The 144,179-nt window shown below is 39.8% G+C and overlaps 3 protein-coding genes and 1 pseudogene across 5 annotated transcripts in view; 1 reads left to right on the top strand and 3 right to left on the bottom strand.

Annotated features, from left to right (window-relative positions):
• The window catches only part of MTMR12 (myotubularin related protein 12), a 68,959-nt gene extending 65,200 nt beyond the window's left edge, over positions 1–3,759 (bottom strand). The window contains exon 1 of the mRNA XM_025867435.2: positions 3,545–3,759. Coding sequence (XP_025723220.1) covers positions 3,545–3,625 — 81 coding nt within the window. The 5' untranslated portion in view covers positions 3,626–3,759. The remainder of the gene's footprint in view (positions 1–3,544) is intronic.
• Positions 3,760–22,712: 18,953 nt separating this feature from the next.
• ZFR (zinc finger RNA binding protein) lies at positions 22,713–103,804 on the bottom strand. Of its 3 annotated transcripts, XM_025867432.2 has the most exons (21): positions 103,666–103,804; positions 103,267–103,366; positions 86,334–86,357; positions 84,552–84,834; positions 81,945–82,089; positions 79,290–79,508; positions 72,843–73,090; positions 69,582–69,773; positions 68,593–68,884; positions 66,526–66,719; positions 64,646–64,765; positions 63,506–63,651; positions 56,969–57,131; positions 55,751–55,956; positions 54,624–54,774; positions 51,921–52,062; positions 46,974–47,071; positions 46,010–46,105; positions 28,943–29,054; positions 28,737–28,834; positions 22,713–24,247 (listed from the first exon to the last, which is right to left on the bottom strand). In XM_025867432.2, exons 1-21 carry the CDS (start codon positions 103,700–103,702, stop codon positions 24,068–24,070), a joined length of 3,246 nt encoding a protein of 1,081 aa, XP_025723217.1. In that variant the 5' UTR covers positions 103,703–103,804; the 3' UTR covers positions 22,713–24,067. The 3 variants fall into 3 exon arrangements, with proteins under 3 accessions (XP_025723217.1, XP_025723218.1, XP_025723219.1); XM_025867433.2 differs by lacking the exon at positions 86,334–86,357; XM_025867434.2 differs by lacking the exons at positions 22,713–24,247; positions 28,737–28,834; positions 28,943–29,054; positions 46,974–47,071.
• On the top strand, positions 32,010–33,014 carry LOC112819844 (large ribosomal subunit protein uL14-like; annotated as a pseudogene).
• Positions 103,805–125,134: 21,330 nt separating the features above from the next.
• LOC112819786 (tetratricopeptide repeat protein 9C) lies at positions 125,135–126,281 on the bottom strand. The gene has a single exon (XM_025866670.2). It carries the CDS (start codon positions 126,172–126,174, stop codon positions 125,659–125,661), a length of 516 nt encoding a protein of 171 aa, XP_025722455.1. The 5' UTR covers positions 126,175–126,281; the 3' UTR covers positions 125,135–125,658.
• Positions 126,282–144,179: the final 17,898 nt, after the last annotated feature.

The raw sequence follows: 144,179 nt of genomic DNA, 5'->3' as shown, positions 1-144,179 counted from the left end.
CTCTTGATCTCGAGCTTAAGCCCCATGTTGGGTACACCCAACATTTATTATAAATAAACTTAAAAAAAAAAAAAATCACGGAGCACCTGGGTGGCTCAGCCGGTTAAGCGCCTAACTCTTGATTTCAGCTTGGGTCGTGACCTCAGGGTCATGAGATCAAGCCGTGGGTCGGGCTCCACACTGCGGTGTGCGGTCCTCTTGAGATTCTCTCTCCCTCTGCCCATCCCCCCACCCTCTCTCACGCGTGCTCTCTCTCTCAAAATAAATCCTTAAAAAAAAGTCGCACTTTCTTTGATTTTTTTGTGCTACCTAACATCTCCCTGTCACAGTGTTTCTGTTGTGGAAAATGGGTCTAATTTAAAATGACATTACAGGTTAACAACAGACATGGAAAGCCATTTACAATATAGATTTCTGGTGAAAAGGCAGATTACAAATAATATGATCAGCAATATTAAACCCATTTTAGAAAAAACATAGGCATACACCTACACACATATCTGACAGGGTACACTCTGAGTTGCTTATAATTTTTCTTTAAAAAATTCTCTGCGGGGCGCCTGGGTGGCTCAGTCAGTTAAGTGGTTGCCTTCGGCTCAGGTCATGATCCCAGGGTCCTGGGATCAAGCCCCGTGTCGGGCTCCCCGCTCGGCGGGGAGCCTGCTTCTCCCTCTCCCTCTCCCTGCCTCTCTGCCTACCTGTGCTCTTTATCTCTCTGTCAAATAAACAAAATATTTTAAAAAATAAAATAAAAAAAAATTCTTTGCAAATCTATATTTTCTCATTTTTCTATAATGAACACTTACAGCTTCTGAAATAATAACTCAATCAGGTGTTTTAGCAAGAAAAATGGATCTGGCTTCCAAACTATAACCAAATGCCTCCTTGAAGGGAAGCTAGGCACCCAGCGGTTCCCTTGCACAGAGGCACAAGGTCCTTTGCATTGTTTGTCTGGGACTAACCTGGGGTGGTGACGCTGAGATGTTTCTAGGTACCAGCCATCTGGTACCACCAAGAATGACCCAGCTCTCTCCCTCCCATTCACCTCAATTTCCAGAGCCACTGGCTTCCCCCTTACAAGCTCTACTGATTTGTAACCCTCTGGGCAGAGTTCACAAAACATGACCAAAGGTCCTAAACTACGGTTCAGGATTTTAACATTCACATTCAATGACAGAATCAACGACAGATGTCAATCCTCTCTAATCACAAGAAAAAAATAAGCCATCATATTTAAAAGCATCATCTTCAACTACTTTAGCCAGTAAAGCGCTACTGTTTTTAATACAAAGTGCTGACTCTTGACAGACTCTGGCATACTGAAGAAAGCCACTGTTGAGTCTTCCAAGATCTGATCAGCCAACAACAACTTCATCACCAGGTACAGGTATCACCACATCATAAGGCGTGAGGATTGTTCTGGCAGCTCAGTGACCTACCAGCAGAAAGGTGCCTGGGAAACCTGTGATTTCCCAGCTAACAAAAGCAAAGCACATAAAGAGAAATGAGAGGAAGACATACACCAAATGCAGTAAAGATGAAAGCAATATGAAGGAAAGGAGCAGAAACAGAATGGCAGTCCAGAAAAGTATTCTGAGGGACTCCTCCTCCTGAGTGAGCCAAGAGGTTACCAGACACAGTATTCTCAGAGGTATATAAGCTACACCTCAAAGCTGCTCACATCAATTTCCAATAATATGAGATCTAGCAAAAGCTATGCGTTGAAAAACAAATTGCTTTCTCACCGGCTCATACCCTTATCTTTTAAAAACCGTAAGCAATTTAGGTCAGAGCCCTTCCCTCCGTTCAAAATATTTTGAGACAGATTACAACAAAGAAACATAGTGTCTACACAGCACTATTTCACTGCAAGAAAACAAAACTGCCAACTATAGGGATCTGAAAAATGTGACCATTTTGGGACTGAACCACTCCCCTTCCCTAATTATCCCTCAAAGGAAATATATCAGGCACTGTGGGCAAAGAGAGAAAACATGTCTAATTACAACATGTGCGCTTGGTGGATGAAAAATCTGAACATTCTTGAACTGCGGCCACACTTCAGAAGACTTTCCATTTGTAGTTTAATCTCACTGAAGAGGAAAGGTTAAAGATCAGTTGTGTTTCAGCAAGGACTCAAAAAGACACAAAGAGAAACCGACATTACTTACCCACGATACAAGGGAAGCCTGTTGAAAATTCAAGATGACCCTGACTCCTTATCAAGGATCTAAGGAGGAAGTGGTTTTTATTTTCAAATTAGGACTAAAAAGAAGCCCCATTTCAAGAGTACTCTCCACTAGAGAAAACACAAATTTGAAGATGCGTATATAAAGGCTTCAGGCGTCAGGTGGTGGTACAGAAGCGGTCCCTGATCAAGACCTCTCATCCCACGGCCCACCTGGCCTTTGCTTTGCAGGGGTGGGAAAGACAGCTGAAGACAATGAGTTTGATAGTGCTCCTGCACATTGCTGCTTAAAGTACCGGGAAGACGGGCAGGAAAAACCTTCAGGAATCCAAAATAAGAATGCATTTCATTAGGTATCTGGGTTGGGAATTATTGCTCAAGAAGTCCTCAGGATGGCCTACAAGCTATGACCTCTCTAACCTGGTTTCCTCTGACTCTCCTCCTCACCTCCTAGGCTTCTTCAGGGCTGACTTCCCTGATGCGCCTCCAACACTCCAGACTTCCCTCTACCAGCACTACTCTTCCCTCAGACCCCAAACACCCTTCAGGTCTGCTCAAATGCCACTGTGGCAAGGAGGAAAATGGTGCCCTTCCTTTTCCCCTGATACTTATCAGTATCTAATATAACCATGTAATTTACTTATATTTATTTTACTTATTGCTCACTCCATTCTCCCTCAAATATGCGCCAGGGGAGCAGGGATCTTTGTTTTGTTCACGATGTATATATCCCAAGAGTTCAGAACAGTGTAGGAGCTCAAAAAAATATTTTATGAATGAATGAACTTGACAGTAAAACTCCAGGGGGATGGCAAGAGGGGGTGAAATGAAAGGGGGAAGAAATCTCTCACGGGAGAGAGCTGCACTGCTTGCTGATGGGAGGCGGGAGGCGGTGCACGGTATCCCGCCCCCGGCATCAAACAGCAGGCGAGCTCAGAAGACTCCACTGAGAAATGCCAGGGGCAGGGCAGACCCACCCAGGCGGCGGGCTCTGGGCAGCTCCCCACGGGGGCCCCGAGCGCGCAGCCCTTCCCCTCCCGCGGTGCCCAGGACCCCAGCTCCACGCCAAGGTAGTCAGGGGCGGCCCGGGCCGCAGCACCTTCCCGGCTCGGGCCCCTTCACCTAGTCGCCGGCGACCGGGCCCGGCGCTCGGGCACCTGCCTGCCCTCGCCGGAGGTCCCCACCTCAGCCCGCGCGAGATCCCAGCGCGCCCCCGAGGGCCTCACCCCGCCCGGCTCCCCTCCCGCACACGCACAGGAAGCGCCCGCGGCCCTCCCGGCAGCGGGAAGGGGGCTCCCGGCGCCCCTCGCCCCGGCAGCTCCAGCCCGACGCCCCGCCCGCGCGGCGCCCCCTCACCTCAGGTCGCACGTACGACACGAAGGAGGGCTTGGGCGCCTTGGTGCCGCCGCCACCGCCGACTACCCCTTTCCCCAGCATACCGCCGCCCTAGGAAGCAGCGACGCGCGGGAGCAGAGGCGTCCGCTCGGGATCGGCAGCGGCGGCGGCCACCAGCACTGGCGGCTGGGGCTCCGCCCATCCCCGGGGCCGCGGCGGCCGCGGCGACGCCCGCATCCGGCTCCGCCGCTGACACCGCTCGCCCCACCCACTCCGCGCGCGGGCCCTGGGAGTCGGGAGCCCGCGGCCGAGACCACGCCCCCTCCGCTCGCGGCAGGCGGGTCCGACGGGCGGGATTCCCCTCCGGAGATAGGCTCCACTCCGGCAAAGCTCGCCTCATCCGTCCTCTGATTGGGCAGATGGCGCTGCCGGCCTAACCCCACGCCAAGCTACTTCTTGAATGAACCTGGAGAGATGTTTCCCCTGACCAATCCAAAGAGCGTTCTTTCCGGACTCCCCGGCGATTGGATAGCAAGAATGTCGGTGTCGTCCAACGATCCTACGGTCACTAAGTTGTGAGCACTGGTGCATTGCGGTCGTTCTCTTCCCCTTGCTGTTTTGGTGTAAAACTTTCCAAAAGTGTGGTTGTATCGAAATCCTCCGTATGAGTTCCAGATTGACGTCCAGGTTTGTTACTTTTAAAATGTAGGCAAAGATGAGACAAATCATTGTTAACAGGCACTTAGGAATAGGTTTGAATGACCTTTAAAAGGCCTATCGACCTCATTTTTCCACTGTTTTTTTTTTTGTTTCTTTGTGTTAGAATAGTAAAAGCCCTTAAGAGACTTATTTTATCCACTTTCCTAGGTTACCGATAAAATCCTCATTTTTAGTGAAAATTGCAAAGGAAATTCATTTTAATTTCACATTGGCTGCCAGGCATTGTGTTAGACACAAGTGAGTAAGACAGGACCCCGCTCTCAAGAAAGTGAGTCTAGTGTAAAAAAACGAATAAATATGTGCAGTTGATTTTTTTGGTGTTAGGCACCAATGCTTTTTACCTTCTTCATCTCCATGAGCATCCCTCCCCAAAGCCAAATAAACATAAAATCTAAGTGAAAATGAACGTGCTTACTTTTGCAAACATAGTTTCAGGACAAGTCCTGTAGCCGCATTTCCAGTTAGACGGCCCTCATCAAGCCTATCAGTAATGGCAGCCCTGGAGCCACAGTTAAGTAGCATTATCCTGGTTTTCAGGTGAGACAATAGATGCAAGTAATTTGGGGGGGTCTCACAACTATTCACTGACAGAGCTAGGATTCCAAGCCAGGTTTGTCTGATTCCAAAGCCCCAGTTCTTAACTTGCGATTATGCAAATTAGGAGAGAGCACAATTGAAAGCCATAAATTCTGTTTGAGAAGGCCAAGTCAGGCTTCATAAATAAAGACACTCTTTTTTTTTTAAAGATTTTATTTATTTATTCGAGAGAGAATGAGAGTTAGAGAGCACGAGAGGGAAGAGGGTCAGAGGGAGAAGCAGACTCCCTGCCAAGCAGGGAGCCCGATGTGGGACTCGATCCCAGGACTCCAGGATCATGACCTGAGCTGAACGCAGTCGCTTAACCAACTGAGCTACCCAGGCGCCCAATAAAGACACTCTTTAGGGAGGTGTTGAGGAATGAAGTTATTTGTTCAGACTAAAATATCAGTTTCTTTTACAGCAGTTTTTACTTTCAAAGTGAAGTGACCAGGCAAATTTTTACTTTCTTACTTTTCAGAGGACTTTGAATTTCCATGGTCTTCCACCATAGTATGTTAGCTGGGGTACTTATGGCCAGGGTTGGCTTCTTGAACATGCAACTAGTGCAGTCATGCAGGGCAGGCACTTAGAAGTGTTTGGAGTTTAATGCTCAGCAGTTGCAACCTTGAAATTCTTAATCATTTTATCTTGAATTTATGTTTTTTAAGTGAAGTTTCATGGGCCGATGGAACAAGCCCAGGGGTCTTGAAGCCTTATTTCCTACACAGTCCCACCTCCCATCCACTCTCCACTTCTTCCCTGGTGCTCACTCCCCTAGCACCTTGCCCTGCCCCCAGCCAATACCATGACTGCTGCCCACCTCTGCTGGGGCAGCAAGCTCATTGCTAGGAAGGAGTGAGAAGGGAATCCCGCATTCCACCATTGCCATCCACCTCTCACCCCCATGGGTGCCTGGACACCGACTGGGAGATGATTAGGGTCAGACACAGCCCCCACCCCACCGCTTCCTGTGTTTCTGGGTGAGGTAAACAACCATCCTTGCTCGAGACTGGAAGGACCATGGCATGGCTACTGGTGGGAACCTCTTGCCCATCCCCATGCAGATACCAAATGTGGCCAGGCACAGCAGTTCTAACCCCTTGGGGATCGCCCATACACTGTGGGTGGGAATGGTAGTTGACTTCCCTGCCCCTGGCCAGGACCCCACATTTCCATTTTGCACTGATCTCTGCAAATTATGTAGCTGGCCCTGCCTATGCCCTTTGTTATCTCTGTGTCTTTGAGCAAGGTACTCTGTCTCTCAGTGCCTCTGTTTCTATGTAGGATGATGGCAACGGCAGTGATAATTATCTCCCGGTGGTTGGGGATTGTTCTGAAACCCAAAGATGATCCAGGTGATGCCCAGTAAGCAACAAGAACTAAATCGGTAACAGCTGTCTTGGTACAATCCTACCAAGCGGGACATAATTTAGCCTTCCCCGCCTCGCCCTGCACCGTAGAAAGAGAAGCAAAGTGACTTCTCCCAATAACCAGCTGTGGGACTTTGACAAAGAATTTTTGTTTTTTGCTTGTTTGTTCTTGTTTTTAATTTCTAGTCCAATCCTGGGACTAGAAATAACAGCTTTCATTTTTAATCGACTGCACCGGATTTCCCTGTCTTCCAGCCATCCTGCATTATAGTTACCTTATCCTACTCTTCAACATCATTTATGGTCAAATCGGTCCTCAGTGTGATAATTCTGGACACTTGACACAACCACTGCATTCATACACCCTCAGGAAACTATAGCCAGCAAGCGAGGAAAGATTTTAGAGAGTGAAAGGCTGGCTGCTTCCAGGAGCAGTTTAGACTCAATGATGAAAACCCACACTTTTTTTTTTTTTTTTTAAGTAGGATCTACGCCCAGTGTGGGGTTGGAACTCATGACCCTGAAATCAAGAGTCACGTGCTCCACTGACTGAGCCAGCCAGGTGCCTCATAAAAATACTTAAAGAAGCAGTAAGGGAATGAGGACAGAGAATAAACTAACATCTGTTTCCATCTTGCTCTTAAGGTTTTCCAGCTATCAGCATATTTTTACTTAATCTTTAGGGTGTGGGTCAGATCTCCTTGGGAGAGCCTCTCCCAACTGATTGAAAAATTCCTGTCAGGCTGAGGTCAAATAATTCTCCATCTATTAATAAACGCAGATGGAAGTCCTTAGACCTTGAAATATTTTAATTTACACACAGTAGTTTAAAGTCACTCTTTTCTCCTAATGCTGCCCTAAGCTTTCTTGGAGAATTATAAATAGGAACAAATCTTAGCTCACATAGAAACAAGGGCCAGGGGGCGCCTGGGTGGCTCAGTCGTAAAGCGTCTGCCTTTGGCTCAGGTCATGATCCCAGGGTCCTGGGATCGAGCTCCACATCAGGCTTTCTGCTCGGCGGGAAGCCTGCTTCTCCCTCTCTCACTCCCCCTGCTTGTGTTCCCTCTCTTTCTGCCAAATAAATAAATAAAATCTTAAAAAAAAAAAAAAAAAAGAAACAAGGGCCAGACCAAAGGCAGAGCTTCCCCCAGACAAGTGAAACCTACAGCATACTCCAACATAGGGGAAAATGTTTTCCTCTGGTGGAGGGTCAAGCCTAGCAGCATTCGCATTTCTCCTCCTCGGAGTCACTTGAAGCAGCCTATCTGTGGGTGTTAATTCATCTTTATCTGGTGTGGGCGCATAGTAGGAATTCAATCAGTATTTGCACCTAAGTGAGTGAAATGTTATCAGATGAAAAGCAGCCTAGGCAGCAATTGATTATTAGGTGGGGGAAGCAAGAGTTGAAATATATATCTTATGTCTTCTGTTGTATTACATATATATGATTTTCAAGGACTAAGATGCACATGTTATTTAATGGCCACTTGCCCACTTCAATTTTAGCAAATGGTCTGGATCCAAAGATTTACCCTCTTCTTTCACTGAAAATAGAAAATTCCTTAGCCTCTTGCTGCAGCCAGGGCTCTTTCAACCTTCCTCTGAGGATGGTGAGTAATAGATCTGAGGCATTTGGATCGTTCTCAATCTTGTAGCGCTACAATATGAGGGCCTGCTGGGGAGACTCAAATTGTAAACAAAGATGTTCTGGTAATTTCCCCCCCCAAAACATGCAAGTTAAGATGATCACGTGGTAGGGGGGCTTGATGAGCCTACTCTATGATCTGTATTCTCATCAAAACGCAAGTTAATGGCCTGATTGGTTTTTTTCATTAAGTAAAGATTTACTCACGGCTCACTTTGATTTGTGTCCCAGCCTCTCCCAATAAGACTCAGTCTTGATCTCAAGGTCATGGGATCCCACTCCCAGCATTGGGGTCCAAGCACCTGGCTCCAACAATTAATAGGTGTGTGACTTTTAATTAAGCATTTATCTTCTTAGGTCTCAATTTTTTCACCAATATAATGAGGGTCATGGAGGAGCCTGGCTGGCTCAGTCAGGAGAGCATGCGACTCTTGATCTTGCGGTCATGAATTGAGCCCCCACACTGGGTCAGAGATTACTAAATAAACTTGAGGGTTATGAGGATTATAAAGGCATCTACCTCATAGGATTGCTGTAAGGATTAAATAAGTTAATGAATATACAGTGTTTAGAGTGTTGTTACATAAGGTGTGAGAACATAGGATATTCAGTGATCAAAGCAAGGGGCAGAACAGTAGGCAGAGTAGGCTACCGTTAGTATAAAAAAGTAGAAATAAAGACTGCATATACCGGGGCGCCCGGGTGGCTCAGTCGTTAAGTGGCTGCCCTCGGCTCAGGTCATGATCCCAGGGTCCTGGGATCGAGCCCCGCATCGGGCTCCTTGCTCAGCAGGGAGCCTGCTTCTCCCTCTCCCTCTGCCTGCTGCTCCCCCTGCTTGTGCGTGTGCTCTCTCTCTCTCTGTCTGTGTCAAATAAATAAAAATCTTAAAAAAACAAAGAAAACTAAAAAAAAAAAGACTGCATATACCTAGGTCCTTATATTTGCATGGAACACCTTTGGATAGATATAAAGGGGACTATGACATTAACTGCTTTCAGAGGGGGAACTTGATGTTTGGAAGAAAGATTGAAAGAAGAGTTTTCACTGCATACTCTTTTTTAAAAAATATTTATTTACTTACTTATTTATTTATTTATTTTAGAGAGACAGCATGAGCAGGGGGAGGAGCATAGGGAGAGGGGGAATCCTCAAGCATACTCCACGTAAGCGTGGAGCCCAACGTGGGGCTCAATTCCAAGACCCTGAGATCATGACCTGAGCCGAAATCAAGAGATGGCCCTTAACCAACTGAGCCACCCAGGCACCCCTCACTGTATTTTCTTTTATACCTCTGGATTTTAAACCATCAGAATTATTACCTAGCTCAACAACAAATTAATTTAAAACTGCACACAAACTCACATACAGAATTATCTCCTATAGTTTTTTTAAATTGGGGTGAAAGTCCCATGACATAAAATTCGCCATTTTAAAGTGAACAATTAAAATACACTTAATTTATTTTATTTTTTATTTTTTATTTTTATAAGATTTTATTTATTTATTTGAGAGAGAGAGAATGAGAGACAGAGAGCACAAAAGGGAAGAGGGTCAGAGGGAGAAGCAGACTCCCCGCCGAGCAGGGAGCCCGATGTGGGACTCGATCCAGGGACTCCAGGATCATGACCTGAGCCGAAGGCAGTCACTTAACCAACTGAGCCACCCAGGTGCCCTAAAATACATTTAATTTAAAAGCAAGAGCCTTTTACAAGACATTGTCATTTTCTGTGTCTGCCTGTCTTGGCATTAGTTCCCAAATCCGTCCATCAAGGCCTACCCCCAATGTCACCACCCCTGTGACATCTTCCTTGGAGACTGTTGGAGCCAGTCTAGAGCTCTTCTGAATCCCTAAGCATCCAGTATCTGTATAATGCATTGGCCCATGAGCTGGAATCACTGCAAAAGGGCCTCCTCACCTTTGTCTTCTCTCCTAGAGCTATCCTGGGAACTTCTCCCAGTCAGAGGAGGCCCTCCTGCACATCTTGGCATTTCCTACAGTGCTATCGTTGGTGCTTTGAACAGAGTATCAGATTGATGGAAAGCCTTCAGAACCTGCCTGAACCCTGGAGGCCTCTGGGACAAGGAAACTGTGCCCTCTACAGGACTATCTAGGAAGTGCTGAGCAAGGAAGGCATCGGTCTCCCCCACTGTCCAAAAGTTCCTGTTACACCACTCCACTTTAAGAAAGACCCCCATTAGTACCTGTTTTTAATAATGAAAAAAAAAATCTGAAGACGATTTTTGCTTTTAACAAAATGGTAATTGCTTCTTTACTTATGCCATTTCGGCTTAGAATAGGCTTCAAAGGAATGCTTTACTTTCCGACAGCTGGGGAAACTTGTATTCACAGCACAGGCGGGGGTGGTCCCTCAGCTCCGGCATGGGATCAAGGAAAATGAAAAAGGAGGAGGAGGCTGGGCCCATTCCCTCTCTGTCCTCCTTCACCAGGCCTCCTGTGGGCACACTGGGTCCACAAGCAGACAGCACGCAGTGGAAAGTATGCTTGCGTCAGGGGCTGGGCCACCCCTAGAGGCTGTAGCTACTGCCACACGCAGAGAGAAATTCAGTTTGAGGAGTGGGGGTGGGGGTGTCACCAGGCCCAGAGAAGTAAAAGGCCTTGCCTGAGATCGCACTGATCCGTGCCACCCTGCCCCTTAACTTCTGTAACACAGTCTTCTTCCTGAACATGAATTCTAAGCCAGAGGGGTCTAACACAGGCAACTTAATCTGATTATTTCTAAGCTTTATCTTTGTCACTTCAAGTCTTCTAAGTCAGTCACAGTCCATTTCAGAGCTCCCTTCTGTGTGTCTTCCCCTACTCTCTGGGCTGCATTAAAGGACGCGCAGAGCCCCATCGGGGCCTGGCATGGGACAGGGTGGGTTGACCCATCTCCCTGACTCAGGCCCATTGCATGTCCTGTGTGTTCCCGGGCAGGGAAGGTGCCTGGTTCCGAGGGTGCAGACTTGGGCCTGCAGTCACTCGGTCCTGCCCCCCCTCCCCCGTTGTAGCTGGCTGATGTGGCGATTCCTTAGAGAGGCAGCTCAGTCCTCCGCCCTGGGGTGGTTTGTGCCCTACCTGTGAACGGGTGTGCCCATTTCCTCTGTGAGGCAGCCTCCCGGCAGCATCTTGGCTGTCTTTCCTAATTACGTTCTGGGTCTCCCTTGGGAGCCACCGAATACTCTGGATCATTTGCAAACCCCTTGGGAGACACAGAAGAGTCAAGGGGCTTTTGCATGGTCTCTAGCGCCTGGAAAGTCCACACCACAATTTCAACTCCTGTGTGCCTGGAGGCAGTGGAGGAGGGATTGTGGGCAGGGCCACTCCGAAAGTCCCCTATGGGGGTACCAGACTCAGGCCAGCCCTTCCCTTCTCTCGGTTTCCCTGAGTGAGGGGGTAACTCTGGGGCAGGGGAAGTGCAGGGACACTACCTGCTTCTCACTCTGCCCTTTCCCCAGCTCAGCGCCCTGGGCAGGGGGCGTGTGTGCGTGCGTGCGTGCGTGTGTGTGTGTGTGTGTGTGTGTGTGTGTGTGTGTGGAGTAGCCAGAAAAACCTGTTATTTTGTTTGGCTCTCCATTTCAAATTTCTCTTGACTCATTCCAGGATGATAGAAGTCAAGATCTGACATCTGATTCACAGATGATCTTCAGGAAAGGGGAATGAAAAAAACTCGTTGATATCTCAAATTATTAAGAGTGACACAACTTCTTGCTTTACATGTTGTCCAACTCTGTGGAGGCTGTGTATCACAAAATGAAAATAAGGTATTATTCCTCCTGGAATTTTAACTGAGATCAGAGCCTTACGTTTAGATCTTAGAATTTCTGGTACTCCAGAGCTGGTTGGGAAAAATCGAGGGACCCGATATCCAGGCTGTTTATGCTCTAATTCGAAGGAAGATGACACTGAGAGAATCTTCTCTTCCTTCCCAGTTTTGTTCAGGGCTGCATCTGGTTTGAAAATCTGGAAGAAGGGTGGCAGGGCAGCACCTCTTCTCCACAGAGGAGGGCCACTGGTGTTTGGAGCCGAATCATCTTAGAGGGAAGAAGAAAGCTGTTGCTGTCATAGGGGCCAGGAGAACCTTCTCAAATAAAAACAGGCTGCGCATGCCTCCCTGCTGGGATAGTTGATCTTTGTTGAAAGTGCAGTCAAGACTGTTTTGAGCTTGGCTGACCCCTTCCCGCTCCCTGGAAACCTGAAAGGCTTATTGTTCAGGTAGTTGTAAAAGAACACAGAGGTTGCGAAAGGCCCGCTCTTTTATGTCTGAAGAAGTTATCTGTCCCAAGGTGAAAATGTAATCAAAATTTTTTCTTAAAAATCCCTTTTGTCCAAAGGCAAGGATTGGAAATGACTGAGCTGCTAAGAAACATCTCAGTATTTTTACAGAGTCACTTTTCTGCTTGAGCTCTGTTAATGGTTAGCCATGCCCCCCCCACCCCCCCACCCCCGCCCAGAACACTGGAGTCTATTCACCATTCATTCACCTGGTCTCTGGAACAGATTCTGAGGGCAGCCAAATAAAGCACCAAGCAAGGCAATCTCAGGCTTTGCAAACATCTTACGCAGGTTTAAGGAATCTGAAAAGAAGTTTTGTGGCTCCACTGAAACGGGGGGGGGGGGGAGCAGAAGGAGGGAGGGGAGTCAGTTCATTCTTCCCCTTCAGGTGAGACAACATCAACTGAAGAGAAAATACTAAGAGGAACTTAATCTGAAACCACGCAACATTAGAGAAGCAACTGATTCATTCTTTCCCCTTTTCATTTTCCTTTTTTTCTTTTTTAAGTAATCTCTACACCCAACATGGGGCTCGAGCTCACAACCCGGAGATCAAGAGTCGCTGGCGCCACCGCCTGAGCCAGCCAGGCGGCCCTGGATTTGTTTTTATTTTTTATTTTTATTTTTTTTAAAGATTTTATTTATTTAATTGACAGAGAGAGAGGGAACACAAGCAGGGGGAGTGGGAGAGGGAGAAGCAGGCTTCCCGCCGAGCAGGGAGCCCGATGCGGGGCTCGATCCCAGGACCGTGGGATCATGACCTGAGCCGAAGGCAGTCGCTTAACCAACTGAGCCACCCAGGCGCCCCTGGATTTGTTTTTAGAAAGAAGTTTCTCTGCTTACTTTTCTCCTGGTCTCCTCGTGTGCCAGGGCAGCACCGTCCCCATCCCCGAAGGAAAGGCTCTGTCCCTCGTGGTGGAAAAAGGAGCCTCCCACACCGGCCCGTGAGGATGACCTCAGAGAGAGCAGGACGGGCACCATGGGGAGAAGACAGAGCTTTGCCCTGCGTTCACACTGCTGGTTCCAGGACAGGCAGTGGTGGGAGATTAGGCTGGAAGGGCAGGCTGGAGCTACAGTTTAGGGGCCCCTGAATGTCAGGCTAAGGATTTTGCAATTTATCCTTAGGTATGTGGAAGTATGGAAGACTTTTTACACCATTTTTTTCTTTTTAAGGAATTATTATGGGGGCGCCTGGGCGGCCCAGTCGGTTAAGCGTCTCATCTGCCTCCGGCTCAGGTCATGATCCCAGGGTCTGGGAATGAGCCTCGCGTCCATCAGGCTCCCTGCTCGACGGGGAGCCTGCTTCTCCCTCTGCCTGCTCTGCCCGCTGCTCCCCCTGCTTGTGCTTGCGCTCTCTCTCTCTGACAGGTAAATAGAATCTTAAAAAAAAAGAGAGAATTGTCCACTCACGTACATTGCTCATTTACACTTTCAAACAAAGAAACTTATCTTATAATTTATTACCAAAGTTTTCCATGTTCACTGTCAAGTCATCTGCATCTGTTGAAGTCATTGAGGATCTCATAACATGGAGATAAGCAATGCTAATAGTTTGGAGTTAGAACTTCTGTATGTGTGTGTACATATGTAGATGTATGTACTGCAAAAGTGGACTCTTACACAGATACTGGTTTTACATAGATGATTTGTGAACATCCCAGCATACCAGTAAATACCTAGCTACATCATTCTATGTAATAATCCACTACGTGGATGTTCCATTTGTTCAGTTCCTGACCATTTAGGTAACATAATAAAAATCTTTATGTCTGTGTCCAGTTCTTTTCTTAGTGGAATCAGCCCAGTTATTTGTCTCTAAATTTTATTCCGGGATACAGGAATTTTATATTTTTGTAGTAAAATTCATATGTTGATTGATTTTCATATATTGAACCAGATACTCCCAAGATAAACTCCCCTTCGTTGTGGTATATTATTCTTTTTGAAAAAATATTTATTTATTTGAGAAAGAGAGAGAGAGAGAGAGAGCGTGCACACAAGTGGGAGAGGGGCAGAGGGAGAAGCAGACTTACCACTGAGCAGGGAGCCAGATGCGGGGCTCCATCCCAGGACCCTGGGATCATGACCCGAGTGGAAGGCAGATGCTTAACCCACTGAGCCACCCAGATGCCCTCTTTTTTTTTTTAAGATTTTTTATTTTTATTTTTTGAGAGATGAGAGAGAGAGAGAGAGTGTGTGCCCGTGCACACATGAGCAGGGGGAGGGGCAGAGAGAGTGGGAGAAGCAGGCTCCCTGCTGAGCAAGGAGCCCCATGTGGGGCTGGATCCAAGGACCCTGGGGTCATGACCTGAGCTGAAGACAGACACGCTAAACCCACTGAGCCAACCAGGCGCCCCGTGGTATATCATTCTTACTTTTTTTTTTTTTTAAGTAGGCTCCACGCCCAGCATGGAGCCCAGCATGGGGCTTGAACTCACGACCCTGAGATCAAGACCTGAGCTGAGGTCAAGAGCAAGGTGTTTAACCGACTGAGCCACCCAGGAGTCCCTACATTATTCTTTATATATATTGCTGGATATGATTTGATAAATCTCTCAAGGGTACTTCACTTTAACTTCATCAGGTACATTGGTCTGAGCTTTGTTTTTCTTTCTTTTTTAAAAAAATAAGTTCTGTATCCAATGTGGGGCTTGAACTCATGACCCTGAGATCAAGAGTCGTACATCTACCAACTGAGCCAGACAGCCTGAGTTTTCTTTGAGCCGTTTTTATTTGGTTTTGATATCATGGTAATGTTGGCCTCATAAAATAAGTTGAGGTTGAGCCCCAGAAAAAAATTATGAAGTTATTCATAAATAACTTTATGAAGCCACTTACCCTAGCTCCTCCAACTCCCCAGTCTGGCCAGTGTGTTCCAGTTACTCAGGACTCCCCTTTTCAATCCTCTGGCCAGAAATCTGGGACTTTAGTTACTACTACCTACTACACACTTCTATGGTTGTACTCACGTCTATGGCTAAGCAGTGAGTTTACCTCTGGAAGGTGGAAATACGGCAAATTGTTGACTTTGATGATACTTCAGTTCTTGTCTTCTCCAGTCTTCCTGGCACTAATTATGTTTTAGAGTCCCCAAACTGCTGTTCTGTGTATTTTATCCAGACTTTATATTCAGAGGGAGAGACAGGGCGGAGGGTGCTTACTTCATTTTACTGGGACCTTGGACTCATAAATTTGGTTTCAACTAATAATTTAGTTGTAGCTGCCTTCCCACTTTACCATATACCAAGCCCTCTCCTTTTCATCTTTTTTTGTTGTACACTAAATTTCAGGAAAAAAAAATTTAAGAACTCATACAATTAAGAATTTTACCATCTACAAAATCTTTTTTCCCTTTGAGCCCATCTTTGTTTCTCTTCAACTCCCACAGCCTTCTATCTCTTTAAGTCCAACCAAAGAACAGACAGGAAGACAGGCTGCTCCAATGTTACTATGAGATTTTCGGTCTCTGCTTTAAAATGAAGGGTTCCTTTATGGCTGTAGTTTGCTTAAATTTCAGGTCTCCTTCCTGACATTTCTCTTGAAACAATCAATGAAGGAAGTGCATTGAGTATTTATGACGGTCCTTTAGATTTTATTTTGTAAAGTAATCTCTATACCCAGCATGGGGCTCAAACCCACAACCCTGAGATCAAGAGTCGCATGCTCCAACTGAGTCATCCAGACGTCCCTATGACTGTCCTTTATATTAAGTGTGGGGGACATCAAGTATCCTAGTGTATGAGAGAAACATATGATTATGGAATTGAAGAACTTTGGAGAGTCCATAGGTAAAATGGCTGGGGTCTCTGATGTCATAAAATCAAATGCACACTGGCCAGCCTGGTAGGTAAAACAGGGAATGGTAGAGGCTGTGATAAACTTTCCAGAAAATATTTTGTCTTAAATTTATCCTCTGGAAGGAATGGCTATTAATCTCAGCTTTAGCTAGTTTTTTTTTTTTTTCCAGCTGTACATAATTGTTAGCACGCAAGAATACATGCCCCCTGTCATCAGATCTTCCAGTTTTTCAAGAGAAGTCAAGTTGGGGGGCGCCTGGGTGGCTCAGTTGTTAAGCATCTGCCTTCGGCTCAGGTCATGATCCCAGGGTCCTGGGATCGAGCCCCGCATCGGGCTCCCTGCTCCGCGGGAAGCCTGCTTCTCCCTCTCCCACTCCCCCTGCTTGTGTTCCCTCTCTCGCTGTGTCTCTCCGTCAAATAAATAAATAAAATCCTAAAAAAAAAAAAAAAATAGAGAAGTCAAGCTGGGATTTTCTGTGAAATCTTTAATACTGGTTGTTTTTAACAATGTTTGGGCCACATAAGACACAGCTATATCCTGGATCTGGTACCTAAGATATGACTTCTGGCTCAGGTAAAGGTTGAAATGCAGAGCAAAGAAGATGGAATTCCCTCTTTTTCTAGAATTATTATTTAACCATTGACCTTTGAAAAAGATGTAGCTTTGTAAGTTCCTTAGAATGAAGAGGGGAAAGTGGGCCTTTGGAGTAGACCAAAATTGGGTTACTTAAAAATTATTTGTACACCACGCCATAAGGATTAAAATTCTACAGAAAGAGGCTTGGCTGCAGGACACATCAATGGGAGGTTAGGGTTAGGGTTAATTGCTCGGCTTTGAAGTTAACAGAACTCTCTAAGTATGTAGCTTTCTGATGATCCGACCCAATTCAAGAGATTATATCATTCAAATGATCCTTTATTACAGAAAGGACAAGTTACTTAAGCTCAAACCCTAGTTTGCTCATGTGTAATACTGAACATCTAGCAATGTTGTGAGGATGAAATAATATATACTGTTCAGCACAGTGATGTGGAGTTGCTTGAAGGTATTTTGAGTAGCAGTGACATAAACAGATGTGTTAGGAGGAATAATCTGGGGGTTGTTGGCTGAGAGACGGAGGCAGAAAGAAAAAAAAGCAAGATTGGAGTTTAGATAAAGGCAGGATTTGGAGATAATTTTAACAAAGGGAATATCTAGAACTTGGAAGATGGATGAGATCATCAAAAGCATTAAAATGCTAATGACAGAACCATGGGTGCTACCTAGAAGCAGCGCACAGAAGGAATGTTCGGAGAGGCAGGAGGAAAAAAAAATAACCAAAAACACAACAACCCAGGAATTTCAGTGCCATGGAAAGCAAGGGAAACGTTAACACATTATATAGCAAAACCAGCATCCATTTTGTCAAAATCTTCTTTATGCCTGCATTTTGGCTGCCATGAAATAATGATCAACTTTGAAGCAACTGGCTATGTGACTTCTATTCAAACGACCTTTACCAGGTACATGGACTAACAATGTAAAGGCATAACTCTTTTTATTGTGCTTTGCTTTACTGCCCTTCACAGATGCTGCATTTTTTGAAATTTATGGTTTGTGGCAACTCTGCATCAAGCAGGTCTGTCAGTATCGTTTTCCTGACAGCACTTGCTCACTCGGTATCTCTAAATCACACTTTGGTAATTCACAAAATATTTCACACTAGCTCATTATTATAATTATTATGGCAATCTGTCATCAGTGATTATGACTCTGAAAGCTCAGATAATGGTTAGCATTTTTTAGCTTTAAAAATTTTTTTTAAGTTTTAAAATTTATTTTTAAAGACTTATTTTTTAAAGGTATGTACATTGTTTTTAAAAAAGACATAGTGGTGGGGTGCCTGGATGGCTAAGTCGGTTGGGTGTCTGCCTTCGGCTCAGGTCATGATCCCGGGGTCCCGGGATCCAGCCCCGGGATCAAGCCCTGCATCGGGCCCCCTGCTCAGTGGAGAGCCTGACTCTCCCCCTGCCCCGCACCCTGTTTGTGCTCTCTCTCTCAAATAAATAAAATCTTAAAAAAAAAATAAAACCTAATGGTATTGTACACCTAATAGATGAACGTAACTTTTTATATATGGGGAAACCACTTTATTGTGACATTTGCTGTATTATGGTGGTCTGGAACTGAAATTCCAAATACCGCCGAGGTATGCCTGGTAATCACACCTTCAACTTGGAAAAGATCTGATTATTTTATATACTTCCATACCTAATGCCAGGACCTTTAACCAAAATCTTAAACAGGTGGTTATAATTTTGAACATGAGCAACAACTTTACAAATGACCTCTATTTTACTGTTGCAGTTAACATTTTCAAAAAAGCTATTTCTTTAGGGCGCCTAGGTGGCTCAGTCGGTTAAGCGACTGCCTTCAGCTCAGGTCATGATCCTGGAGTCCCGGGATTGAGTCCCGCATCGAGCTCCCTGCTCAGCAGGGAGTCTGCTTCTCCCTCTGACTCTCTTCCCTCTCGTGCTATCTCTCTCTCTCAAATAAATAAATAAAATCTTTAAAAAAAAAAAAGCTATTTCTTTGATTTTTTTTTCTATAGTCTCTCCTGCTCTGTGGTTCCAGTTACACAGCTTTGTTTCAAATTCACTACCTCAAAGTATCACTTAAAATAAGAATGCCCAGATGGGAACCTGGCTGGCTTAGTCAGTAGAACATGACTCTTGATCTCAGGGTTGAGTTCAAGCCCCACAATGGGCATAAGGCTTATTAAAAAAAAAAAAAAAAAAAAAAAAAAAGAGGCCAGAACTGAACACTATGGCTCTAGATATGGACAAATGCCAAGGATATGTAGCTGTCATTTTAGGTATCATATGAAGGACAGAGGTAGCTCCCTCTGGGTTAAGTTTCAATGCTAGCTCACTAAAACTAGTTGTGATTGGTAATGTAGGTTTGAACTTCCCCCCAAACCCCTACCCTATGCACTAACATTTTTAAACATTTTTTATTTCTAAATTATCTGAATACCCAATGTGGGACTCAAACTCAAAACCCTGAGATTAAGAGTCACAAGCCAGGTGCCCCAGGTCTTTTTATCTACACTATAAAGCACACTAAATTGCACTGAAATGCAGCACACTCATTTTAAACAGCTCATAGCAAAGCTCGAGGTAAATTACAACACCCTGGAATTCTTCTCATCAGGAACCTGTCATACTGCATTATGCTGTATTTCTTTTAACATAGGGCTCCACTGATCCAAGCCCTAGGTATGTGCTGTTTTCCCTATTTCTGAACTCATTTTAAGAGTGATTAAGCTAATAGAGATCAACTTGTCTTTTCATAGTTTGATTCAACAGATTATAAAGAAGCATTCACATTGTTACTTAACTGATTAAATAGTCCTTTCCAAGCGTAAGACCCTATTTTTCTAATACCAGGTATTGGAACTATATTAAGAGAAGGTGAATATAGTAGCTTTGTATTTAATGTACCAGTTTAGGTATTTCTCAAAAATATTATTCAAGCTTTAAGTTGGTTACTGATTTCTACTTTTTTTTAAATAATTTTTTGTTGTTAATCACCATACATTTGTTTTTGATGTAGTGTTCCATGATTCATTGTTTGTGCATAGCACCCAGTGCTCCACGCACAATGTGCCCTCTTTAATACCCATCACCAGGCTAACCCATCCCCCCACCCCCCTCCCCTCTAGAACGCTCAGTTTGTTTTTCAGAGTCCATCGTCTCTCATGGTTGGTTGATTTCTACTTTCACATTTTATTTTACAGCTACTATTATCACACTAAACAAGATAAAGGAAGACTAAAATTACCTAGACTACAGTTAATCAGTAAAATTGCTTAGGGGATGGGGATATTGATTTGCTAAATATCCCAATTAACTTATGCTATACATATTGTGTGGCTGCTAATAAAATACCTTCAATACTAGATTTAAAATATAGCCTGGCTGGCTAAGCCAGTAGAGAATGAGACTTTTGATCTCAGGGTCATGAGTTCAAGCCCTAGGCCGGGCATAGAGCTTACTTAAGAAATATATACACAAATAATCGTTTTTGGACTTTAGAGTACATGATGGTCACTGCTATAAAGCATGTTTATTTAAACATGTTCAATGTACCACTTGCAACAGAACCACCTATACTTAAAAAAAATCTAATTTGGAATGATTCTACAGTGCTTGTTAAAACTGCAATTTCCCAAGGCACCTGGGTGGCTCGGTTAAGTGTCCGACTCTTGGTCTTGGCTCCGGCAAAATCTCAGGGTCATGGTTTCAAGCCCCAAGTTGAGCTCCATGCTCAGCAGAGTCTGCTAGAGATTCTCTCTCCCTCTGTCCCCTTCCCCCGCTCACACTCTAATAAAATCTAAAAAAAAAAAAAAAAAAAATACAATTTCCCTATGTGTACTGATATGCAACAATCTCCAGGACTCCAAGATACTAAATGAAAGAATGGCAGGTACAGAATATACACAGTATGCAGCCATTTGTAAAAGAGCAAAAGGGTGCACATATTCATGCCATGTGCACAGGCCATGTGTGGAAGGGTATACAATGGATTAATACTGACCCCCTCTGGGAAGGGGTGACGTAAGAGGCAGAAGACATTTTATGCCATGTACTTTACACCTTTTAAATTTTAAACATGTATGAACCATCCAAACAACATTCTTAGGCTTATTCTGGCCCTCCTCAAGTTTTGGAATTAGGGCTTAAAAATCTTAATTTTTATAATGTTCCCCAGACAACTTTCAAGGAACAAATTTGAGACCAATGCTATGAACATTATCTTTCTAGGATACTATAAAACTTGCCCTTTATTGGGAAAATCTTCAAAAATTAGATAGCTCTGTCAAATTCAGTATAAAAAGTAGTGGATCCATTAAAGCAACTGTTTATAACTTCAATTCATACACTGACAACATAATAGCATGACCATGCAAGACAAAAAATTTTTTTAAGAAGGAAAATATTTAAAATACTCCTGACTTTAAAAAACCAGAGATCTTTTGCTGTGCTGTTCATGCAATTCTGCATTTTTAATTCTAACTTATCCAAAGAAACAGAAGAAAAAATAGTGGTGAAGAAAAAGAAAATTCTAGTTTGGAGTGCATTGTGTAATTGGGGGTAAGAGGAATCAATTTATTTGGGGGTTATCATTGAATTATCCTAACATAAGAACAGGAAAAGTCAGTCTGAGATGCAGAGAATAACTGATAATTAGTTGCCAAAACAACTGGTTCAAGAATGTATTAGCAGGACGATGCCCAGAACTTTTTTTTTAAAGGTTTTATTTTTGAGAGAGGGAGGGAGAGCTCACGAGCGTGCGAGCACACAAGCAGGGGGAGGGGCAAAGGGAGAAGCAGACTCTCCGCTGAGCAGGGAGTCCGACCCAGGGCTCAATCCCAGGACCCTGGGATCAAGACCTGAGCCAAAGGCAGATGCTTAACTGACTGAGCCACCCAGGCACCCTCTCCCCAATACTTCTTTTAACTAGAGTTTATAGTTTTCTTTAAAAATTGTCAAAGCAGGGGCTCCTTGGTGGCGCAGTCGGTTAAGCGTCTGACTCAGGCTGTGATCTCAGGATTGTGGGATTGAGCCCTAAATCAGGCTCCACACTGAGTGCCGCCTGTTGGAGATTCTCTCTCCCTCTCCCTCAGCCCCTTCCCCCTGGCTTGCTCTCTCTCTAAAATAATCTTTTAAAAAAATGTCAAAGCAGAAGATACTAATGAATCCAAGTTATTTCATTTTTTTTAAAGATTTTATTTATTGAGACAGAGAGAGACAGAGAGAGAAAGAGAGACAGAGAGAGAGGCAGGCTCCCCACAGAGCAGGAAGCCCGATGTGGGACTTGATCCCAGGACCCCGGGATCATGACCTGAGCCAAAGGCAGACGCTTAACCGACTGAGCCACCCAGGCACCCCAAGTTATTTCATTCAAGATGGTTAACATGGGTCTATCCACAACAATGAAAATAATTAAGTCATGCAAAAAATTGGTACTGAGACAATTATTTTCATAAAAAATTTAAATGGCACCAACTGTTTATCTGGATGAAGACACCCAAAACAAATGCAAAATTTTTAAACAGACTGAAATCATGTTTAGAACATAATTCTAAGATGAAGGGAGCAGCCTGGAAAAGTGCTGAGCATGAATTTTGAAACCTGACTCAATTTTAATCCTGTCACATAAGTTGATTTGTGATCTTGTTAGTTAGCCACTCTGGGCTTCAATTTTCTCATCTGAAAAATAAGAAATATAGCAATGTCACTTATTGTTTAAGATGGGAAAACATGAAATGACCTAGCATGTCATTGGTGTATAATGTTAAGTTCTTGCCTTCTCTTAAGATAACAGTGAGGAACCAAATTCGAAAATTTTACTGGGTAAAACTCACTATTCAAAAGAGTAAAATGAGACCCAGAAACATTTAAAAAACAAACAACGGGGAGTAGGGGTGAAAAAGGCTTGTCCGTGTTACAGAGATAGTATGTGACAAGCTTGGGAGAAATGCCCAAGTTTCCTTTTCTAGTTCTCCAGTGGTTGTCTCCTATAGTTTCCTGGTCTTCTAAGGGTCCAGGGAAAGATTCAAATTCCAGAAAGACAGAGCCAATATACTATTTTGAATTATAAATTTTTCTGGAAATTATGTGCTCAGGCAACAAGTAGTTGTCAGGAATAACGAGATATATGCACCCAATAAAACCTGAATGTGGTTTTACTTAAGCATAAGTCATTTAAAAGCAAAAGTAGTTTATGAGTCAACTCTAACATATAATACATTTAAAGTCATTATGTGAATTTAAGTTTTTATTTGTGTATTTCACTGTAGTGCTGTGACAACAAAATGACATCTGTGTACCAGAGCATACATACATCAACAGTAAGATGTAACTTCTCATTACACCACTGCTAGAATATTTAGCTTTTTGTAGAACACATAAGCATGTAAGATGGCCACACCAAATAATTTTCTGTTTTTTTTTTCCTTAGATAACCTTAATTTTTTATCAGTAATACTTTATCAACCTCACTGTTAAGAGAACTGTAAATTATCTGGGTGATGGGGTATGAGGGCAGCGGGGAGGAATCATTCAACTGTGTTATACTGTAACAGTTTGCTAGAGTAATCTCACACACACCAATAAGGAACTGTCATCATAATTAAGGGCTAGTTACTGTTGTTAGTTGCACAATGATAAAGTTCTTTTGAAAATATTGGTTAGCCCACTTATATATGAAAAATGCCCTTTCCACTTATGCAGAAGAAAAAAATATTCAGAAAGTTATTTTTTGGCCTTGCTATGTCAAAAAGTCAACTGTACAAAGGTCTACGTGTCAAACCTAAAATTATAATTTTAAAAGTCTATTAAAAACAAAAATGTCATGCATTTTTATTATCAATTATGCAGAGGCTTTAAAACTGTTGCAAGACCATATAGTATATATTAGCTTTTATACTGCTAATGCACAACTAACAGCAAACTTGATTAGATTAACAGAAATCTGTCTTAATTACACCTTTATATATCACACTAGAGACAAATGCCACAAGATCTGCAGAAACATTCAGTTCTGAGCACTTAAATGGCAGGATAACTTTTTGTGTTGTAATCCATCACATACAGAATAACAAAACAAAAGGAAAAAATTCTGCAGTTTCACGTTACAAAAAAACGTACTGCTGTAAAATATTAAGAAGGGGTAAAGGATATCATCTATTAACACAAAGTAACAACTAGTGTCAAAGAGCAACAAAACTCCTAAATAAAAATATCAAAATACACATAGCAACTGAAGCACAAATACTGCATTAAATACAGTAAAGATTTAATAAGACTAGTTAATAAAAGACACAAAAATAGGGGGAGCTAGGGCAACCAGTAAATAAAACCAAAATAATGGGGAAAACATCTGAAGCATTGTTTTTCCCCTAGTTGGAGCGCAATTTTTTTTTTTGGGTGTCTTTCCATTCATATAATACCTAACACTGTACATTAAGATATTAATGTCACAGAAAAACTTGGTTCTTCCATGAAATTCTTTAAATTCTTGATAAATTTTTCAAAGTAGACATTATTATGAATGAAAAACAACCAACAAATGGGCACCTGTTGTTTTTAACACTGCAGATTTACAGGAACTTTTTAAAAGTTATCATAATCTTTTTTGTCTTTTTTCCCCTCAGCTTCAAATCCATCAACTCCATCGCTATCCCTTCTTCGTTTCCTGTTGTTGTGGATGTTAAAACGTTGGCTCATTTGGGGTAATGGATCCATGCCTAAAACTTTGTGTATCTGGCGGAATGCAAGGAGTCTCAATGCAAACTGCAACAAAAAGAGCCGGAATTCAAAGTTAATTTTAAGAACCAAAATATTAATTATTAACTAGGCTTATATCTCCATATATCAATATAAAAAGTATATATTTAATTAAATAAACACCTTGAATAATATTAAGTTTCACAACCAAAATACTCCATATGTTCTAGTGTTTTTATTTTCAGGCTTTCCTGTACGCATGCTGTTTTGCTTTTTAAAACATAAATTAAGAGGCACCTGGGTGGCTCAGTCAGTTAAGGGTCTGACTCGTGGTTTCGGCTCAGGTCATGATCTCAGGGTCATGACATCAAGTCCCAAGTCAGGCTCCGTGCTGGGCATGGAGCCTGCTTAAGATTCTCTCTCCCCTTTTCCCTCCCTGCCCAGTTCATATGCACTTGCATTCTCTCTCTCTCAAAAAAGAAATAGATCTTTAAAAAAAATTCAATATTATGTTCATTTTTAAAAAAATCTTGAAATTGAAACAATACGTAGCAAAAGGAATGTAAATCTCACTGAGTAAATCCCTCTTTGGTATCTACTCGTATTTTCCCATTTTTTTCTGTGGATGCCCATGTGTATAGGCTGCACATATACATACACGCACACACACTTCCCCAGGTTTACAAAAAAGGGTCACATTTCTTCAACTTGTTACTTCATGAACCAAAATCAAAATTTTCACTACATGGTTATATATGCGCAGAAATGTATTAGGCATCACTGTCACAAGATTTCATAAGACATAATCTATTCCTCATATTTCTGGGACTATATACCTCTTAAATTAATTCAATTGAGATGTAGTCAATTTTCATTATATGGTTATAACCTTCAATGTAAATGTTTAGGATTATTTTTTTGAGATTAACATATCCGAAGAGTCACCCTTTTAAAGTGTACAATTCAGTGTTTTTTAATATACTTACAAAGTTAAAGTTGTTCAACCATAACCACTCTAATTTCAGAACATTTTCACACACCTCCACCCCCACAACCCCCATGACCCAATGTTAGTCATTCTTCAACCCCTCCACCCTTAGGTCAAGATAACCACTAATCTACTTCTCTATTTCTACAAGATTTACACACTGTGGACATTTCATATAACATATGGCTTTCTGTGTCTGGCTTCTTTCTCTTAAAGTGGCTGCTATTGAGACTGTTTTTTAAAAAAAGATTTTATTTATTTGAGAGAGAGAAATAGAGCACAAGGCGGGGTGGAGATGGAGAAGCAGGGAGCCTGATGCAGGGCTCAATCCTAGGGCCCGGGGATCATGATCTGAGCCGAAGGTAGAGGGTTAACCGACTGAGCCACTCAGGTGCCCCTATTTTTTTTCTTTTTTTGAGAGAGTGCAAGTGTGTGTGCCGGGGGGGGGGTGGTGAGGAAGAGAGCGAATCTTAAGCAGGCTCCATGCCCACTGTGGAGCCCAACATGGGGCTCAATCTCACGACCCTGAGAGGAAATCAAGAGTTGGACACTTAAGCAACTGAGGCACTTGGGTGCCCCGAGACTATTTTTTAATGCCTAATTATTTTCTTCAGCTGAGATTTAGTTTGTTACAATTATCTCTGTGAGAATTTACTATTCTAGAACTTTCCTTGATGATATAATTCCAATTCCTTCGAACTTTGCCTCATATATTGGCTTTTGAAATCCTCATTCTCCAAATCATCTGTGTTAAGGACTTGATATAGCATTCTATTTAGTCTGTAATTCCAGATTTTCACCAGTACTGGGTGCTTCTCTACTTCATTTAAGCTATAAGGCTGTTAACTTTCTGAAGTGAGAACTAGGAATATTTACCATAATAGAATACTAATTCTTTATTTTGAGATTTAGAAAAGATAAACAGAATAATTCTTTCTTCTGTATTCATGGAAAATATCCAAAGATATCTGGTATATAATAATGAATACTAATACATTTCTACCACAGGGATATTGCTGCTAATCATCAGCGTATTTGAATACTAGGAGTTTCTAAATGAAGGAATACTCCAGTAAGTAAAACTAAGCATCTGAGGCTAGAGTGAGCATCCTATAACCTCTTGTTCTGCATGTGACTTGTTATGTATTTCTAACATTTAATAAGAGAGAATTCTGCCACATAATTGGCAATTATTTAGCAGCAAACAAAATTTGAGGATTTATACTGGAATAATTCTCAAAGACAACTTGGAATTTTAAAATAAGATCAAAAAAGACTTGAGGTTTACTTTACAATTCCTTTTGAGGAGGGAGGGTTAACACCTATGGGAAGGGATCTGAATAAATGACCAAGGCTGTATCTGGCAGAAGCAACTTGAAAAGATCACTAAAGAGTAAGACTACAGAAATACACAAAAATAAAAGATAAGCATTATGGGGGGGAAAAAAGAGAGGAATAGATCTAGATAGAGACAAAGGAAGGAAGAAAATTATTAACATGGGTGCTACAGGTCACCAAGAAATAAAAAGATCAACGTGGGTACAATTCATAGAGCTTATTCAGATTTTACCAGTTATATATGCACTCCTCTGTCTTTAGCTTTAATGTAATTTTGTCATATGTGTAGCCTTGCATAGCCACATCACAATCAAGATATTAAACTATACCATCACCATAAGACTCCCTGTATAGCCACCATTAATAATCCATCCCTAACTCCTAGGAACCACTACTGTTCTCCATCTCTGTTATTTCATGAATATTAGATAAATGGAATAATGCAGTTAACTCCTTCACTTTCTTCTTCTTTGGTGAGAGAGCACAAGCAGGGGAAAGGCAGGCAGAGGGAGAAGCAGGCTCCCCGTTGAGCAAGGAGCTGGATGCGGAACTCGATCCCAGGACTTTGGGATCATGACCTGAGCCGAAGGCAGCCGCCTAACCAGCTGAGCCACCCAGGCGTCCCATAACTCCTTCACTTTTTTAAAAAAATTTTTTATTAACTCCTTCACTTTTAACAAGGACATTTGTCACTACCACCTAAAGCCAGACCACTTTCTTCAAAGTGACGTTAAAAAAAAAATGCCTTTCAAATGTGAATTCTATTAGTTTTTGAATGCCCTGCTCCTAATCCTAAATCTCCTTTCCCTTAGAATTTATAAATAATTCCTCCTTTAAGCACCGAGGAAGAAAGCAAGCCACTTAGGGTAACTATCTTCATCCCCCCAAAATAAACCCAAAGAAATACAAACAAAACATGTCCAATACACATTAATTAGTAATCACATAAGTTATCCCTTAATATACTTATGACATAACAATTTACTTTAATCTTGACATCTTCCAATTTCCAAATTATCGTTGCCAGAAGAGATAACAAATCAAGAACTTAAGTCCAATAACTTAATGTCTTAGAGTGAATTATTACTTTCATTGCTAGTTGCCTTTTCTCCCCTTAGTACATTTTTGGAATAAAAAAAGAGCTATAGTAGTTTTAGACTGTTTTTTTTTTCATTAGGTTCACATTTCTTTTCCATAAATCTTTTTCCAATAAAATTATTAACTGATTATGATGATAATGCTAACATTTATTAAAATCCTTCCATATACCAGATACTGTTAATACAGTTAAACACATTAACTCATTTAATCCTCCCAATAATCCTGCTTGAAACAGGATACTACTTTTATCCTTGTTTTATAGAGAGCACAGCTGGTATTCAAATCCAGGGAGTCTTGACTCTAAAGTCCACTTTTTCCCCCTTAAAGATTTTATTTATTTGAGAGGGAGAACGCACACGCAAGCTCTCACGGGGGGGGGGGGGGGACACAGAGGGAGAGAAACTCAAGCAGACTCCCCCGCGGAGTACAGAGCCTGACACAGGGCTGGATCCCACAGCCCATGAGGTCATGACCTGTGCTGAAATCACTAGTCCGACACTTAACTGACTGAGCCACCCAGGTGCCCTGAACCCACACTTTTAATTAACTACATTAGACAGCCTTTCCAGTGGCAGGAGAGACTAAATTATAACAATAATTACCATAAATCACACAGCATATCACTTCTTCTTTTTTTTTTTTTAAAGATTTTATTTATTTGACTGAGAGAGACAGCGAGAGAGGGAACACAAGCAGGTGGAGTGGGAGAGGGAGAAGCAGGCTTCCTGCGGAGCAGGGAGCCCGATGCGGGGCTCGATCCCAGGACTCTGGGATGATGACCTGAGCCGAAGGCAGACACTTAACAACTGAGCCACCCAGGCGCCCCAGCATATCACTTCTTACAACCAGAGTACATAAACAGTTTCCATACATCATGATATGTAACTTAATACCCAGATTTAAGAAGGCACTGAAAATACAGCTGTATTTTTATATAATACACTTACTTAAGACACTTATATTAGTGAAATCTAGTTTAACTTATATCCCCTCCAAGGGCTTGCTTACTAAAGAAGAACAGAAATAAATACTATGCAGTGACTTCTTTTAAAGGACAATTCTAAAAAACCAAAACTTGAAGGGTAGTGACCCAACAACAAAGCTCTGGGATTAGGAACACACTGGTACCTGTGCACTGGATGTGATGTCTTCACGCTGTTGGTCAGTCATTGTTGCCAAGGTATCAAATGGATCCTTCTCACAAGGATCCAGAAGTCCAGGACTACCTATAAGCAATCAATATATGGAGAAAAAGGCATTAGCATTATCCATTTGTAAAAGAAAGAGTTCTTATTTAATTATCAAACAAACATTAAGAACAAAGCAAAACCTACCTTTAAGAATAATCCCTGAAGAAATGCACTCAAAAACTCTTCTCAGTGCATCTCCAGGGCTCTGAGGACTAGAAGCACTACTGATTGCTTTCTCTACTAGTAACTCCATAGCCTAAAAGTAAAAACATAAAAAATGTGTTTAACAGCTTATAGACCAAAGGAATCACTCATTTTCAAATACCAGAATGACAAATTACTCATGAAGTGGTCATTAAAAATTTTTAAAGACCAAAAATGTTACACAGAACAGATTATGAAATCAGAATATGAATCACATATAAAAACAATCAAAATGAAATAAAACAATGAAAACAAAACTCATGAGACAATATATAACTTACATTTTAAAAAGATATTGTAATTTATGTTTAATGAAGAAAAATGTAAAATAGATTAGTAGGGTTTTTTGATTTTTAGTTTTAATTATTGCCAGTTTTTCCTATTAAAATGACAGTCCTTAAAATTTTTTCCCCAAATATTTTATGTATTTATTTGAGAGAGAGCATGCACGAGTGGGGAGAGGGAAAAGCAGACTCCCTGCTGAGCGGGAGCCCAACTCAGGGCTTGATCCCAGGAACCAGGGATCATGACCCGAGCCAAAGGCAGACACCCAACTAACTGAGCCACCCAGGCACCTCAGTCCTTAAAATTCTTTACATATTTAGGGCTCACATGTTTATTCTTTAAACCCACAGTTAGAGGTGCCTGGATGGCTCAGTGGGTTAAGCATCTGCCTTTGGCTCAGGGCATGATCTCAGGGTCCTAGGACTAAGCCCCGCATCGCATAGGGCTCTCTGCTCAGCGGGGAGTCTGCTTATCCCTTTCACTCTCCCTCTGTGTTCTCTCAAAAAAACCCCCTACAGTTAGAGCAGGTCAATATCCCAAGTAAAGAAGACTTCTTTCTTTACAAACAACGTATATTATCTAAATTTTCACTTAATGCACAAATGAACTTCTATTACCCCTAAGGAAAATATAAATTATGCTTTCACTGCAAATTACATTAGAGAGACTCAAAATCTAAACCAATCAATAGAAGACAAAAGTAAAAGTACACACTTGGAAAGCAGACATACAGGAAGTGTTCTGAACAGTCTATTAGAAAGATTTGCTTTCATTTAGACTTTAAAACTTGAGATATAATTCACATAAGAACCATTCTTTTAAAGTGTACAATTCAGTGGTTTTTAGTATACTTACAAAGTTGTTCAACCATAATCACTATCTAATTCCAGAGTATTTTCACCACCCCCAAAGAAAACTCCACACCCCTAGCAATCAATCATTCCCCATCCTCCCTTTCCTCCAACCCCTGGCAACTACTAAACCACTTTCTATCTCTACAGATTTGCCTACTCTGGGCATTTTTTACAAATGGAACTATATAAAACGTGCCTTTTTGCATTTGGCTTCCTTCACTCAGCATAATGTTTAAGGTTCACCCATGTCATAGCCTTTACTGAAATTTTAAATATAACATTCAAAGAAACTGAATAGATCGGAACTACAATAAAGTCCTTAAAAGATAATGAAGCTGAAAATACCTTAGTGAGAACCCACTTTTGGTTGTGCGCATAAGAAGCTTATGAATGTAATCTGAGGTAAAAACCATATCCACCTATTCACCCCAAGGTCATCTCGCAGATCTTTTAAATAGGAATAACTCTAAAAAGTTTGGACATGTGGAGACTGCATTTCCAAACAAATTAGGAATAAATTATAAGAGAGATGGAAATTTAAAGAGACAGTATACATTAACAGCTACAAAAATGATAGCTGAGCAGCATGAGATTGAAAACAAAAATGAAAGGGCGCCTGGGTGGCTCAGTTGGTTAAGTGACTGCCTTCAGCTCAGGTCATGATCCTGGAGTCCCGGGATCGAGTTCCTGGATCGAGTCCCGCATCGGGCTCCCTGCTGAGCAGGGAGTCTGCTTCTCCCTCTGACCCTCCCCCTTCTCATGTAGCCTTTCTTTCAAATGAATGAATATTAAAAAAAAAAAACAAAAATGAAAAAATGTACATCACAATGAAAAAAATTAAGGTAGTTCAGTTTATTCAGTAGAAGAATGCAGGGAGATGTTCAAGACTTTTATTTAAAAAAGAATTTTCATTTAAAAATTTTTAGTATTTTAAGGATCAGCTTCAGTTACTCAGATAATTCAATTAATGTATAATGAATATCTCTCTTTTTAGACAAACCAACTATTATTTTAAGATGCCTAACAGACTGTGAAATCCTTAAGGGTAAGATCAATGTCATTTATTTTGAGCTCCTGTGCCTAGTGTAATGGCCAACATATAGAAAATACTTAATATGCTTAGGAAACAAAATACTTTTGAAAATACTACTACTCATAAGAGAAATTAAGGGTAATAATTATCAAAATTATTGATGCTATGCTTAAAATACAAAGCTGAGTCATAAAATATGCAACTTTCATAAATATAGTTGACCCTTGAATAAGGGGTTTGATCTGTATGGATCTACTTACATGTGGATTTTTTTCAATAAATATATCAGAAAATTTTTTGGACATCTGTGAGAGTTTGAAAAGACAGATGAACCACATAGCCTTGAAATATCAAAAGAATTTAAGAAAAAGATAAAACTATAAGAATACAGGATATAGGGGTGCCTGGGTGGCTCAGTTAGTTAAGCATCCAAAACTTGATTTCGGTTCAGGTCATGATCTCAGGGCTGTGAAATCGAGCCCATGCTGGGCTCTGCACTAGGTGTGGAGCCTGCTTAAGATTCTCTCTCCCTCTGCCCAACCCTCCCTACTCTTAGGAAAAAAAAAAAATGAATACAGGATTTAATACATATAACATACAAAGTGTATTAACTGACTGTGTTATTGGTAAGGCTTCCAGTAAAGAGCACGCTATTAGTAGTTAAAATTTTGGGGAGTCAAAAGTTATACACGAATTCTGAACTGTGTGGGAATTGGTGTCTCTTGTTCAAGGGTCAATTGTAACTCAAACTTTTACTAAGTACTTTTAGAGAATGCTAAGAGAAAATTAAGTATTAAATAATCAGCTATAATCATCTTGTATGTCAAGATACAGGATGTGTTCCAAGTAATTCAAAGCTTTAACAAAATCTGCTTACTAACTGATCTTAAGAAATGAGAACTAATTTTTTTTTTAAAAGATTTTATTTGACAGAGCAAGAGAGTACAAGGAGGGGGAGCAGCAGCAGGAGAGGGAGAAGCAGGCTCCCTCCTGAGTCACCCACGTGCTCTAAAAAATGAGAATTTATGATTTATACTTGCATATAAAGGTAGAAACTAAAAACCAAGAAAGAAAGAAATTTATGGAAAACCAAAGTCAGTGTATCAACACCCACAATAAAACTAAGTTCACTATCTGCCTTCTAAGATCATTTGCTATGAAGTGAGCAATTTAAAAATACTGATTTTCTACAGAACATAGTTGTTTGCCAAGCAGATGTCTGTAAGTTAGGATAGCAACAAAAGTAGAATGCACGTGGTTTATAAGCTCTGAAGTGTATGCAAAGTAAAAGAACAACATCAAAGATGAACACAATCGAAATCAGAGAAACAATTTTAGACAGTACTATAAAGGATCTTGGTAGCTTAAGTTATTTAGAGAGAAAAGCTCTCTATATTATTTGAAATCTAGGATTGTAATATTTGCTCTAAAAACCACTCATGGGTCCCCCGGTGTGAAATTCCAGATTTCCCTGGGTCTTCTGGTAGGAGCCACGATCAACTGTGCTGATAACATGGGAACCAAAAATCAGTGTATCCCCTATGAAGGGGACCAAGGGATGACTGAACAGACTTCCTGCCGCTAGTGTAGGTGAGACGGTGATGGCTACAGTGAAGAAAGACAAACCAGAGCTCAGGAAGAAGGTACATGGGGCAGTGGTAATTCAATAATGAAGGTCATACAGGAGAAAAGATGGTGTATATCTCTATTTGAAGATAATGCAGGGGTCTTAGTAAACAATAAAGGCAAAATGAAAGGTTCTGCTATCACAGGACCAGCTGCAAAAGGGTGTGCAGACTTGTGGCCCAGGATTTCATTCAGTGCTGGCAGGATTGCATGATTCTTTGGTGCATTTGTTAAAAAATAAATAAATAAATAAAAATTATTTGTGCCCTCCCTACCCCACCACTCATGAAGCCTGTTTTTCCTTCTCACCTCTAGTAGTAGTAAAAATGCTTACTATGTGGCAAGCAACATGTTAAGCACTTTAAATGCATGATTTCATTTAATTCTCATAACTGGATGCTATTATACCCTAATTTTAAAGATTGGGGGGGTGGGGGCAACAACTTAAACAGTTTGTCCAAGGTTATACAGCTAGAACGTAAAAATTAGGCTGGGATTTGAACCCAGGTCTGATTTAAAATCTATTTTTATTTTTTAAAAAAACACAACTGTATTTCAATAAATATCCCTTATTGATGGGTGATCCAGACTGATAACTAGTTACCTTGCATATTAGTTTTTTTTTTAAGATTTTACTTTTTTTTTTTTAAAGATTTTATTTATTTATTCGAGAGAGAGAGAATGAGAGAGAGCACAAGAGGGGAGAGGGTCAGAGGGAGAAGCAGACTCCCCGCCGAGCAGGGAGCCCGATGAGGGACTCGATCCCGGGACTCCAGGACCATGACCTGAGCCGAAGGCAGTCGCCCAACCAACTGAGCCACCCAGGCGCCCCTAAGATTTTATTTTTAAGTAATCTCTATACCCAACGTGGGGCTCAAACTCACTACTTGAGATCAAGAGTCGCATGCTCCATTGACTGAGCCAGCCAGGCGCCCCACTGACTAAAAATACACCTTAAGAGATTGTGGTAACAAAAATACTTTCATTTGGTGGCAGTGTAAACAGGTAAAACCTTTTTTATCATACAACTGACAAATTCAAAAATTTACAATAGGGTTATTATACTTAATGAAAGCACAAAAAGGGGCACCTGGGTGGCTCAGTCAGTTAAGCATCTGCCTTTGGCTAGGGTCATGATCCCAGGGTCCTGTGACTGAGCCCTGCGTCAGGCTCCTGGCTCAACGGGGAGTCTGCTTCTCCTTCTCCCTCTGCCCTTCTCCCCACTCCTGGCTCACTCGCACGCCCTCTTTCTCCAATGAATAAATAAATAAATAAACAAATGAATAAACAAATAAATAAAATCTTTAAAAAATGAATGCACAAAAGATATCTAACACTAGAAAGTTTGGTTAAATAATAAAAAATAATAGTAATTATCCCCTTCATTATAGCTAATACTGAGCGCTTATTATATATTAAGCATTAACCAATTTAAATCATCACAATCACCTTTTGAGGATAGATATGACTATTATTCCTATTTTACAGATGAAGATGTTTATATTAATCAAATAGGGATTTTAGGAATATCATTACAATAAGCAACTGTACACACAAAAACCATTTCTACATTCCAGCTGATATAGGTTAATATTGATACATGCATGACAGACTTCCATTCCTAAGTCCATGTATAGGATGTTCTATTTTTATATTATATTTATGCATAGCACCTTATTTCATACTCAAAACTTCTTGGTAAAAACTGTCACGTCTTGTGGAAAAAAGATTTTTACAGCTTTTGGTGATTCAGGAGTGCATGAACTTTTAAGTAGATGTTTTTTGTTGGGGGTAACTAAGTGTTGCACATATATTATTTTTAAGCTTAAGTGAATGAGAGGATACACTTCAAATATAATTTGTGGATTCTTTTGCAAGCTAAGACAATGGTTAGTTCTTTGCCCTGAACGTCAGTGTCCTATCATTTAAAAACTTCACTGGTTCTTTTTTTTTTTTTTTTTAAAGATTTTATTTTATTTATTTGAGAGAGAGAGAGTGAGAAAGAGCACAAGACGGGATAGGGTCAGAGGGAGAAGCAGGCTCTCTGCCAAGCAGGGAGCCCGATGCGGGACTTGATCCCAGCACTCCAGGATTATGACCTGTGCCGAAGGCAGGCGCTTAACCAACTGAGCCGCCACCCAGGTGCCCTGAAACTTCACTGGTTCTAAAAGTAACGGACAGGGGGCACCTGGCTGGCTCAGTCAGTAGAGCATGAGACTCTTGATCTCAGGAGTCCTGAGTTCGAGCCCCATGCTGGGTAAAGAGATTACTACCAAAAAAGAGAAAAAAAAAAAGTGACAGGAACTCTGTTACTACAAGCTACCATCATTAAAATCTAAATTACTTATATTCTTAAAAACAAAAACAAAAAAATGAAATATGTAGAAAGAGATACTGAATTACATATTTCAACGGCTATTTGTGCACAAAGTAGAATTATGGCAGTTCTCTCAGCCTCCTCTTTGAGAACTGTCCTTTTATATTTGACAGATCATTCTTTTTTAAAAAAGCAAGGTAAAATTCATGTTAATATAAAATTAAGTACTTTAAAGTGAATAATTCAGTGGCATTTAGTACATTCACTATGCTGTACAACGACCACCTCTTATCTAATTGAAAACATTGACATAATTCCAGAATAAAACCCCTTAACCCATTAAGTAGTTTCTTCCATTCCCTCTTTTCCTCAAGTCTCTGGCAACCCACCAATTAGCATTCTGTCTGTATGAATTTATTATGGATATTTCACACAAATGCAATCATATAATGTGACCTTTGTGTTTGGCTTTCTTCACTTAATGTAATGTTTTGGAGGTTCGGCCATGTTGTTACAGATCATTCTTTTTTGTAAAATATTCCTTACCCTACTCTATACTGTTCAGAAATAAAACATATAATAAACATCAAAAAATTAAGTATATACCCTTTATAAATTATAGCAGGTATACCATTCCAAAGGAGGTTTAGATACTATGTAGCAATTCTGATGTTAGACCAATTTGACAAGAACTCTACCTGTATTTTCTTTACTTCATTACCATGGTTTCAGGACAAAAGAACTAATTTGAGGGCAGAGTGCCATTTTCAGTACTCACTGCAGTGGTGAAGGAAAGCCTAAAAGTAGGCACTATTACTTATTTACTCAAAGTAAATAATGTGAATGCTAAATAAAACTGAAAATAATAAAGATCATAAGAATTTCACATTTCTTTTATGAAAATCAAGAAACTTTACTCTTAGGCGGCTGGGTGGCTCAGTTGGTTATGCATCTGCCTTTGGTTCGGGTCATGATCCTGGAGTTCCGGGATCGTGCCCTGCATCAGGCTCCCTGCTCAGTGGGGAGTCTGCTTCTCTCTCCCCCCCACCCCCTGCTCATTCTCTCACATAAATAAGTAAGTAAATAAAATCCTTAAAACACAAATGTTATCTCTGCATAAGGTGATAGTATAAAGCCTAATTTCATGATTTCTTGCCCCAACACATAATTAATAATAGTTACAACACACCCAAGCAAAAATTTAACAGTTTCAACCAAAAACAGAGGAAAAGGTCAGTGAAAGAATCTTCCCAAGGAACTGAGTGCCTTAGGCAACTCTCTCCATGGAGCTCCTAACTTGGTTCTCTAGAGGGAAGATGGGGGTGGGGCTGGCAGTTGAGTGAAAAAAATCCAAAAAATTTCATCAATTACTTCCCAACTAAGAGAGGTAGATAGAACAAGTCATACTGAAGGCAGCGGCAGAAAAAGAAATTTTCCTAAATGTAAAAACCCCTTCTACCATCCCCCTCCAGAGAAAGGAAAAGAATAGAATTCACTATCCTGAAGACTCTTGCAGAAGGGAAGAAGAGAAGAACAAAAGAACCCTAATTATCCATATCTAAATATGTCTAAACAGACATTTGGCTAATATGTAGGTAAAAGAAAAGTAAAAAAGATCTGCCAAAGAAGGAAGTGGTAGGGAAAATGTATTACCAAGGATGGCTGTGAATTCTCAACAGAAGTGTCCCAAAGTGGCTTCCCATATTCAAAACACTCTGTTGGCTCAGGGAAATGGAAGTTGTTCCTAAAAGGGGATGGTGAACGGGGGGGGGGGGGGGGGGAGAGCGAGAGAGAGCAGATTCTACATAGGTAAAGGCTCTAGATGCCCACCCTGGGTTTGAAAACCAAAGTGTGAAGGTGTGCCAATGGGATCTACCTCACAGAGTAGCATAGCACATTCAATCAATACATAATAGAGAGCACTGCTTATGTCTGCAACAAGACTTGATGCAGCAAATCCATACATCTTTTGTTTAATCCTCAAAGCAGAGCTCACAGGGGAAGAAAAAGGAGAGCTATTTTAAAAAAGCATGGATGGGGCACCCGGGTGGCTCAGTCGTTAACCATCTGCCTTCAGCTCAGGTCATGATCCCAGGGTCCTGGGATTGAGCCCTGCGTCGGGCTCCCTGCTCAGTGGGAAGCCTGCTTTTCCCTCTCCCACTCCCCCTGTTTGTGTTCCCTGTGTTCCCTCTCTCGCTGTGTCTCTGTCAAATAAATAAAATCTTAAAAAAAAAAAAAGTAAAAAATAAAAAAATAAGCATTGGACAGGTTCAAAGACAATTCTTGTTTGAATGTCAGATCACAAAAAGATGATTTTGTAATGGAACTGACAACTAGTAAGATGAAATAACAAAAAGAAACCAGGGAAGATATCTATTTGGGTGGAACATACCATGAAAAATAGAGATGAAAAATCAATTCTCTATGGACTTTGAGTGATAATGATGTGTGATCTATGTTCACTGCTTGTAACAAATGTACCTTTCCAGGGAGGAATGCTGATGGAGAGGATGTGCATGTGTGAGAGTAGAAGATCCAAAAACTGCTCTAAAAAAAATAATGTCTATTTAAAAAATAAATTAAAAAACATGCTCTGGAAGGATCTTAGTTTAAGCTAATAAAGGTATAATCAATCCGCTAATATTCTGAGTTATAAGAGAACTTGATGAGCAAAATACCAATAAATTAAAAACTCAAAGTTGAGATGAAAAGGAAGATTACAGCTAACAAAGCACACTGAAATATAAAAACATTATTGGGGAATAAATGAATTATAAATAGCAAAGAAGACTAGGACATAGCTGAAAACCAAGTTACTACCAAAGAGATAATCACAGGAGACACAAGAGGAAAGAAGACAAGATTTCAAACAATTACAGTGGCGCCATGGTGGCGCAGTCCGTTAAGCGGCCAACTCTTGGTTTTTGCTTAGGTCGTGATATGAGGGTTGTGAGATAAAGCCCCATGTTGGGCTCCAAACTCAGGGGGGACCCTGCCTAAGATTCTCTTTCCCTCTCCCCCATGCACATACTCTCTCTCTAATAAATAAATCTTAAAAAAAAAAAAAAATAAAACAGTAACGAAGATAAAAGATATGCAGGACAAAAGGAATCCAACATAAGGATAATGGTGTCCCTAAAATACAGAATCCTATTAATCAGACATAATGGAAGATTGTTTTCTCCCCTAACTGAAAGAAAAATCAAATCTGCAGGACAAAGGACAACGATTTCAATAAAATGCTGATATTAAACAACAGATTCCAAGACATATTTGGTTAAAGTTAATGATATGCAAAGATAAAGATTCTTTCAACGGCCTGTAAAAAAAAGTCAGGGCCAAAAAACTAGGCGAAACTTAGACTTACCAATACACAATGCTGGAAGATAGTGAAGTGAAACTAAAAATGGAGAGGGGGAAAAACTGTGACCTAACAATGTATTTCTCATTAAAGTAATGGCAATTGGCAGAGCTTCTCAAACATGACAGAATTTCAAAACACCTTTTGATAAAAATTATGATGATAAAATACAATCAGGAAATGAAAAGGAAAAGCCCCAGTACAAGACCAGTGGTTTGCACTGAACCATTTAAATACAGAACATTAAACAGAGAATATGAATACAAAGGTAAATGTAGTTATTTTTAACACTTTTAAGGTTTAAAAAGCATTAAGTGTGTAAATGGCTGTTTTCTAAGTGCAATCAGCAAATATTAAGAAACAGGTTTAAATATATTTTTTTAAAAAATGGAACAAACGAAAGAATTACATAACAAGAAACCCAAAGAAGGATTGGGGAAGGGGAGGAAATATAAGTAAAAATTTTCTCAGCTTTTATGGGTGAGAGTTGACAGATACTATATAAAACTGTTGATAGATGAATGAGAACATCATATAAAACTAGAAGGGCAACAACTAACTGTCACAAGGAAAAAACATTCACACACAAACAAGGAAAGAATAAGAATTATGATAAAGCACAGAAGAAAACAAAGGAAACATAAATAAACTCATACCAGGCAAATGCTCATGACAAGAAAGCCAGAGTTTCAATATTAATCAATGAACAAGGCTTATTAACTCATGACAGAAAGTGTTAAACAAGGGATCCTTTATAATGGCAAAGGTTCAAATTCACAATGATGATGTAACTGTATTAAGTGTTTACGTCCAAAATTATCACTGCAACAAAATAAAGCACAAACTATAGGAAATAGAACAGAAATGAAAACATAACAGAAATAACAGATTTAAATTTACTTTTATCAATCCATGGATGGATGAAGTAGACAAAAAATATGTAAGGAAAAAATACAGAAGAAATGAACAAAATGATAAAGCTGAACTAAGAGGTGTATGTGAGAACACCTCTTTAAAGGTGATCACAGGAAAAAAAAAAAGTGCCCATAGATCATAAAAACTGTACATATTAGACTACAAAGAGAAACTTTAAATTCCAAAAATTGTAAACAGAATACATTTATCAGATTATAATGCTATAAAAACTAGAAATTATTTACAGAAACAAATGCAACCCGTTTTTAATCACACAATTTAAAAATTCCCTCAAGGGGGCACCTGGGTGGCTCAGTCAGTTAAGCGTCTGATTTAGGATTTTAGCTCAGGTCATGATGTCAGGCTCATGGGATAGAGCCCTGCACTGGGCTCTGTGCTCAGCAGGGAGTCTGCTTCTGATTCTCTCTCTCCCACCATCACTCCCCCTGTGCGCGTGCACTCTCTCTCCAAAACAAATAAATAAATCCTACAAAAAACAGAAAACAAACCAAGAGTGTACTTGTCTTGATGAGCACTGGGGGATGTACGGAATTGTTAAATCACTATATTGTACGCCTGAAACTAATATTACACTGCGTGTTAATAACTATACTGGAAATAAAGAGTGAATGAAACAAGTATCCAACTCAAGAAGTTTGTTAGAGAACAATAAAATAAACTCAAGTAAAACAGAAAATTAGAGATGAAATTAGGATTAAATAGGAAAATGGTAGATCTGACAGATAAATCCAAGGAGCTGATTCTTTGGGGAAAGGAAAAAATAATATGAAAAAGTAAGCCGCTGCCTAAAGAAGACAATACTAGGAGCATTTTTAAATGTCAAAATACAGACATTCTGGTGTGTTTTGATTGTTTTTTGAAGCTGAAGGAAGCAGAAAGTAGAAATGATGTATAGTGCCTATATTTTTATACATTAAAAAAATTGAAGTTAGATAATGCTTAACGCATTTTTATATTAAAATATATTAAGAATTTAGTGTATTTTGGGCGCCGGGGTGGCTCAGTCCGTTAGGCGACTGCCTTCGGCTCAGGTCATGATCCCAGGGTCCTGGGATCGAGCCCCACATTGGGCTCCCTGCTCCGCGGGAAACCTGCTTCTCCCTCTCCCACTCCCCCTGCTTGTGTTCCCTCTCTCGCTGTCAAATAAATAAATAAAATCTTTAAAAAAAAAAAAAAAAGAAAAAGAATTTAGTGTATTCTGACCACATACAAATAATGAAACACCCATTTGTCATTTTGCTCCTATATAGCAACTACTACTGCTGGATAGTCTAATCAATCAAACTAAGAATTAAAAACAAACAAAATAATAATGAAGATGCTGCAAGTACTTAAAAAACCCTGAGGGGGCAACCTGGGCCGCTCAGTTGGTTAAGCCGCTGGCTCTTGGTTTCGGCTCAGGTCATCTCAGGGTCGTGGGATCAAGCCCCACATTGGGGTGGGGTGGCAGGAGGAGTTTGCTTCAGATTCAGATTCTCCCTCTTTCTCCCCATTCCCTGGCTCATGTGCACGCGCTTTCTAAAATAAATAAATCTTAACACCCCACCCCACCCCACCCAAAAACCTAAAAAGAAAAACAACAAAGAACCCCAAACAAAAAAACAAAAACAAAAAACTCCCAAGATCCCAAGAGCAAAATTCTATCCTATAAAAATTTGAGTATCTAGCTGAATTGGTCAATTTTTCCTAGGATAACAGAAATTGACAAAATTAAAGCAGGAGAGAGAAAAGTTAGACTAATTAATCACAACAGAAATAACTGAAAAAATGCTACCCCCTCTATTAAGAGAGATTGGGAAATAATGTCATCAAATGACAGTAGTAGTTTGATCCTACCAAAAGCGTTTCAGAATTTAAATAAAGAACAAAAGCTTTCAAACTGTTTTTAGAGATTTAGCGCATTCTTGATTCTGAATCTGAAACAGGACAAAAATAAAACTATAAAACTTTCTTTTATGTCACCAAGAAAATTCCTAAATAGACTATCAGCAAACAGACTATAGTTCATTAATATTATTCTCATATATGAGACTCACTCCTGGAATGCAAAGATAGCTCAGTATGAGGAAATCTATTTGTATAATGAACAATATTGAACAGGTTGAAAGGAAAAAACTATACATTCAGGACAATAAACCTTGAAAGATTATCTGATAAAGTTCAATTTCCATTCCTGATTCATTTTTTTTAACCTTAAAAAAATTTTTTTAAATCTAAGCTCCACACCCAATTTAAGGCTTGAACTCAGAACCCTGAGATCAAGAATCATATGCTCTACCGACTGAGCCAGCCAGGTGCCCCTCTATTCCTGATTCTAAATTACTTAGCAAACTAGGAAAAGAATGATAATTCTAACCTGACAAAGAAGTATCTCAAATAAGAGGCTAACCATCATGCTTAGTATGCTGTACACCCTAGAAGCATTTTTTTTTTGCCTAGAAGTATTTTCAATACAATTAGGAACATAGAATGCGTGTAAAGTATATTATTTCTTTTATTTCCTATTTATTCTAGAAGTATCAGTTAAATTAGAAAAAAGAAGGCAAAATACCATTTATAGGTATGATTCTAAGATTAGAAAACCCAAGAGAATCATATGAAAAAAATTATTACAAATAAAGGAATGCAGTCAGGTGGTAGGGGTTGCAAAATTAATATCCAAAGTTAATAGCTTCTGTATACACAAACAATAACCAGAAAATAGATGTGAAGGGGGGAAAAAGCCTCTAAAAGATAAAATACCTAGGTACAAACAACCAAAACCAAAACTTAACATGCACAGAATATATTCAAATCTAAGCAGGTACACAAAATTAACTTCAGTAAACAGGACGTCACATACTCTCAGCTAAGAAGAGTCAGTATAAAAGTGATGATAATTCTCCAAACGAATCTATTAATTCAATGCAGTACTACTTAAAAAAATCACAAGAACTTTGGAGAAACTGAACAAAGTTGTAGTCAAGTTCATTTGGAAAAACAAACATAAGAAAAGCCAAAAAAATTCTTCTGTGCAAGATGGTGTTTAAAAGGGGCAAAGAACAAGGAGGCAAGAATGTGATGACGAGGACAATCAGAATTTTAAAATTCTGAAGCTTCAATCATTAAGAGTTTAGTACTACAGAAGAAAACAGACTGAAGATTCAAAGACAACTGCCGAGATGGACCCACAGAAAAGGAACTTTGGTCTAGGACAGGGTTTTTCGACCTCAGTGCTGTTTTTTTTTTTTTTTTTAAAGATTTTATTTATTTGACAGAAAGAGACACAGAGAGAGGGAACACAAGCAGGGGGAGTGGGAGAGGGAGAAGCAGGCTTCCCGCTGACCAGGGAGCCCGAGAAGGGCTCAATCCCAGCACCCTGGGATCACGACCTGAGCCGAAGGCAGACACTTAACCACCCAGGTGCCTCCTCAGTGCTATTGATAACCAGTTTTGATAACCAAAAGTGTCTCCAGACATTGCCAAATGTCTCCTGGGGGACAAAACTGCCCCTGGTTGAGAACCACAGGTTTATGATAATGGTGGCATTTCAAACTGGGGGTTGGGAGAACAGATATCATTGTTAAATAAATTATTCAATGGTACTAGAATAATTGGCAATTGGTCTGAAAAAAACATTTAGCTAAATCCATTTATGATTTAAATTTTTTAAATTTAAAATTATTTTTAATTATACAAATAATGTATATATATTTTGCCCTGGTAAAAACTAAACATTACAGATCTCTATCATAATCATCCCTTTCTCCTACTCCTCAGAGACAACTATTATATATATATATTTTTTGACAATCCCCATTATAAGTTGGAATACATTCTTCTCAAAGCTTTTGTTATGTATTAAATATATATATATACCCTTGTAGAAAAAGAAATTTGATGGGGAAAAAAAGCTTTAGAAGAAAGCACGTGTGAACTAATTTATAATCTAAAATACAAGAGGATTTTTATGAGTAGAATACAAAACACAGAAGTCATCAAAGATTAACGGATTAAAATTTACAAAAATTTTAAAAAATCTGATATAGTAAAAATGATAATATAGCTAAAAAGCAGATGAAAAGCTGGAGGGGCGCCTGGGTAGCTCAGCTGGTTAAGCAACTGCCTTTGGCTCAGGTCATGATCCCAGGGTCCTGGGATGGAGCCCCGTATTGGGCTCCCTGCTCGGCGGGAAGCCTGCTTCTCACTCTCCAAACCCCCTGCTTGTGTTCCCTGTCAATTAAATAAATAAAATCTAAAAAAAAAAAAAAAAAAAAAAAGGCAGATGAAAAGCTGGAAAACATAATTTTTGCTACAGATGAGGACTAATTTCTTATAATAAAAAGATTTAAGGGCGCCTGGGTGGCTCAGTTGGTTAAGCGACTGCCTTCGGCTCAGGTCATGATCCTGGAGTCCCAGGATCGAGTCCCGCATCGGACTCCCTGCTCAGCGGGGAGTCTGCTTCTCCCTCTGACCTTCCCCCCTCTCATGTACTCTCTCTCTCTCATTCTCTCTCTCAAATAAACAAAATCTTTAAAAAAAAAAAAAAAGATTTAATATAATTAAGAAAATGTTGAGTAACAAAGGAACTGCTGGTTAAGAGAAAAATAATTCTAAATGCCAGCAATCACTCAAATAAATATAAGAAACGGGACACCATTTTATATTTATTATGTATGTGATGATATCCCAGAGTTAGTGAGGGTGTGAAAGAAATGATCAATCCGGGGCGCCTGGGTGGCTCAGTCGTTAAGCATCTGCCTTCGGCTCAGGTCATGATCCCAGGGTTCTGGGATCGAGCCCTGCATCCGGCTCCCTGCTCAGCGGGAAGCCTGCTTCTCCCTCTCCCACTCCCCCTGCTTGTGTTCCCTCTCTCGCTGTAGCTGTCAAATAAATAGAATCATAAAAAAAAAAACCCAAAACTGATCAATCCAACAGTTTCTGGATGTTTTCAACGATTCAACTTTCTTGATAAATATTTGGCACATGTTCTTTGACCTTGGAATTCTGGCCCTAGCAATTTATTACGTGAATTATAATACAAAAGCTTGACAATAACTTAATGGCAAAACACTGCAAACAACCAAAATGTCCATCAAATGGATACTAGTTAAATAAAGTATGGCATATCCGCGGAAAGGGCATACCATGTAGTTAATGCAAAGAATAAGGTGGATTTGACTATGCCCTTCTCAAAGAGCTCCAAGATGTATTTTTTTTTAACGGTTTTATTTATTTATTCGACAGAGAGAAAGAGACAGCGAGAGCAGGAACACAAGCAGGGGGAGTGGGAGAGGGAGAAGCAGGCCTCCCGCCGAGCAAAAAGCCCGAGACAGGGCTCAATCCCAGGACCCTGGTATCATGACCCAAGCTGAAGGCAGACGCCCAATCATCTGAGCCACCCAGGCGCCCCCAAGATGTATTTTGTTAAGAAAATGCAAATAATGTAAATAACACGAACACGCCTGTGTTTAGAAAAAAATTAAAGAACTAAAGTAACCTGGCTATTCACTTCTCACTAACCCAACTCCGAAATCAATAGGTTCAATGATATTTTTGAAGAAACCCCTCCTCTATCTGAATCCTTGCTACTCAGGAACCAAGAGGGCTCAAACATCAAAGGGATACTAGTACATAAAAATAAGAATATATATGATGTATATACATGCGCTTTTTTCCTGGAAGTAATCACAACAAACTGTTAAAGATAATGTGCCATTAAATAATGAGAAGACTCTCACTTTTTGGTGCCTTTCTGCATTATTTGAATTTCCTAACTTCAGACATTTTTCTTCTTCACATTTTATTTCACAATCTCTATTTCTGAATTTTTTTTTTAAAGATTTTTTTATTTGAGAGAGAGAGAGCACATGAGAGGGGAGAGGGTCGGAGGGAGAAGTAGACTCCCTGCTGAGCAGGGAGCCCAACGCGGGACTCGATCGCAGGACTCCAGGATCATGAACTGAGCCGAAGGCAGTCACTTAATCAAATGAGCCACCCGGGTGCCCCTCTATTTCTGAATTCTTAAATTTTTAAACTTTTACACATTTTTAAAAAAAAGATTTTATTTATTTGAGAGACAGCACACACGTGCACAAGCACAAGCTGGGGGAGGAGCAGAGGGACAAGCACACTCCTTGCTCAGCTGGGAGCTCAATGCAGGACTCCTTCCCACGATCCTGAGATCATAACCTGAGCCCAAATCAGACGTTTAACTGAGTGAGCCACCCAGGTGCCCCTACACATTATTTAAAAAAAAAAAACAACTGTCAACAGAACCCTGCATAAGGAGATTAATAGCTTATTTTTGGTCTTTGTACCTTGATGTAAGTAAAAGTCAACTAACAATTGTTATCTTAAAAAAGAAACATCATGAGAAGAGCAAAAAAAAAAAAAAAGGACAATACAAAAAGAAACATCAAGTGCAATTCTTTAAATAGTAAAATCATAGAAAAATTTTCACTCTGTGACCCCCAGGATTTCTCACTAGAAGAGGAAAGAAACATTTAGGAAATGAAAAAAAGTTGACAATTAAATGTAAGAGGAGATTATAAAAAACTGCAGAAGTATTTTCTCAATATTTATTTTTCACACCATAAAGTTACATACTACTCACCCAGCTTGGAAAATCAGACCACGTTGGAACTCGTTGACAGAGGTCCCGGAGAATACGTATGATAATCACGCAGGACTGCAGACCATTAGCTCTAGCCTTGAGAGCAACACAAAAACCCAGGTGAATTAATCTTAGAAATATTGAAAATATCCCTTGATGAAAAAAAGTTAAAATACCACTGTTCAATGGAAGCTCAGATAAAAATAAAACAAAAATAACCACACTTAAAATTGGATTCAATGAGCTGCCATTTACAGCAGTATTTTATGCCAGGGTTAGTATTTAAAAGCTGGTATTTTAGGTCAAAGTAAACAGATTATACAAGAATAATATTTCTTGATCCCCTGTGAACCTTGACCTGTGTTCATTTAAAACAGTAAACTTAAAAAAAAAAAATCTGCCTACATTAGAAATAAAAGAAAAAGTAAAGAGCTAAAAGGTTTGTCTAGGGACTGAAAGGTTAAGGAAATCTGTTTGGTTTCCCTTCTGTGCCTTTGCATGACTGCAAAGTCACTAAACCAAACAGCTGCTTCCTCACCTTTCACTCCCTACACTTATTAACTTAGAGAAAGAGGGGGAAAAAATCTTAAAACTATACACAAAGCTTTAAACACATATTCCATTATTTAAAGCAAAAGTTAATCTGCAGCCTTATGGAATATAATATATATACACAAACATGTGATGTTCCTAAACAAGTAAACTTTAAATATAGCCACTAAAAATAAAAATAAAAAAACCCAAACTACAAAACACCCCCAAACCTAGGGTTATTGTCAAATTAATAGTAACTGCAATATGCAGATCTTCATACCCAGCTTTCTATGTTAACATATTTTCTGAGATTTAATTTAAAGTAGTATTGCTTGGGCAATCTTTTGAAATGTTTAAACACAGTTAAACATGTTGTACTGAACTACTCTCTCATAAGGCTACAAGAAAAAAGTAAAATGATGTTCCGAACCTGGAACCACTTAGCGTGGCGTAGAGCAGCCAGAGCGTCAAGGCATTTTTGCCTGTCCAAGACGTCCGGTGGGTCTTTCACCATACCCGAGGTTACATCTAAAATGGATTGAATTGGCAAAATGCAGTGAGGAATGGGTGTTTGACCAGGTGAGCAAGACACTTCCTTAAAGTAGCATCAGTGTCACATGAGCCATTTGCGAGTTTACCAGCACTTTAACGTACCCAGAGTTATTTTCAGCAAATTTATATAATCCAATGTGAAAATCAAAAGGAGAATTTAAACTCTGAAGAAATAGAATAAGTGATTTCTGCAAATAATCAACCCTACCCACCAAAATAAAATCAAAAGGAAGGATTACTGGACACAGCGCACCAGCACAAAGACAAGACAAGAGGGAACACAAAAATCCACCTTAATAAATGAGAGTTCATGATAAACTATTAAGTTCGTTCAGTATTCTAAATGGTCAGAGGTTATTCTGGGGCTCATACAGCAAAGAACTAGTAATAAATATGGAATGATCAATACAGTAATAATCATGGAAAAAAACAAAGAGCCTAAAATAGGCATTTCTAAGAGGTCAATGCCTTTCTCTTCTACAAGGAAATTTTAGCTTTAAGGGAATATGAAATGCTCTTTTAAAAAGTTCCCATGGGGCGCTGGGTGGCTCAATCGTTAAGCATCTGCCTTCGGCTCAGGTCATGATCTCAGGGTCCTGGGATCGAGCCCCACATCGGGCTCCCTGCTCCGTGGGAAGCCTGTTTCTCCCTCTCCCACTCCCCCTGCTTGTGTTCCCTCTCTCGCTGTGTCTCTCTCTGTCAAATAAATAAAATCTTAAAAAAAAAAAAAATTCCAAAGAATAATTGGAGAGAAATAATGGGTATAGTGGAAAAGGGCAATAGGAACTAGCATGGTTAAATAGGATAAGTATAGAAAAAGAAGAGATGCAGTAAGAACTCTTTGATGATAAATAATATGTATGGTCTAAAATTATAACAATGGATTTTAAATCAGAGTATTATATTAAAACATACAGGAGCTATCTAAAAAACTTGAGAAAATCTGAACCTAAACTAGGACAAGAAGTTAATTTTACATTCATGATAGAGGGCCAGCTGTATGTTCATCTGAACATATCTGGTAAAGTGTGTATAAAAATAACAGCAAATTTGCTAATCAAACTATTCAAAATAGCAACTAAGTCAATCTAATTTGTAGCTCTTAATGATTTATAGTAGAAATATTTTCTAAATACAGCATAATTACACACTAGGTGAGTAATCTATTGAATTTAACAGTCTTCTGGCAAAAGTGTACCAAAATTATGGGCTATTTAAGATATAATTTAATAAATCACTGAGGGTACCAAATGAATATGAGGGACAAAAGAAATATATGATAAAAGAAGTTAAAGATGATTTTAAGAGTATTACTGCCACTTTAGGCAAGTTATTTAATTGTATATATTTTGTATGGGCATTCAGTAATCTTAGAAGACAGCTGTCCTTATTTTGAGTAGGTAACACATAAAGAAACATATTCTAAAAATGATGAAATCTATCCACTGGGCTTTCTAGTCTTAGTTCTTGCTCTTCAAATAATCAGATGATCCAAATTTTTCAAGAAGACATGTTAAAAGGGCGATTTATAGATAATCAAAGAACACTGTGCAGCATTCTGAGAATTAAAACTGAAAGAAGAATGTGGGTACTAAAAAGAAACTAAAAGATTAAAAATCACACAAAACATTAGTGATTTTTAAAAAATAGTGGACAATCTCAAAACCTGCAAGACCTACTACTAAAATCAGAAACATACTGACCATAAGAGATGGGGCTCTTCTGAGATAAGGAAAAGGAATACAGGAAAGTACAGCTAACTAAGGAAATAAGAAAAGAAAAGAAAGAAATGAAACAAAAAACCATCTTCAAAGCAGGATTACAGAACTGCTGAAGGACCCTCTTTCTATGTCCCTTATTTACATTACCTGCTAAAGCTAGAATGCAAATAGGTGACAATGTGCAATCTCTTTCTAAAAAAGTTTCTGAATTTCTAATGTTATTTTCACGATGTTATAATTTCCTTCGATATGTAAGAACATTTTTCTTTTTGCACACAAGCATTTATAACTTTGAAAATTTTAATTAATGATACAATTTCAAAGATGCCAAGACACCTATTGCAATTTAAAAACAAATTAAGAGCTGTAAGTAGAAAGTTTGTTAAATTTAGAGTGTGGATTTTTGCACCCATTTTATATTTCAAGTGGATTAACCCCTTAGGTATATTGTGCTAAAAACAAAAAAATCATACTTGTTGCCTAATACCCAGTTAACAAAACAAAAATCATTTAATTTATTAAAAAAAAAAAAGCAAATTCTTACCCTACATAAATGTAATTTCATAAATTTTAAGGGGTTAATCACCAGTTAGAAGACATGCTGTGTCCACACTATTTTATGATTAAAAGTTAATGGGAATATATTAATTTAAATTAACATGGTTATGTAAAATATATAATCCACCCACAACCATTTAAAAACTAGTGTGAACACTGCTCAATTCTAGAATACACAAAGACAAAACAAACAAAACAGCCACACAAAGGACAATAAATGCCAGACTCTGCATCCAAAATCCCTCCTTAATCAAATGGCAGGTGTGACACTGAGCTTTTGAAAACCTTGGTCAAAAATCCTTCCGATGTCTTGGCAGCAACCCCTGACAGGAATCAATCCCCTCTGCTAGAAGGCTTTGGACCGGGCCTGATAAGCTACAGGTGGAAAAAAACACACACATACTTGACTTGCTGCAGAAAAGACTCTGTAGCAAGGGTTAGAGCATTACCAACATTTCAAGCTTCAAGTCAATTAACTGTTAACTTAGTGTTTAACTGTCAAACACAGTACCATAAAATAGATCTGTCATGTGTTTAACAGTTATTTGGGCAATTTAATAATTTCTTTTAAATAATTGAAAAATAATTTTTGGTATTAAACAGGACCATCTTTATTAAAGAGCTACCACACTGCGCAAGTCCCAAGTCTCAATATTTGTAATTGCTCTTCCGGCAAAGCCTTCCTTACCCCCTGTACTAACTCCCCAAAGCAAGCTATAGGCTTTAAGTCATTTTAAGACACAGAGCATTGGGAGCTGCAGTGAGAGAGAATACATACCGTTATTCTGCAGCAAGAAAGAAGCAATCTTCATAATGAAGCTAAAGACATAGTTTACTGCAGTTATCTGCAGCAAGGAACACTATCAATGTTTCTACATTTTTTGCACATCCAACTTTTCAGCTCAGTGTCTTGAAGTAAAATCTTCCAATTTTGGACTGATCACTTCTCTCACCAGAGTATTTATGAAATCCAGAACAGTAATTCTAACTCAAGTCTGGGTCAGACAAAAATATAATTTTGTTTCCTTTAGAAGGGATAGGTTATCAAAGACTACTACAAGTGTGATATGAACTTTAGACTTTTGCAATATAACAAAATAAAACTCGATAATGCACAAATTTAACTAAGGCTAAATAGAATTGGATAAAATGCGCTCTGAATTAGTTCAATTAAATGGTTATATGAGTATAATTTCATCCTAAGTATAACAACTTTTATTTATATATTAGAAGATTTCTTTTTCAAATCCTAAGGGTCATATGTTGCATATGAATTGACCAGATTGACTCAGGAACTGTTTTTCCAGCAATATCCACAGTCAGATTTTGAGTGGAAACTCATGTTCATATAAAAGATCCTTTACACAAAACCCGTTCATTTTTAAGATGCAAAGCTTATACAACATACAAGTCCTGATATGGTGATTATGTGAAGTATGCAAGATTAAACATGCCTCCCAATGACCACATTTTAAATAAAGTGTTGTCTTCCTGGGTCGTGGAAAGCCCAGTGCCTTAAAAAAAAAAATTGCTTTACTGTAAGAAAACAAATTTAAAGGGACAGTAACTAAGAGTCTACTGATGCTATTTTAGACAATTTTAATATTCAATATACAGTATTCTTTTTTCCTCTATCTGTATCACAAAGAAATATTAGTGTAGACTATATAACTCCATACTCAACAAGTTAAGATGTACAAAAACAACATGAAAGGAAACAAAGTAAATTTTATCTGACCCATAAAACAACAGAACCAACATAAGGCAGACACTGACCATGCTTTTTGGCTTAAAAGCTTTTGAAGCTTTGAAAATGTTACAGAACAGTCCCTAAAGCAACATTGCTGGCACCAGCAGGATTTCAGCTTCTACAATTGTAAAGTAAGTTTTTTAAAAACCCTGTACTGTACTATAACTTACTAACTACACCTACACCATTTATTTTTCAATATCTCTAGTATAATAATATTGGGTTCAAATGCCCAAATCTACGTGCATTAGGATGCTCTGCGTTCATGAAAACTCTCCAAACAAAAGAGCAACCTCAGAGAACTAGAAATATTTACCTCAGGACAAGCCAAATCCATGATTACACATATAACAATGCCTCTTAAAATGGAAGTGTTACAAGTATATAACCAATTTTATTTGAAACTCTCTTGTCTTTTTTTAAAGACAAGAACAAAAACTTCTTAACAGAAGTTAAATTTGTGGCCCCTTACTACCAACATTTAATTTTTTTCATGTGTCCACTACATCAGCAAGAATAATTTTGAACTTTTCCAGAAATCTGAGGTTAGCAAGAAAAGAAAAAAATCAAGAAAGTCAATAATACCATGAGTGTTTTATATAAAAGTACACTACTAAAAAGAGCATTTACTTTCTGGGAAATGATCTTAAGCAAAACTGGTTGCTACATAAGTCAAATCTAACAAATTCATATGTAATGCCAGCATGTTGCCTTCTAGGGCTTAATGCCATCTTAAAGAGTAGGTAAATGAAAAAAAAAGTTAATAGAAAAGTAGAATGTTTAATGGCTTTCCAACCTCCTTCCCTCATGTTCTCTTCTCTAATAATTGGAGATGTCAGGGTGATAGTGACTTGCATTTTGGGTTCCACACATGAATTCAAAATTATTGCCGCTTCAGACATAGCACATTTTATATCATACTTCTCAGGACTTATAACCTATGTAATGAAGAGTACAAAAAAATTAGTTGGACTTTTACATTATCAGACAAAGCAGTTTCATTATGGCTCTTTCATTTTCTCACTACCTCAAACATTTAATTAATTTATTTTTAAGTAATCTTTACACCCAGCATGGGGCTCAAACTTATAACCCGAAGATCAAGAGTCACGTGCTCTATCGAGGAAACCAGCCAGGCGCCCCTACTTCAATCATTTTATAAGGAGTAGATAATATACTACTCTCCAAGAAAAGTCTTAACAATAATGCAAATATCATTAATCTCTTACCATACTTTCCGTTTAGAATTCTTTGTTGAGCTAATATTTATCATTATTTGTATCAGAGGGATTATTTGTCTATGTCCCTATTAGATTATAAATTCTTGGATAAAAGAAACACTGCTGTATTTACTACTGTACCTTCCAAATAGCATCCGGGTAGTTAAGTTCTCATACATTTGCAGAATCTGAATGAAACTAAATAGATTCTTGAATTCAACCATTCCCACTGTACACTGTGAAATCAACAGATCTATATTTCATAATCAGGGAGCAAAAAGTCTTGATTAACATCCAGAAAAACCAGGATTCACTACAATTTGATAAAAGATAATAAGCCCCAGTTTCTATGAATGAATGAAGACTTTACACAGAAATTACACTGAGTGTTTATAGTATATACATATAGTATGTAAGTTCAAATTCCAGCTGTTACTTTACTAGTGCCATGAAGATGGGCAAATTATTTAACTCTCCTATCCTGTTTCTGTAAAATGGGGACAGAAATCTTTACCTAACCTATAGAACTAAATGAATTAACTATATAAGGCCCTTAAAACAGTGCCTGGTTGGCTCAGTCAGTTAAGCGTCTGACTTTGGCTCAGGTCATGATCTGGGGGTCCTGGGATTGAGCCTCACATTGGGGGCTTGTGCTCAGTGGGGAGTCTGCTTGAGATTCTCTCTCTCCCAACCCTCTGCCCCTCCCCCAGCTCGTGTGCGCTCTCTCAAATAAAATCTTAAAAAAGAAAAAAAACCCAACAAACAAACAAAAAACAGTGCCTGGTACGTACTATGTACTATATAAATGTCAACTATAACAATGATGAAGAATTAATTCTACCTTTTTTTATTCCTTTGTATAGTTAAGTACAGTCTTGATTTGGAAACGGTATTTTATTTTTAGTCTAACTGCTTGATTATTTCCTTAGGATATATTTCCCGCTTTGTAGTTTTACTAAGTATCACAATTAAGATCAAGATATTTCTAGCAAATTATGTAATTCTCTCAAGGTCCTCAAACCTTTCCTCTCTCCCCCACCACACCCCATTGCCCTAGCCACCTCAACAGAGGAATAAGAAGCAGACACACAATGCCAATTCTGCTGGCTCCTAGTACTTAAAAGACTCATCCACAGTAAGAAACTTCATTTCTGGAACAATGGTAACATAAAGCAAACAAGTGTCAGAGTTGTCAGAGCTTAAGTTCAACACTGTGCTTCACTATCCCTTTTGTTACCAGTTGCTCTGCTGTGGTCAGGTACTATTTATTCTGACTCATTTTCGTAGAATACACATTACCAATGAAACGTCAATCCTTGGATTTAGAATACCTAATTAAACTGCAAGGTTTTAAGATAAATTATATACATTAAATTATTCAAGGAGTATTTTTTTTTAAGATTTTATTTAGAGAGAGAGAAAGGGAGGGAGCATGAACAGGCGAGTGAGTGTGTGTGTGTGGGGGGGGGGCGGGTAAGGCAGAAGGAGAGGGAGAGTCTTAAACAGACTCTGTGCTGAGAGCCAAGCCCAACATGGGGCTCGATCTCATGACCCGAACCAAAACCAAGAGCTGGACGTTTAACTGATTGCACCACCCAGGCATCCCATGGAATATTTACTTTAAACCTCAATCTGGGATTCTGACAAAGTAATGTATAAAATTTTTTAGAATTCAAACTTAAAACAAAAAGTTTGCTTTTGTAAGACCAAAAGGGGATATTCTACTAATTGTGCATTGCCATGATTTGCTGGACAGAGAATTCCTATCATTATAAACAAAGAAAAACAAAACAAAAATCACAACAAAACCAGGGAAATTCAAATTGGAAAGACTATTTCTTACTATATTTTATTAAAAACATGTATTCAACCAAATAGGCAAGAGGTTCACAGATTTTAAAAATTTAAACTTGCTACACAGGGGCTTTAACAAAAAAGAAAGAAAGAAAGAAAGAAAGAAACCACATTCTGTCAACTGCCTTCTCTCTTATGCTTCAAATCTTGGGGAAAAAAACAGGATGAGGACATGTGCTACAATTTTACATTTTTAAATAAATTAGCAAGATGGCTTCATGTCAAATACAAGCACTATAAAACCTAAAAAGACAAAGTAGAAAATAGTCCTACCGATTTGCACAACGAAGCAAAAAAAACTCAACATGGAAAGTCAAGCCAAAAATTTAAAGGCTGGCTTAGGTTTAGGCTGAAAGCACAGTTAGTCCTGCCAAAAACTTCTGAACCAGACAAGGGGTAAAAATGAACATTTCCATGATACTTACAGCAAGCTGTTTGGGTAGATTTTCTGCAATACGGCTTAATAATGTCTTTGAAGGTTTCTCGGAGCACAGCAAAACAAGGTTGACATTTCTATCTCCTCGGAGAAGTAATCCTTTTGCCAATACTCCCACTCGCAAAACTCCTTTTAAAGCTCTGCAGTGAAATCAAATTATATTATGACATTTCTCTTCTCAACCAGAGCCATGATACTCTCTAAATATGTAATAGTAAATTAAATAATTTTTATACTATTAAAAGTTTAATCAACTACAGTTTAAAAATATTTAGTACTTTTTAGAAGTATCCTTCATTTAGATAAGAAATATGGATAAATAAATCAAGAACTAAGTTCTCACAGGGACAATTTCAAAGAATATTAACATTTCTGTGTCTCACTTTACAAATCAGAGTAAGAGTCACAGTTGTTCTTTTTTTTTTTTTTTTTTAATCTCATGACCCTGAGACTCAGACCTGAGCTAAGATCAAGAGTTGGATACTTAACTGACTGAGCCACCCAGGCGCCCCAAGAGTCATGTTCAATATAAAAATATTTCCAAATGGTAAAAGGAAAATGAGAAGTTATAGATTACAATGCAAAACTTGATATGAAAGATGTTTCTAGGGGTGCCTGAGTGGCTCAGTTGGTTAAGTGTCCAACTCTTGATCTCAGGGTCATGAGCTCAAGCCCTGTGTTGGGCTCCACACTGGGCCTGGAGCCTACGTTAAAAAAAAAAAAGAAGTTACCAAAGCTTAAGCTTCTTCATTCTTTATGGTCAATAAATTAAGGAAACAAGTTGCTAAAACAAGGACTGAACAGGGACAGATACAACAAATAAAAACTGAAGAGCAGCTGAATGCAAATATGAAGGCTGCTTTGAAAAAGGACTCAAAATAGTTTTATATAAATTAAGATAAAATTAGTAAAATCACAAGGTTGGAGATTATAAGGAACTGTGTATTTCTCATTTTAGCAAACAGCAGCTAAATACATTAAATATCTACTCAAATAAGGTAAGACATGTACACTCACACCAGAGTTTTTAGTCTTTGTTAACTTTTTATTTCAAGTATAAGAAGTCCATGGAAGGAAAATCAAAAATAAGCAAAGTAAATAACTCTGAAAACACACCTGTCTTTACCTCCCTCCTTCTTATCATCTCCCTCTTTGCTCTTGCTCTTCTCATGTTCAGACAAACTGTCCGAAACAAGTTTTAAAGCACGTTCAGTGATAGAAACAATTTTCTGAACTGCCTGTAATTCCTCTTCAGTTGGATAAATGGTTGCATGTTTTGTCATTACATAACGATCATCAGATGAGTCAGGACGACGTAAGGGCTAGAGGAAAAAAGTTACTTAATTTAAAAGCAATGGTTCCTGGGCAAAAGTAAACTTGTTTTTCAACTATACATATGTTTCTCATACCTTTTTAGTAAGAAAGTCAACTATGCAAAATGTCCATTTAAAATTATCTTCCCTTTTTCTACTTCAGTAAAAACAAAACTGCAAACTTTGGAAAGTTATACTGTCAAGAGTTGGAAGCTTGTATATGTATGCATATCTCTGCCTGAACACCGTATCTAATAAAGTTATGAAAATACTTTTTACTCAACTTTAAAGATCAGTGATTGTAAAACTTTTTTTGGCTTTGATAAAACAGGTCTTACAAATGCTTGTTCTGTGTAAAGACAAATGAGAAAGAGAGTAAGTTAAAGAGGAGGAATTTGCTATTTTCTCCTAAATGCTCTCTGGAAAACAGAACAAAAATCCTCTAGTGTTGTAGTCTGAACTTCTATGAAATGTTCCTCGTAAGTTGGTGTCTCTTCTACACAGCTTCTGTGAAACACAAACTCTTAAGATGTGTACCTTTCCTATAGTTTTGATGCTCAGGTTGAACCATTACATACCCCTTACCCTGCATTGAATTCAGAAGCAGTAGCAGGTTTTAGAAAGTTGGGATTTGAAGAAGAAAGATTCTCAACAACAGGTACTGGGAAGATAATTTTGAAGGCAAAGCAGCTGCCTTCAAAATTGGTTGTTCTTGAAAATGTCAAGAAAAACCAAGGAAAGAAAATCTCTAATGTTAAAGAACACTTGACAGAACAAAAGCTCTGCTCCTGTTTAGCTTTTACTGAAAGAAAGAAAAATTCATGGAAACTCTATGAAGTCCTTACAAAGACATGAGTTAGGAAGTTATAATAAAAGGAGGGAAAATTCTAAATCGATGAAAAACTTACACTGAGATTATGAGACTATTAAATCTAAGAATCAGCCCCCCAAACTGTTATCTTCTAATGCTGAACCAGTCTTACACTTTCACCCCCCCTATGTAAACTAAGTGGACACTCACTGCAGGCCCCTGTGGCTGGGGAGGCATGCCTGGTCGGACGCCCAGAAGGCCTAATGGGCCTGGGGGACCATGAGGATAGCCTCCATCAGGCATTCGGCGGCGATCATCCCAATGATGCTGTTCTTCCTCCATTCTTCTCCAGTACATGTCCTCTTCATAACGTCTGAAAATAGAGAATCACATTACAAGCCTTTAAGGAAAAATACAACCCAAGAAGTTACATCAATAATGACAAAAAAATGCAATTAAAAAATTGTCCCAAATCAGCTTGGCTAACACCTTTCTTTTTCCCTACTGTATCTAATATCCTTTATTTGTTTTCATCTACAAGTAAATGGATGCGAATATGAGTGAAGAGAGGTGAGAAAACAAAGAGAAAAGCAACACAAAATTTCATGGCCTGATGTCAAAGCCAAAGGAACAAACATCAGAAACCTCAGAATTCCTTTCAATCTCTCCCTCTTTAAGATAAAGATTGTAAACTTAAATGCCTACCTAGAGTGGCCAGACCAATAACATGTGTGAATGAAAGACATCATGAAGCACACATTCAGGAATTTTCTTCCTGTCTCCAAAGAAATGTGTTCCCTATTTTCTCCTTAGAGAGAATTTCTGAAGACTACTTTTAATTTCCCCATTTAGGATACAGGCATACACAAATTTGTCTACTATGAGGAAGAACAACAGTGCAAGACAGTGATAAATGGCAACTTACTTTCTGTCTCATTTTTGGGGACATATTAAGGCTGGAGAGGACTATGGTCAAGTAGAAAGCACATGTTAACTAACTAGAATTTAAATAAAAATTTGAAGAAAAAATAAAAAGAAAGTACATGTTCTGGCTAGAGAGAACAGCTGCTACTCAGCCCCAATTAATTACTGCCATAAGGGAATACAGGTTTGCAATCCCAAGATCATCAGGATTTTAATTTTTCAAAATCTTTAATGTTGGTTCAGATTAAAAATACCATGTTTATCAAATAAAACATCCATGGGGTGACCTTGGACTGTGGGCAGCTATTGTATAACCTCTGCTTTAACAATTTTCAGAATCTAATTTCTCTTTTACTACCTCACTCTCACTTCTGTCTTTACTTTTAGCTTCAAACTAGGATACCGATAACTCCCAAGGGAAATCATGTCTCTAAATTTTATTTATTTTTTTAAAATTTTTTATTTATTTATTTTGAGAGAGAGAATGAAAGAGAGAGAGAGCATGAGAGGGGGGAGGGTCAGAGGGAGAAGCAGACTCCCTGCTGAGCAGGGAGCCCGATGGGAAATCATGTCTCTAAAGCAAACACTGATAGTAATAAAGTTTACTAGAGAAATGTGTTTAATATAAAATAAAAGAAAGCGTAGTTCTCCAAAAACAGAAACAAAACCAAAAAACCCAAGTATGCTTCTCAAGTAGCTCTATAGAAACTACTAATTTCCTCAGGCTGGGAATAAGCGGTGCTTTTTTTCGGTCATCCAACTTAGAAGTAGTATAGAAACATACTTTTCTGTTATTTAGGCCTTGAGAGAAAATGAGTAACAACAGGTTGAAGGCTCTGGAAAACTACATTCATTCCAGTTTTGAGTAATTTATTGTTATTACTGAACACAAACGCTTAAGTTATATAAGGGCAGGGATTTTTATCCATTGTTTACCAATTCATACGCAGTGCCTAACACACTACATGCAATTTCCTAGCACATCATAGCTGCTTAATAAATACTTGATATATCAGCAAGAGAGAAAAGTTCCATAATCTAAGTACAGACAGTTTCAAATGCATTACAAAGGCAGATTATTCATGAAAATTGGGACTGATATAAACATATTAAAAAAAATAAAAATCAATACATAACAGCAGAAACTATCTGAAGATAACACATTAATAATAGGTTAATAGCTACAATATAGTGTTTGTACAAAACAACAGGTAAGTAAAAAAAAAATAAAAAATGAATAGGCAATTTACTACAGAAGAAATGTAAATGGTCAAACATGAAATAAAATTAAATTTGTGAAATAAAAAGTGGTTGACAAGGATGTGAAGAAAAAGGAACCCTTGTATGCTGTTCGTGGGAATGTAAATTGATGCAGCCAATGTGGAAAACATTAAAAATAGAAATACCTTATGATCCAATAATTCAACGACTGTGTAACTACCCAAAGAAACTGAAAACACTAATTATGAGAAGATACATGCACCCCCATGTTTACTGCAGCATTATTTACAATAGCCAAGATATGGAAGCAACCTAACTGGCCATTAATACACAAACAGAAAAGGAAGATGTGGATGGACACATAGGAATATTATGCAGCCATAAAAAAGGATGCGATCGTGCCATTTGCAACAACATGGATGGACCTAGAAGGTATTATGCTAAGTGAAGTAAGTCAGACTGAGAAAGACAAATATATGATTTCACTGATATGTGGAATCTAATAAAGCAAATGAATAAAAAAAAGCAAAATCAGACCTATAAATATAGAGAACTAACGTTTGCTACAGGGAAGGGGTGTGAGGCGGTGGGCAAAATGGGTGAAGAGTGGAAGATACAGGCTTCTAGTTATGAAATGAGTAAGTCACAGGAATAAAAAGCACAGCATAAGGAACATAGTCAATGATCTTGTTAACAGTGTTGTCTGGGAACAGATGGTAGCTACACGTGTAATCACAGCATAAAGTATAAGCTTATTCAATCAGTATGTTGTACACCTAAAGCTAATGTAGTATTGTGTGTCAACTATATTCAAAAGAAGTTTTTGAAAATTTGCCAGTAATATAATTACAATTCAAACTAAACTGAAACAAATTTGAAAGATTTCCCCTTCCTACTCCCAAATTTCAAATTTGAAAACAAAAACCAACCAACCAAAAAAGGATTTCGTTATTTCTCTCATTGGCAGGGACTTTTACTGTTACAGCAGCAATTTTCAAAGTGTGTCCCAAGGACTCCAGATGGTCTCTGAGGCCCTGTCAGGGGATCCATGTCTTAATATTAAGACATCATTTACCTCTTCCATTCTCATTCTCTTTTGAATGTACAGTGGAGTTATCCAGAAGCAAAATGTGGTATCACAACAAATTGAACACAGAAGCACATAGGAGAATCATGATGCCCTCTCTTAAGCAAGACATTAAAGAGATTTGCAAAATTGTAAAACAGTATCATTCTCACTATTTTGGTGAAGAAATAGTTATTTTAGAGTTAATTTTCACTACGTTATATTAAATACATGCAATATAATATAGTCAATGCTTATATTTTAAACAAATATAGTTAAAATGTCATTTTAAAATGAATTCATAAATATTAAACTTCTCAGTTTTAATTTTTAATACAGCGAAATCTTGACAACTATAACCCACATTAAGCAAAAGCTCTTTGGAGTCTTCAATAATTACCGAGTATAGAGTCCTGAGACCAAAATATCTGAAAACCACTGAAGTTACAGTATTCAGTATAGGCAGAAGTACGGGTCTCCTTCAAACATATTAGCAACTAACCATGATTTATGCAATAATACAGCCTCAAGGATAGTCAATGTAATAATTATGTTACAGAAACACTGGAAACAACCTAACTAACAGTATGGGACAAGTTATAAAGAAAATTATACACCTATAAGACAATACTATGCTGTCATGAAAAATAAAAAAAAATTCTAGCTTAATTTTTAAGTTGACATGTAAATGAAAAAAGTGAATTATAAAATGTGAACAGGGGGCGCCTGGGTGGCTCAGTTGGTTAAGCGACTGCCTTCGGCTCAGGTCATGATCCCGGAGTCCTGGGATCGAGTCCCGCATCGGGCTCCCTGCTCAGCGGGGAGTCTGCTTCTCCCTCTGACCCTCTTCCTTCTCGTGCTCTCTATCTCTCATTCTCTCTCTCTCTCAAATAAATAAAATCTTAAAAAAAAACAAAACAAAACAAATAAAATGTGAACAGGGCCACCCGGGTGGCTCAGTTGGTTATGCATCTGCCTTCGGCTCAGATCATGATCCCAGGTCCTGGGACTGAACCCCTCATTGGGCTCCCTGCCCAGCAGGGAGCCTGCTTCTCCCTTTCCCACTCCCCTTGCTTGTGCTCTGTCAAATAAATAAAAAATCTTAAAAAAAAAAAAAAGCATACATTATGCTTCTGTTATTTTTTGGAAAAAAAAATTTTTTTTAAGATTTTATTTATTTGACAGAGAGACACACAGAGAGAGAGGGAACACAAGGAGGGGGAGTGGGAGAGGGAGAAGCAGGCTTCCCGCTGAGCAGGGAGCCCAAAGCGGGGCTCGATCCCAGGACCCTGGGACCATGACCTGAGCCGAAGGCAGACGCTTAACGACTGAGCCACCCAGGCGCCCCTATTTTTTGAAATTTTATATATATATATATTTTAAAGAGTTTATTCATTTGACAGAGAGAGAGTACGTGCACACAAACAGGGGGAGTAGGAGAGGGAAAAGCAGGCTCCCCACTGAGCAGGGTGGGGGCTCAATCCCAGGACTCTGTGATCACGACCTGAGCTGAAGGCAGATGCTTAACCACCTGAGCCACCCAGGTGCCCCTGAAATTATACTTTAAAACTTGCACACAAATACTCCTAGCAGCAGTATTCATGACAGCGCAAAAGTGGAAACAACACAAATGTCCATCAACTGATAAATGAACGTTACACATTCATATGATGGAATACTATTCAGCTATGAAACAAATTACTGATACATGCTAAAACATGCATGAACCTTGAAAACATTATGTTAAGTGAAAGTAGGCAGGGGCGTCTGGGTGGCTCAGTCATTGGGTGTCTGCCTTCGGCTCAGGTCGTGGTCCCAGGGTCCTGGGATCGAGCCCCGCATCGGGCCCCCTGCTCTGCGGGAAGCCTGCTTCTCCCTTTCCCACTCCCCCTGCTTGTGTTCCCTCTCTTGCTGTGTCTCTCTGTCAAATGAATAAAGTCTTAAAAAAAAAAAAAAAAAGTAGGCAGACAAAAAAGACCATGCATTGTATGATTCCATTTATGTGAAATCTCCAGAATAAGTCTAAAATTTATTCGAGAGAGAGAAAGAGCACACAGAGGGACAGGGAGAAGCAGATTCCCTGCTGAGCAAGCAGCCCGATGTAGGGGTCCTGGAATCCCAGGATCCTGGAATCATGACCTGAATGGAAGGCAGATGCTTAACCAACTGAGCAACGCAGGCGCCCCCAGAATAAGTCTATAGACAGAAAATATATTGTATATTATACAGAAAGGGGTAGATGTAGGGATTGGCGGGAAAACAGGAGTGACTGCCAATGGGTTTGTGGTTTCTTTTGGGGGTGACAAAAATAGTTCTAAAATTGACTGTGGTGATGGCTGTATAACTCCGTATTACTTAAAAAGCATTGAACTGTACCATTTAGTTTTTTCAAGTAACCTCTACACCCAATGTGGGGCTTGAACTCATGACCCTGAAATCAAGAGTCACATGCTCTACCAACTGAGCCAGCCGAGTGCCCCTCAATTTTATCATTTAAGGATACGATGGGGCGCCTGGGTGGCTCAGTCAGTTAAGCACCTAACTCTTGTTTTGGGCTCAGGTCATGATCTCAGGGTTGTGAGATCAAGCCCCACACTGGGCTCTGCACTGGGCATGGAGCCTACTTAAGACTCTCTCTCCCCTCTATGCCTCTCCTCCGTGCGCGCGCGCTCTCTCTCAAAAAAAAAAAAAAAAAATGTCAGTTGTATCAATAAAACCAAACATTAACATATCTCTAGAAGATATGTTTTCTTTCTCCTTCCCTATAGCCTCTAAAGCTTCTATAATAGACGTTTCTTTTATAAAATGCACACATTATTGTCTAGAATCTGCCAAATCTTATACTCAGGATATTTTTATCATGTAACAAAATGTTCTATTTTGTTTTAAACTGAGGCATTTATTTATTTATTTATTTATTTATTTATTTATTTTTTTAAAAGATTTTATTTATTTATTTGATGGAGAGAGACACAGTGAGAGAAGGAACACAAGCAGGGAGAGTGGCAGAGGGAGAAGCAGGCTTCCCCCCGATGTGGGGCTCGATCCCAGGACCCTGGGATCACGACCTGAGCTGAAGGCAGACGCTTAACGACTGAGCCACCCAGGCGCCCCCTGAGGCATTTATTTAGAATATTAAACTATTCTGGGGCACCTGGCTGGCTCAATTAGTAGAGCAGGTGACTCCTGATCTTGGGTTTTTGAGTTCAAGTCCCACACTGGGCATAGTAGAGTTTAATAAAAAAAAAAAAAAAAAATCTATATATAATTCAACTATTTCTTCATATATTTAATATATATAAGATACCACTTACCACATAATTCCTAATACCAAGGCCACAGTCAAATACTAGAATAGCCAATATCTTAATTTTAATGCATTTCTTTCCTATACCTATGATCTTCCTGAAAAGTGAAAATTAAAGTACACTAAATAAATCTAGACTGCTTTGAATAGGAGTCATACTCAGAATAGCTAAGTTTTTTAGAAAGGCTGAACCACTTTCTATCATGCTACTAAAAGTTAAAGATATTACCTCATTTCCATTCTCCAGCGTTCTTCTTCTTCTCGTCTTCGCCAATACTCTTCTTTCTGCATTTGCTTCCTCATTTTCTCTTCTTGAATCTTTCTGGCTCGAATACTGGGCTTTACTTCAACTTGCAAATCTGGATTTACTTTTTTCTGTTAATGCAGACACTTAAAAAATTAGCAGGCCCTGTAACAATCTACACGTATTATTAATCATACAATCCCCCATATTCTTTCATCATAGAGGCTTTCAGCTGCAAATTTATTTTAAGGGTAAAATCAGTAAAATAAGTTGTATTAGAGGAAAGATTCGGAATACATTAATAAACATTCTTCTTCCCCTCCCATTCCCCCAAATTCTTAACTAAGTTTACAATGACATACTTAGTATGTAAAAAGTACGTAACTTAGTGCTAACCAATAGAAGAAATCCTTAGTGAACTAATGGATATTTCATTTTCCTTTACTTGTTTGTAAGTAGAAGATTCTAAATGTCAGACTGTGACGGTTAAAAAACAGACTATTTTAATTTTTTACCATCTCTTTGTTTAGAAGGGAACACATGAATCTAGTGCATTAGTTTAGGCTAATTAAAAACTTTAAATAAATAAATGATTTGGATTTAACTTAACATCTGAAGTGTTTTCAATGAATTCCTTATCTTAAAATTCATTTTAGTGGGAATTCTACCAAGACAAGAAGGTAAATAAATGGAGACCTATTACTTCTTTCAAAATACTTTATGTGAAACAATTATCTATATATACATGATTACTTGATCCAAGCAATGTTAGTCACTAAAAATGATGAAATACGGTTATACTGTTCTTAGCCAAATACAACAAACTAATCAATAAAAACCAAACATCTGAATCCAAGTGAGACATGACATGCTAATGTTAGAATGGAGTTCATGAACTGTGTTACATTTAGATGTTGTGTTTTCTATGTAGAATGTTCCAAGCTGTGTTAAAGACAGCTGAAAAATTTTTAAAGCGGGGGAGGGGCAGAGGGCAAGAGGCTCTTAAGGAGGCTCCACATCTGACATGGGGCTTGATCCTACAACTCTGAGATCATGACATGAGCTAAAATCAAGAGTCAAACATTTAACTGACTGAACTGCCCTGACAGTTGAAATTTTACTCACTTTATATTGAAGTCTGTGTCTTCGCCCTTTTAAGTGCATCTCCTTAGCATTGGGATCATTAAAACTGCACTCGCATAATTTACAATGGAATCGAATTACTTTTCCCTCATCATTTCGTACCTTGACATGGGAAAAAAGAATTCAAGAATCATAACAAAATATTATAGTTGAAGATTTCATTCACAAACCCTCACAGATTCTGTGATGAATAAATGTAAACAATTAATATTGAAGTGGGGGGAAAATGAGAGACAATATCTATAATTTTTTAAAAGGATAATCTAGAGAATCAAAACGTGTTAATTTTCTTAACTGCACCATGCAAGATGCGTATCTGCATGTATTTGCATTTGATATTAACTTTATTTTCAATACCTTTATTTATGTGTAAACATTTCAATTTAAATGCAATTGGATAATAGTTCTCTAATAAAGAGTGAATACCTGCTACTGGCTAGGTACTGCTCTTGGAGATGGAAATAAGAGTATTAAAGACATTATTATGGTATACAAGTTTCTACAAAACTCAAGATTTTATACATGTAACTTTATGGAAAATCAATGTCAATTTTTTTCTAAATGCACAACCAGTAAGGAAGAGAAGTACAGGGTTATTAACATGTCTATAATGGATACTAGGTTCAAATTATTTGTGAAAGCTTTAACGATTGGCTCTGAATGCCAATTCTCTTAAGTTTTGGCTTACTTAATTAACCAATACCATTAAAGATTAAGGTATCCTGGCCGTGTACATTTCTTTAGATAACCAAATGTTTACTCTCTTAAGATCTGTAATTTTTAAATTGTGAACTGCTTATAAACAGTATAAACCAGTTTTCTATCTGGTAAACAAAGACAACATAATATGTAATTTTTCTTGATGGGAGAAAAAAAATGAAGAGATAATTACCAAAAATCTACTATATGCTAGGTACTGTTCTAGGTATTTTATTTAATCTTCACAACTTTGGAAATATCCAAGTTTTACAGATGAGGACACTGAAGCTCAGAGAACTTATGTTCTATAACACAGTGAAAAGTATATAGTGCTACACCACTCTATGTTGGGCTTTTTGCTAATAGCAAATATTTATCAGGCCCCTCATTCCTCAATTTACTGAGTTTACCTGTAAGACAGGAAGATTTCTAATCAGCTTGAGAAATCAAATAAACATGATCTGATATATCAGCAACTTTAATTTTACACACAAAACTACATGATTGTTCAGAAATATTGGCTCTCTCTGTCATTATTTTGTGGCTCACAATTTTTTTTTTTTACTCTTTATATGCAGGATACTTTAAGGATACAAGAATGTCTACCAAATAGAAAGTTACCTTATATCACAGTGATGGTGTTGGTAAGGAAAAAGTTAAGAAAAAAATTATGTCACTTAGGCAAGCCTAAAGAGCATCCTTTTTTAAAAAAAATTTATTTATTTGAAGGGGGGGGAGAGGGAGAGAATCTTCAAGTGGACTCCTTGCTAAGTGTGGAGCTCACCACAGGGCTTGATCTCACGACCGCTGAGATCATGACCTGAGCCAAAACCAAGAGTCAGTCACTCAACCGACTGAGCCACCCAGGCGCTCCAAGGACATGCTTTTTAAAAACCTTTAACAAAGATACCTATGATATTCCTTTATAAGTAACCTAAATCTAGTTTTACGCATAAAGCATCTGTGCAGAGGGAGAGACTCTTAAGCAGGCTTCCTGCCTGGCACAGAGACCGACATGGGGCTCAATCTCACAACCATGAGATCATGACCTGAGCTCAAACCAAGAGTCGGACGCTTAACTAACTGAGCCACCCAGGCACCCCCAATGTGACACACTTCTTTCCTGTACTAATCTCACAGTGATGGTATTCTCAAATCAATACCTCCTCCACATAATCATGGCCCACTGGCTGCACATCACTCTGCAAAGCAGCAAGAGATGCAGGTGTGACTGGTTCTGACACGGTGTCTGGCTTTACTTCTGGAATCTGTACAGAGGTGACAGGAGTGCTTTTAACACATTCGGTTCCTTTTAAGTCTTCTGTTTTATTTCCTGTTGACTGCAGCTTATTCCCACCTAGAAGAGCATAAAAGAATTATAGTAATTTTCATTTTCTTTTTGTAAATGTATAATCTGATACAACAAAAATTTCAGATGAAGTTCTTATTTTTTCACCGTTAGTCCAACTCCTGCTTGACATACATCAGAATTTTGAATAACACATCAACCATTTGGCTTTTACCCTGTTAATGAAATACATATCTGGATTTTTCCCTTCTCCAACACCCAGTGATCCTTTCCGTCCCCATCATGACTCTCGTAACAGCTAATACCTAAAAGTCAATAGCAAGTACCTAAAAAGGTAGGGTCTAAGCCCAATTCATGTTTGTATCCCTAATTCCCTCCCAAGGAACTGGGCAATGTCCTAAGTCCTGGTAATATCAGAGTAAGATAGTGTAGCTGCTTTTGAGGTGCCAATAATTTAAGGGAAGATACACATAATTATAATACAATGTGGTAAGTGCTACAATAAACAGGAACACAGTGTGGTGGGAATTTTTCTTTTTTAAAGTAAAAAAAAAAGGGGAGCCTCTACCTTCTAACATGATCCAGTTAGCAAAGGCTTCACTAAGGGTGTGTCACTTGAGCTGGGCTTTGAAAGAAGAGTTAACAAGTATGAATTTGGCCCAGTAGAAAGAAGAGAATGATGTCTAAACAGAATACCATACACAATAACATGACGTTTGAAAGACTATGGTAAATTCAAGGAGACCTCAGCATCAATACTATGTAGGCAGACGTGATGACACATTCAGACTATGAAGGCCTCGGATGGCATAACTAAGGAATGTAGTTTTTTCCTACATGCAAGGAGAAGGCCACTGAAAATTTTTAAGCAGGAGACTAATACAATTTGACACAAAAAATGACTTTGATCAGCCTTGGAGAGACTGAATGTGCTTAAGAGACAAAGCTCTGAGGAAGAGACTTTGAAGGCCTAAAAACAAGGCAGTAGATATGAAGAAAAATAGGCATTTTTTTTTCTGTAGAAATACTGTAGTGACAGAAACAAAAGGACTATGTACACAACCGAAGGAGACAATAAACAAGTAGAAATAATGTCAATAAAATTTTCCATGTGGAAAAAAAAAAAAGCAGCAATTTGACGAGATTATTTCATGACACTCTTGTGACAGAATGAGACACTGGTTGGCCATAGAGAGCCATACAGAAAATAACTAGGTAATTCCTACAATACAGCTCTAAAAGGTGGGAGTTTTGCGTTTGCCCAAGAAATTTTAAAGTTACTGCACACTGGAATGAATGAGACCACTTGTGAATACTAGGTGAGGTGAGTGAGATGAGAACCAGACTCAAAAGAATCTTAGTAGCACCACCATTTAATGAACATGAAGGCAGGAGAACCTACAGAGACCCTGGAGAATGGGGTGGGTAGATGTATAAGAGAGACTTTAAGCTTTAAGGTACAGCAGTCAACTGTGTCAAATGTCAGAGAGGTCACCAGAGTGAGACTGAAAACTGGTCACTGGATTTGGCAATTAGATCTTTGGTGACTTCTGAAAGCAGCTTCAGAAGAGTAGGGTGGAAACACTGGAACAGACTGAGGACTGGATAAGAAGTATAAAGTAGAGAAAGAATTAGGCTGCAGCTTGAGAGGATTACGGTAATAAGAAAATGCCTGTTCTTTTATTTTTTTTAAAGGTTATGGAAGACACAGGCAAACCTGTTTGACCAAAAGGAAGAAGGAAGAAGCCATTAGAAGATGGAGGACTGATTAAAATTTTAAGAGAAAAAAACAGATATGTGATCGAATAAGGTCTCAAAGAAGGGAGATGGGTACAAGAGCATAAAACAGAAGGATTAGTCCTGGAATGGAGGAGAAACATCACTTTGACAATTAGGAGGAACACAGAACTTTAGTACTTGCCAACAAAGTTTATTTTGGGTGTAGATGTTTTCTTGGCAGCCATATTTGTAGGCACTGCTGATACTTTAGTGTTAGATGTACTATTAAGAGACGAGTTTCCTGTAGTTGTAAGACCTTTCACTGAAGAAGTTGCAATTGATGAAGTATTCACAGTACAATTGCTTGCTGCAATGCTTGAGGGAGAGGCAGTCGGTTTTGAAGCAGACACAGCTGTTGAAGAAGTAGCTTGGCTAACAACATTTGGTTCTGTTGAAGGAATGGGTTTACCAAGTTTTGTGTGTAATTTAACCACCTACAAAATAAAAGCACATTTGTGAGGAAACCCAAAAAGCACTGATTTTTAACTTTTTCTAAAAAGAGTTTATTTTTTTTTTAGAAATCAAAGAAACGGGTATTTATCATTTTAAATAAAAACCTTAAAGTATATTTATACATATACATTCTCCGCTTTAAACAACATAAACTAAACAAAATCCAGCCCTTTTTTGATGACTCTTTGATGACCCTTCGTTGCTCTGAGCTGGCATAAAAGACTTTATAAAATGAAAATCTGAGCTATATTTTTCTTTGTTATATTTTTGTTTATATATTTGTATACACAAAACTCACTACTTTCAAAACAATCTCTGAAGATTTTGATACATACTCCATTTACCACAAGGTGAGGAAACCAAGGCAAAGAAAGATGAAATCAACTTGGCCACCTACATACCAACCTATACTTAAGCATGACAAGAGGAAAATAATCATACAACAAATTTCCAATTGGAAGAATAAATGATTTAGTTTAATTCAAAGAAAAAAGTCTCCAATCTTTCCCTCTTTAAGCAATGACTATTGATGTTACCTTTATGTATATTAGCATATAAACAAGGCCTATAATCCACTCAAAGTTCTCAAGTTTTAAAGCCACCTATATTTAAACCCTCCATTGAAAAAGTAAAAGAAAACAGAGTAAGACATAAGGGTGTGTGGGAAAAAACACCTACTTTCTGATGCTTAGCACCACGAATGTGGGCAGCATATGCATCTGCTCCTGTACAAGACACATCGCAGAGCTCACAACGTAGCTGATTTTGAGTCCCACGAGTAGAGTTGTTGCTGCTGCTGGTATTTTGTGAGGCTTTCAATGCGGCTTCTTTTTTTTTATGTTTCTGTCCTTCTAAATGTTCTTTATAAGTCTGTTTCAAACAAAAAGGATAAATGTTGCTTTGCTAATTTTCTATCTGTATCATTTGAAATTATTCAATTCTCAAATCTCTAGTACTCATTTAATAATGAGCACTAAACAACTACAAAAGCAACTGAACAAGAGCATGTAGGATTCCCTATATACGTGATATATCTGTGGTTCTATTTTGCTTACCAAGAATACATTTATCTAACACTCTGATTTACAAAAGACTTTCATACATAGCTATATTAACAATATAAGGTAACCACTTCCGGTTTTAAGAATTTGCATCTTTTACTGCTTATGTGTAACGATGGACAGAATGACCATTCCACAAATTATTTAACTGTAGAACTAAGATGAAGGAGGGAATGTATCTATATCATGAAAAAAAAAGTTACTGAATGGTAACAAGACATTTTAAGAAGAGGTATATTTATTTATAAAACTAACTTTTCTAACTCAGAATGTGTTTTCATAAGAACCCATGCCATCCTGAAACAAAAGCTTATTTAAAATATGTAACAGTCAAAATTACATGTACTTGCAAGGAAAAACATTATTATTATAATACTAGCCAACAAAATAGTGAAACTGTATATTAAAAACTGTCTGGGGGTGCCTGAGTGGCTCAGTCGGTTAAGTGTCTGCCTTTGGCTCAGGTCATCATCCCAGGGTCCTGGGACTGAGCCCCATGTCAGGCTCTCGGCTCAGCGGGGAGAGTGCTTTTCCCTCTCCCTCTGCTTGCTGCTCCTCCTGCTTGTGTGCTGTCAAATAAATAAATAAAATCCTTTAAAAAAAAAAAACAACAAAAACTGTCTGGAATCAGATGATTAAAGAAGGCAGATTTATTAAAATGAGGAGTTAATAAGGACTGCTGTCTCTTTTTCTTGAGTGGGGTCAAATAGTTCCTCTTTCATGTTTAAAAAAAAAATTTTTTTTAAAGATTTTATTTGACAGAGAGAGACACAGCGAGAGAGGGAACACAAGTTTTTAAGACAGACGTATTATTAGCATAAAACTGTATATTTATCACAGAATTTAAGAGCTGGATGGAACTTTAGAGATCACCTAAAACAATGATTTTCTAATTTTTAAACAAGATAATCCTTTCTCCAAATGAAATCATATGCAGTAGTAGGGAAAATTGCTCTGTTTTTTGAAACAAATGAGGGAGACCTAAGACCCAGTCATCTGATTCTCCTCTCATTATCTGCAGTGGCCTGAAGTGGCTCCATGAAGCAGTCTGAGACTCAATTATTTAGGGCAAGTCCTTAGTAAGTGAGGAAACAAAAGCCCAAAGAAGTGAAGGTCTCCAACTTGTCCAAAGCCAAACAGTGGCAGAACCAGGACTGGGACCATGGCCCCTTGAACGTGAATCTTTATCTCTCTCCTCCCTCCTTTGTCCACACCTAGATTCTAACTTAAAAAGTCAATGATGCTTTTCTCAAAGGCTCATTAGCCCCTTAAAGCACTGCCTCTGACTTGCAGAAGTATCCCTGGCCTATTCTTTCATAAAAATCTAGACACTCCAAACCAATGGTCAGCCTTATATATATCATTCTAAATGCTACTTTTCACCAATGATCTTAGACCCATGTTCTAGCATTTTATATGGGTAACAGATACTCAACACATCTTTTGGGTCTACATTTGCCACTCATAGCATCATCCCCTCTCAGTAGCCATCGCAGAGTAGGATATACTTCTTCCATGTTTAATTCTGGGTCCCTGCCAACATTCCCTACCTGCTCCGTCTCCCCTGACCATGTAATCACAATGAAACTATTTCCTATCACACTCAAATAGGGAGAAAGAAGGTTTTATGTAACTAGTCACATATATTAAATATTCCACAATCATTCCCTAATTTGTGTAACTCAGGGAATGCTGGTAATTGAAAATAATCTAAAAAATCAGTATTTAAAAAGTAGATAGAACTAATCTAATAAATTAAGAATGTACATAGGTGGGGCAGAGACAATATAACAAAGAAACTACTACAGAGTCAAAGACTGTCCCTTCCCAATAATATGCCTTTTATCTGCCAAACTGCTTGTCAATTCTTATATAAAAAGACACTCTTAAGGGGCGCCTGGGTGGCTCAGTCGTTAAGCGTCTGCCTTCAGCTCAGGTCATGATCCCAGGGTCCTGGGATCGAGCCCCACATCAGGTTTCCTGCTCCGTGGGAAGCCTGCTTCTCCCTCTCCCACTCCCCCTGCTTGTGTTCCCTCTCTCACTGCGTCTCTGTCAAATAAATAAAATCTTAAAAAAAAAAAAAAGACACTTTTAAAAAAATTAACAATGTCAGGATAAGGGTTAAACACATTGGACTTTATAAACACTCATGCCTAAATCATACATTTTAAGGTGTAACAATCAGGAAAAAAAACAAAACCTGGGGGAAAAAAGGGATAAATATTTTACATGCTCCATTAGTTGATATTTTTGAAAAAGACACTTCCCCACATCTTTCTTGTTCCCAAAGTTTCTATTTCCTCACAAAGGAAATTACACTGAAAGAACATTCTACAAAGCATATGCAAAAATTAGCCTTATTAGAAATGTTATCCTGCAAACTACAGACTGTTAAAAGAACTTATTTTAAGGATTTTTAATATTCCGGAAAGACAATTTTCTTCTGCTATTTAAATGCTCCAAAAAATAACATATTTGACAAAGTCCTCTCATCTTTAATTCAAGTATGTAAAACTGAATGATCTCTATGGTCATCCTTTCTCAACTGTAAAATTCTATTCATATACTCATGGACCTCTAAGAACAGCTAAGGAAATCAATACCAACTGTGTAAGGGGCAAAGTATCTTTCATGAAAAAAGTATAATTTACCCATTTTTCATTAAAATAATCATTTAAAAATTTTTTTTTAATAGAATTCTTATGTCTCAATACAAATACCTCTTAAAAAAAGATTGTTTAGCAAAATATGTATGTGTTAGCTAAAAGCTAACAGGAAGAAAATGTAAGCCTTCTCTGTTTAAGTGTTAGAATATCAACCATACTTGACTATCAAAAATTAACTTGAAGGCGTGTGGTAAAACATACAACATAAGTACCTGTGGTCCAGCACAGCTGATCTTACAAACATCACAATAGTGAATCTGGGGCGGTTTGGGAGGCTGTTTTGGTTTCAGTTGTTTATTTTGGAATGGTGCTTTTTTAGTAAAGGTGGTCCCTGTCCAGGCAGCTGTCGCAGCGGCAGCTGCCGCCGCCGCCGCCGCCTGCTTCTGCTGCTGCTGCTGCTGCTGGTAGTAGGAGGATGCAGCTGAATACACTGCTGCTTCATAACCTGAATACGACGTACCTTACAAATCAAATCAAACAAAGAGTACGTTATATAATTACCAAAGGCCAGGTTAAATGCTATGAATTTAAATTCAATAAATTCTGCTAGTAAAGGTAGGTTTAAATGTGCATATTTACAAATAATGAGTATCTCACAAAACCTGGAAAAATCTTATTTACCCTCTCTTTTTATACAAGTCAATCAAGTTTTTAACTCCACACATGCCAGGTGTTATAAAGGCATAAAAGAGTCTAAGATTTGGTCCTTGACTTCGAGAAACTTATAGTTCAGTTGGTGGGATACGACAGTGATAAACGTACGCGGTTACAGAATCTGTTAATATTTCCCCAAAAGAATTCTTCTGCACACAATTTGGGAAGGGTTGAATTGGAAGGAGCGTCTGAACTAGGATATTAGATAGGAAAAAAAGAAACTCATGAAAGTATATGCTTGATGCCTGAGAGGATAGAAGATTTAAAAGAACAGAAAAACACACCAAGACTTTTGAGTTCTAGTGATTGATTGGGGGTTGTGCAACTGATCAAAGCAAGGAGCTGACAGAAGCTGGTTTGGAGAAGCAAGGTGAAGAAACCTTAGCAGACGTCTGTGATATGGAGCTGGAGTTCAGATGAATACATAGGACAACAGATAAAAAATTTTGGAAATAAGGACCAAATACATTGGTTCTCATTCTCCAAAAGAAAAAGAGCACTGTATCCCCCAAAAAAAAAAAAAAAAAAAGGAAAAAGAGCACTGTATTTTCTGGTTGAATGCATGGATTGATTCTATCCATTTCCATTGTTCAAAGTCTCTAATGATAAAGCACACCAAGCTAGTTACTGACATAGACGTAACATATACATGTTGCTTATGTTCAGTGATCTATAGATTTAAAAATCTATAGAAGTTTTAAATTTGACAAAATTGTGGGTTTTATTCATAAGCCTACCTCAAAACTGGAAAATTTCTCTCCTTTCTAAACTAAGATCTCTGGAAATTTGGTGGACTCCCTATTGATCACACTGCAAAACTTCTTTTTTTTCAAGTGGAATTAAGTGGGCCAAGAGTCACGTAAGGCTCAGGCAAAATATTCCTAGTTGCCAGGATGGCACATAAGAACTACTTAAGGAAAACTGAACCTCTCTCAAATGCAGACTGCTATATTGAAAAGAAAAGACTTATGACCCACTAGCTCTGAGGCATCTACACACATAGGAAAGAAAACAGGAACTGGAAAGGTGAGGATTTAAGATGCATGGTAAATGAGAATCACAGGCACCTGAAACTGGAAATATCCAGAAAACAGTGCAATCAAGTGATCTGCATGAAAAGCCTTCCTAGGGCGCCTGGGTGGCTCAGCTGGTTAAGCAACTGCCTTCGGCTCAGGTCATGATCCTGGAGTCCCGGGATCGAGTCCCACGTCGGGCTCCCTGCTCAGCAGGGAGTCTGCTTCTCCCTCTGACCCTCTTCCCTCCCTCTCATGCTCTCTGGCTCTCATTCTCTCTCTCTCTCAAATAAATAAATAAAATCTTTAAAAAAAGAAAAGCCTTCCTAGACTTTTATGTCAGGCTATTAAATTATATAAATGCTTATAAAGATAGAAAGTATGGTAAGAGAAGAAAACATCTAAAAGTAAAAATAGGAAGAAGCAGGTAGGCATATCAATAATAAGTATATGATCAGATAAAAAACAATTAGAAAACAACTCATATAACTGATCAAAGGAAAAACTACAGATCAATAAACTCTTCTGGTCAGTCTTACCAATGTCATGTTACTTAAAAATGTGACAGAAGACCAAATACCTTCAAAGTGATAGGCAGAAATATGTAGTTTAAATTTCACTTTTAAAACACCATAAATTGTCTAGTTAAAACTAACAAAGCTATTTTTAAATTATAACTGGCTAGGACCATGATTTTTATATGAAATTTTTTAAGTAGACATTTTCCAAATGACTAGCTATTGTGTACAGAAACTGCAAAAATTCCACTTAAATGTAACCTCATGAATTAATGTATCAAGAAAATAAAAAGTAGCATAAGGGCAATAGCATCCTACAATGCTGGATGACCAGGACTTTTAGTTTAGCTTTTTTTTTTTTTTTAAACTGAGAATCCACAGTATGAGGGGCAATGTTCCAGACACAGTGAAGTCTCAAAACAGACCTATTAGGCAAATATTATTACCCTTACTTGAAAGATGAGAAAACTGAGGCTAAGAGATCGTGAGATCCTTTAAACACTGAGTTATTTAAACCACAAAAATCACCAGGCTAGGCTTAATATTTACAAAATAATCTCCTTCATTTGCATACCTGTAGTCTAAAACTAATAAAAGGTGAGCTTAACTATAGCTTACTACTTAATCTCCTATGACTACTAGCAGCAAACAAATGTACATTTCTTGTAAAAGCACTATGGGAAAACAAATATAAGGTTGCATCTCTAAGTAAAAGCCCAATTTTTCAGGGCTAAAACAGTTTCACTTAAAAAATACTTTTATTAGGAGCGCCTGGGTGACTCAGGGGTTAAGCATCCGACTTTTGATTTAGGCTCAGGTCATGATCTCAGGGTTGTGGGACTGAGCCCCATGTTGGGCTATGCCCTGGGCGTGGAGCCTGCTTGGGATTCTGCCTCTCCCTCACCCTCTCCCCCTCCACCTCTAGAAAAAAAAAAATTATTAAAAATGCTTATCAATTAGTAAGTTATGTATTAAGTTAAAATGTAATTTTTAAACGTACAATATCAGAAACAAAAACATACCATTTCAGTAATAATTCAGCATGTTACAAGCCACCATTCAGCAGGTACCAAGATTCTAGAACTAAGTTTAATGAGATGAAAAATATAGCTAACCTAAATTGTAGCTGATATAAAATTGCACATACAGAACTCAGGAGTCCTAACAATGATCTCTTTGGATGGCAATTTCATACTGTGTATCACATTTTTTTTTTAAAGAGCATACCCTTTGACATAATGGGAATTTCTAGGAATTTATCTTAGGGAAACAACTTGCAAATACATGAATCTTTTCATACAAGGATTATTTTACCCACTGTTGTTTCCAGTTTTTCCCTAATATGAAATCTAGCATCCCAAGAAAGAAACTTTAAAATCTATATAGTACAACCATACAATAAAATATTATGCAGCCATTGAAAACTATGTATTTCTAAGCACAGATTCTGATTTCTAAATACCATATTAAAAACCACAGCTCCTTTGTGAAATGGCTGATTGTGAGTCTTGGGCATGAAATGCTTGAAGTGTATCAGTAATATCTTACTGTGGAAGGAAAAAAGGAAAAAGTGCTCAAAGAATAATGATGCCAAGTCCAAAGAGCTCAGGAGCCAGTTTGAAAAGGATCTCATTGGCCAAATTTGGGAAAACGTGCCTCAAAAAGAAAAATGAGAGTAATGGATTATACTACACTAAAGAGAATGAGTCTATAGTAATACTAAAAAAGAAGAGGAGAGGGGATGCTTCCTTAGAGAAGAGTGCTAAGAATCAATGTAAAAAGATTTTATATCCATCATCGTAGAACTTGATTCAGTTAAGAGACTTTCAAAGGATCTAACACCATAGAGTGAAAAGTGGTTGGGTAACAGGCCCATAGATTACCTGGTTAATTACAAAGGGGAAAAGGTATTCTTAAAATGGAGAGATCTGGTAGTCACCACTTCAAACAGTTATTATACTTGGCATCATCAATAAGGAATTTATAGCATTACTTATCTGCTCCTGATGTGATGAAATGCAAAAAGTTCACTTCGGTAGTTTTACTGACTAGAAAACTGCCAAAATCTAAGCATAATGAAAGCAGGTAAATCCAGATTGTGGTATTTTACAGGACAACTGGCCTGAACTCTTAAAAAATGTCAAGGTCAGGAGAGACAAGATAAAAATAGGAGATTATTCTACATTAAAGGAAACTGAAACTAACAAGATATGACAACCAAGTACAATCCACGAGCCTTGATTAGACCCTGAATTTAAAACAAAGCACAAACACACCAAACAGAAAGCTCAGCCATAGAAAACACTTGTGGACAACTGAAGAAATTAGATAATATCCATGTTCAATTCCTTTTAATGATATTTGCGTGTGGTTATGTAAGAGAATGCCCTTATTCTTAGAAATACAGGCTGAAGAATTCTAGGCAAAGCGCCAGGTCATCTGCAACTTATAAATATAATGCTGACCCATTTGAAATGTTTTAAGAGATAAAGCAAATATGGTAAAATACTAATAATTGGTAAATCTAGGTAAATGGTATATAGACTTTACACTATTTTTTCAAATTTCCTGCAGAATTAAAATTTTCTAAAATAAAAAGTTGGGGAAAAACACAAATTAAAAGAATGATGTATCTTATACTCAAGTGACATGAAAGAACATTCACAATGACAAAAAAAGCGATTAACAAAATAGTATGCACTGGACAAATTCATTTTTATAACAAAATGTATATACTGTGTATGTATATTCCCATGAAGAAAACTAGAGAAAGACATGCACCAAAATGTTAATGGCAATTAGTATCTAGGGGTACATGTCCAGTGATTTAATATTTTCTTTTTTATCTATAGTTTCTAGTTTTAAATGATTACTCACATAATATAACAGTAAATAAAAAAAATTAACTTCATCCTGTGTAAGATATATTCAAGTAATGGAGACAATGGAAGAGAGACAGAAAAGAGAGGGAGGAGGAGAACATATAAGACAGAAGCAATAACAGGGAAGGATACTATCGTACTCCTTATTTTGTTGAATGTGGACATTAAAAAAAAATGTGTCCAGTCAGAGCTCACTGAAATAATTCCATTTATAGTTATAACGGATTAATCAGATACAAATAAAAATTAATCAGAGATAAAGAGGGGCAGAAAAGTTGTATCTGGGCGATCCTGAATGACAGATCTGGGAATAACCTCTCCTCACTCCCAATTCATTTCTGCTTGGTTGTCACAGGTAACTTATAAATTTGCTCCTTTTGGGCACCCTTTTGGCCCACAAGATAAAGACAGACATCATAACAGAGCCTGCAAGGCTTTTCACGCTGACATTTCCAGCCTTATCTCCTGATATTTACCCCATATATTCTGTATTCCAGCCACAACAAACTTGTTCCTAAATACTCCACATCTGCCTAATTCACCACCATATCCCCAGCACCCAGCATAAGCATTTATCATAGGATAAGAAATAAAAATATCTGAAAAACAGGGCGCCTGGGTGGCTGCGTCCTTTAAGCATCTGACTCTTGACTTGGGCTCTGTGCTGGGTGTGGGGTCTGCTTAAGATTCTCTCTCCCTCTCCCTCTGCCCCTCCTCCTCTGCTTAAGCATGTGCACTCTCTCTCAAAACAAACTCTGAAAAACAACAAAAGAAATTTTTAATTCAGTAGTTAGGGTTTTAACACCCAAACTGCGATAATTATCAAGAACTAAAATAAGACAAGGTATTGAGAAATAAAATGCAGAACCAACCATATAGTAGTACAAGGTTACATGTCTACAAAAAAGCAACATGTGATTTTAATCACTGAAATAATGCAAAGTACCTTAGCTAGAAATTAGCAAAAGCAGTGGACATAGCGAGATTTTAATGAACATATTTCTCTTAATATAATGATTTAAGGAAATATATAATTTCCGTAATAAGATAATAAAATAGACATATGATTATTTCAGGAAAATAGAGCTACTCTGTCCTTCCAAGACACTTATGTTATATAACAACCTTATGGATATTTACAAAGGCTACCCAATTATTTTCAAGATTACTTATTCCTGATAATAAAGAAATAGTTCCCTGGTGGCTGAAATAAACAATACTATTTGTCAGTGGTAGTCCCTGAATATTAACCTTAAGTTTTCAAATTCATTTGGAAAGTCAGAAAAAAAAATAACCTTGTAAAATACTAGGTGTTATTTTCTCTAACTGCAATGCTAGGCCCAGGACTCATGCATAACTGCCTTTCAAATGCCCAAAGAGCATTTTACATTGTTAGTATCTCCTGGCTTAAAAAAACAAAAACCCTAAAAACACAACTTAGAGTATGGTCCATTTGTCACATGAGACACATAGAGCAACACCTATTTAATTCAATTCTTGCTACTGGGAGTAAGATCATGCCACAGAACATCAAGATAGTTTCTAATAAGTTTGATTTGTTTACTCATTTAAACACAGTTTATCCATCTTACCAGAATAAGTGACTGCTGTGGTACTGTAAGTAGCACTCTGGGTATAGGATGGCACCACAGTAGCTGCAGCTGCTACTGGCTGTACGGTGGAAGATACAGGATAAATGGAGAAAGTAGTGGTAGCTGGACTTGGTGTGGCTGGTTTTATGGCTGTCACTTGTCGAGTTTGCTGGGCTTGTGTATACTGAGTTGCACCTTGGCTATAACCCGCTTTGGGGGCTAAAAGGGCAAAGAGATTTCAGAAAATTATAAAGGTGAACCTCAACAGTTATTGTACCAATATTCTTGAAAATTAGAAAAAGTGTAAATATCAACTGTAAATTTAATGCTAGCAATTTCTTCTTGGCAAAAGGGTTGAAATTCTTATTACCAACTAAATAAAATATAATATCTACATAAAATTCATTTACCATCCCTTCCCAGATGCTTTCTATGTATTTTCAGAATGGCATTTTGTCCAAATTTACAACTAACTGAAATAGCAGTACTACTTAAAACAGGTACTAATAAAGTTTTTAGAAAAGGCATGTGTGTATTTAGGAGAGTCAGTCTAACTTGAGTGTTATGCTTAATATTGTGAACAGAATAAAGAGCCTCAAATACGATTTCAATTCATGGTAAAAATTTCAATGTTTAATTATATCGAACTTGTTCATATACCATTCATATTTTATCTATAGTGAACTTCAGTCTAATTCCAACTCACAAGGTGCCACTGACTTAATTCTTCAAATATGAACAGCTTGAGTGCAACTGTTTTTAAATGGCTACCATTCATGTTTCTGTTAAACTTTCTGCTGCCTTTAATCATATCCAAAATAGACGTACGCTTTAAGAATCTTACAAACCTTATTAAGCCCTAAATTAATAATTAATCTTATTAATGATCACTAAAGCATACAAATGTAATTCCTGATAAAGGCCCAGTTATCAGGGGGCCGAACTCACTTTATGCTTAGTTAAGGCACCTTAAATAAACAGCACTTAAAAGTTTATAAAATGGTTATCTACATGTAGTATAAAACTTGATCCACACAACACACAGATGAGGACATTTTACAAAAGGAAACTAATGTCCGAAGAGCTCCATGGCTTACAAGGCACATAGTCAATGTCAGAGCTAAGATTAAATCAAGACTCTTCTGATTCTTTAACATAATCTAACTTTGATAATTAACCAGGAAGTTCACTACAGATCAGTGTACCCACATATTCTTAGAGAAGAAACTATAAGAAAAGTTGGTCATTACAATTCAAAATATTTTTATACCACTTTTAAGGGACTCACAGAAATCTTACAACTAAAAGTACTGTAGAGAGGTTTGGGTCAACTACCTCATTTACAAATAACAGAGATGAAAAGAGGTAAAACTCACTCAACCACATTAGTGGTAAGGCCAGTACGAGAGCCAGTCCTACTCCTTCCTAATCCAAGGCTCTACCCACACTCTTATGGTCCTTCAAAAGTAACTAAAATAAAGGAACTGTCTACTTTTCTGAACTCAGAAAGCTTTGTTTAAAAGTTTTCAGCTGAATCTCTATCAAAAAATCTACAAGTGGTGCCTGTGTGGCTCAGTCAGTTAAGCATCTGATTCTTGACTGAGATTCTTTCCCTGTGTCCCTCCCCCTGCTCACACTCTTTAAAATAAATAAATCTTGGGGTGCCTGGGTGGTTCAGTGGGTTAAGCATCTGCCTTTGGGTTGGGTCATGATCCCAGAGTCCTCGGATGGAGGTCCACATCGGGCTCCCTACTCAGGGGCGAGCCTGCTTCTTCATCTTCCTGTGACTCCCCCTGCTTGTGCATGGGCAAGTGTGCGCACTGTCAAATAAATAAAATCTTAAAAAAAATAAAATAAGGGGCGCCTGGGTGGCTCAGTTGGTTAAGCGACTGCCTTCGGCTCAGGACATGATCCTGGAGTCCCGGGATCGAGTCCGCGTCAGTCTCCCTGCTCGGCAGGGAGTCTGCTTCTCCCTCTGACCCTCCCCCCTCTCATGTGCTCTATCATTTTCTCTCTCTCTCTCTCAACAAATAAATAAAATCGAGTCTCGCACTGGGATCCCTGCTTAGTGGAGAGCCCGCTTCTCCCTCTGACCCTCCCTCCTCTCATGTGCTCTCTTTCTCAAATAAAATCTTTAAAAATAAAATAAAATAAAATAATCTTTAAAAAAAAAAAAGAAAGACTAAATATGTGGGCTTCCTTGAAAACAAAGTTATTTCCTGTATTTGAACCATTACATTTACTGTAGTAGCAGAGGCTGGAAACAGAACCAACTGTCATTACTGATCAGAGAAAGATGAATTAAAAATACAGGCCCACCAAGGGTTTCCACTGGTTACACAAAGGCTATCAGCAGTATGTTCTGGGCATTTCTGGTGAAGATAAGGATGTGGCCAGAAGTTATCAGCACAACTCCTAGAAATCAAATACATTTCAGGGAGAGAAGGGCATGATTACAGTTTGCCCCCATAGCCCTCTCACTCTTTGGTACTCAAAGGTATGCAGCAGCAGAAGAGAAGGACATGGCTAGAATCTGCTTCTTCAGGTAACAGAACACAATAGCTTAGGTGGACTCAAAAGGGTATCTTCATTAAGCACACTGAATAATGTATTTCAGTAGTTTTCAATGAAACTGTGTATGCCAATAAAACCCACCTGTCTGATAGTAGGTTTCAGCAACAGAAGGCTGAGGCTGGGCAGCAGCTGCTACAGCAGCAGCAGTTGCCGTTGGCTGTTGGTAGTACTGCTTACTATCATATGCTACAGCAGGAGCGGTGGATCTTACATATGAGTACGAGTCCTAAAGAAAGGGAATGAAAGAAAATCTTGCTATAAGTGGCAGGAAAAATCCCTAACTCTATTATATAAAAGTGTAATAAAGGAAAAAAACTACCTATTGACCTAGGTATAACAGTCAAATTCAAAACAAAGGGCATTCAATTCTGGACTTTGAAAATAAGGTTAAAACCATTTCAAGCAGCATGTTTAATTTTACATCAGGAAAAAAAAAATCACTGACACATTTTAAAATAATGCTTATCTTTAAAATTCTATTAAGAAAGGGGCACCTGGGTGGCTCCGTAGGTTAAGTAGCAGTCTTGATTTAGGCTCAGGTCATGATCTCAGGGTCCTGGGATCAAATCTGGTGTTGTGCTCTGGGGGGGGGGGGGTTCTGCTTGAGGATTCACTCTCCCTTCCCCCTGCTCGCTCCCTCACTCTCTCTCTCACACGCAAATAAATAAATCTTAAAAAAAAATCTATTAAGAAATTCATAGAAGTTGGGCGCCTGGGTGGCTCAGTTGGTTAAGCAACTGCCTTCAGCTCAGGTCATGATCCTGGAGTCCCAGGATCGAGTCCCACATCAGGCTCCCTGCTCTGCGGGGAGTCTGCTTCTCCCTCTGACCCTCTTCCCTCTCGTGCTCTCTATCTCTCATTCTCTCTCTCTCAAATAAATAATAAAATAAAATCTTTAAAAAAAAAATTCATAGAAGTTTTGCTTTAAAAATGGATCTCATAGTAAAGACCACTTGCGTGTCTTAAGCTTTGCCACTACTCCAGCTTTCTTTTCATTCTTTTTTATTTACCACTATTATTAACAACTTATTTTTTTTAAATAGGCTCCATGCCCAGCACTGAGCCCAACGCAGGGCCTGAACTCATGACCGTGAGATCAAGACCTGAGCTGAGATCAAGACTTAAGTTGAGATCAATAGGGACGCTTAACTGACTGAGTCACCCAGGTGCCCCTGTTTACCACTATCGTTAACATAATGAATAGAAGCTTCCGGGTGGAGGAGAGGAAAGGGGAACACAGGTTCTAGGGAGAAGGAACACTATATATAAATCTCCAAGGCAGTGAAGATCAAGGTGAGCTGGGTGAATTCTGGCACTAAACAAAGTGAGGAGGGATGGGAAGGTATGCAGGTGGAAAGGCTGAAGAAGTAGGCAGGGCCCAGAAAATGATGGGCTTCATACACCTTATTAAAAACAATGAAAATGTATTACATTTCATCTCTGGACATAATGAAAATAATCACACATAGCAAAAGGGGCTCTGAGTTTAGTAACTTGCAAATATCTTTTCATTAAAGATTAATTTACTTATTTTAGAGAGAGCACAGGGGGCCGTGGCAAAGGAGAGGGAGAGAGAATCTCAAGCAGACTCCCCACTGAGAGCAGAGTCCACTGTGGGGCTCATCACATGTCCCCAAGATCACAACCCAAGCTGAAATCAAGAGTTAGACCCAACCAACTAAGCCACCCAGGTGCCCCGTAATTTGACAAATATTAAGAAAAAATACTAACATTATAATTTATATGTCAATTCATTACTTAGCAAAATAAATTCATATACTTTAGAAAGAACATAGAAAAACTAGGCAAAGTTCAGAAGACCCTAAAGCAAACAAACAGAAAGCAGGTTATTAAAGGATTAGAACCAGGGGAGCCTAGGTGGCTCCATCGGTTAAGTGTCTGACTCTTGATTTCGGCTCAGATCATGATCGCAGGGTCACGAGACTGAGCCCTGCATCAGGGTCTGCACTCAGAAGGGAGTCTGCTAGAGATTCTCTCCCTCCCTCTCCCCCAGTTCCTGCTTGCTCTCTCTCAAACAAATAAATCTTAAAAGAAAAATAAAGGATTAGAACCAAATTTAAATAAGTAGTAATTTAGTACCATAATAAACAGTACTATAAAAGGGAATTAGAGCTTCATGTCTCAAATAAGACTGAACCAAAAGCAACTACAGGATATAAGAGCAGCACCAATTTCTGTTACATACTAAGAAAGAATACTTTGAGGGGAAGAATGTACAGGCAAGAGAATTTCTGCTCTTGTTAAGTACTAAGAAGACACTACGTAATTGTTTGGCCCATATAGTTTAGGCTCATGGTTCTCAAAACAGGAGACAGAGGAACACTGCCATAGTACAAACAAGGAGCATCTTCCCCATGTCTTCATTTTTCTGAAAACCTTGGTTGAATATTTAACCAGCAATTAATGTAAGATATTTTTAATTAAAGCAGACATAGATATAAAATTGACCGGAATGGACTCAGGGGAATTATTTCTAAAAACTCACTGCAAGGGAACTTAATGCTTGGATTATGCCCCTAAATTACCTAAGAATACACATTCATTTCTATCATCAGAGTTGTATTTTGGAAGACCCAAGTATGATAAGCACTGGCTTGGACATTATATCATACACTGGGGTCACTGAAGCCTGTGTGTTAAGACTACTGAAACTAGTAGTTTTCTTACCTGGTAGTTCTGTGTAGTAGCTGGGGGTGGTGGTGGTGGTGCTTCTTGTTGTCTCTGGGTATACCCATAGTCAGTTGCTGTATGTGCAGTGGGGTAGCCTCCATAAGCAGCAGCTGTTGCAGCAGCTGCAACAGCTACTGGAGCAGGCCTGGCAACTGCAACTGTGGCGGCCGCTGGTGCATAGGCAGCAGTAACTGTGTGAGCAGCTACTGGAGCCTGATGGACAGTGTAGCTAGCAACTGTAGTTGGATGAGAGTAGGCTACACCCGAAGCTGGCTGCTGGCTATATTGTGGAGTAGAAGAATAAACATAATACAATTTAATTTTAAAATCTAAGAGTTTAACAAAATAAAAAGCACATTTTCAAGAAATTTAATCATGGACTATAAAACACCAAGTATTTGAACTCAATAAGCCTAGTCAATACCGTATTTGTTACTGTTGTATAATTTTATTCCTTAATCTCAATGCATTAGACAGTCACACATACTATGCTTAAGATCATGGACCATATCACAAAGCAGGGACTTGTCGACAAACTGGGATAAAATGCAGTATTAGGAAGAAAGGAAAACTTGATGAAACTAGGAATTTAAAAAATTATTTGTTGCTTGTAGAGTTCTTTATTATGTTCTACAGTTAAAAAAAAAAATCTCTACAAAGAAATCATGTTAAAAATACTACATTCTAACTCCAACTGTAGAAAACATTTAAAGTAGAAAACTATTACCCAGTTGACTTAAATACTTGTGATACTCTAGGGCAGTAGTTCTCAACTGGGGGAGATTTTGCCCTCCAGGAACATCTGGCCATGTCTGGAGATATTTTTGATGGTCAAACTGCAGAGGAGGTGGTGGTGATGTGTGCTACTGGCACCTAGTGGGTAGAAGCCAGTGATGCTGTTACATATCCTACAGTGCACAGGACAGCTACCCACAACAAAGAATTATCCAAAGAATGTCAACAGTGCTGAGGTTGAGAAATCTTGCTCTAGGGCACAAAACCTACAATGGACTCTCTATTATTTTAGATAAATTACTCAAGTTACAGGCAGCGTTTCATTATACACATTTATTTTTCTCTCAAAAATGTAGCACATGTTGCAAAAGGAGACCTAAGCCAGACACTTTGCAATCATAACCATTTAAAACTCAAAGAGGCAAAAACATTTTCCAAAACTGTAAATCAAATAAAATTTCCAGCTAAAGTTCTCAGAGTGATGTTTAACTTTTTAAAAATTTTAACTTTTAAATTGAGAGTCTATGTCACATAAAACCAAGGCTTACAGATGTTAAGCACATCAAAGTGTATTTGTTGGTCTAGGTTCTCTAGAACACTCACAATTACACTTGCTAAAGCTTAATTACCAAGGCAGAAATGCCTTCTAAAAAAAGGAGAGCCCCAACAGTTATTCAGCTGACAGGTTTTACATGACCGTTAAGTCTTAATATGAGCCAACAGTTAAGAATAGCTAAGAAAAAATACCTAACATAAGCTGAAGCTGCTCTATTAAGTGTCTGATTCATGGGTTATAGTACAGGATATTCTTCACTGGTGTGCACACTACCATACAAATATGGCATAGAATTAGAATTTGGGGCCATCACATTTTAACTGTATTAGGGAAAACACTGATAATTATAATGTATTCAAAGGGAATCAATATGAAGCTTATAAGTATGGCTATTATTTCACATAAAAAATGGAGGACCTGGGAACATTCAGTCTAGAAGAGGTGACTGGGGAAGATAGGAGAGCTGCCTTCTAATAGAAGAGACTTACTCCATGCTGCTCCAGAGAACAGAACTAGAACCAATGGATGGAAGGGTGGCAGATTTCAGCCCAATATGAAAAAGAAAAAAAAACAAAAACTTAGAACAAAGTCCAAAGAAACTCTTATAATTTATATTCGGATGAGGTTTTCCACATTTTGATATTAAAAGTAGCTAATATTTTCTACATATATGACAATTAAAAGACAGGAAAAGGGAAATTTAAATTGTAATAGTGGAAAAATTGGTTTGGGATTGACACTTTCTATGGATAATTCCATATCCTTAAGAAAAAATGCCAATAACATTATTATTTCTTCAAAATTCCTAGAACTGAAAAAGAATTATATTTAAAATATAAATACACCAGTTCTGTGAAGCTTGTATTTAACATTTACTGATAAAATTTCACACATTCAGACTACACTGCATAAAAAGGGTTTGGTTATGTAAAAATTCAGATAATCTTGGATTCCTATACAGTTTCCATTCATCCCACTGCTCTTTATTGAATATCTGTTCACACTTCCTGGTCTCCAAAACTTGTCCTATAGGACAAAAAACAAAGTGGGAATAGAATAGGAATGTCAAGTCAACTAGGCAAGCAACTGCCTCTGATCCTTAAAGGTCCATGTGACTAAAAAAGGGATGATGATATGCTCTGGTTTAAGCCTACTGTCCCCCCATAATTATTAACAGTATGCTCCCACACCGATGTGTCTCAGTTTGAACAATAAATCTTATAATCTCCCTTCCCAGGAACCATATAACAAGATGTCAGTACATTTAGCAATTATCATATACTCCATGCCTAGGGCTGCCTAACCTAACTCTGATCTGTATAGTCAGATCTGTTCAGATATGTGGCTGGAACCATATCCTCTACCAAAAGCATCATGAAGAATAATGATTTAGTTCCAATTCCCACGGGTAAAGGGCTAGGGCGGTGGTCTGCTGTTCAGAATAAAGATTTTCTAGTTTGTCATCTTAAACCCATCTGGGAAATTCTCTTTCAATCTGAAATATCCTTAGAAAATTGCCTTCTATGTGATGTATCTGACCAGCCTGGGTTATACCAATTCAATTAAATATCTAGTGGCTAAGTCTAAAAAAGTAAGTAAATTTTTAAAAATTCAGGTCCTATCAAGTTCAAATTAGTTTAAGCAAAATTAATCTTAGATTGAAATATTTTAAACCAAGGTTTTGCCTAGTTTGTAGCGTTAGAATAAAAGGTATTAAATTATATCCCTACATAAAACTTAAGACTTAATGGTCACTAAATGATTTTTAAAATAAAATAGGATAAGTAAATAAAAACCCAAATCTTGTGCCATAAAAACATATTTGTGAAATATGCAAAGACTTTCATTTTCATCCAGCAGAAAAGAAGCTTCTATTTAGATAATATCCTTTGTGAATAAATCTAATAAATCAGTTTTAAACCAGGACAAACTAAATAACAAATCATAAAACAAACATAAAAATATGGGATGAACAAGATTAAGAAATACTTGAAGAATCATACACAAAATGGAAGGGTATTTCTCTTGGGGGGAGAAAAAGGCAGAGAAAGTATTTAGGGAATTATTTATATTAAAAAGTAATTACACTTTTATATTCTTGGACTTAACCTGGAGGTTAATGGCCAGCTCTCTCCTTGCTTACCAGAAAGTGAAACCAGCCAGAGTCCTTACCAAAATAGACAGCCGACCAAAATCACCAAAGAAAGCCTACTATAAACTGCAAAAGAAACAGGAATAATCCTGCAGGAAATGGATATCTCAATGTAACAAACAAGAATTTTCAGAAACTCTAATTTGTATCCATGAAATAAGAACTTAACACCAGTTAGAAGATAAAGTTAAGGGATATAGACAAGATCAGGATATAAAAACTATAAAAGAGAAGATAAATCTAGGAAGTCCAATATCCAACTAGAAGGAATTCTGAAAAGAAAAGAAAAAAGCAAATAAAAGAAATTAAGAAAGAATATTTCCCACTCTGGAAGGGAGGCACATATTTTCAAATTTAAAGGGCCTACAGAGGGGTGCCTGGGTAGCTCAGTTCATTAAGCATTTGCCTTCAGCTCAGGTCATGATCCCAGGGTCCTGGGATAGAGCTCCGCCATCAGGCTCCCTGCTCAGTAGGGAGCCTGCTTCACCTCCCTCTGCCGCTTCCCCTGCATGTGCTCTCTCCCTCTCTCTCTCAAATAAATGAATAAATTCTTTAAAAAAAGGGCCTACAGAGTACAAAGCAGAATGAAAGAACAAAACCTCGAGACATACAGCATTTCACAACATCTCAAAGTTAAAAATATATATATATATTTTTTTCAAAGTCTCCAGAGAGGAAAAACAAGTCACCTGCATACAACTACACGAAAACCAGACTTTTACTGATAACACTAGTGCTAGAATACAGTAGACCAATGTCTTAAAAAATTCGAGGGAAAATGGTTATTAATACAGAGTTCTGTACCCAGCTAAACCATTAAGACAGAATAAAGGTGGTTGTTGGTTTTTTCTTTTTTTTTTTTTTTTTTGACATTCAAGAACTGAGAGTTTATCTCCTATATACCTTTTCTTTGGAAGTGACATGAAGATGTACTTTAACAAAAAATAAACCAAGAAAGAAATCATGGGATCCTATAAATAGTGGATCCAAACCCAGGAGGGAGATGAGAGCCCAGGTCACCAGCTGTGCAGCAGGCCCAAAGAGGCAGCAAGCTTGGACTCGAAGAAAAAAAAAAGGACAGAAGCCTCCAGGAGAGAGATGTCCAGCAAAATAAAGGATTGGACAATAGACAGTAGACTAGGAACCTGAAAAAATATTAAGATACAATCAAGACACCAAAAAGATTTTTGGGAAAAAAAGGCAATGAAAGACTTCAGCAAATAGGACATTGCTCAAGAAAGGCATGATCCTGGTAAAAGACACCACAGTTAAGCAATTAGTAGGGTGTAAAAAAAAAAACCAAACATCCATTTGAACTTGAACTGAGGAAGATTCTTCTATTAAGTGGTACAGGGTTGTAAAAATGGAAGACATTAGGAATGATAATCATAGACCACCACCACTTGGATTCACAGTTAAGTCCTATTTACAGTCCTATTAGTAAGTTTCTGCCTTAAAAGTTTTAGAATCAACCTAAATTACAGAAGATAAACTATGATTACAGAATATAATGTAAATGTTAATCACAAGTAGAACTAGAGCTAAGTTGGGGGATGGGGTGGGGAAAGAGGGAAAGTAAAGCACCAGAGTTTCAAGATTCTTTTCCTAATATAGAGTACTGAGATACAGACTACCTTTGTTGGAAATGGAGTGTCTGAAAGTAAGAGAAATAGCCCTATCATTGAACTTCGAAGGAGAAATAAGAAGCATGAGAGGGTATGAACTAAATCTTAACTGTGATTGTAGGCAATAAAAATATAATGCATAAAAAGTCAATAAATTAAGACGCAGAGAGGGGTGCCTGGGTGGCTCAGTTGTTAAGCATCTGCCTTCGGCTCAGGTCATGATCCCAGGGTCCTGGGATCGAGCCCCGCATCGGGCTCCCTGCTTGGCAGGAAGCCTGCTTCTCCCTCTCCCACTCTCACTGCTTGTGTTCCCTCTCTCACTATCTCTCTGTCAAATAAATAAATAAAATCTTAAAAAAAAAAAAAGACACAGAGAAGCACATTATTTAATGATAAGGAGTTAGAAATAAAACCAGAACGTATTAAAGGTGGGAGTCGCTACAAAGTGGAATTGGGGAGAAGGGATTAGGAAAATAAGGGAATGCTGTTTTCATTAAAAGCCCTTCTAGGGGTGCCTGAATGGCTCAGTCAGTTAATTGTCTGACTCTTGGTTTTGGCGCAGGTCATGATCTCATAAGGGTTGTGAGACTGAGCTCTGCATCAAGCTTCACACTTGGTGCGGACGGAGTCTGCTTGAGATTCTCTCCCTCTCCTCCCCCACTACACGTGCACGCGTGCTCTTTCTCTCTTAAAATCTAAAAAGAATCCCTTCTATTTTTAATTACATTATGCATTATTCTGGGGGGAGCATAAAACATAATTTTCAAACTGGCAAGTTGAATGACCAACAACCACAAATTTAAATTACTCCTGTCTAGGTATTCCAACTCAATTCTAACTTCTACATTTCTGGTCTCGACCCTAACCTATACCTAACTCCAAGCCCATTTTTAGTGCTTTCAAATTCCATTAATATGACCTGGATTTACATTATACTAAAGTTATAGTCACTACCAGCATTAAAACAACTATGCATACCAATGGCTTGTCCATATAAGTGGCATCTGGTAACAGGGAAAACATTCCTATACCTCTTTTAATTTCTATACAGCAGTGATTTTCAAAATATGATCCAAGGACTGTTAGGATCCAGGAGGTTATCCCTTTTTCAATTACAGATTGCCTTCATATAATTTAATCCAAACAATTTATTGCAACAGACTGAATGCAGAAGCAGATGGAGAAGCAACCATTTTAATTAAGATATTAAAAAGATTTATAGGGGCGCCTGGGTGGCTCAGTTGGTTAAGCCACTGCCTTCGGCTCAGGTCATGATCCTGGAGTCCCGGGATCGAGTCCCGCATCGGGCTCCCTGCTCGGCGGGGAGTCTGCTTCTCCCTCTGACCCTCTCCCCTCTCATGTGCTCGCTCTCTCTCATTCTTTCTCTCAAATAAATAAATAAAAATCTTTAAAAAAAAAAAAGATTTATAAAAATCTTTGTAAAGATATAAAACAATGCCTCTTGTCTCCCTATTATTGGAGGACAGGAATATTTTTTTATAGTTCCATAAAGAAATTTGGGGTTAACATGTAGTAGTCTTTTTATTTTAAAATGATTTAATAAATGTTTTTAAAATTCTATGACAGTAAATATTAATATAATCAACATAAACAAAAGCTCTGTGGGGTCTTTAATAATTATAACTGCTTTAGGGGTCTCAAAACCATAAGCTTCAAGAGCTACCATTTTTTGATATAGAGCATTAACTTTGATTCATCATTCATTTCCCTGCTCTTTACACCTTTAAACAAAAACATTTTCTTCTATTCTGTAACAGTGAAACAGTTCTCAGGGAAAATGAGCGGTGCACATGGTCAGAGCCCCAGGTCTGTTGCCTACAACTGCAATATCCCTATCCAGGGCTCAAAATCTCCCACTTTACCTAGTGTGCTGTGCACAAATATCATTTTCTGTGATAGCAGACAAGAAAGGTATTAGGAAGCAATGGCCTAGAACTCTGGGACTCCCACAAGAAACCAGCACAGAAGGTGAACTAGAAAAAAGTCCATTTTCCCTTGTAAGGGAAAACTGTAGAAGAAACTTTCCTAGCTCAGCCTTGGCTCTGGGTTAAAGGGGAGAGAAGTCTCCCTTAATAATTTTTTTTTTCTTTTTTGAGTGAGAGAGCAGTGTGTGGGCATGGGGTGGAGGGGTGGGGCAGAGAGAGAGGGAGAGAGGGAGAGAATCCTAAGCAGGCTCCATGCCCAGCATGGAGCCCATCAGGGGGTTCCACCTCATGACCCTGAGCCTGAGATCATGACCTGAACCAAAGGCAGAAGCTTAACCGACTGAGCCCCTCAAGCACCCCTCCCCTGACAATTCTTTATGACAAGCCAGTCTTCCCCTAGGTTTGGGTTCTGGAATTCACCTTATCTAAGAAAACTCGAAGCTAAGTAGTTGGTTTAATATATCCCTGATGATAGTACTTTCAGATGCCATAAAACATATTTTCCTCTCTAAATGCTACAATGTTCTAACAAACAGGAGAGCTCAATAAAAACATCACAACAAATACCATAAAAAAACAAGTTACTAAAAGCAGGAGTTGGCAGAATAAAAAATTTGAAAAGACTGTAAGTATTAGAATTATTGACTATAAAATATAAAATAAGTATACTTAAAAAGGTAAAAGAGTGACGCCTGGGTGGCTCAGTCCACTAAGCGCCTGACTCTTAATCTCAGCTCAGTTTTTTTTTTTTCTTTAAGATTGTACTTATTTGAGAAAGAGAGAGAGAGAGAGGAAGGGGCAGAGGGAGAGGATCTCAAGCAGACTCCTCAGCATGGAGCCCATACGGGGCTCAATCTCATGACTGAGCCAAAACCAACAGTTGGACGCTTAACTGACTGAGCCACCCAGGTACCCTCAGCTCAGGTCTTGATCTCGGGGTTTTGAGTTCAACCCTGCATTGGGCTCTGCACTGGGTGTGGAGCCTACTTAAAAAAAAAAAAAAAAAAGAAAAGGTAAAAGATTAGACTATCAGAACTAAGACCAAGGACCAAGAAGTTGATAAAAAAACCACCAGATGAATTTTTATTTTTAAAAGAACAGACCTCCCAAAAAATGAAATACAGTATATAAAAATTATAATCAGAAACTTAGAAAGGCATTACATAACTGATTAGACATGGCTGACAAAAAAATGAGTGAACTCGAAAGTATCTCAATTCTTCATTATGCACACAGAGACAAAGAGATGAAAAATATTAGAGGTTAAAAGACGAGGAGGATAGAATAAAAAGTGCTAAGTTACATCTAAGTAGAGTTGCAAATGGAGAAAAAGAATAGAGGAAACACATCTAAAAAAAAGTCTGAGATTCCCAAAATTAATGAAAGATTAATTTGAAAGCCCCAACAAAGACAAAGAGAAGCACTGCAGGGGGGGGGGGGGAGTGCCTACAGAGACTAAGTGAGGACTTCTCAAAATAAGGAAGTGAGATTAAAACAAATCAAAAACTATTACTAGTAGACCCATATTAAAGGACATTCTTAAAGATTTCCTTTAGGAAGAATGAAAATGATCTCAGAATAAATGTCATGTTAAAAAAGTGGTAAATATGAAGGTAAACTTAATCACTGACTATATAAAATAATGGTATTCAACAATGACTGGTTGTGGGGTTAAAATCTGAAATACTGTACAATAACAGCACAAAAATCAGGAGAGGATTGATTAAAGTTAAAGCATTTTAAGTCCTCACATTGTTTAGGAAAGTAAAGATAATGATTAACTTTAGAATACGTGAAATATTCATGCTAAATTTCTAGAGAAGCTACTATAAAACAGAAGCAGAATCTTCATTCTGACCTTATAAAAAGAATGAGAAAAAGTCTCGATCAAGAAAATGTAGACTGCTTCTGTCACTCACATTATTGGATATGTTTTTTCTCCCCTGGAAAACATACTCTCTGTGTGTGTGCATTATTTTCAATTTTGGATAAAATGGCAAAGTAATTGATAGGCAAACACTTTTTTCCTTTTCATGGCATACAAAATACAATTTGATCTTTTCATTAGTCCAAACTGAATGTTCAACATTGTTGGACTTTTCTATTTTCCAGGTCAAATTATGTCATCTTGTGTATCTACCAAATTATGGACAGATTTTCTTTAAATTACATTTAATATTTCATAATGTTCACAAAGATGCAAAATTAAACTTCCTCACAGAATCACCCCAAAGACAAACCATCTTTATTCTGTACACTTGATATTATGTATCATGCCCCCATTACCCTTACAATACTATTAAAATAATTGTATCATAGAATTTTAGAAGAAAATAACCAATCCTACAACTTTTACTAACACATTACACTAGTAGACTACTACTGGGGCAGGGGGTGGTTAAATGTAATATGAAAACTGTTTTCTTGGGATCTGTAACTCACAGTATACCAAGAAAGAGCCATTACCATTTACACCTGGGTCCACTGGACCTTTTGCACTTTTGTATTTTTGAAGTCATTTGACAAATTATTTGTACAAGTATAAGGGATAATAATAAAAAAAAATTATCAGAAATCTTAAAAGCAGCAACAGACCCAAATTTTTATTCCATATGCTCCTGGTTTTAAAACAAACCATGTTCTCTGAACAGAACTGCTAATCAACTTTTATGCACGAACCTGGAACATTTCTATCTCATAAATGCTGATTGCAGATTTCAAATATATCTCTAATGAGTTCTACCTTATCATTACTTCTGGTTCTTCTTTTTGCACTTGAACTGTCAAAACACAATGCTTACAAAATTTTTAAAAACATTTGATGGCTTGGGGCGGCTGGGTGGCTCAGTGGTTAAGCGTCTGCCTTCCAGCTCAGGTCATGATCCCAGAGTCCTGGGATCAAGCCTGCATCAGGCTCTCTGCTCAGTTTCTCTCTCTCCCTCTCCCTCTCCCCGCTTGTGTGCTCTCGTGTGCACTCTCTCTCTGTCAAATAAATAGGAAAAAAAAAACACACAAAAAACATCTGATGGTTCTAAGAGACAGTCATCTTCTTTGCTCCATAATTGCAAAACATTTTCAATTTTAAGTTTGGAATGGTCAATATAATCAGTCTTTTCCTTTCTACACCATCGATTTCCTCCCAATTATCTTTGAATACATACCTGCCTTCAGCATCTGTCCACTAATGAATTATATGAAGTAAATTTTGGTGCACAAACATCACAAAAGAGGAAAGAATGCTGCCAGATACACTTTGAGCAAATTGAGATGTTCAAGATCTTGTCATGGAGTATTATTACATAATGAAGTCATTCCTATTGATTGACTGGATAAACACACCACATTTACTTTCTTATCCTTTGAAAAACTTTATCTTTCACTCACTGATTCCTCAGTTAAAAAAAAAAATTCAGTTAGGACACTGTATCTGAAGATTTTTAGTCTGAGATTTTGCTTTTACAATCAATTTCACTACCATCATTAGTCTAGAGCAATGCTGTTATTTACATTGTTTTTTATCTAATAATTGTCAAACATCTTCCCGTGTTTTCTTCTTTACCAATATGGACAGAGTATGGACAATTTGGAATCCTCAACTTTGCTGAAGGAAAAAACTAAAAGCTAATTATAAAGGCAGTGTCTCTACTTTTTTTCATACCATCTTCAAAGATGCAAAAACTGGGCGACTGGGTGGCTCAGTTGGTTAAGCATCTGCCTTCAGCTCAGGTCATGATCCTGGAGTCCCAGGATTGAGCCTAGCACCAGGCTTCCCGCTTGGTGGGGAGTCTGCTTCTCCCTCTGCCGCTCAACCTGCTCGTGTTCTCTCTCTCGAATAAATAAAATCTTAAAAAAAAAAAAAAAGATGCAAAAATTTGGGCAATGCAATATCTTCCAATTATCTCACTATTATACCACCCTTCTAGGTGATTCCAACATTCCTCCATTTTCCTATTGTATTAGTCTTTTTTTTCTTTTTTAAAGATTTTATTTGACAGGGAGAGAGACAGCGAGAGAAGGAATACAAGCTAGGGGGAGTGGGAGAGGGAGAAGAAGCAGGCTTCCCACCAAGCAGGGAGCCCAACGCGGGGCTCAATCCCAGGACCCTGGGATCATGACATGAGCCGAAGGCAGATGCTTAACGAAGACAGATGCTTAACGACTGAGCCACCCAGGCGCCTGTATCAGTCTTTTTTAGAGTGGCTGGCAGTAAGCGACAAGAGGAAATAATTCCTAGGAAGATGAAATAGCAAAATGTTTCAAGATAGGAAAAAATAAAATCCCTATGGTAAATTTTAGACTTATAAAAAGGATCCAATGGATCCATATAGTAATTGCAAGATAAAATGAATTTTATTCCACTTTTAAAACTAAGCAGATTTTCTTTGGAAGACCTCTGAGGAAGAAAAAATCATGAAATGTCAATCCTTTTAACTATTTGTAAATAAAAGTACTCAAAAAAAAAAAACCAGAAAACAAAAAAAATCACACACCAAAAAACTCACAAACGTTTGGGTACAATAAAAGCTGATAAATACCATAAGTTGATTAAACCAAAGTGCCCTATAACTTTCTGAACTCAAGAAAAATTTCTCCAGGAAAGATAGGAACACTCACACTAAGTGAGATGAAAAACAAAACTAAAAATGGCCTCCTGACACTTAAGGTCAGTTTTTATTGTCAAATGTTTTACAACCTTACTAGGAGTATTTTCAGAAGTATTTTGATTTCATAAATGTGGATAAGGAATTATAAATGTGTAAAATAAGATCCTGAAATTCTTAAAGCTAGGATAACCAGACATTCTGAAAGTAATGGACAGCCAGTGAAGATTTTAAGCGGAAGAGTGTTGTGCTGAATTTACATTTTATGATGAGCATTCTGTTTATAGTAAAAAAAAATGGTTTGGGGTGGGTAGGAGTGAGAGAAGCTACAAAGCCATCTTCACAAATCACAGCATTCTTTGCCCTCAACTATACGATTATTGTTTAAAAGGCTTTTGTAGGTGGCGCCTGGGTGGCTCAGTTGTTGAGCGTCTGCCTTCAGCTCGGGTTATAATCCCGGGGTCCTGGGATCGAGCCTCACATCAGGCTCCCTGCTCGGCGGGAAGTCTGCTTCTCCCTCTCCCACTCCCCCTGCTTGTGTTTCCTCTCTCACTGTGTCTCTGTCAAATAAATAAACAAAATCTTAAAAAAAAAAAAAAAAAAAGCCTTTTGTAGGGGCGCCTGGGTGGCTCAGTCGTTAAGCATCTGTCTGCCTTCGGCTCAGGTCATGATCCCAGGGTCCTGGGATTGAGCCCCACATTGGGCTCCCTGCTGGGCGGGAAGCCTGCTTCTCCCTCTCCAACTCCCCCAGCTTGTGTTCCCTCTCTCACTGTGTCTGTCAAATAAATAAATAAAATCTTAAATAAAAGGCTTTTGTATTATTTTTCCTATCAAAAAAGTAAGCCCCCACCTGGGTGGCTCAGTCTGTTAAGCGTCTGCCTTTGGCTCAGGTTATGATCCCAGGGATGGAGCCCCATGTCAAGTTTCCTGATGATCAGGGAGCCTGCTTTCTTCCTCTCCCACTGCTGCTCCCCCTGCTTATGCTCTTTCCAATAAATAAAATCTTAAAAAATAAAATAAAATGCTTTAAAAAATAAAATGATCTTCTCTCAATTTTCAGAGTGAAAGACCATGAAGCGTACCTCAAACTCCATAGTCAGAATCCTCCAATTCCCCATTTTAGTATTTCATTAAAGTTCAGGTATGATCATTATCATGGCATGGTTATTTGCAGGTATATCTGTCCCCACTCCCATCTCACAGAAGTGTAAACTCCTGAGCGTAGGGACTGCACATATTGTAGATGCTCATTAAATACCATGTGTTACTCCCTAAAAGTGTATTTTATCATACATATTATATATGAGAAGACTTATATTAAAACAAAAAGCCCAATGTAATCTTTATTTCACAAATTTGTCCTCTACAAGCATGAATTAAAGAGCTGTACTGCACACAGCTTTCACACAACACTCAGAAATGCTATACTCCAAACAGTGACCCTAATTATGAGGGAAGAGTGCCAAGGACAATTTATGACTGAGCACAGTAGGTGCACTCCATACCTTTAATCATGTATCTAAGTAATTCTAACATACTCTGTCAATTACTACTACACTTACAAGCCCAAGGCTTTGTCTTCCGGCTAACCTGATGGTGTACTTCTGAAAAATAATTTGGCTGGTTTTACAAATATCTCTATTTAAACAGCTATACATTATAATCCAACCGCTCATAAGCATAATTCTATCTCTGGAATCTCTCTTCCAAGATTTTATTTATTTATCTGACAGAGACAGACACAGAAAGAGGGAACACAAGCAGGGGGAGTGGCAGAGGGAGAAGCAGGCCTCCCAGGGAGCCCGATGCGGGGCTCGATCCCAGGACCCTGGGATCATGACCTGAGCCTATGGCAGATGCTTAACAACTGAGACACCCAGGCGCCCCTGGGATCTCTATTTTAATCCAGTGATCTATTTGTCTATCCCTGTACAATACCACATGCTCCTGTTGAACAAAGTTTGGGTATGTGATAACACAAGACCTTCCTTGTCGTATCTTACAAGTCTTTTGGACAAGTCTTACTTTTGGACAAATACTATCTTCATTACCAACATTAGAATCTCTTATGATCCAGTTATCCCAAAAAAACCTGTTGCGATTTTTATTGGAATTACATTAAATCTACAGATTACTTAGAAAATTGATTAACTTGATGGTATTGATTTTTTTCACTCCACAAACCCAGCCCATCCTCATTTATTTATGTCTTCTTTTATGGGCTTTATATCCTAATGTATTTTTTTCTTAAGGGTTCTGCATATCTCATTAGTTTTACTTCTACTTAATAGGTTTTGTGGCTATATAAAAACAAGATTTAATTTGAAATTTTATTAACTCAGTATTGCTGAAACAGTAATGTTACCAATTTTTGCAGGATCTTAGATCCAGAAAATTTGCTGAATGCTTATTATTTCTCTTATTTTTGTCTGCTGCTTGCAAATAAAAAACTTCCTTCCTTCCCCATTAAACTGACATGGAAATTGAGACCTATCAATTGATACTCAAGTACCTACTTTTAAAACATTTTACTCTGAGATTAGAAAGTTCTCTATATAAAGTATATGAAAGACATCAACTAAGGAAATCCTTTAAAATCCTTACAGTATTATTCAAATACCTATACTTTATAGAAAACTAACATTGGTAAAATGCCTACTGAAAAATCAGGTACTAGGGTAGAAGGTTTTATATATAATCTTTACCTGAAGGAAGGTTAATCGAGGAAAGTCTCAGAAAAATGAAATGATTTGGCCAAGTGACTGATCAAATAGAGCTGGGATTCAAATCTAACAAGCTCCAAATCTATGCTCTTCCCCTGACAGTATATTGTAAAGCCGTTTACAAAAGCATAAACATTACACCTTAAACATTCTATATGAGAATATTTTGGCTCACAACTACTCTTAAGGCTATTAATAACATAGACAGGAAATATCATCAATGTAACAGCAGCAATCCTTTTAGAACATTTTCATTATTTCAAACTCATTCATGCAATATGAATCCCAAGATCTGATTCAACAATGAAAGCTGATATAATTGGCAGTTGCGGAATTTCTTTTTTGTAGAGCCAGTAAATTTCCATCACCATGATTGGTTTCAACAACCTGTTCACCTGGTTTTTCACCTTCTCAGTTAGTGATTACTCCTTTTCTACCTTACTAGTGTTACTCTTAATTCTTTCCTCAAGACATAGTTTTAACACTACATTCAAAATAAGTAAAAAAGGAAGAGAAGGAGAAAAAGGAAAATTCACCAGCTAATCATCCTACCCAAGTCATTTATTTCAGTGAAGTGAAGAGATATTTATCCTTTAGGAACAGACATACTAAAGATATCTCAAGAATCACTGGATGAGATGCCTTCCTAGCAGATGCTTAAACTAATGTCCGGCAAACGGCCACGATCCACTTAAATATTTACCATTTAACAATACTTGCTAAGACTCTAAGAATATGGGGGTAATTATTTTGCATCTTTATACAATCTCTACCCTAAAGCCTTTGAATTCAATAAATACTAGATATAAGAAAGGTTAAAAAAAAATTTGCCAAATGATTTTTTCAAATAGCTAACTTTATTGAAGTTATTCAATGATACACTAAGTTATATATAGGACAAAGAAAATTAGTTTAATTAAGCACAATCTAAAGATTTAGGTTATCCAGGTAACAGACAAGAAGCTTGATTAGATAAGATGACAAGAAATTGTTATGTCCAAGGCTTTTCTAAGCAACAATTAAAGGGAAACTGGCTGTTTAAAACTCAAAGAAATGTTTATGTCCTATTAACAGTGGAATATAATGGATTACTTTATATTTATATTACATATACATATATTTGTGTATGCCACAAATTCCTTTCTACAAGTAAATACCTATGAGAACTTCTGTATCACCTCCAATGAAGGAGTGAAAAAAAATGATTTTGAGCCTATGAAACTATCAGAAAGCTTTTTTTCTACTGAGGATTATCTTTCCCCACATTCTTTGCTACCCCACGTTGAAATACTTTTTCCCAAGTTTACAAAATTAGATTTATCCGTAAGCCTATCTTCTCAAACAAAAAAGGTAACTCTAACTAAAGTAGGTTACCTACCCAACCAAGTCCCCTTTCTGCTGCGAAGCCATCCTATTTTTTCACTATACTTGAGATCTGCTCCATCCTGTGCCCCACAAATTAATTCTACCACAAAAACACACACATAAACACATACAAATACTTTAAAATATTTTGGTTTCCTCATTTCCAAGGGGAAAAAGCACATGAAAGGTCAGAAAGTGAAAAGATTGCATTTGCTAGAGTGGTAAATGGGCATAGTAGGTTTATTTACTTGACTTAAAAATATACAAAAAGGAAGAAAAATATTCAGTAGCTGATGGAACATGCAGCACAAAGACTAAGTAAATGCTTATCACAAAAATATTTAATATGCATTATACAAATGAAAAACTTAGTTTATCTAGAGGTTAGCAGTTAGAAGTAGCAGGATTTATAGCTTTACATAGCTATAACCAAGAAAACTAAGAACCAGAATGCAATGAAGATTTAGGTTAGTTTCAGTTATCTGTATTCAACGACAGGTGTAGCAACCACTCTTATCAATCCACTTGTAAATGCTTAAAATTTCCCCAAGTTTGCATCCTTTAAATTAAACAAAACCCACAAACAACAGCAACAAAAAACTTGCAAAGTAAGCCTTGGTCTTCCTAAAAGTTACATTAGAGAGATTTCTAGACAGAAGAAAAATAAGCATCATCACAGCATTCTTTGCATATCCTTTTATTATTGCTACTTATCTTCCTTGAGCCAAAGTATTAGCATTATTAGTCCTGATTTCTTCCCATTAAAAGCAAATAACTTTCCATGTACTGTATCTATACAAAAGGACAGAGCATATTAACGATTTTGCTATACATACCTACGCATAAATAAGTATAGTCCAAAGACTAGTCTTTCCTCATTAGACATACACATAAACAAGCAATTTAGGAATCTGGATGACTGTTACAGTTTACTGAAACTTGAGAAGATTCAAAGCCAAAGAAGAAATTAGATACAGAAATTCTGTACTAGTTTTCTATACTAGAATAAATTATATACATGCAACTATTTTGTCAAAAAAATTAAGTATCTTTAAGTTGGCATTTCCTCCCCCATTTTTGTCTGTAGAGATGCACTAGAAAAAATACTTCAAAACTGCCAAAGAACCCACTATATTTTAAGTAAAAAATCCTAAAATTTATCACTCTGCCCACAGTAACAACAAAAAATACTGTGTGAAACAAGTCACATTTTTAATGGTTAAATACAGCTTTGTCTAGAACACATAGTACTTGGTAGCACAGGATTTATAGCACAGATGCTGATTAGCTATCTTGTTTCCCAGAAAAAGAAAATGGCTTGATTTTTTTTCTCTCCCCACAAAAATTACTGGCTCTAAAAGGTTTTATCAAAGTAACTGCCACTTTGTTAGTTTAATTATCATGACTTATAAACAAAGAAGTTAATATCTGAAAAGCCCCAAGATCCTGCCCCAATAATTTGTCATCTCAGTCCTTTTTCTGGAATATGTCTCAAGATAAAACGTGTAAAAAATGCCACATGCATTCAAGACATTTAAAACAATTATAAAAATTTAATACCAATTTTGTAAATATATTGCACACACATTTTTACAGCTCTTAAAATCAATGGGGTCTTAAGCATTGTATATTTTAATTGGCAGCAATTTTTTTTTAATGATACATAAAATAACGTCATTCTTTACAAATAAATGGCATCTCAGAAATCCATGAAATACGGCAACTTTCTCAGAATTACAGGTTTTTACCCAAGAAGATAGTCCAATACCTCATTTTACAGATGAGGAAAATGAAAGCCCAAATAAGTATGTCCCCAACGTCATAAAATCAAGAGCAAAAACGACAGGGAAGCCGGGTCTTCTGATTCCCAGTGATGATGCCCTTTCCATTACACAACCCAACGCTTGAAGTTAATGAGATGAAAAAATTACCTGGGTTTAACCAAATAGTTACACACAGATACCTAATATAATCTCCCTCTCTATAAAAAGCTTGTCACTTATGTAGGTTTATGCTCTGAATCTGAAGAGAATGTCTCTGACTCAAAAGCAACAACGACCACAAAAAAAAAAAAAATCTAGCGTGTTTTTCTCTTTTGATAAGATGTATAATGAGCTACAAATTAGAGCTTCCCTTAACGTGGAGATTTCATAGGATGCATCACAGTAAATCAGTATAATCTCACTTGCACCTCCCCCCACCCCCACGCCCCAGGAGAAAGACCCGCCAAGGGGAATTATTACCGCCCCCATCACCCCCAGCCTAAACTCCATGGTTAGAACAAGGCCGAGGATTCATTTATCAGGACTAGAAACTTCGCACATCTTTTCCAGTCTACAAACTACAAATTCACAGGTGGTTGGTATGTTTACATCTCGCCCCGAAGGGAAAACTAAAGGAACCCAACGAATGTAGTGACACCCGCAGTTTGTTTCGCAGGACTCGAGCGGAGGGGCAGGAGGAGCCGAAGGAGAAGTACCCGAGAAAACGACACGCTATCTGGGCTCTGGGGGCCGCAGCACCGGGCGGAGACGGGCGCACGGGAGGCGTCGCGGAAGAGGCCGGGGGGCAGCGCGCTCCGGCACTCCCCTTCGCCCACCCTCTCCATCCCCCAAGTGGGAGGGCGATTAGAGGTGGGGACTGGGCAGGCGGGGCGGAGACTGGGGGGAGATCCGAGCCTCGGCCGCGGCTCCCTCCCTCAGCCGGCCGGGCGGGGGTGGCGGCTGGGCTCCGAGGCCGCGGGAGGCCATTTTGGCTGCGGGGCCGCCGAAAGCCCGGGCGGCCCTCCACGTCCCAACACCGCGGCCGTCCCTCGCTCCCGCCCCCAGCGGGGGCCGCTGCCGGCCGCGGGGCCGGGCCGGGCGGGGCGGGAGAGGCCGCGGGGCCCGGCCCGCCTCGGGCCGAGGCTCGGGGCCGCCGGGCGGGGGCCGGCGCGGGGGCGTCGTGTCGACGGGATCCGGGCGGAAGAGCGAGCAGGGGGAAAGAAGGGAGAGGGCGGGGAGCCGTTACCTATACTGGGCCGCAGCCGCCGCCGCCGCCGCCCCGCTGTGGGTGAATCCAAAGTAGTTGCCGGTCGCCATTTTGGCATCTTCCCCCAGCCGGCTGGGCACTGCGGCGGGCATGGAGAGTCGGGTCCCATGGCGGGAGGAGAGGTGCGGTGGGGCAGAGACGCCGAGGGAGGGAAAGGGAGAGAGAGAGGAGCTGTGAGAAGTCGCCCTCGCCGGGCCGGGACCGGGGCCGCGGCCGCGCCGCCTCCCCCCTCCCGCCTCGCACTCCCTCACTCACTCGCACGCCCCGGTGGCGGCCGCCGCCTCCTCCCCGGAGCCAGCCCCAACCCCCGCGCCTCCCCGCGGCCCCGCGTCGGGGAAGGGGCCGGGCAGGGACCTCGGCGGGGTACATTATACTCACCATAGGTGAAAGAAACTACAGGGCATATGGGAATCATGGGCTCGGGCTGCTGCTGCTGAACTCTGAACTCTCACCCACTGCCTCCCTCCTCTGCCCCGCTCCTCCTCAGCGGAGAACAGACCGCCGCCTCCCGTCGCACTGCGCAGGCGCCCCCCGCGCTCGGCACCCTGGGAGCTGTAGTCCCGGCCGCCTTCGCGGCTCCGGCGGGCGCGTGCCGGGCCTCGGCCGAGGCGGGTCTGGACGCGTTCAACGTGGTAGTGACAAGGGGCCACAACAGGGGCTATAGAGGAGAGTGCCAGGAGCGCCTCGCCCTGCCTTGGGGGGATCAGGGAGAATGACCAGAGAGAGTGACGTCTGTTAGCCTTCTCTTACTTTTCACTCTCTCATTTTTGCGTGTGCAATGTTCTCTACCTTTCAGTCCTTCTCGCTCGTGCACTTTTAAATTAGAATTTGAGCTGGACTAATTTGCATGCTTCCTTATTTGCCTCATTCCTGCTTCTTGTTTCTAGTCTCATAATTGGGGAGGGAAAGACAGGGGAAGACAGAAAAAGAATGCTAGTCTGTTGGGCTGGAAGCACACCCCCAAACACCCCTCCCCAACACCCTCTCCCCCACCTGCACCCACTCCTCGAGTCCTTCAACGTGTGTTGAGCAACCCCCCACCCCCACCCCCTGGCAGTGTCAGGCTAGGTCCTGGAGATATATCAGCGAAGAAAATGAAGTCCCTTGCACACATGGAATTTACCTTCTGGGGAGGGAGAAGGAGGGTGTCAGGTAATGACCAAATAGTATAGGAGCTGGTGATTGCAGCTTTAAGAGTAAAGCCTAGGAAAGATAGGAGCGAGGTGCTGTTTTATGTAGAGTGTGGATACAGCAATCACCTGAGCTGAGACTTAAAGGAAGTGAGGGAATAGCCTGGTCGATACCTGGAGGAAGGACAGCAAATCGAGGGTCCTAAAGCCAGAGTGCTCAAGAGCAGCAAGGAAGTTAGTTGTGGCTGGAGTTGAGTGATAAGGAGATAGGATCTTCAGAAAGGTCCCTGGTAAGGAGGCCAGATCTTTCATGGTAAGGACGCAAGAATACTCTCCCTCATGCAAGCATTTCTTTCTTCCCTCTGCTTTCTCGCTCTTCTCTCTTTACTTTCCCAGTTCATTTCCAACCACTCTCTTTCCTCTTACAGTCCCTCTTCTTGTTGACTGCTTCCTTCCACCTTACCTCCCACCAATGCATAAGTGCTCCATTTCACCTCCTCCTCATCTCCATGCCCATGCCCCATACCCTCTGCTACTGGCCTCTCCTCAATGTTTATTTTTTTACTTATTTATTTAAAAAAATAATCTAACCATTTTTTTTAAAAAAGTTTATTTAAGTAATCTCTCCATCCAGTGTGGGGCTTGAACCCATGACCCCAAGATCAAGAACCACATGCTCCTCCAACTGAGCCAGCCAGGTGCCCCTCCTAATATTTAACATGAGCATTAAAAAGAAATGCAAAGGGTGAATCAGAACTCACTCATGAAGTTTAGGGCTTTATCCCACCTTCTTATGCCACAGCAGAAACAATACCTCAATTCTTACTTGTGCCAACCTGGCTCCCCCACACCTCCTACAAAGGTACGAGGTCTAAGAACCTGTCTGATTTATCCTCTTACTCATTTCAAAAAAGAGAAAGTGTAGAACATTGGGGGGGAAAAATCAATGTCATTGTTTTTGACAATACTGATGGGTTTTTTGTTTTTTTGTTGTTTTTTAAGATTTTATTTATTTATTTGACAGAGAGAGACACAGCAAGAGAGGGAACACAAGCAGGGGGAGTGGGAGAGGGAGAAGCAGGCTTCCCGCGGAGCGGAGCTCGATCCCAGGACCCTGGGATCATGACGTGAGCCGAAGGCAGACACTTAAAAACTGAGCCACCCAGGGGCCCCAGTACTGATGTTTCTCTAGGCAAACGTTATTTGCAGTCCAAGTGTGTTGCTAGGAAAAAGTATCTCCTACACATAGGCTATTAGAACCACATTTTAAAGGTAATTTGTCTTGAACTTCATGGAGCAATAAAGCTTTTAAAGCACTGACTGTAACTGCTTTGATAAACTTGTACTATTAGCTCCTAGGCTACTTGAATAAAACTGGAGGAGAAAAGACAGGTGTTAATCACCTGCCTAAGAAGATTATTTTTAGGCCAGTTTCATGCTTGGCTGCTTGGCAGGCCTTTAGAGAATGGAAGAGGGCTGCCGGCACACCTCAGTGAGCAAGCAGGTAACTAGAAAGAGGAAGGTGTGCCTCTTCTCTTTGGTAACTGTTCCTAGAGTTCAGAGTAGGTGTGGCAGTAGTGAAAATTGTTTACAACAGTGTACTCTTCAAAGAGGGAATCTGTAGGAAGAGCTCAACTTACCTTTGGCATGGGTTTATTTAAGGAAGGAGTTTGGGGTGGGCTTGGAATTAAGAAGCCTTGGGTCCTTTTCCTGGGTATTTAGTAGTGGAATGGCCTGAATGCATTATCTAATCTTTCTCAACCTGTATGACAAGAATTATAATAACATCTCCCTCACAGGACTATGGTGGGGGTTAAATGAGGTAGCATTTCTATAAAACAATGCCAAGCACAGGGTATTTATGTAAAAAGAACTAGGCGAATCCTTTCAAAATCCACCTTCTAGTAAGTGAATGCACTGTGCAAGTCACTCACCTAAAACCAAAAAGTAGGTGGCTCTGCCCTAGGAGGCTTTATGTCCCAGAGCGTACCCAGTCTAGCCAACATGGTAATATGTAGTCCTCTAGACCAAAAACAGGTGGGAGACTTGACTGGAGGAAGCCAATTACAACATCCGTTATCCTTCATGTCCAGAAATGGTTGGCATTGGAATACAAAAAATTACACTTAGCAGTCATTCTCCACACTTCAGCTAGAGTGATGGGTTCAAAATGCAAGTCTGATGAAACTCTTCTGTGCTTCCTCTCACTCTTAGGACAAAGCAAAAGTCACATGGCTTAGAGAGTCCTGTGCAGTCAGGCCTACCAGCCTTTTCCAGCATCTTCCTCCTTCTAACCTTCATTCCAGCCACCTTGGCCTCTTATTTACCATGCTCCCTCCCACCACAGGGCTTTGCAAGTTCTGCCTGACTAGAATGTTCTTCCTTCCTCTCTTCACCTAGTTAACCCTCATGCTTCAAGATTTCCACTCAGTCAATTGCTCCTCAGCCTTCCCTGACCCCTTGATCCATCAGACCCTTATTATGCTCTCAGAGCCCCAGGCATTTCTGTTAATAATGATTAACATTATTTCTGCCATCAAAGTACAGCTTGATGAAGGCAGGGTGCCAATATCGGGTGCCTGGTGATAGGCACCCAGTAAGTACTTACTGAATAAATGAACCAGGTAGTGCGCAACTTAATCTTTGATGATTCAGAAGGCAGTTTCAGGAACCTGTAATGCCTCAGGGTCATCATTAAGAACTTCAGTTAGCATCTGAGGGCAAATGAGAAAACGTTAATTAGCAGACCCATTAACCACAAGGTGGAGCTAGCCTGAGAAGGCCTGTCCCTAAGCTCACCCCAAATATATCTAGTCACCTTTAGTCACACCTTTGAGTCGAGATCTGGTATCCTGAAAAGCCTTGTTAAAACGCATACCTGTCAGCCAGAAAGGATAGCAATATTAGCTACTCTACATACCAAGAGAATATGACATGGAGAATGAGGGCTTGGTCTCTGAAGCTGGACACACACGGCTTCAAATCTCAGCTCCCACTAACTGGGAGAAGTAAAGATCTTAGATCAATGCGGGGTTCATTGCAAGTACTGTGAATGTTGGTTGTTTAGTCTAACCGTTACCCATTCTTGTCACAACCAGAGATGAAGCCAAAGGATGAATTGGGGTTTTTTGGTAGGGGAAGGGGAAGATCAAGCCCACAATGGCACAGAATGGGCGGGACTGGGATAGGGAAGGGGGCACAGAGGATCATAGGGAGGCATGCAAGAGAAGGCAAGGGGCAAACTGCTGCTGCGTCATTATTTCCCTGAGACCCCAGGGAGGGATCAAGAAGGCCAGGAAATTCACTTGGAACCTGTGATGGTCTCCCAGGATAATTACAGTCATTGCATTTGGGGATAATAAAGAAAGAACAGGAAATGAGGCTCTAGCTTTGCGCATGACTCGGACAGGCTGAGACTCCAAGCATTCTGGGACCTTACCAACATAGGCAGATGGTGCTGGGAGGGGACAGCGTGTGAACAGAGTCAGGCTAGGGAGCTGACCTAGTCGTCACACTGGCTCTTAAGGGCTAAATGGGTAGGACACTGTTCACGATTCAAAGGGAAAGTTCTAATTTTATTTTTATTTTTTAAAAAGATTTTATTTATTTGACACAGAGAGAGAGAGCTAGCATAAGCGGGGGGGGGGGGGGCGGGTGGCAGAAGCAGGCTCCCCACTGAGCAGGGAGCCTGATGTGGGGCTCCATCCCAGGACCCCGGAATCATGACCTGAGCCGAAGGCAGATGCTTAACTGACTGAGCCACCCAGGCACCCTGGGAAAGTTCTGATTTTAATCAAGAAAACTTTATTATTTTTTTTAAGAAAACTTTAACTGGGGGCGCCTGGGTGGCTCAGTCAGTTAAGCATCTGCCTTCGGCTCCGGTCATGATCCCAGCGTCCTGGGATTGAGCCCTGCATCCGGCTTCCTGCTCAGCGGGAAGCCTGCTTCTCCCTCTCCCACTCCCCCTGCTTGTGTTCCCTCTCTCGTTATGTCTCTCTCTGTCAAATAAATAAATAAAATCTTAAGAAAAAAAAAGAAGAAAACATTAACTGAAGGATGTATTCCAGGTGGTGGAGTGACAGTGAAAGACTAGGAAGCATTCCCCTCTAAATTCTTCCATTGCCCCCTCCCTTTCTCCTTCCCTCCCTTCCCCTCTACTCTCCTCCCTTCCCTCGGAGGAATAACTGTGTAGTCTAGGAGATGTGCTGTAGTAAGGATATTCTTCAGAATCCAGTTGAAGTTCTTTCTTGAGTTTTTGGCCAATGGATGGTGGATGGTAGATAAATGGATGGAGACATGAAGGACTTTGAAAGAATTAAGGAGCGAAAACTGAGAACCATAGTCCAAGGTCAGACACTAGGGTAATCCACAGAGGTAAAATGCATCCTTGATAAACACAGTGACACCTACTGGTGCAAATGGGGGTTTAGCACAAAGACGATGTATTTCATTTCTATAATAGAGTTTGTGATATAGTGGTTTCTTCTAGGAGTAGGTTTGTGGATTCAAATCCTACCTGCACCATATACCAGTTGTGTAGACCAACGACCAGTTATATAGCCTCTCTGAGACTCAGTTTCTTCAGGAACTCATAACACCTAGTTCATATGGTTGCTATAGACATTAAATTAATTAATAAAAATAAAGTTCTTAGAACATTGCTTGGCACGTAACAAGTGCTCAATGCAATCCTTTTGGTTACCGCAAAGACTGAATAGATATTAGCAATGTCTCTGGGAGTAAAGGATCTTTTGGCACAGATAGTCTCTGATCTCTGTCACCCTGTTACCCTAAATTTTTTCAATTAAATTTAATTGAAATATAATTCATTTACCATAAGACTCACCCTTTCAAAGCATTCAATTCAGTGGTTTTTAATATATTCATAAAATTGTGCAACTCTCACCACTGTCTAATATCAGACCATTTTCATGACCCCATTAACAAATCCTGAACCCATTAGCAGTCATTCCCCATTCCCTGTTCCTCCGAGTCCCTGGCAACCACTAACCTATTTTCTGTCTTTATGGATTTGTCTATACTAGACATTGAATATAAATGGAATCATATAACATATAGCTTTTTGTATCTGGCTCCTTTTACTTAGTCTAATGTTTTCAAGTTTCCTTTATGTTATAGCATGTATTGGCACTTCATTCCTTGTTATGACTGAATAATATTCCATAGTTTGGATATACCCCATCTCGTTTATAATTCATAAGTTGATGGACATTTGGGCTGTTTCCACTGCTTGCCTGTTAAGAATAATGCTACTATGAACATTTGTGATGGCTAATTTTATGTGTCAGCTTGACTGAGCCAAGGGTAGCTGGTAAAGCATTATTTCTGGGGGTTTCTGTGAGTGTGTCTTTGGAAGAGATTAGCCTTTGAATCAGTAGACTAAATAAAGATGCCCTCACTTATATGAGTGGGTATCATCCAATCTGTCAAGGTCCTAAGTAGAACAAAAGGGCAGAGGTCTGGGGAATCTGTTCTCTCTGCTTGAGCTGAGACATTCATCTTCTCTTGCCCTGGGACTTAGAGCTCCTGGTTCTTAGGCCTCTCAGCTCCAACAGGGACTTACACTATTGGCTCTGATTCTCAGGCCTTCAGACTCGGACTAAATTTCGTTACCAGCTTTCCTGGTTCTTTAGCTTGCAGATAGCTGATCGAGAGACTTCTTGGCCTCCATAACAGTGTGAGCCAATTCTTATAATAAATATCCCCTTATATATATCACTGTATATTGGTTCTGTTTTTTTGGAGAACCCTGACTAATACAAAATTTTGCATTGACATGTTTTCAGTTCTCCTGAGTGCAATTTCTGGTATACACACAAAAAAACTTTCTAAATATCTCAAGTTCTCTTTCTCTGCACAGCCACTGCCCTAGTTTGTCTCTTGCCAAGGCCATTCAACAGCCTACTAACTGGTCTTTCTAAGGATCTAATCCTCTCAATCCCATTCTCCACATAATTATCAAAGGATCTACGATTGAAAAAATAACACTAATAATAGTAAGAACAACTATGTACATTACAATGGTTCATTCTTTTAAAAAAATCTGAGGTAGAGGGATGCCTGGGTGGCTCAGTCGGTTAAGTGCCTGCCTTCGGGTCAGGTCGTGGTCCCAGGGTCCTGGGATCGAGTCCTGCATCAGGCTCCCTGCTCAGTGGGGAGACTGCTTCTCCCTCCCTCTGCCTGCCGCTCCCCCTGCTTGTGCTTGCTGTCTCTCTCTCTCTCTGACAAATAAATAAAATATTTTAAAAAATCTGAGGTAGGGGCGCCTGGGTGGCTCAGATGGTTGAGCATCTGCCTTCGGCTCAGGTCATGATCCCAGGGTCCTGGGATCGAGTCCCACATCAGGCTCCCTGCTCCGTGGGAGCCTGCTTCTCCCTTTGCCTCTCTCTCTGTGTCTCTCATGAATAAATAAACAAAATCTTAAAAATAAATAAATAAATAAATAAATCCGAGGTAGAGACTATTATGCTTATCCCATTTAGAGATAAAACTGAGTTCACAAAGCTGGTAAATGGCAGAGGCAGGATTTAAATCTAACACCAACCTGATTCCAGAATGCCTAACCTCTATGACATACCACCTTCCTGAAACGCCTCTGGCCAACACGTCACTACCCTGCTGAGGACCTTACAAAGATTTCCACTTACCTAAAATAAAAACATGGCCTATTACTTATTGTACATGGCTATATCTCATTTGTAAATTCCTGGAGTATTTGTGTTATCAACTCTCTAATTTATTCTGAAGCATCCCATACTTTGCATTTCCTCACATACATCAGACTTGTCATTTCTTGTTCAATGTCTTTCTTTCCCCCAGGAGAGAATGTAGTAAGTGCCACAGAGTCAGGAACCATGTCTTTCTGTTAAATTCCCAATGTCTAGGACAATGGCCAGAACATAGTAGACACTTGATAGCTATTTGTGGGATGAACGAGAATAGTTCTGTGTTCTTCATCTCTTGAGGACAATGGCTTTATGATATGTACCTTTGGTATCTCCCTCCACTCTCCTCCAACTCCCACCTGGCACAGTACTAGGCGCATAAGAAAATGCCAACCTGTTTTAGTCCTTGTAGCTCCCTTGACACTTTAGCACAGGTTATCTGCTGCCAAGTCTCAGCACCAGTGTTGTAAGGGTTTCTTTGTGTCAGTAACACATTCTGAGGAATTGAAAGAACATGCAGAATTCAAAATAGCCATGAAGAATAACTATTTAGGGGCTTGGAGAAGAGTTCTAAGCCAGGCTTTGGTCTCATTTAGAGATTGATATGAAATTAACGAGTGATGCTGAAGGGTATATTGGTGATAGAAACTAAATTTTTATTTTTTTTAAAGATCTTATTTATTTATTTGATAGAGAGAGCGAGAGAGCACAAGCAGGGGGAACAGTAGAGGGAGAGGGAGAAGCAGGTTCCCTGCCAAGCAGGGAGCCTGATGCGGGGCTCGATCCCAGGACCCTGGGATCACGACCCGAGCCGAAGGCAGACGCTTAACCATCTGAGCCACCCAGGTGCCCCAGAAACTAAATTTTTAATGTTGTTTAATTTAAATATCCATATATGGCTAATGACTACCATATTGGATAGTACAGCGCTAGAATCAGATTACCTGGGTTCAAATCCTGACTCCATTTTGTGACTGGCCAATTTATTCAACCTTTTTGTGCCTGCTCTCCTCATCTATAAAATGGGGAAAATAATAATAGGACTCATGTCATAAATTTGGTGTGAGGATTAAGTGACTACATACACGCTTCAAGCGAGCAATTGGGTGGCTTGGAAAAGAGGCCAACTGACATACAAAAAATGGGTCATCTGGTCCACCTGATTAATAGAGTGCTGCCTCTGCTGGGAACACCCTTTTGTGGGCATTTACATGGTATATTAGTTTCCTATTGCTACTATAACAAATACTACAAACTTCTTGACCTGCAACCACACACATCATCTTACAATTCTGTAGTTCAGAAACCTTACTGGGCTAAAATGAAAGTGTCAACGGGATGCATACCTTTAGAAGGCTCTAGAGGAGATTCCATTTCCTTGCCTTTTCCAGCTTCTAGAGGTTACCCACATTACCTGGCTCATGGCCCCTTCCTTCTTCTTCAAAGCCAGCAGCAGAGCATCTTCAAATCTCTATCTGACTCTGACACTCCTGTCTTCCTCTTTTAAGGACCCTTGTGATCATAATAGGCCCACCTGAAAAATCCAGGATAATCTCCTCATCTCAAGATCCTTAACATAATCACATTTGCAAGTTTGTTTGGCTATGTAAGAGAACATAGATTTGGAGGCCATTATTCTGCCTACCACACATGGGATATGGACATTTTCACATTCAGTGACCATTCTGAAAGGTCCATCCAGGTATCTCTCCCCTGGATCTTTCTGTCACCAACTTCTAGGCTTGTTCTTTCTCAAGTCCCTGCTCAGCTGGCCAAATTACTAGCCAGGGCTCATTAATAAATATAGATCCATGCTCAGTCTATCTTTACTTACACATGAAGTAGATAATAAGGTATACACCCTAAATCCTGCCCTTTGGGAGGATTTCAGGGCTACCCTGACTGGGGCAGTAGGACAAAATCGTTCAATTCTAGCTGGAACCAGTATGGCATGCAGATTGATCAATGATTCTTCCACATTTGCCCCTTTCATTAACTGATCATAGGGAATTCCTGGTGAAGCCAAGGATGGCTGGAGGAAGAGAGGGCAAAGTACTAGGAGCAAGTTACAGGAGAATCCTGGGCCACCTTGTTGTGATAGTGTATTTGTGCCTCTGGATTGCTCCAGGCTCATATCTATACCACTTCTATTTTGGAATGTTGCTATATGTGTTTAATTTTACAGTTTGGTGGATAAGATAATACCCAATTCATGATGGACAGTTCTCATAGGTACTTGGTGTCGGGTCCAGAAGCCTCCCAGGCTAGAAGTAAATTTTTAGTAAATTTCAGTCATTTCATTGGTTCTGATCTGCCATAGATTGTAAAAGCAGCAAAGAAAATAACTCTGCCAATAATAATTGTAAGACAGCATTGATTATAATTATTATATATGCATTCCAAGTTCAGAGATATTAAAATGTGAAAAACACCAACAACCCACAAACCATACATCTTAGAATCAGTAAAATAAGATACCACCCAATCCATTCTTCCATTGTCTATGTAAGGAAATAGGTCTAGAGAGGTAAGTGACTCACCCAAGATCACAGAACCATGGTGGCACATCCAGACACATCTGACTTCTACTCCAAAGCCAGTTTCATTTCAACATAAAGATTTATTACTAATGATTAGTATGAATAATAGCACCCCCAACTTTGCAAAATAAAGTTATATTAAGTGCCCTTATTCTCCTTTATGTCAGAAATGACCAGGAAAAGTAGAGGCTGGGTCTCTCCGGACTGTGCTCCTTACACCTTCCCCTCTGTGTCTATGCTTGCATAATCAGGTAGCTTCTAGAGGACTTGCTTTTCTCTGGGGAAGGGGCCTGGAGGACCAGAATTTCTAAGAGGTGAAAGAGACTTTATTTGCCCTTTTGTGGTGGTTGAAAAGTTTTCCTTGTATAATGAATTGATTTTTAAATGAAAAACCCAGTTCTAAGTACATCTGATTTGCATACATCTTGGAAATACAGTCATTTGTACTCTGGCTCCCCCACTCCCACCTACCTTGAATCTGCTTTCTAGCCGTTACACGGCCCCCTCATCTCCCCTTCCTCTGCCCACTCCACACTCCACCTGTGTGGTCGGTCTCGCCTTACTGCTGCAACGCAGCTGGGCTGAAGGCCAGGAGCGTCTAAAAGACCCTTCTCTGCCTGGAAGGGCTTGGAGTTGTCATTCTCCCTCAGAGACACAGTCAGAGCCTCAGAGCCCCAGAGCCTCCGGGTGTGGATATGACTCAGCCAAGTTTTCTCCTGCCCTTGCCAGCAAGGACCTGAAGTAGGAGTCCACCTCCGGGACTTTCAGAAAGGACTCCAAGCCTAGGTAGCCACAGTCCTACCTTCCTGGGTTCTTGTAGCCACATCTCAAAGCCCCACAGGCAAGATTCTGTGTAAGGTGGGGTAGGAAGAATGCATTTAAATGTCTAAACATGCAAGTGTGGAGCAAGTGGAGCTGTCTTTTTTTTTTTTTTTTAGATTTGATTGCTTGCTTGCTTGCTTGATTGATTTTAAATATGTCCTCTGGTTCTTTTAAGATTTTATTTGTTCATTTGACAGCGAGAGAGAGACAGTGAGAGCAGGAACACAAGCAGGGGAGAAGCAGGCTTCCCACCAAGCAGGGAGCCCGACGCGGGGCTCGATCCCAGGACCCCGGGATCACGACCCGAGCCGAAGGCAGACGCCCAACGACTGAGCCACCCAGGCGCCCCAGATTTTATTTATTTTTGAGAGAGAGAGAGAGAGAGAGAGCACAAGCGAGCAGGAGCTGGGCTGGGGGTGGGGCGGTAAGGGACAGAGGGAGAAGCAGATTCCCTGCTGAGCGGGGAGCTGGATGCGGGACTCCACTTGGGACTCGATCCCAGGACCCCCGGATCATGACCTGAGGGGAAGGCAGATGCTTAACCGACTGAGCCACCCAGGCACCCCTCAATGATTGTCTTACACAAATCATTATTCATGCCTTGGAGTTCTGTTGCCAGAGGTTTCCACCCATTATAGAATAAGGGTTCTGTTAGGAAAGAAAGGGAAAGGCTGCTGTATTCGTCTGCTGGGGAGACTGGGTGATTTCTGCAACCTCGAACTGGAGGCTGTGAAGTCCAACATCAAGGTCCAGCAGGGGCCAGTTTCTGTTAAGTATTCTCGTCCTGTTTGGAAACACGTGTGCTATGCTCTCGAATGCTCCCCCTTTCCTCAGGGTGTGTGCTAGGAGAGGGAGAGAGAGAGCAAGTCCTCTGATGTCTCTTCTTCTAAAGGCACTAATTCCATCTTGAGGGTCCCACCCTCATGACCTGGATTAACCCTAATTACACCCAAAGGCCTCATCTTCAAATACCATCATGTTGTGGGTTAGGGCTTCAACATAGGAAGGCGGGGGTGGCGGTGGGACACAAACATCCTGTTCATAACAGCTGCCAAGTAGGCAATAAATAGTGTCTGCCATTCCTTCTCTGTGGGATGATTGGATGGGCCCAGCTTAGTAGCACAGTCTGGGGAATATGTCGGTTGCAGGCAACATCAAAGATGCAGTTATGGTACACTCAGCAATAGTGAAATCATGTTTCTCTAGCCACTCAGGCTTAACAAATTTTCTCACATTCTCCTTCACAGACCTCCAGAGCTTGGGACTCCTAGTGAATGGGCTCTATCCACAGACAATGTCCTTGATTATCTTAGTCATCGTAGGGCAGGCTGAGTGTGGGTGGGTGTTGCTTCTGTCATAACAAGACCAAGTTTATCTCAAAGAGTCTGGAATCTATGACGATGTGCAGTAGTAGCCTATTGGCAATTTCCTGAGTTCCCTGCTCACGTACTCTTTGTCTGCCTATGCCCACTGTCTCCACCACAAACAACTTCATAGTTATCCACGTTGCCCGATTTTGAGGCAAGGCCTAGGGATGGATATTTCTAGTCTCCTGAATAAAGGAAGTAAATATGACAGATTCATATTTCACCAACAGTAATCTACATACTTCCTCACTTGGTATCTTCAAATGTCTTCACTTCCACCACCTTCACCCCAAAAAGCTGGACCTGAGTCATTCACTTCTCTGTGGGTATAAAAATTAGGGATCTTTGATTACAAGTAATTGAAACCAACCCTGGCTGATGAAACCCACAGGGGACTTTAGAAGAGGCTGTAGAAAGCTCACATGCTTAGCAGGACGGCTGGAGGATCACGCTCGGAACTGGACAGAAACAAAGTCAGCTCTGGAAGGTAAAGAAGCCAGAGCTGCAGGAATAGCCTGGACAGACGCCATTGTCTAATGAATGAAAGCCAACCATTTTCAATTCAATTCTCTGCAGAACATTTGAACTGAAGGCAGGATCAATTTCAGATGGCCTGCAAATTTAAATGTGAAAGGAAAAAAATCAATAAAGCCTTTAGAGGAAAACACAAGAGAACCCTTTTGGGCCAGAGAGGGCAGGGCAGGGTGTCACATACAAGCCAGGCTTGTCTAGGGGAGAACTCCTAATCTAGACCAGGAATGGGAGGTGGAGGCAGACCCCAGAGGTTTGGAGGGGGCATGTTTGTGGCTGAGGGGTTTGAGAAGCAAGCACAGCAGATCAAGGCCTGTGGCAGCCCGACTGATTCCAGATGCCTTCCTTGGTGGCTTTGGTATTCCCAATACCCCTTCATTCTTAGAAAGGGTCAGCTCAGCCTGCTGGAAAAAGGCCTCAAGGCCCACAGCTGAGCAGGGACAGATACCGTGCATCTCTTCACCCGGTCAATGTGCTCAATTCGCTGGGGGCAAAGGATAGGAAACCAGCTTTGCAAGTGCAGAAATCCAGCATTCTCAGGGGAGCTCTCTGAGGAAGTGCAGCATACAGCTCGGGGATCAGAGAGGTTGCAATTCAGGGTCCTGGGTTACTTCAGCCGTGGAATAGAGCAGCGGAAGCAGAGACCACATGTTTTGCATATGTTTTCATGAAAAACAACTATGAGGGGCACCTGGGTGGCTCAGTTGGTTAAGCGACGGCCTTCGGCTCAGGTCATGATCCCGGGTCCTGGGATTGAGTCCTACATTGAGCTCCCGGCTCAGAGGGGAGACTGCTTCTCCCTCTGACCCTCTCCCCTCTCATACTGTTTCTTACTCTCTCTCTCTCTCTCTCAAATAAATAAATAAAATCTTTAAAAAATAAAGAAAAACAACTATGACTATTGTGTCAGGCCTGTTCTAAGCACCTCACATGCACCATCTTTTCGATCCTCCTGATAACTCTGTTGTGTAAGTTACTATCACTCTCCTCATTTTACAGATGAGGAAACTGAGGCTCAGAAAGTTTAAGGCACTTGCGTTGGATCACACTCTGTGTCAACTTGACTGGGCCATGGGGTGCCCAGACATTTGGTCAAAACTTATTCTGAGTGTGCTAGGAGGGTATTTTGGGAGGAGGCTAACATTTGAATCAGTAGACTGGGTAAAGCAGTCTGTTGACTGAGTGAAGAGACAGAGCTGGGATTTAAATGTTGACAATATGGTTCCAGAGATACTTAGTCACTGTACCCTCTATTGCCTCTCATGGAAGCCAGGCAGATAAACATAGACCCCAAAGCAGACTATTTGGACTGGCAACCAGAATGAATCAGAAGTCAAGGAGACACTGATAGAGTTGCATTCCACGTTTGAGAACCAGAGAGCCAGAAGGGATGCAGAGCAAGAGGGAGTGTCACAGAGCCCGGGTGTGAGAGCGTGACCGTGTTGAGGCACAATTCCGTACAGCCCTCATTTACCTTATACCTCCCTTTGGAGGGCTCCCATATGTGTTTCTTTCTTTCTTTCTTTCTTTTTTTTTTTTTTAAGATTTTATTTATTTATTTGAGAGAGGCAGAGAGAATGCAAGCAGGGGGAGCAGGGAGGGGCAGAGGAGAGAGAGAATCTCAAGCAGGCTCCACACTGAGCTTGGAGCCCAACACAGGGCTCAGATCTCACGACCCTGAGATCATCACCTGAGCTGAAATCAAGAGTCAGACCCTTAACCGGCTAAGCTACCCAGGCACCCCCTTTCTTTCTTTTTTTCCTTAAGATTTTATTTTTTAAGTTATCACTTACACTCAACATGGGGCTTGAACTGACTCCCCAAGATCAAGAATTGCATGTTCTACCAACTGAACCAACCAGGCGTCCCTGCCCTCCAAATGTGTTTCTTAACATGTATGTAAGACTTCTGACACTAGGTTGATAGTGAGAATCTTAGGTTCCTTCAGAATTCCATAGTGGAATCTGTCCAGTAAGTCCTACTGCTTTGAGCTCTTCTGCATACAACATCGGACTTCTTTAATACCTGCCTTTCTATCTTGGTAAGCGTAGACAGTGATTCTTATTTGCTTGTAGGATAGTGTACTTATTCCTAACCCTGGTCTCTAATACTCTGCATAATTCAACAACCCCAAATCTCAGCTGCAGTCTGCCCAATCTCCACTCTGAACCCCACATAACACATTCATATTCCAGACTCTTCCACTTTGCTTTGCTGGCATACTCTTTCACCTTGTCTTTAACCATATAAATGCCACCAATCCTTCAAGGCCTACCTCAAGTTCCATCCCTTCCACTTAGCCTTCTACATGAGGTTTTGCCGAGAAACAGAACCAATAGGAGATATATATGTATATCACATATGGATATACATATGGATAATATGTGATATATATGCTTATTGCCAGGAAATGGCTCATGCAGTTACAGAGGGTAAGAAGTCCCAAGATCTGCAGTTGACAAGAGGGCCAGGAGAGTTTGTGTGTAAAACCAGACCAAGTCCAAAGGCCTGGGAACCAGGAGACTTGATGATGTCAGTTTCAATGAAAAGCCCACAGGCTCAAGAGTCAATGTTCCAGTTTGAGTCCAAAGACTGGAAAACAGACCAATGTCCCAGCTCAAGCAGTCAGGCAAGAGGAGTTCCTTTTTACTTCAAAGAGGGTCAGTCTATTTTGTTCTATTGTTGATTTGATGATGGCCATCTCCATGAAGGAGGGCCATCTGCTTCATCCAGTCTATTGATTCAAACGTTAATCTCATCCAAAAACATACAGCATACCCAGAATAAGGTTTGATCAAATGTCTGGGCACCTGATGGCCCAGTCAAGTTGACACATAAAATTAACCATCAAGGGGTGCCTGGGTGACTCATTTGGTTGAGTGTCTGACTCTTGGTTTTGACTCAGGTAGTGATCTCCTGGGTTGTGGGATCGAACCCTGAGTTGAGCTCCATGCTCAGTGAGGAGTCTGCTTGAGGATTCTCTCCCTCTGCCCCCCCCACTCTCTATCTCTCAAATGAATAAATAAATCTTTAAAAAAATTTAACCATCACACCTTCCTTCATTTTTGAATTGGAACTATGTGCTCCAAGTCCCAAATTGTAACCTGTGGTTACTCCTAAAGGGTGTCATTCCAGGAGGAGAAGGGAGAACTTCCATTTTTATTCTTTCCTGTTCAAAAAGAGGCGTAAAAGTAAGTAGTGGAACCTTGAGGAAAGGGTGCTTTTCTGGGTGCTTTTTAATTTTTTGGGTAAGTTTTCAAATGATCTATATTAAAAAATGGTACATTCAAAATAATGATCCAACTCCAGCTGCCAGTTATAGAAAATGCAGAGGAAAAAAGGAACATGTTTAATAAACCATGTGATACAATAAGCAAAACCCATGACTATTGGGAACTATTCAGGATAAACAATGTAGTTTCTTCAACAGAGAAATTGCAAGTGTTATAAAAAGAAGTAGAAGGAAAACCTATGATTAAAAGAGATTTTAAAAACATAGCAACCATTTGCAGTATGTGGACATTATTTGGATCCCATTTAAAAAAAACCTCAAAAAATGAAAATGGAAAAATTCATAGCATTTATGAGACAATTGGAAATCTAAAGGACATTTGACCCTATTAAGACTTTTTTTCCTAAGTGTAATGATTGTATTGTGGTTATATTTTAAACACTTATCTTTTAAAGAAACATACTCAAAATTTTAAGGATGAAATACTGTTATGTCTAAGATTTGTTTCACAATAAATTGGACAAGGGTGTGGGTGGGGCACGATTGTCATGGTTGATAATTTTGCGGATTAAGTGATACATAGAGGGCTCATTATACTATTTGGTCTACTTTTGTGCAAGCTGGAAGTTCTCTATAAATAAAAAGATTTTTAAAATTATGATATGTCCAGCACAATTTAATTGTAGGTAATTATTTCTACCCCAGCAACTGTGAAAGACTTATTTAAAAATTTAGAGGTTCACTCAAAAGATAGTTGAAAATTTCAGATGCTAAGAAATTTCCATCTCCGTTTTCCTCCTCCCACACAACATAATTGTCATTCTGGTTGCAGAACCAAACTCGTGTGAAACCACGTACAACACAAAGTAAATTGTCAGCTCACTTCTGGTTTCTGGCTGCAACTCAGCCCTGAGTTGGCTGTGTTCCTTCAGGTTCCCAGCTGAAGTCTCGGGTGAGACTCTTCCTGCTACAAAGACAGGAGCCAGACCCAAGGGCTTATGCAAAACCCAGAGGGGTCACCAAGATGATTAAGACAGGGCCCCTGCCCTCAAGAACATGAATCCACCATTACATCCAAATGGAGAACCATCTACATTTCTCAGGGCATCTTCCAGAGTGTGAGATTTCCAGATACATCAGATCCTCCTTAACTTACTTCTCTCACTACAATTGCTCCTTCGAGAATTCATCCTGCTTCACAGCTTTCCACGCATCTAAAAGGTGATGATTCCCAGGTTCACGGCTCCAGCCCTGCCCTCGCTCCTGATTGCTGGCTCGAATGTTCGACTATTTTTGTGATGAAGGCGCTTCTCCAGCTCTCGTTTAATAGGGCTCCAGCCATTTCCTCAAGGCGCACCGCCACCCCTCTGCCCCTCCAGGGAAGTCATTCCTGATGCTTCTCTTTTCTTCGCGGTCCATATCCAGCTGCTTCCTAAGTCCTAGGGACTCTACCTTCAAACTGTTCCCCAAATCTGACTCCTGTTCACCACTTTACCGCTACCGTTTGGTCCAAATCACTAGTGTCTCTCATCTGGGTTACTGCAGTAACCTTCCAACTGGTTTTGCTGCTTCTCGCCTTATCATTTGTATTGATGAAGATTAGGTTTTAAAGAGATTAATCAGATTACAAGTCACCCCCCTACTTCCCTCTTAACTCTCTCTAGTGGCTTCCTTTTCTACTTATAACAAAATTCAAATTCCTTCCATGGCTGACAGGCTCCTCAACGACCTGAACCCTGCCTACCCACTGTTTCCCACTCCCTTTGGTTCATTCTCCTCTAGCCACTGGACTTGATTATGCTCTTTGAATGTTTGCTCCAGCCTCAGGTCCTAGTATTTGCTCTTCCTATTCTAGTTTGTTCTTCCTTAAAACTTCTTATGGCTTGTTCCCTCCCTTGGTTCAAGTGCCACTTAAATGTTAGGTTCTAAGAAATGCCTTCTCTCTGCCCTATACAAAAGAGCCCTACCTCTTATCATTTACCCTCTTTTTTTGTATAACACTTATTGACACTTAAAATGATATGTTTATGTTTATTTCTTTATTTTCTGTTTCCTTCCCCTCCTCCTCCCACGAATGTAGGCTTCACGAGGGCAAGGACTTTGTTTCACCATTGTATTTCTAGGGCTTAACTCAGTAATTGAATAAGTATTTGTTGAGTGAATTGAATGAATGCATCTTCCAGGACTAGTCTGATACAGAATTTATCTTCTCTAGAGAATGGGAAAATGAAAATACCAGCTTGTTATCCTACTTAGAATCTCAGAGTGTAGGCATGAGCTATGGAGTTCATGTGTATTTCTACATGGGCTATCAGGGATTCTTTTCTCAAAAGACCCTGGTACCTGGTACATTGGGACTGACACCTGGCCCCCAGAGCTGGACCCACATTCAATTAGAGATCATTAACTTTACCTTAACCTTCCTGCTGGTATTCTAAAAGGAAAGCATTTCACCCCAACAAGAGCACTCATACTTGGCCCATGAGCACTGGTTAGGTTGCTGAGGAGAGAGGGTTTGAATGCAGCCTCGATAAGAATCTCAAATGATCTTTAGGCCCAGCTGTCTTGTAACTATCTCCTGCGGAGAGAAGTCTTGTGCTAAAATGCAAGAATTAGTTAGGCTTCAGAGCTGTAGAAAGCAGCACAGTGTGACTCTGTTTTGTGGCCTCATACAGTTTAACCCAGGTCGGAAGAAAGTAAGTGTTTCATGTCAGCTGGAACTGAGAGGGGTTGTACCTCACCTGTGACCCCAGAGACATGAGAGATATTATAGGGGATGGTGGGGGCACCAGCCATAGTGGGGAGGGTAAAGACCTGTGCAGCAAGTCACAGCGTGTGTCTCGTGAGTAGTGACTATCGGAATGACAGGCGAGGTGCACGGTAAACACTGGGGATGTGCCCAGCAAGGGGCCGGATTAAATTATGTTTAGAGCCCTTTCATTTTTTTTTTAAAGACTTAATTTATTTATTTGAGTGAGAGAGAGAGCATGAGCAGAGGGGAGAGGCAGAGGAAGAGGGAGAAGCAGACTCCCCGCTGAGCAAGGAGCTGTAGGCGGGGCTTGATCCCAGGACCCCGAGATCATGACCTGAGCCGAAGGCAGATGCTTAAAAGACTGAATCAACTAGGTGCCCCTAGAGCCCTTTGATTTAAAAAAAAATTTTTAAGATTTATTTATTTATTTTAGAGAGAGAGAGAGTATGCAGGCAAGGGGAGGGGCAGAAGGAGAGAGAATCTCAAGCAAACTTCCCACTGAGTGGGGAGCCCAGCATGGGGCTTGATCCCCCAGACCCTGAGATCATGACCTGGGCCAAAATCAAGAGTCAGATGCTCAACGACCCGAGCCACCCAGGCATCCCTAGAGCCCTTTGATTTTTAAGACAGGTAATAAATTATATATTTTAGAACAATTTCTATTTTTATTTTTATTTATTTATTTTAAGATTTTATTTATTTATTTGACAGAGAGATAGCGAGAGCAGGAACACAAGCAGGGGGAGTGGGAGAGGGAGTAGCAGGCTCCCCGCCGAGCAAGGAGCCTGATGCGGGGCTTGATCCCAGGACCCCAGGATCATGACCTGAGCTGAAGGCAGACGCTTAAGGACTGAGCCACCCAAGCGCCCCACAATTTCTATTTTTAAAAAGTAGGGGCTGGGGGCACCTGGGTGGCTCAGTCCTTAAGCGTCTGCCTCTGGCTCAGGTCATGATCCCAGGGTCCTGGGATTGAACCCCGCTTCCTGCTCCCTGCTCAGTGGGGAGCCTGCTTTTCCCTTTCCCTCTGTGCTCTCTTTCTCTCTCAAGTAAATAAATAAAATCTTTTAAAAAAATAAAGGAAAAAGAAAAAACAAAAAGTGGAGGCTGTGTCAGTCAGGTTTTCCTGCAATGATTTTGTGTAAACAAATAAACAAACTCAAATTTCAGAGGCTTATATCAACACCACCACATCTATGCTTCTCACCATAGATCGCTGGAGTGGTTCTTCTTCAGGCTGTGAGTCTGGTTCAGGTCTACTCCCTGTGTCTCTCACGCTGGGACCAGCAGCTTCTCATGGCACATGGCTGAGGTCCAAGAAGCCACGCCAGACCTTGCAAGCACATTTAAAGCCTCTGCTTAGGTGACGTTCATGAATATTCCATTGACAGACAAAAGAGAGAGTCCAGCCCGACATCAAAAGGTACTGCACTGGGGGACCCTACAAAGTCACACCGAAAAGGCTGTGGATGTTTCTTTTTTTTTTTTTGCTGGGAGGAAGCGAAGGAGCAGTAACCCAATATCCTACAGGGCCCATCAAGGCTGTTTAGAGGCACAAGTGAGTTACCATGGAAACATCTTGAGTGAGAAGAGTAAAATCTCAACGGTAGGGGCATGCAGCCAAGATTGTTCCTTTGTTACTGTTACTTTGATACATATTCCTTGATTTTTACCCTCCAGGCTAAAATATGAGCCTCCTTGATTTTTGCCCCCAAGCTAAAATATGAGCCTGTGGAAGCTCAAATTACAGGGTCATGAATCTCTGTCTCTGGCAGGAAGCACCAAGGCTGAGAACTTGAGCACATAGAGCTTGCAACTTGTAATGTAAGGGGCTGTATGCTCAGGCAGCGAAATGCAGCAACCAGGCCTGGTATGGAAAAATAAAACTCTTGGGTCTTTTTCAAGTTTGTTTAAAATGACAGGTAAGATCTTCCTTGCTCTGCGTTTATGGACTTGGTTCCACCATGACGTGTTTTCGCATCTAAGAATTACAGCAACACTCGGTGTACCGACATTGTGTGAAAATCAAGGTCCCATGCAACTGATATTTCCATGTAATGGAAACTTGCCTCTTCAAGTGCCAAAACAGTGTTTATTTTAACCACTTTAAAAAAACAGAAATTGCTTTAAAATATGTAACTTGCTAACTGTCTTAAAAAACAAAGGGGCCTAAACATAATTCAGTTTTTTCTTAAAGACTCAGGATATTTGGGGTGCCTGGGTGGTTCAGTGGGTTAAGCATCTGACTTGATTTTGGCTCAGGTCATGGTCTCAGGGTCCTGAGATCATGCCCCACATCAGGCTCTGCACTGAGCGTGGAGCCTGCTTGGGATTCTCTCTCTCTCTCTCTCTCTCTCTCTCTCTCTCCCCGCCTTTCCCTTTGCTCCTCCCCCTGGTCTCACTCTCTCTCACTCACTCACTCACTCATAAATAAATAAATAAATAAATAAATAAATAAATAAATAATGGGGGTACCTGGCTGGCTCAGTTGGAGGAGCACATGACTTTTGATCTTAGGGTTGTGAGTTCGAGCCCCACATTAGATATAGACATGACTTAAAATAAATTAAAAAAATTTTTTTTAAGATTTTATTTATTTATTTATTTATTTATTTTAAAGATTTTATTTATGTATTTGACAGAGAGAGAGAGAGCCAGAGAGCACAAGTGGAGAGAATGGCAGAGGGAGAAGCAGGCCCCCCATGGAGCAGGGAGCCCGATGTGGGGCTCGATCCCAGGACCCCGGGATCATGACCCGAGCCGAAGGCAGATACCTAATGACTGAGCCACCCAGGCACCCCCAAAGTGGTTAATTTCAAATCTTTCCTTTTTAAGTCCTGTGGGTCCAATTTATAATTGTCTGTTTTCACACAAAAATATATTTCCCAGTTTGTGGCCTGTGTGACTTTGGCTTTGGTTATCTGAGGAAACAGAAAAAACTCTTTTGTCATTCTTTCATCCTTTACTAGCCTTCTCCTCTGTATATGGATACATATAACATCTACCATTAAAATCTATCCCATAGACAGGATTAATTGCACCTATAGCTGATTGTATTTCTCAAGGCAAATATCCCCAAGAATATCATGTATGGAAAGCTATACAAATACGTAGATGGACAGACCAAAAAACAAAAACAAAACAACCAAAAGACAGAGACTGCGTAAGTGCCAAAGAGTTTGTGCAGGGCTAGAAGCAAAACAGAAATCCACCTGGGTCAGAGGTATGGGGTTAGTTTCTCTTGCTGAGGCTCAGGCTTTCCCCCTCTGGTCTTTAACTTTCAAGTTCAAGTGGAGGAGCATCTTTCTTCTTTGTTAACCAAACATGCCCAGGTAGAGCTGTCTTTCTTTCCGATGGTAGCTACTGAGTTCCGACTGTGTTAGCTGGAGGTACCGCCGGACATTGGCATCTTTTGGCTGCCTACTGACAGCAGCCAGGAGGTAGTGCTGAGCCTGGTCATAGTCCTGCAGATGGAAAAAGGCCACTCCAGCCCGATACAAGGCCTTGGCATTATCAGGTTGTCGTTCCAGGACTTTCTGACTGTATTCTTTCACTCGTTCATAGTTCACTGGCTCCATCTGAAGAAGACAGGCAGCTAGATTGTTGTAGCAGTCTGTCTGGGTGGTGTGCAGTATGTTCTCCTGTTCAGGTGTGAGGGCCGGGCCCTGGGGTCCTAGATTAGGTATCGGGGAGGGCAGACTTGGATCCAGACCCCGCAGCTGAAGCAGAGCTCGATGGTACCCACTTACAGCATCTCGGTACTTCCCTTCTCGGTAACGCTGGTTCCCTTTCTCCTTGTACAGCTGAGCCTCCTTCAGGCGCTTCTCCATAACTCTGCCGCCCAGAGCTCTTGTGGAATTGGGAAGTGAAAGAGCAACTGAAGGTTAAGGAACTGTAGCAGGCGTGGGAATGCCGGCGGATTTTGCTTCCTCCTTTCTTTTGGACACACCTCCCTGACCCCAAGATTTTATTTATTTTTTGACAGAGAGAGACACAGTGAGAGAGGGAACACAAGCAAGGGGAGTGGGAGAGGGAGAAGCAGTCTTCCCGCAGAGCAAGGAGCTCATGTGGGGCTTGATCCCAGGACCCTGGGATCATGACCTGAGCTGAAGGCAGACGCTTAATGACTGAGCCACCCAGGTACCCCCAAATTTTTTTTAAAAATTAAAAAAAAGTCAATTATGACAACCTGATAACAATAAAATTTCTGTACTACCAAAGATACATACCCAATTACAAAGCAAGCAAAAGACTAGAAAGAATAGTTATCACAAATATAAAAGGCAAAATATTAGTATCCAAAATATATAAAGGATGTCTACAAATTAATAAGGAAAAGATAACCTAAAAGAAGTATGGGCAAAGGAAATGAACAGACAATTCTGTGAAGAGGAAATACAAATGGCCCAAAACATAAAAAGATGTTCATTCTCCCCTGTGATAGAATCATATATAGTAAACCAAAACAAAGAGATCCTTTTTACCTATCATATTGGCAACAATTTAAAAGATCACTTATAACCAACATTGATGAAAATGTGGGGAAACAGTTATTTACACACGTTCTGGCTTAAGTGCAAATCACGTCTAGCCTTTTTGGAAAGCAAATCATCAGTCTTCATTAAATTTTTTAATTTGTATACATTCAACCTACATATTCACTTCCAGATGGCTTGCCTGAGGAAACTTGCATGTGTGCGCCATGAAACATATAGGATCTTCCCTGGCACCTGTTCATTGGGTGAAAGACTAGAAACAATCTAAATATCCATCAATGGGGAGAGTGTTAAATAAACTCTGGTAAGCCCATACTATATGTTGGGGGAACCTCCACTTCTTTTCTGGTCTCATATTTCCAATGAGTGGAAATTAGAGTCCCCCCTCCCCATTCACATCTCTCTATGGGAAGAGGGGACATCTATGATTAATGAATTTGGAAGAAAGAACTGGATATGCTCAGCCAAGTTCTTTCCTTTTCCTCTTTTTTGATGATCCTCAGGGACACTGCATTTTGACCTGTTTTCCACTGCTTGACACGGTAGTAAATGAATGAGGAAGCCTATCTATTTCCACCCCATCTATCTAATTATAGGCTGAACTGCTTATAGCCAAAAATTTGAATCCATGTTCTATCCAATGCTCAGCAGTAAAAAAGCAGACACTGTGGTCTACTGTCTATTTTTCGGTTGCTTCTGTTTGGGGATGGGAATAAAGAACTGTAAACAGTAACCTTCTAAAAACCCAACAACTTGGTACCTTGAGCAGTAAACTGGGACTGGCCCTAAGAACAGAAAAAAAAACACGTGGAGAGATCATGCTCCTGGCACAGCCCCGGCTGCTGGCATTAGGCTTTGCTGCCGTTGTAGGAAGGACAGGGCCAGGGTTCCTTTTGCCCTTGACTGTTTGAAATACGGTTTGAAATGTGGCCACTTTTTATAGCAGTTTTTAGGGTCAAGCAGGAAATGAACCTCTTAGATTCATTTGGCTTGTCTACAGGTTAAAAGTCACATCCACCATGCTGACCAATTATATAACCTCTGACCATGACCTTGGATTTTCAAGACTCAAAAAATACAGCTCCATCATCAGAATGAATGCATGCATGTGTTCACATGTGTTTCATAGGCTTTTTTTTTTAAAGATTTTATTTATTTATTTGACAGAGAGAGACACAGCGAGAGAAGGAACACAAGCAGGGGGAGTGGGAGAGGGAGAAGCAGGTTCCCCGCCGAGCAGGGGGCCCAATGCAGGGCTCCATCCCAGGACCCTGGGATCATGACCTGAGCGGAAGGCAGGCACTCAATGACTGAGGCACCCAGGCGCCCTTAGGCTTTTTTTTTTTTTTAAGATTTAATTTATTTATTTGACAGAGAGAGAGAGAGAGAGAGAGAGCACAAGCAGGGGGAGCAGGAGAGGGAGAAACAGGTTCCCCACTGAGCAAGGAGCCCGACTCAGGGCTCAAACCCAGGACCCTGGGACAATGACCTGAGCCGAAGGCAGATGCTTCACCGACTGAGCCACCCAGGTGCCCCTTTAATAAAAAAAATTTTTTAAATTAAAGCATAACATGCATGCAAAAATGTGCTCAAGTGAACACTACCGATATCAACCACTTAGATCAAGAGACAGAAAAGTATCTTATTAGTAAGCAACTATGCCAACCTTTTGGGTTGAAGTAGAACAACACCTCAGTAGAATTACTATAAAGCCAAAGGCTAAGAAGGTGATTAAAAGACCTATATCTAGGAGTCAGAGGGTCAAGGAAGAACTAGTTATTTCAAACTAGGTTTGAAAAATCTGCTTTAGGGGGTGTCTGGGTGGCTCTGTCAGTTAAGTGTCTGACTCTTGATCTCAGCTCTGGTCTTGATCTCAGGGTCATGAGTTCTAGCTCTGTGTTGGCTCCCATGCTGGGTGTGGAGCCTACTTAAAAAAAAAAAAATCTGCTTTAGAATAGAGCAGTGGAAGAATACAAGCAAAATAAGGAGAGATTCCCTTCAAAGAAGATTGAGATCTGAGAGCCTTGGAATCAATGTGTGGTCCCCAGAGCAGTAGCATGAACCTCACTGGAAACCTGACAGAAATGCAAATACTCTGGCCCTTCCCCAGACCTATTTCATGAAAGTTCCAGGGGCAGAGCCCAGCAAGAAGCCTTCCAGGAGATTCTAATGCCTGCTAAAAGATTGAGAACTATCTTAGAGCATATGCTAGATGGATTTGAAAGAGAAAATGACAGATTTTGTCATGAACTGTCATACCTCCCATCTCTTCTTCTAAGGGCCCATTCATCTTTCCCCACAACCATTTACTCTCCTCAGGAGGCCTACATCCCTCTGCCCCTTTCCCCATTAGGATAGTATTTAACCTTGAATTCTAAAGCCCCTTCTGGGAGTTACTCATTTTCTCCTGGGTATTTCCCATGTACACATGAGGTATATATGTTAATAGACTTCTGTTTGTCTTTCTCTTGTTAATCTGTCTTTCATTACAGGGGTCTCAGCTAAGAACTTGGAAAGGGTAGAGGGAATTTTTTTTCAATACCTACCCCCAGGGTGGAATTGTTTGATTCAGGAAGATGATATTAGAATTTGTTTCCTTGTTTGAAAATGAAGGCTTTCAGGAAACCCAGAACTCACTAATTTAATGTCTCTTTCTCAGGGACCCCACAAAATGAATTGCAGGTGATTATGTTAGAAAAACATATCTGGGCCAGAAAACAAAAGGCTGGTGGGGATGAAGGCACTCAGGCCCAGTGAGCAATATCAGCCACGCAGGAATTAGAGAGTGAATGGACATAAATAACTAGCTAAACTGCTTAAAAAATCTTCCTGAAGGGGGATGGGAACTACAGGGGATAAGGAAGTCCAGAGGTTTACCCCACTACTACAAAAAAAGACTGGGCAGAAGAAGTATTTCAAGACCTGAAATTCAAATGCAAGACCTCAAAAATATGCAAGGCCAAAGAAAGCCTAGGGCTTGAGCAAGAACAGATGCCAGAGGTATGGGCCTCTGCAGACTTCTAGGAGAGTGCTTGACTTCTGAATCTGCGGGAGGTGGCTCCAGAGGAAACAAAAGTGGGGACTGGGGAAAACGGGCCCTGAAGTCCCAAGGAATGCTGGTGCTCAACGATGAGAACAGCTTTCCTGGGGCATCTCCACAGAATTTAAGCCCTGCACAGACCTGGGTATCCACAGCAAGAGGAGCCCAGGAATGTGCTGTGTCTGTTCAGGAGAGAGTGTGAAGCCTTTGTCACCAGACAGAGCATGGAGTGGCCAGGAACACAGGGGGAGATATGAACTAAGCGGTTGGAAGTCATTTGGGTGGCTAAGAAAAGAACCTCAGATAAAACATGGTGACTTTGCAAGAAGACAGGAATGTCTCAAATGCCATCCTCCAAAGGAGACATTTTTCTTCTATGTATACTGAATTATATGGTTCTCTAACTCACCTCTTTTTGTTTTGTTTTGTTTTGTTTTTGTTTTTGTTTTTGTTTTACACAGTGCATTTTCAGGCTATCATCTCCAGATAGCTGATGTGGATGATTTGCTTTCTGGTAGGGCTGGAAACAAAGATTTCTTCAACTAGTCTCCTTCTCTCAGATCCCATGGCCTTGGTCTTTGGTAATCATAAGTTTCTAGATTTAGCTTTATGTACTTACAGCCATCATGGAGTATTGGGAATTGCTTGAGTTCCCAAAATATGGTAGGTATGTGACTGGTGCTATGACAGTCTTGTGAATCCTATTTGCTCTTTGGACTCACTAAGAGAGAGGTACATTAGAGTCTTACATTAGAGTCTTACCTCATTCAGTGTGTGAGGGCTTAATAGAACTACACTCATTCCAGTGGACACCAATGGGAATGCATTTTGCTTCGCTCTACTGGGCATCAGTGTGAGAAACTTCAGGCAGAAACTGAGCATTATAAGAAGTCAATCAGAGAGGAAGAATTTTGGATTTTAACCTCAAACTTTAAGTTACCAGGTTAAGGGAATTCAGTATCTGGACTTTAATTTTTCTATGAGATAGCCATCATAGGAGGGAGAACGTATTCAAATCTCTATGTTACAGATATTGTGTTTTTGGTTATTGCAGCAAAATATACATAACATAAAATAACATTTACTGTTTTAACTATTTTAAGTGTATGGTTTAGTAGCATTAAGTACATGCACATTACTGTGCAACTATCACCTCCATGCATCTCCAGAACTTTTCAATCTTCCTAAATTGAAACTCCATACCTGTAAAACAACTCCCTATTTCTCCCCTGCCCCTAGCCCCTGGCAGATACCATTCAACTTTCTGTCTCTATGAATTTGATTATCATAGGTACCTCATGTAAGTGGAGTCAGAATGTATCTGTCCTTTCATGACTGGCTTCTTTCACTTAGCATTGAAAGGTAGCAGAATATACCACCCCAAAATACACTGCTTTAGTATATTGATTACTTTGAGCTGTAGGCGCTTGAAAAACCACAAATGCAGGAAGGGCTTTCCCTATCTCCCCTTATCTTCCCAAAGACAGGTCATCCAAAGGAACTCAATTGTCATCAATCCCTTCCCGTGGAGTTTCAACAACTAGGGAGGACTGACTCTTTTTTTTTTTTTTTTATTAGACAGAGAGAGGTACAAGCAGGGGGAGAAGCAGAGGGAGAAGGAGAAGCAGGCTTCCTGCTGAGCAGGGAGCCCGATGTGGGGTTCAATCCTAGGACCGCAGGATCATGACCTGAGCCGAAGGCAGACGCTTAACCGTCTGAGCCGCTCAGGCACCCAGGAGGACTGACTCTTATCACAGGAGAGCAGATTAGAAGTTACCCCCACCCCCAGACAAACTCTTTTACAAACTATCATATTTACTACCTATTCTTCTAAGAGCCCATTCATCTCTTCTAAAAATCATTTACTCTCGCCTTTCCCTATTAAGATGGTATTTAATCTTGAATTCTAATGCCTCTTTGGAGAGTTATTCATTTTGCCTTGATTATCTCATATATATATATATATATATACGTATATATGTATATATATGAAGTATACATGTTAATAAATTTGTTTGGTTTTCTTGTGTTAAACTGTCTTTTATTACAGGAATCTCAGCAAAGAACTCAGAAGAGTAGAGGGAAAATTATTTTTTCTCTTCTACAGCATAGTGTCTTCAAGTTTTAGCCATGTTGTAGCATGTGTCAGAATTTCTTTCCTCTTTAATACTGAATGATATTCTGTTGTATGTTAATGCATGTTTCCTGTTCATCCATCAGTGGACTTTAGCGTTGTTTCCACCTTTTGGCTATTATAAATAATGCTGCTGTGAATTTGGGTGTACAAATCTGTTTGAGTAGCTGCTTTCAGTTTTTTTGGGTATATACCCAGAAGCGAAATTGCTGGAACATACAATAATTCTATTTTTAATTTTTTGAGGAGCCCCATACAGTTTTCCACAATGGCTGCACCATTTTATATTCCCACCAGCAATGTGAAAGAGTTCCATTTTTTCCACATCCTCACCAATATTTATTTTTTGGGTTTTTTGATAATAGCTATCCTAATGGGTGTGGGGTAGTAACTCATTGTGGTTTTGATCTGTATTTCCCTAATGATTAGTAATATTGACCATCTTTTCATGTGTTTATTGCCCTTTTATATATCTTCTTTGGAGCAATATATCTATCCAAGTCTGTATTAGGGTTCCCCAGAGAAAAAAACCAATAGGATATATGTGTCCTATATATAGACAGAGGTTTATTATGGGAATTTGCTCATGCTGTCATGGAGCTCAAGAAGTTTCGTGATCTGCCGCCTGCAAGCTAGAGAACCAGGAAAGCCAGGGTACAATTTAATTGGAGTCTGAAGGTCTGAAGACTTGAGAACCAGGGGAGATGATGGTGGAACTCCTAGTCCAAGACTAAGGCCAGAGAATGAGGAGTGCTGAGGTTTGATGGCAGGAGAAAATAGATATCCCTACTCAAAAAGAGAAAGAGGAAATTCTCCCTTCCTCCACCTTTTTGTTCTATTCAGGCCCCAAAAGAATTGGATGATGTCAGCTTGCATTGGTTAGGACTGATCTTCCTTATTTAGTGTACTGATTGAAATGTGAATCTCTTGCAAAGAAACCCTCAGAGAGACACCCAGAAATAATGTTTTACCAGCTATCTGGGTATCTCTTACCCCAGTCAAGTTGATTCATAACATTAACCATCTCAAAGTCCTTTGCCCATTTTTTTTTGATTTATTAATTTTTTATTGTTATGTTAATCACCATATATTACATCATTAGTTTTTGGTCTTTGCCCATTTTTAATTGGGTTGTTTGTTTTTGTTGTTGTTGAGTTGTAGGGGTTCCTTGAATATTCTGAATATTAATCCCTTATCAGATACATGATTTACAAAAATTTTCTTTCATTCCATGCATTGCTTTTCACTCTGTGATAGTGTCCTTTGATGCACAAATGGTTTTAATTTTTATGAAGTCTAATTTATCTATTTTCATTTTTGTTGTTGCCTGTTTTTTTGGTGTCATATCCAAGAAATTATCGCCAAATCCAATGTCATAAAGTTTTTCCCTATGTTTTCTGCTAAGAGTGTTATAGTTTTAGCTCTCATATTTAGGTCTTTGATCCATTTTGAGTTAATTTTTGTATATGGTGCAATTTCATTCCTTTGCATGTGGATATTCAATTTTCCCAGCACCATTTGTTGAAAACATGCTCCAACCCCATTGAAAGGTTTTGACATCCTTGTTGAAAATCATTTGACCAAATATCTGAGGACTTATTTCTGGGTGCTGTATTCTATTCCATTGGTCTGTATGATTGTCTTTATGCCAATATCACAGGGTTTTGATTACTGTAGCTTTGCAGTAAGTTTTTTTTTAAATTTCAGCTTTATTGAGGTATAATTGACATATAATTGTAAGCTATTTAAGTGTACATCATGGTGATTTGATATGTGTATACATTTGAAATGATTCTCCCCATCTAGTTAATGAACACATCCATTACCTCACGTTTATTTTTCATTGGTGAGAATATTTAAGTTTTACTCTCCTAGCAAATTTCAGTTTTGCAATACAGTGTTACCAACTATAGTCCCCTGTTTTACATTAGATTCTTGGACTTATTCATCTTATAGCTGAAAGTCTGTGCCCTTTTGCCAACCTCTCCCTTTCTCCCATTCCCTAGTCCTGGCAACAACATTTCTATTCTCTGTTTATATGTTTGATTTTTTTTTTTAATATTCCACACATAAGTGATACCATACAGTGTTTGTCTTTTTTTGTTTGGCTTATCTGACCTATTATAATGCCTTCAAAGTCCACCCATGTTGTTACAGATGGCAGGATTTCCTTCTTTATCATGACCGAATAACATTAAATATATGTGTGTGTGTATGTGTGTGCATATAATGTGTATGTATGTATATATATGTAATGCATATATAGTATATGTATATGTGTGTATAGATAAATGATAGATCGATCAATCGATTGATCTCTGTTCCTCTGTTGATGGATACATCAGTTGTTTCCACGTCTGGCTATTATGAATAATTCTGCAATGAACTCAAGAGTGCAACTATCTCTTCAATATCCTGTTTTCATTTCCATTGGATGTATACCCAGAAGTGGCATTGCTGGATCATATGGTAGTTCTATTTTTAATTTTTAAGGAACTTTCATACTCTTTTCCATAGTGGCTGCACCAATTTACATTCTCACCAAAGGTGCACAAGGGTTCCTTTTACTCCACATCCTTGTCAACATTTGTTATTTCTTGTCTTTTTGATGACAGCTATTCTGACTGGTGTGAGGTATGCTATCTCATTGTGGTTTCAGTTTGTATTTTCCTGATGATTATGAGTCTGTTGGCCACTTGTATGTCTTTGGAAAAATGTCTATTCAGTTCCTCTGCCCATTTTTAAAAATGGATTTGTTGTTTTTGTTAGGGAGTTGTATGAGTTCTCATATATTTTGGATAGTAATTCCTTATGAATATATAAGTTGCAAATATTTTCTCCCATTAGGCAAGTTGCCTTGGTTTCATTTGTTGTACAGAAGCTTATTAGTTTGACATAGTTCCACTTGTTTATTTTTGCTTTTGTTGCCTTTGATTTCTGTGACAAATCCAAAAAATCTTTGCCAAGAAGGACATCAAGAAGCTAACTGCCTACTGTTTTCTTCTAGGAGTTTTATGGTTTCGGGTCTTACATTCAAGTCTTTAATCCATTTTGAGCTGTTTTTTGTGTCTGGTGTAAGTTAGTGGTCCAGTTTCATTCTTTCATAATTGGCTGTCCAGTTTTCCCAACACCATTTACTGAAGAGACTGTTCTTTCCCCATTGTATTTTCTTGGCTCCTTTGTTGTCAATTAATTGACAAAAATTATGTGTGGTTTTTTTCTGGGCTTTTTATTCTGTTCAACTGATCTATGTGTCTGTTTTTATGCCAATACCATACTGTTTTGGTTTCTATGGGTTTTTTTTTTAAAGATTTTATTTATTTATTTGACAGAGAGAGAGAGAGAGAGAGCACAAGCAGGGGGAGTGGGGCAGGCAGGCAGAGGGGGAGGGAGAAGCAGGCTTCCCACTGAGCAGGGGGAGCCTGATGGGGGACTCGATCTCAGGACCCCAGGATTATGACCTGAGCTGAAGGCAGGCTAGTCTGCTTAACCAACTGAGCCACCCAGGCGCCCAGTTTCTATGGTTTTTAAATCACTATGGCTTTGTAATATAGTTTGAAAACCAGGAGAGGAATGCCTCCAGCTCTGTTCTTCTTTCTCAAGATTGTTTTGGCTATTTGGGGTGTTTTGTGATTCCGTACAAATTTTAAGATTGTTCTATTTTTGTGAAAAATGCCATTGGAATTTTTATAGGGATTGCACTGAATCTGCAGATCACTTTGTGTAGCATGGACATTTTCATAGTATTAATTATTCCAATCCATGAGCATGGAATACCAATTTATTTGTGTCTTCTTTAGTTTCTTTTATCAATATCTTATAGTTTTCAGTGTACAGGGTTAAATTTATTGCTAGGTATTTTATCCTTTTCAGTGCAACTGTAAATGGGATTTTTTTCTTAATTTCTCTTCCTGATAGTTCATTATTAATACATAGAAATGCAACATACTTCTGTATATTGATTTTGTGTCCCGCTACTTTACTGAATTTGTTTATCAGTTCAAACAGTTTTTTGGTGGAGTCTTTAACCCTAAAGACAATTATATATGATATATACAATACCATGGTATCTGCAAATAATGATAATTGTACTTCTTCCTCTCCAATTTAGATGCCTCTTATTTCGTTTACTTGCCTAATTACCCTGCCTAGGACTTGGAATATTATGTTGAACAGAAGCGGTGAAAACATGTATCCTTGTCTTGTTCTTGATCTTCAAGAAAAGTTTTCAGTCTTTCACTGTTCGGTATGATGTCAGCTCCGGGTTTTTAATATATGATCTTTATTATGTTAGATACTGCATTTTCAAAAGAAGTATCTTTTTGCTGTATAACCTTTGGTGAGTTACACCGGAAAATGTGGGCATATTTGTGATGGGAAACAAAATATGGAGCACATTTTTGTTTAGATAACATCAAGGTCTAGGAGTCGATTTAATAAAAGGGCTGTCCTAACCCATATTAGAGTCTTCTGAGGCTAAATTGTAAACTTCACAATGTAAAATTCAAATGTTCACAAGACAGATCTATAAAGGAGTAGTGGTTGGTATTGAGGGAATGGATTCATGAAGGCAGAAGCCAGGAACCTTCTGATAAATGCTTGTTCTCTGGTCCAGGGAGAAACAGGGAGTCAACCATGCCCCTGTGCATTTTGGTCTAAAAGGGTTACAAGAACAAGAAGCTGGAAGGTGATCAGGGGGATCTCCGCTTCCCTGGCCTCAGTTAGATTCTAGGTTGCCCTCCTGCCCTCCCTCTCCTTCATCCACTTATGCATTCCTATGAGGAGGGGACCCGTTTGCCCGATTGGGGGCCGGGGAGAAGGGGCGGCGCATCTTAGCTCAGCCCTTTTGCTCGCATTTTCCAAGGTGTCTGCCTGGAGGGCAGCGCCCTGCTTTGCAGTAAGCTCTGATGCCTGAGGACATGTGGACATCCAAGGATGCCTGTGACCCCACAATCATTCAGGGGTGAAATGCAAGTCCCTCTAGATGCACCCGTAAACCATGTTTTCCAATCAGCATGTTAACAACACAGTTGTTTTGACTTCTATAAGTTTTGGACTTATACCTGTCTTTCCCCATTGATCATAGACTTAGGAGGGAAAGAAAGGAGTTTTATTTTGGCTTTCTAAACTCTCAATACTATGGAATAGTATGTAGCAGTTAAAAAGAACTAAATGGCTCCATGTAGATATATACAAATGGAAAGATGTGTTGATAAAAGAAGTCTTTTTAAAATATTTTTTATTTTGGGCGCCTGGGTGGCTCAGTCATTAAGCGTCTGCCTTCGGCTCAGGTCATGATCCCAGGGTCCTGGGATCGAGCCCCACATCGGGCTCCCTGCTCAGCGGGAAGCCTGCTTCTCCCTCTCCCACTCCCCCTGCTTGTGTTCCTGCTCTCACTGTCTCTCTCTGTCAAATAAATAAATAAAATCTTTAAAAAAATATTTTTTATTTTAATTTTATTCAATTTTTTTTGTTTATTGAGAGAGAGAGAGAGAATGGTAGAGAGAGAGCATGAGAGGGAAGAAGGTCAGAGGGAGAGGTAGACTCCCTGCTGAGCAGGGAGCCTGATGCGGGACTCGATCCCGGGACTCCAGGATCATGACTTGAGCCGAAGGCAGTCACTTAACCAACTGAGCCACCCAGGCGCCCATAATTTTATCCAATTTTTAAAAGATTTTATTTTTAAGTAATCTCTACACCCAACATAGGGCGTGAACCCACAACCCTGAGATTAATTATGTCACATGATCTTCTGACTGAGCCAGCCAGGCACCCCTAAAGATTTTTTTAAAAAGATTTTATTTATTTATTTGAGAGAGAGAGAGAACGAGAAGGAGGAAGGACAGAGAGAGAAGCAGACTCCCCACTGAGCAGGGAGCCAGACATAGGGCTTGATCCCAGGACCCTGGAATCATGACCTGAGCTGAAGGCAGATGCTTAACTGACTGAGATACCCACATGCCCCATCCCTAAAGACTTTCTATTTTTTTTAAAGATTTTTTTTTCTTTTAAATTTATTCGACAGAGAGAGACACAGCGAGAGAGGGAACACAAGCAGGGGGAGTGCGAGAGGGAGAAGCAGTCTTCTGCGGAGCAGGGAGCCCCATGCGGGGCTCAATCCCAGGACCCTGGGACCACGACCTGAGCCGAAGGCAGACACTTAACGACTGAGCCACCCCGGCGCCCCAAGATTTTCTATTTTTAAGTAGTCTCTATACCCTGGCAAGATAGCTATCTCTATACCCAACACAGGGCTCAAACTACTTATAACCCTGAGATCAAGAGTTGTACACTCCACCAACTGAGCCATCCAGGTGCCCCGAAAATAGTCTTATTGTTAATTTAAAAAACCAAGCTGCAAAAGAAGATAGGTACAATATGACCCTATTTGTTTTTGCAGGCTCACGAATCTCTGTATTTCTCTATGTATATTTATATATGTAAATACATATAGAAAGTTCTGGAAGGACATACTCCAAACTAATAACAATGGCTTCTGTATGGTATCCTTGATTTTTTTTTTTACAATAGACTATATCTGTGTAATTAATGGTTGAAAAAAATTCTTGTACATGAGTAGAATGTCTGGCTAAAGGCCAGCTTGTTTTGAAGGTTCAAAGGCCTTTTTTCTATTACTTTCCAGTTAGGAGTTGTGAGGTTTTCCCTAATTAGGGTGGTGGGGATGGAGTGGACCTGCAAGCCAGATGGAGCCCAGGGGCCACAGGGTGAATGCAAGCTCTGTCCCTAAGAGCAGATTCTGGGGTCCATAATGAGGGGTCCAGACACCACCAAGGAAGGGGGAAGCTGGGCAGGCAGGCCTGGAATTAAAGTGGGAGCTGGTGGGGCCAAAGGCCCACACTGAACTTGGGACTTAATTTTGAATGGGTGCTTTCTGTGATACACACTTGTAGGTTGGCCTGGTTCAGTGTATTGAGTTCGTCTAGGCAAGAAATGTGCATTTAAGGGCTGCTACATGTCTGTATTTGTAAAGGATCAAAGTACCCAGATATTCCAGGTGTGTGCAATAAATTGTGTGGCTATCACCAGAGCTGATATCCTTACCTATAAAACAGTCCTGGTGTATCTTTGAAGAGGACTCTGCACCTGCAGCTCTGTCCCTGGAAAAGATCTGCGTGGGTGTTAAGTGGTGAAACGCAAGAATATTAAAACCGATTTTCTTCTAAGGTAAATTGTAGTTTACCTTTTAACCACCAGGGGGCAAACGCACTTCGGTCAGCGACCTGGTTTGGGCGGGAGCCAAGGAGGATAATTACCTCCAGGTGTGGAGGACTCTGCAGCCTCTTCTGGAGGCCATAGAAATTAACCCTTCAATTGTGCAAATGGATTATGTCTTTTTGACTACTGGTTCTACCCTATGATTACTGGCTCTACATCAGCTTAAGAAGGATCCTGGAGTCCCGGTATCGAGTCCCGCGTCGGACTCCCTGCTCAGCGGGGAGTCTGCTTCTCCCTCGGACCCTCCCCGCTCTCATGCTCTCTCTCTATCTCATTCTCTCTCTCAAATAAATAAATAAAATCTTTAAAAAAATTAAAAAAAAAGACACTGAGTTAACAAATGTCATTTAACTCCATCCCAGCGTTCATTTGAGAACTCTCCCAGCTGGTTGCTTCTTCTTTCTTACGTGTTTAGGCCCTTTGCAAATATGGCAAAAATCGAGTGGGAGAGGAGACGACCTGTTGTCCTCGTTTTTGTCATCAAAGGCTAAATCACAAAAAAAGAGCCATTCCCCGGTGAATAGAAAGAAAGGAGAAAAACGGCACAGAATTCTAAGAGGCAACGTTCCATCTTTTGTTTATTTGTCTCTTTTGTTTAGTTTTAAGGTTGTGAGCAGATGGCCTCCCTACATCAATAACACATGAAGTCAGAGCTTACTAGAAAAGAGTTAGCTGGAGATTCTGGAGGGCAGGCTGCGCTAATAGCTCAGCCCATCTCCCTGGGGCACTATTTTTCTAAGTATAGTCTGCTTATTGCATCCGAACCACCTGGGGGAAAGAAGGTTTATAAAAATGCAGCTATCTGGGCTGCATCCCAACCGACTGAATCAGAATCAGGATCTCGGAATTCGCCCTTTAAATAACTTGCCTAGTTGATTTCTTATGAATGAATATACTTACTTTTGAGATATGAGCTAAGCCTCCTGGGGTGAGGTAAGAGAGGAGATGTGGCAGTAGGGATATTTCTCTGTCAGGTTTCAAGGACCTTACCCTGAGGTAAAGTTCACGTCCCAGGAAGCTGCCCTGTGGAAAGCGAAGTGGCAGGAAGCTGGGCCTGAGGATGGACAGGAAAGGCTGTGAGGCTGTAGGAGATAGACTGGTGTGTCACCGGGAGCCATCTGGAAGGAAACTGGGGATTATTGGACACCACAGGCAGTCGCTCTAAAGCATCCCTGAGGACTCCTTGTTCTCCGCCCCTCAGAAGCCCCCAGTAATCCCAAGCACAATACCCAACAATGTTGGTATCATCTGCAGAGTACCTGAGAAAAGTTTCTCTTGCCCCCCCCAGATATCTCCCTTACTTCAGGAACTCTCACTTAATCACACTTCCTGGAATTTCACCAAGTATAGCTTCATTTGTGTGGGATTTGTGTTTTGTTTTTAAATTTTCTTTTCAAGTGCAAATCCTCTTCGGGTAATGAAACTTCTATTCACACGCTGGAGGGAATTTTCTTATTATTTCTTGTTGCATAGTTGTGATCTCTCACACTGAGAAGGAAAAAAAAACATCTTTATTGAATTGAGAGAAAGAGGTAATTTTAGAGCTGGGGAAATTTGAATGAAGGATGGAAGAAGGGGAATAGAACATTGATTCCAGGGACATTCGAAGCAGGGAAAAGTGCAAGGGCTGCTTCTGGTCCTTGTAGGGCTTCAAGCCCTAGGATAATTCTGGCTAGAAGAAATAAGAAATAGTGAGTATTTGTAGCAGGAATGAAATCTTAGTCTGCAAGCTCCAGAATGGAAGACATAGAACTTTCATGAAGTTTCTATGTCATCCCAATTTCTATTTGCCTCCATGTACCTATCTATTGACTAGGTTATGTTATGACAACAGCCTCCAAATCTCAGTGGTTTACCACAATGGAGGCTTGTTTCTTCTTTATGTCACCTGTCTGGGTCAGCAAAGGGACTCTATGTGCTCTTGTCACTTAGGGATCCAGGCTGAAGAACTCATCTCCACAAGTGCTTCCACCATTATATCCCCAGTGTCTAGCCCATATTAACATGGTCACAGAATATATATTAATTAAATGGATGAATACAGAATAAGTAAATAAATTAGAGGGAAATTTCTCATTTGGGTGTCTGGCATTCGATTCAGCCTTAAATGTGCTTGATACAATGAACATCCTTAAGTAAATGCTTGTAGACCTGGGAAGAAGGAGTTTCATTTATGAGTCTTACCAACAAGAAAAGAAGAAGCTGAGGAAAGTGTTTTATTCACCCACCCAACCAGGAGAGAGGAGACAAGCCTAATTCCATTTATTTTATTTTATTTTATTTTTTAAAGATTTTATTTATTTATTTGGCAGAGAGATATAGAGAGAGCACAAGTAGGCAGAGGGAGAGGGAGAAGCAGGCTCTCTGCTGAGCAGGGGGCCGGTCGTGGGGCTCAATCCCAGGACCTTGGGATCATGACCTGAGCCAAAGGCAGACGCTTAACAGACTGAGCCACCCAGGTGCCCCCCTAATTCCATTTATATTTCTTTAAATTATTGAATGTATTAAACAAAGTAATATAGGCACATGATTTTTTTTTTTTTAAGGTAAATTCTACAGTGTTGTATACCTCCTCTTGTGCACCAAGAATATACTCTGCTACCCAGAGGCAGCCTCCCGGGTTCAGTTTTTTTTTTTTTTTTTTTAAAGATTTTATTTATTTGACAGAGAGACACAGCGAGAGAGGGAACACAAGCAGGGGGAGTGGGAGAGGGAGAAGCAGGCTTCCCGCGGAGCAGGGAGCCCGATGCAGGGCTTGATCCCAGGACCCTGGGATCATGACCTGAGCCGAAGGCAGACGCTTAATGACTGAGCCACCCAGGTGCCCCTCGGGTCCAGTTTTTAGGTGATTCCCTCCATGTGTCTATTATGTTCACACTGCTGTTTCTTGGTTTATCAACTTTATTTTTTTATCTTATTTTATTGTTATTATTTTTAAGATTTTATTTATTTATCTGACAGAGAGAGACACAGTGAGAGAGGGAACACAAGCAGGGGGAGCGGGAGAGGGAGAAGCAGGCTTCCCGTGGAGCAGGGAGCCCGATGTGGGGCTCGATCCCAGGACCCTGGGACCATGACCCGAGCCGAAGGCAGACGCTTAACGACTGAGCCACCCAGGCGCCCTGGTTTATCAACTTTAGACACTATCTCTTGACTTCCTGTTGTGAACGATAAGGATTTAGCCTGCTCACACTCCTCTCCCAGTAGACGTATATTGTCATTTTTAATTCTTCTAGTGATTACTGTTTTAACATTAAATAATGGACATACATGTCTCTTTCTCATTCCAAAGATTTTAGGTAGTATCTTCGTGACTTTATTAAAAGTCCAAAAAGCTTGGCTTTCCCTTAAACTCCTCTCTCCATGCTCTCCTTCCCAATTCCTGACATCTGTCATTTGTTTTCACATTGTCCAGCCTGGTAAGGTTTACATTCTGTCTCGAAACCGTAATTTGTTGTTCCAAACTTTGCCTGTCCAGCTTGATTTTAAACGATCAAAGTCTCCGGGGGAGAAGAGGAATGAGGAGAGCGATTTGGGAGGGCCCCTGGCACAGAGCCTGACCCGAAAAGGCCGCCTAGATGGGATGAGGGGCTTTACTCGAGGCCTCGGAAGTGAGTGGTATCTTAGTTATTACCTATCATTACCCAAGCTCAGGAGCTAGGGCAGCTGTGGTTCGAGAACTTCTCAATAGTAGTCAGCACCTCACCCAATGTCATGGCAACTGGGTGACTCCTGTCCATCCCTATACCTTTGCTCAGCCTCTATTTGTCTTACCATATATATATATATATATATATGGCTAAGCCTCAAAACATAACATCCTGAGACATCAATAAGCCCACAAAAAAGGAGCCTTAAATCTCATTGGGAGCAATCCTCTACGCTGGGCCTGAGATCTGAGGGGCTGCAAAGGTACTCAGCTTAAGACTCCGCATCCAACCACCCCTAGGCTGGAGCAGTGGTTACCCGTCCTCACCCCTCCTACAGACCTTTAGTAGATGCCCCGTTTTCCTCCTCACTTCTCCGTCTGCCTCTGTCATACCCACAGAATGTTGGGAGGCAATTCTCCATGGCATTTCTAAACATTTTATGACAGCTTTTGTCTGTTATTTGCATAGCACACATCCTTGGACGCTAGAGATAAGGTCTCTCTCTGGGTCAGAAGTCAGTTTTGTTTCTTGACCAATATAAAGAAGATACTGTCTTCCTCTGGGACACGGGGTTGGGGGGGAAGGTTTGCTAGTAGTTCCTTTATAAGATTAGGGGTTTCTCAGCTGCGATATGGACCTCTGTGTGGGCACTATACACCCCAGCAGGCTCCACGGCACCCTCCAGAGGCTTGGGGGCAGGGGGATCAGATGCAAACGTGGGGCTCATGCTGCCTGCCATGCTGAGTAATAAACGTCATCTGCTGGGGCTGGTTGTTTCCTTACTGCCTATGACTGCGTGGCAAGTCAGTAGACCTGGGGGCACCTGGGTGGCTCAGTTGGTTAGGCGTCTGCCTTTGGCTCAGGTCATGATCCTGGGACCCTGGGATTGAGCCCCGCATCGGGCTCCCTGCTCCGTGGGGAGTCTGCTTCTCCCTCTGCCCGCTGCTCCCCCTGCTTGTGCTCTCTCTCTCTCAGTGTCAAATAAATAAATAAAATCTTTAAAAAAAGAAGTCAGTAGACACAGCAGCTACAGAGTCATTGCTTGGGACAGCTTGACCACTTGTCGCAGACCCTTAGAGGGGCTTCAGGCTTCTTCCCGGGAGTTTGACCTTCCCTGTTTATTCAAGGCAGTGGCTTCCTCCGTTCTCACGCCTGCCTCCGAATCCCTTTGCTGCCGTGCCTCCCTTCCGTTCTCTTCCTTTACCGTCAGTCAGCTGAGGTGTCAGGTATGGTCAGTGATAGATTATTAATGCGTGTGCTCTGATTACCTAGTTGGACC

This window comes from Callorhinus ursinus, unplaced genomic scaffold (assembly GCF_003265705.2).
Source record: "Callorhinus ursinus isolate GAN/ISIS: 27379988/994484 unplaced genomic scaffold, GSC_fseal_2.0 scaffold3, whole genome shotgun sequence".
In the NCBI taxonomy this organism is placed as follows: Eukaryota; Metazoa; Chordata; class Mammalia; order Carnivora; family Otariidae; genus Callorhinus; species Callorhinus ursinus.
Note: the sequence above shows the minus strand (reverse complement) of the source record. Positions and strands in the feature narration are given on the sequence as shown.

Coding starts and splice junctions, on each gene's coding strand:
- ZFR (XM_025867432.2), bottom strand. CDS start 103,702: ATGATTCCCATATGCCCTGTAGTTTCTTTCACCTATG. Junction 64,766..66,525: donor GCCATGATTATGTGGAGGAG/GTATTGATTTGA, acceptor TCCCATGTCAAG/GTACGAAATGATGAGGGAAA. Junction 24,248..28,736: donor ACATCACATCCAGTGCACAG/GTACCAGTGTGT, acceptor TTTTTGTTGCAG/TTTGCATTGAGACTCCTTGC.
- LOC112819786 (XM_025866670.2), bottom strand. CDS start 126,174: ATGGAGAAGCGCCTGAAGGAGGCTCAGCTGTACAAGGAGAAAGGGAAC.